This window comes from Cataglyphis hispanica, chromosome 20 (assembly GCF_021464435.1).
Source record: "Cataglyphis hispanica isolate Lineage 1 chromosome 20, ULB_Chis1_1.0, whole genome shotgun sequence".
In the NCBI taxonomy this organism is placed as follows: domain Eukaryota; kingdom Metazoa; phylum Arthropoda; class Insecta; order Hymenoptera; family Formicidae; genus Cataglyphis; species Cataglyphis hispanica.
Window position 1 is genome coordinate 4,108,261 of NC_065973.1, and position 144,179 is coordinate 4,252,439.

General features: G+C 36.1%; 13 protein-coding genes across 18 annotated transcripts; 7 read left to right on the forward strand and 6 right to left on the reverse strand.

Annotated features, from left to right (window-relative positions):
* Nucleotides 1–4,474: 4,474 nt before the first annotated feature.
* Nucleotides 4,475–12,437, reverse strand: LOC126857047 (neuropeptides capa receptor-like). Its single transcript, XM_050606125.1, has 6 exons — nucleotides 11,019–12,437; nucleotides 6,808–6,898; nucleotides 6,528–6,727; nucleotides 5,914–6,162; nucleotides 5,374–5,698; nucleotides 4,475–5,156 (listed from the first exon to the last, which is right to left on the reverse strand). Exons 1-6 carry the CDS (start codon nucleotides 11,302–11,304, stop codon nucleotides 4,910–4,912), a joined length of 1,398 nt encoding a protein of 465 aa, XP_050462082.1. The 5' UTR covers nucleotides 11,305–12,437; the 3' UTR covers nucleotides 4,475–4,909.
* A 2,567-nt stretch (nucleotides 12,438–15,004) lies between these two features.
* LOC126857052 (translocation protein SEC62) lies at nucleotides 15,005–17,097 on the forward strand. The gene is made up of 5 exons (XM_050606130.1): nucleotides 15,005–15,329; nucleotides 15,630–16,064; nucleotides 16,150–16,497; nucleotides 16,577–16,680; nucleotides 16,799–17,097. The coding sequence occupies exons 1-5, from the start codon at nucleotides 15,294–15,296 to the stop codon at nucleotides 16,971–16,973; spliced, it is 1,098 nt and encodes a 365-aa protein (XP_050462087.1). The 5' UTR covers nucleotides 15,005–15,293; the 3' UTR covers nucleotides 16,974–17,097.
* A 473-nt stretch (nucleotides 17,098–17,570) lies between these two features.
* On the reverse strand, nucleotides 17,571–20,374 carry LOC126857058 (tetratricopeptide repeat protein 36). The gene is made up of 3 exons (XM_050606146.1): nucleotides 19,020–20,374; nucleotides 18,141–18,338; nucleotides 17,571–18,061 (listed from the first exon to the last, which is right to left on the reverse strand). Exons 1-3 carry the CDS (start codon nucleotides 19,111–19,113, stop codon nucleotides 17,811–17,813), a joined length of 543 nt encoding a protein of 180 aa, XP_050462103.1. The 5' UTR covers nucleotides 19,114–20,374; the 3' UTR covers nucleotides 17,571–17,810.
* Nucleotides 20,375–27,710: 7,336 nt separating this feature from the next.
* Nucleotides 27,711–41,263, forward strand: LOC126857048 (uncharacterized). The gene is made up of 7 exons (XM_050606126.1): nucleotides 27,711–28,239; nucleotides 32,129–32,670; nucleotides 34,028–34,261; nucleotides 35,932–36,095; nucleotides 36,809–37,209; nucleotides 37,761–37,838; nucleotides 40,788–41,263. Exons 2-7 carry the CDS (start codon nucleotides 32,308–32,310, stop codon nucleotides 40,928–40,930), a joined length of 1,383 nt encoding a protein of 460 aa, XP_050462083.1. The 5' UTR covers nucleotides 27,711–28,239; nucleotides 32,129–32,307; the 3' UTR covers nucleotides 40,931–41,263.
* An 814-nt stretch (nucleotides 41,264–42,077) lies between these two features.
* Nucleotides 42,078–44,658, forward strand: LOC126857050 (inositol polyphosphate 5-phosphatase K-like). Its single transcript, XM_050606127.1, has 9 exons — nucleotides 42,078–42,418; nucleotides 42,537–42,659; nucleotides 42,739–42,819; nucleotides 42,901–43,048; nucleotides 43,130–43,305; nucleotides 43,382–43,609; nucleotides 43,722–43,878; nucleotides 43,951–44,128; nucleotides 44,207–44,658. The coding sequence occupies exons 1-9, from the start codon at nucleotides 42,393–42,395 to the stop codon at nucleotides 44,401–44,403; spliced, it is 1,314 nt and encodes a 437-aa protein (XP_050462084.1). The 5' UTR covers nucleotides 42,078–42,392; the 3' UTR covers nucleotides 44,404–44,658.
* Nucleotides 44,659–45,202: 544 nt separating this feature from the next.
* Nucleotides 45,203–53,317, reverse strand: LOC126857045 (G-protein coupled receptor Mth2-like). The gene is given in 8 exon segments (XM_050606122.1): nucleotides 45,203–46,525; nucleotides 46,528–46,941; nucleotides 47,233–47,493; nucleotides 47,858–48,088; nucleotides 48,397–48,566; nucleotides 49,680–49,918; nucleotides 50,784–51,538; nucleotides 52,875–53,317. Coding segments are annotated over 7 exon segments (1,473 nt in total). The 5' UTR covers nucleotides 50,880–51,538; nucleotides 52,875–53,317; the 3' UTR covers nucleotides 45,203–46,463.
* Nucleotides 53,318–62,633: 9,316 nt separating this feature from the next.
* Nucleotides 62,634–83,345, forward strand: LOC126857043 (uncharacterized). The gene is made up of 2 exons (XM_050606120.1): nucleotides 62,634–66,045; nucleotides 82,333–83,345. The coding sequence occupies exons 1-2, from the start codon at nucleotides 62,648–62,650 to the stop codon at nucleotides 82,421–82,423; spliced, it is 3,489 nt and encodes a 1,162-aa protein (XP_050462077.1). The 5' UTR covers nucleotides 62,634–62,647; the 3' UTR covers nucleotides 82,424–83,345.
* Nucleotides 83,346–89,756: 6,411 nt separating this feature from the next.
* On the forward strand, nucleotides 89,757–126,387 carry LOC126857103 (uncharacterized). 4 transcript variants are annotated; one of them, XM_050606227.1, is made up of 10 exons: nucleotides 89,757–89,988; nucleotides 91,763–92,882; nucleotides 121,150–121,642; nucleotides 121,743–122,212; nucleotides 122,435–122,616; nucleotides 122,743–122,847; nucleotides 122,917–123,080; nucleotides 123,461–123,535; nucleotides 123,608–123,805; nucleotides 123,918–126,387. In XM_050606227.1, the coding sequence occupies exons 2-10, from the start codon at nucleotides 91,954–91,956 to the stop codon at nucleotides 123,999–124,001; spliced, it is 2,700 nt and encodes an 899-aa protein (XP_050462184.1). In that variant the 5' UTR covers nucleotides 89,757–89,988; nucleotides 91,763–91,953; the 3' UTR covers nucleotides 124,002–126,387. The 4 variants fall into 4 exon arrangements, with proteins under 4 accessions (XP_050462184.1, XP_050462183.1, XP_050462182.1 ...); XM_050606226.1 differs by having other exon boundaries at nucleotides 89,757–90,417; nucleotides 122,743–123,080; XM_050606225.1 differs by having other exon boundaries at nucleotides 122,743–123,080.
* Nucleotides 126,388–127,090: 703 nt separating this feature from the next.
* Nucleotides 127,091–129,246, forward strand: LOC126857116 (3-oxoacyl-[acyl-carrier-protein] synthase, mitochondrial). Its single transcript, XM_050606251.1, has 3 exons — nucleotides 127,091–127,703; nucleotides 127,917–128,297; nucleotides 128,370–129,246. Exons 1-3 carry the CDS (start codon nucleotides 127,505–127,507, stop codon nucleotides 129,113–129,115), a joined length of 1,326 nt encoding a protein of 441 aa, XP_050462208.1. The 5' UTR covers nucleotides 127,091–127,504; the 3' UTR covers nucleotides 129,116–129,246.
* LOC126857115 (gametogenetin-binding protein 2-like) lies at nucleotides 129,146–134,214 on the reverse strand. Of its 3 annotated transcripts, XM_050606249.1 has the most exons (12): nucleotides 133,700–134,214; nucleotides 132,943–133,133; nucleotides 132,720–132,863; nucleotides 132,442–132,654; nucleotides 132,184–132,387; nucleotides 131,944–132,112; nucleotides 131,640–131,804; nucleotides 131,391–131,471; nucleotides 131,013–131,279; nucleotides 130,502–130,906; nucleotides 130,206–130,400; nucleotides 129,146–129,311 (listed from the first exon to the last, which is right to left on the reverse strand). In XM_050606249.1, the coding sequence occupies exons 1-11, from the start codon at nucleotides 133,787–133,789 to the stop codon at nucleotides 130,224–130,226; spliced, it is 2,106 nt and encodes a 701-aa protein (XP_050462206.1). In that variant the 5' UTR covers nucleotides 133,790–134,214; the 3' UTR covers nucleotides 129,146–129,311; nucleotides 130,206–130,223. The 3 variants fall into 3 exon arrangements, with proteins under 3 accessions (XP_050462206.1, XP_050462205.1, XP_050462207.1); XM_050606248.1 differs by having other exon boundaries at nucleotides 129,146–130,400; XM_050606250.1 differs by lacking the exon at nucleotides 133,700–134,214 and adding an exon at nucleotides 133,357–133,679 and having other exon boundaries at nucleotides 129,146–130,400.
* A 625-nt stretch (nucleotides 134,215–134,839) lies between these two features.
* Nucleotides 134,840–137,583, reverse strand: LOC126857083 (4-galactosyl-N-acetylglucosaminide 3-alpha-L-fucosyltransferase FUT6-like). Its single transcript, XM_050606195.1, is given in 5 exon segments — nucleotides 134,840–136,197; nucleotides 136,440–136,591; nucleotides 136,733–136,949; nucleotides 136,951–137,216; nucleotides 137,397–137,583. Coding segments are annotated over 4 exon segments (1,359 nt in total). The 5' UTR covers nucleotides 136,998–137,216; nucleotides 137,397–137,583; the 3' UTR covers nucleotides 134,840–135,254.
* Nucleotides 137,584–139,956: 2,373 nt separating this feature from the next.
* LOC126857085 (neuferricin) lies at nucleotides 139,957–141,596 on the forward strand. The gene is made up of 4 exons (XM_050606198.1): nucleotides 139,957–140,433; nucleotides 140,503–140,643; nucleotides 140,892–141,078; nucleotides 141,202–141,596. Exons 1-4 carry the CDS (start codon nucleotides 140,127–140,129, stop codon nucleotides 141,401–141,403), a joined length of 837 nt encoding a protein of 278 aa, XP_050462155.1. The 5' UTR covers nucleotides 139,957–140,126; the 3' UTR covers nucleotides 141,404–141,596.
* Nucleotides 141,597–142,119: 523 nt separating this feature from the next.
* Nucleotides 142,120–143,882, reverse strand: LOC126857084 (uncharacterized). The gene is made up of 3 exons (XM_050606197.1): nucleotides 143,335–143,882; nucleotides 142,963–143,127; nucleotides 142,120–142,891 (listed from the first exon to the last, which is right to left on the reverse strand). Exons 1-3 carry the CDS (start codon nucleotides 143,358–143,360, stop codon nucleotides 142,489–142,491), a joined length of 594 nt encoding a protein of 197 aa, XP_050462154.1. The 5' UTR covers nucleotides 143,361–143,882; the 3' UTR covers nucleotides 142,120–142,488.
* Nucleotides 143,883–144,179: the final 297 nt, after the last annotated feature.

Below are 144,179 nucleotides of genomic sequence, written 5' to 3' on the forward strand. Positions count from 1 at the left end.
TGCACGTTAATTTATAATAGATCACTTTTGAAAATATGTCTTTATATTAAAACTTTTTTAATAATGTATTTATAAAGATATTTTATTTCTTAAAATTACGCACATGTTTGTTTAGAATTGCCTTATGATTGCAATGAAATTTCGATGTTAAAAAAAAAAACTCTGTTAGTGTTTCAATACTTTTATATAAACATGCATTAAATTTTCACAACGATGTCTTTCTAGAATTAATCAGACCGGAGAAATGTGAAAACGTAAGGAAAAAGCGACAGAAATATAATGAGATTATTTCTAAGAGAAATAAGATGTTGCATGATGCATCTAGATAGTTTTTTCTTTTTTATATTTTTTGTGACGAATTTTTGTGGCAATTTCTCTTTCTTTCCGTGACGAGTTTCTATTTTAGCATTTGCATCAAGATATCTGTTGTGCTCTGCAATGTTTCCTACTCCTACCTTATCGCAGAAATATTTAATGCAATTGCATGTAACTGCAATTGCGAGCGATGGTGTTATCATATTTGTGCAGAGCTATTATAGCGCGCAAAGATAAATAATGATCTATCCTTTCACGTTTATATTTGCATTAGACCATCAGCACGAGATGAGAAAAAAAAAACAAATTAAAAGCTAACGAATCATTTTTTCATTACAACCAAAGAATTAAAAAATAATAAAAATACTTTGAAATATAAAAAAAAACTCCTTATCAAAAATAATTGTTTAAAATTTCTTTTTTCTAATGTATTTTCGTACCCATTATAATGATTGAAAACATTAATAATAGCTCTGTGGTTTATAAATCAGTGCGAAAAATAAATCATAAAATATTCTAAAGGAGAAAGGTAATGTAATTTCGTAGAAGAAATAACATTTCGCGAGATTCAAAGTATATATTATTCGAGACGGTTAAAGAAATTGTTATCTCGAAAGGATTCTTTTTATCCGTCTAATTTTATAACTTTCAGCATCAAGAAAATATAATTATCCTGTTGTGGCATGAGTTATCTTAGATTTCTTGCACGGGCTTGAAGCTGTTTGTCATTCTTACTTTGGCAGTTTCTTATCTGAAACTTACTGTAGAATTTTCTCGCAAAGTATTACTGTCACTTTGCGGGTGATTATAGTAATTGATATTAATATTCTTCCAGACGAATCATGGTTCTTGCAATAAGCATTAAACATTATTAATGGATTTGTGACATCATTTAGTTTCAGAAATCTCCACGACATTTTAATGATGACATTAAGTAAAGCCGAAAGGGTATTTAAACTTGTGTTTAAATTGTAAATGTTAAGCACATTTGCGTTTCTGTATTTCTGGCAAAATAAATTTCCATCTAATCTTATCACTCTTACGTCCCTCTTGTTATTTCGCTGCATAGTTATCGTGGAATCCCTAGTTTCCCTAATTGCTCTTGGAGAATTGATGTAAAGAATGTCTCTTCTTCGCATGTTTATTACTTTGTGGAACCAAGAAATCTCATTGCCATGCCATGGTCTCTCGACTTGCAGTTGGTGTCCTGAGTAAACAGAATAGAATCAGGAATTGTAACGAATAGTTTCTCTCGCGTAATTGCGCAATTGTATAAATTTACAAATTAGAAGAGTTGCAATTTTGCTTGAGCCTTTAGGATTTGACCGAAATGTATGAGCTGAGAGAATTTGCCAAATTGAACTGTTGCAAGTAGAATCTTTTTAAAGTCTACACTGAAGGAACCGTTTCTTATAACGCTAGTAGAAATTTACATGACAATTCAATTTGACAAATCCTCATGTTATATTTTATATAAATATTACGTTTTATGCAAACATAACGTTCAGGATAAAATACACTTTGAGATATATTTATGAGAATAAATTCTAATGCAAATTCTACAAATGTACATTTAAAAAATATCATTTTCTCATTTTTAAATATTTTTTAATTTTTATAATATACATTTTAAAATTTCTATTAAAATAAATATGCAAATGTTTCATGAAAATGTTAAAAAAGACGATATTTTAAAATGTTTTCTAATTCTTTTAGTATACATTTTGAGATTACTGCTGGAATAAATATTCAAATATTTTACATGAAATGTTTTATATGTTTAAGCATCAACATTTAATTTTTATATTTTCCAAGTTTTGAAGCATTTAAGCAAATTCGCAACGCGAGTGTAAGTTTAAATTCTACCGAAACACAAGTACACAGAAATTCGATTAAAAGTTTTACGAATATACTTAGTTCGCCGATAACTTTTATTAAAATTGAAGCTAAGAATCGGACGTAACTTCATTATACTACTCGAACATTATAATACTTTTTAGTCCGTGTCCATATTCATAGTTACGTCATCTCTGGAACTTTGCCAACATCTGGCATATTCTATAAGAATTCTCGAAGAATGTCGAATGTTTATTTATGTCAGGCATGGATGCTGCAAGTGTCACTGCAAAAAATGAAACTCATCGTCTCCGTGCAATGGCACAAATTCTATCAGCTGATATAGAAAGATAAACTGCGTTTCTCGGAGACGATAGAAATTGATAGCGACCACGTGCACATCTCGCTTGTCATCTCTGCTATCGCAGATAATTTGCGGGCGTACAATTCATTTTATGGCTCGCGAAAACTAAATTTTACAACTTTGCATTTTCGGAAAATTATTGCTCGAAATGAAAAACTAAGTTTTTTAAGAAACTTCTTCGGTACAATCTTTTTACAAGTATTTTTTACAGTATTCCTTTATGAAGTTTTTACAGTACTTCTCGAAATGAATTTGAAGAAGAAACTTTAAGAGAAAAATTTTATAAAAACTTTTCCTCAATCTTAAGTTTTGAATGAAAATATTACGAAATAATTTATATATTACGTGAGATCATAAAATGCGTGTGTTCTTTATTTTTCTATAAAAAAAACTTTTTTCACAAATTCCAAAGTCGATATATTTTATTCTTTTCGATATAATTTTAATTTAATTTTATTCTTTCTCATGCTTATATAATTATTTAATTATTAATTATTAAATTATTTATTATTTATATTTAATTAATTCCACTACAATTTTCTTATCGTACCAAACATTATCACGAAACATTAGTAAAACTTTGAATCTGTGATAATATCTAAATATCGCCAAATACGTGATCAAGGTTCTTTTCAAAATTGAGAATATGAATAAATAACATTTTATTCTATCAGTTACTTTTCTGCTTTAAGAAAGCTTCTTACATCACTGCTAAAGATATCGACGAGATTTTCCGCAGGATTTAATAAAACGATTTTTATCTCGTCTTTTGACATTTGCGGAAATGCTGACAAAAATGCATTATGCAAAAAGTGAATTGATCTGAAGAAAAATTCAGGATGAGATAATCACAAAATTATTCCTGATCAGGATCTCATTGTTTATTCATGTTGTCAAATTCTGTTGTTAATGACTTTATTACTATTTTAGATTCGAGAAATATGCAAGATTTATCTTAAGATAAATTGCATTTTTATGGATTTCTTGATTAATTTTAAACCGAGATTTTTTTCTACAAAAATATTAAGGTATGGGTTGGTTTTGAGCAATTATAAGTAATTAAAAATGCAGTAATTGTTTTTAAATTGTTATTAAACAAACATCTAAATAATACTTTTTTCACATCAGTTCTCAAGCGACCAGTATAAGTTCTCTTGCAACAAAAATAGGCGAACGATAAACTTTAATATTATTCAAAGTGTATCCCATTATCCAAATTGCTTTGTTGTAGTCTGTAAGTACTATAATAGTCCACTTTGGTTGAACTTAATAAAATCAAGTTTCGCTGTGTTGTCAGATGATACTAAGAGTCTAACTCGGGACAGAAACTGTTTGAAGGAACTTGTCTGTTTGAATTATCTTTGAAATCCGAATTTATCCTTCGAATGTGGACGACAAGAATGGGCGGATTATAACTTATACTACCGCTTTTCATATTTTAAGTTACTTTACACAGCAACTCTCTTACATGCAAAAACACACGCGTACATATTATTTACGATTTGTCTGCGCGATTTGAAAGCTACTACGTGTAAATAATTGCGCTGAATATTCTCTCAGTTCTTATTGACATCGAGAAGAGGAAAAGAGAACAAAGGTGTTTATTACGCATATAATACGTATCTCATTTGAAACAAAATAAATACGTAATCATATCAATCTTTGACATAATAGAAAATTGCCACATACATATCACAAAACATGGACGATTAAACTAATATGTTAAAATAAAAGAAATAAATAAGAGAAAATGTTTATATTTACATATAGAGTCTATATAATATAGATAATATTTTTATAGGAATATTAATTGCATATGCTCGCGCGCAATATAATAACATTATTAAAATTACTTTCTGTCTCTTTAAAAAATAATATTTTATGCGAGCAAAAAAGCCATGTTATATATATAAAAAATTAATTAAGCAGAAATAAACTGGCAATATTATTGCTGATAAATTAGAGCTTGACAATAATATTTTATTAAACATTTATTTAAATCATTATAAACAAATTCATCTTTTTATTAAATATTGCGTTGATATAAAACATGTAAATATTTTTATATGGAAACAATCGCGCATCACAAATAAAAATTATTATCCTCGTGTTAAAATTTTAAATATTTATATATACACCACACATAGAAGTTTTGTGATATGAAAATTAAATAAATATCAGAGAGAGATACATATAATGTGTAAAAGTTTGTTCTAGAATAAATAATATAAAACATTGATGTGTTATATTATAATCGATAGTTAATTATATATATATATATATTTACAATGTTGTAGAATGTTATAAAATTCTTTTAACGCTAATCAATAGTTCAAACAAATTATTTACAATGTTATGCGCTACATATGTTTTAATGCAACGAATGAAGATAGATCACAGATTGGTTTTAGCTATGGAAATTGTATCTTCCGATCTTTTCGTGGACGTTGTGCTTTCGTTGCTAAGTTGTTGGCCAACAAATAAATGCCCTCGTTCAGAGAGAAACGTTGAGGATGAATCTTTCTTTTGTAACAAGTAAGCGTTTTGAGGAAAGTTGCTATTTTCACTATTTCTACTCTTGATATCATCCTCACTGCTCGGTGTAAAGCAGAATATCTCTTTGACTTGAGCAATGCTGTGCCTAAAAAAAAAAAAGATACAAAATTGTTACAATGTAATCTACGCGAAGCATTCAATAAAATATAGATCGAGACTCCATAACGTTATGTTTTCTATTAAAATCTAAAATAAGTATCAAAATTTATTTGTTATGTTACTAGTATAGACCAAAGTTTTGCATGGAAAAGAAATATTATTAATTACTTCATTTTGAAAAATACTAAACGTTAGATTCGTACCTAATAGAACACATAATACTTCGATCGCGAACTTTATTCATGGAATCACGTCCGGATAGATGAGATCCCTTATCCGTTAAGATTTTGTTTCTCGGTCTCTTCGTTCTGCAGCATATCGTTTGCTTGAACGCTTGGCGGTATCTGATACTCATTAAATTATAGAGAATAGGATTGACGGTGGTGCTGAAATAATACAGACATCCACTGAGAATATACAGCCATTCGTTTAAATCCGGATAATAATCGGTATCCTGTGCGTAGATGTAAAGCAGACGTTGGGCGTGAAACGGAGCCCAGCAGACAAAGAACATGATAACGACCACGCCTGAAATAAATCATGTATAAACAATTCTAAGCTCTAAAGCTTAATTATACATTTTTAATGTCAAAAATTAAAAAATGCGGTAAAATTCATCATTCATCGCGAAAAATACACTGATTTCAATTTTTAGTCCAAATTTGTATATTAATTTCTTTAATTAATTCTTTAATTATTATTATAATATTATTAGAAAAAAAGAGATAATAATAATGTCCTACTTAACATCCTGATGATAGATTTTCTGGACTGAGTTTGTCGAGAATCGCCGTGAACGAAGCCCTGTATTGGACCAAGCGTTTTTTTGGTACTGCTCTTGATTTTCAGTCCCATTCTCGTATACACCACAAGAATTATGAGCATCGGTATCAAAAAGAATACGATACAACTGAGTTCGTAAAGGGGAAGTCTTGGCATATCGGGCAGAAGCATCGCGCAAATCGCCGAATCAGCCGAGTAGTTTCCGGATTCTGAAAAATATTTAATATCGCATAACAATTAATAATATGATATTTAATAATATCATATAACAATTTATAAAATAAATTTATTATTAATATTATTTATAATATTATTATTCATAATAATGATAAATTTATTATTATACATTTATTATTAAAAATTTGCGTGCTGCGCACGAGGAAGAAAATTCTAAGAGTAAAAAAAAAATCTTCAAAAATATCTTAATAAATAATTGTAATTCAAATAAAATGGTAAATGACAGGATGTTCACGTAATTAAAAAGAGAAATGTAAAATCTGTACAAGTTATTTTTACGAACGCTTACTCGCGTGCCTCGATAATCACGGCAAGGAAAGAAATATATCTATTTAACCTGGCGGATATTCGACGAAATTGACCTTGGTATACATGGCGAAGGGTATGGCCGAGACGATCGCGATCGACCAAGCCGCAAGAATGAAGCGTGTCGGCCTTTTGAGACCGCTCATCGAATAGACGCGCAAGGGATGACAGATGGCCAAATATCTCTCCATAGAAAACGCCACGATCGTGAGAACTGACACGTAAGATGACCTGTAAAACGAATCGCTGATATTTAAAAAATCGCGTCCCTCCACGAAAGTGATAGAGTGGATCAGAGATATATATCTTACATCTCCGACACGTACGCCCGTATCTTGCAAAGCCCCGCGCCCAGAGCCCAAGGATATTGCTGCCAGAATACGCTCAACTCATTGGGAAGACCTGTAGTAATTATTTAATAAATTGATAGATTGAGGAAAGAATTTTTCGAGAGTATTATGTATGTTTTTATTTCCGAAAAATCGATTTATAATCACACAAGGAATCTGTAGTAAAGTGTAATTAATTGGAGATATCAATGATTAATTGATCTGGAGAACAAGTAAATTCAATTTTTACATTGTATTTTATGAAAGAAATTTTTTGTAGACAAGCTTGTACAGTAATGTCACTTTTCTCAATTTTCTTCTCATATCAAATTTTTCTAGATTTTTTTATCAATATCAAATTTTTATCATGTCGCAGCGCAATAGAAATTTTAGGAGCTCTGCAAATATTCGCAGGACTATAAAAAAATTTTTTTTTTATTGAAAATTTTTATTTAAGTAGTTAATAATATTGTATTGATATTACAAAAAATTAAAAATTTTTCTCAAGTCGTTGCGCTGCAAAAAGAAATCTAGAAAATGTACTCATTCTTCGAGGTCTCAAATAGGAGGTATGCTTCCTTAATGCAAGTCGATATCCGAGTTTCGCATTTTTCTCCGAATAAAATGCTTCTCATAAGCCTATTATACGAAAATGTAAATTAACTTTGCGAAAAGCAGATTCACGACTAACTTAAGCCCGGTTGGTAATTAGTGAACACACATATCTAATATAACAATATTAACGAGGTTGTGCCTTTTTACGCTTTGTACGCGCAAGTTAAAGTAACTTTCGCGAATTACATACCACCGCGAAAACGAACGGCTGAATATTCGTCACGTATCGTTATGAGTCGAATAAGCTCTATAAGAGGCATTGAAATGTTTGTGTTTTAATTAATGAATACATCGCACAAAATGCATACGACGAAACCGCGCTTTACGTTTTTCGACGACTGATAAGCACAATCTGATATCTCTACGACTGTTTGTTAATAGAAGAGACATGCTTTTCGTCTATTTTCTTTCCCTCTTCCGTTTATTATTTCTTTGTTCTGTAATTTTTTTACTTCACTTTCAATCGTTTTACAGTTCGAATTTCAATTAAAAAGTTAATTTAAATCATATAATTATAAGTCGTATAATTATTTCAGTTTGCAAATTACACATATGTATAAATAATTAAAATCGAGACAGAATTACTGAAAGAGAAGTATGGAAAGAAGAAGAGAAAAGATTAATAAAATCTTTTGTAAATTCATGTTTTACTAAAATCATTTACATGTAATTTTGCTTTACATTAATTGTCTTAATTCGATGATATTTTTGCTAGCATAAATAAAATCTCATAATAAATTGATATAAATATATGTCATATTGTTATTAACAATGCCAGAATTATTTCTCTTTTCTTTTTCAATTTTTTTCAATTTTTCTCGTCACAATATAGGGATTTTATGTCTTCCAATCGTCTTCCAAAGCATAAAAGCTATCCGGTAGTCGTCCGGCATATAGTTGTCCTTTCATAAAGCTCCACAATGGACATCAAAAGCCACCAGGGGTTCAGTTCTTACCATCAGAACATATCGTTAACGATAAAGCTTTCTCGTCCTGGTTGGAAGCCCTTCGATCGTCTCTATTGTGTCTAACATTTTCTAAAGCGCCACGGCGGTTATAAATATAACAACATGCACCCGCAAAGCCTTTTATTGTATTGCAAAATCGCCGTTTTACTGCCAATTCTAATAAATGCACACACAATTGTTTCAATTTTTCTCTTTGTCTTATTTTTCTTTCTTGTATCACGCTATTGACCGACAAATAAACAATAAACAAATAAGTAATTAAATCATTTGTGAATAGAATATCTTGATAATCGATCGATTTCAAAGGCTCATTCAAAAATTTATTTTTATATTATTTCTCTTCTACGAAGAATATATTTAAGTTTGAGCAAACTGTGGATTATATTTAATTTATTTATGGCACATATTTATTTTATTTTGTATATTTAATTAGAAATCTTTATGACGCCCTTTTAAAAAATATTTAAAAATTTATTAAAAATGATATTTAAATAAATATTAAAAAATTAAATAAATATTAAAAAATTGTTATTTAAATACTATTTAAATAAATATTAAAAAATTCTATTTAAAATGCTATTTAAATGCTATTGAAATTATTTTACGTATTACATAATTGAAAGATTAACTTTTTCACATTTATATATATATTGAATTGATATTTGAAATAGCGAAGAGAAAACCTATATATTTTTCATCTTCATAAAAAATCATTATCGTGTCTAAGTCTCGCGAATTTCTTATAGTGACGTAAATACGTCGTTGTTACCTTCGGTAAACAAGTCTACCGTACAGATAACAATCGCAATTGTACACATAAAATGGGATTAATTTCAAGCTTTTATCTACGTGCGTCAATGCTATGAATATCTCGTGTCAACCAATCATGATAGTGATAATACACAATAGATAATATAAAATAATTACTTTTTTATTTATCCCAGAGAGAAAAAAAAGAAAAAAAGAGAAAGCAAGGGTGGGAGAGAAAGAGTAATTACCTCTACGTACGCTTTACAATGTTTGCGTATTTTTCCATACAAATTACAAATAAACATGCATTATCGTAGTGTGATTAAAAAATATTGAATACGAAATATATCGGCAAGTAAATATATCGATAAACGCATTGATGAAAATGATTTTATAATATAATGCTTTTGGTGATAATTTTCAGTGCTATTTCAATGATATTACAATTCGATAGAATATTACTCTTGAAAAAATGCAATTTTTTTTCAGTTGCAATGTTTTCTATCAGTCGTCAATATTCCTCTTTGAATTCTACGTAAAAAGTAATATCAAAAAAAATGTACGAAGAACCACGCGAAATACGCCAGAGATTCTGTGTTATTTGTCGCTACACTAAAGGCATTCGTTTCATACTGCTGTTCCATCGGCTTTAATTCTCAACGAGTTTGTTCCTTCAACTAAATTCCACGTTATTCATTATTAAACCTTTTTCGCATTCCTATTCTCGACACCGTATATAATATCCCGAATTTATATATTTAAAAAAGCGATTCTTTCTTGCGTATCTATTATTCCGCGTTATCCAAACGAGAAGGAGTTTAGTCAGACCGATTATCGTTATCAATCGCTTTAGGAATTATCAAAATCATATTATCAACGAACGAAATGTCATCGATAGTTAATGAATCGAGCATAGCCAGAAGCGATTTGGTCGACTGTTCATTGCTTTGACCAATTCACGATTAAATCCCCGCGGAGCTACATAGTTCACATATTATATTACACATATATATGTGAGAAATTATAGACATTTTGTGCGAATTAAAGAATGCAATGCATCGTGACACAAAGCAACGCATGTGAATCGCAAAAAGTGAAATAACTTTAGACCACATGTTTCGTTAAATCCTGCACATATATTACCTACTTCAGAATAAAGAGGACAGATTTAAAGATGCAAAAATCTTGCAATGTATTTTATTTAAATGGCAATAAAGATAAGAAATGACAAATCTTTACATATTTTTTTCATTACAACTTAAGAATTATTAAAGTAGAATTTCTTTCAATATTATTTTGCCACTACTATTATAAAAAAAAGCTTTGTAAACATTAATTAATAGTGAAGACGTCGGATTTATAATAATCGCCATCTATTTTTTTTGTTATTAAAGTATAAAATATCTTTTTTCTATACAAAAAGAAAATATATAAATCTTTATTTTATTTATTATTAGGATTTAATTATATTTGCAATATATTTAAAATATTAATAATAATATTAATAATATGTAATATTTTACAAATTTTCAATAATTTTTATTTATTACTAATTATATATATATATATATATATATATATATATATATATATATATATAATATATATATAAATCACTATACAGTTTTTTGCTAAATCTGATAAGATCATTTCTGAATTGATATGGCTTTTTTATATTTTTACTGACAGCTTAATGAACGTAAAATAAGTAAAACATATTTATAATAATGAGAGAAACAATTAATTATTAAAATAAAGTAATTAATTGTTAAAAAAGGTAATGAAAATGCAAAGATGAAACCGAAAGTAATCGCATCCTGAATGAGCGCGATATTTCTGCATCGCCTTTTGCTCGCTTACCCAACACAAGTAGAATGAGGTCGGATATAGCCAGACTGAAAAGATAGTAATTGGTGGCAGTCTGCATAGACGCATTTCGGACGATGACCGTGCATGTGGCGACGTTACCGAAAACGCCAGAGATGAAGATTAGAAGATAGGCGATCGTGAGCGGTATCACCAATCTCGGAGGCAAGTACCTGGGTCCCAGCACTTTATTCAGGTACTCGATCTCAGTTAGATTGTCCAGATCCCAATCTCGCCAGAAATCGAGTGTCTCGTTCTCGTCCTCCCCCGATGACCCCATCACGAAGGATCCACTCGATGAATATCACACGTCCGTTCGATTCATCGTGATGACAGCGTAACGATGTTTCCTTTCGCGTGTGCACGTTCCTGATATCGCGCCTCTAAGTATATCGCGCGCGCGCAAACAAAGAGAACCGATTCGCGTCTTGATAAACCCGCGATTCGAGTCAATAAACCTTCTATCGTTGAATTTTAATTTGGGTCACCCACTTGCGACGAGTGAGCTCGAAACTTCCTTCTCGTACAATCTTTCTGGACTGGTGGAAGGAAATCACGAGTGACGACGACAATTATTTGCGCGTCCTTAATTGTTTAATTGGATTCTGAGATAGCATGCGCCGAAAATAATTTCCATTCTTCGAATGTTCGAATTTCTCAGTGACAACTTTCTTATTGGTCCTTCGAGGACAATTTCTCGAAGTGGCAAATTGAATAAAATGCTAATAGAAATACAAGTCTGCGTTCGTTTCCAGCTGTCCGATCGAAACGAACGTTCCTCGTAAAGATGCTTCCGTTTGTAATAAGAATACGATAAATATCGCGCTCGATTGCCGATTTTAAAGTATTGCAGAAATATTATAATTATAATTTAATAAAAGTTACTAATTTTTAATTAGATTATAATTAGAATTGTAATTAAAAGTATCTATAGAGGGATGACGCGCACCCTTATTTGCCCTTTAAAAGTTGACACCACGATTTAATCTTCGATCAAACGTCACTACACTATAACTGTCAAATCGACGCATAAAGTTGTAATTCTTGCTTTTCGTTTCTATATTTTTGCGCACTCAAACTCTTCAACGATCTGCAATAATCGAAAAGCCCGTAACTGCAATAATCGAATTTTATTCTTTTGATTGCTATAAATTTTAGGCGTGTTGAAAAACGTACTGTTTACAGACAGTCTGTCACCCGCAAGACACCGAGTACCGTCGACTGCTCGAAAAGCATACGAATGTTTATCATTTCACGAGAAACGTGTATGATTAAGGATTATACAAGGTGACTCTCTAACGTGCTATTTTGACCTGTCAGTTGATGCTCGTCAAATCCATGTACCAAGGGATGTCCATCACGTGAGGAAGAAAATGTTAAATCAACAAACCGTCATCCGCGATAGAATGTCGCGTATGAACTGAGTTCTCGATCATACCCGTCACAAACACATGTTGACTACTCCATCCGTAGATTTTGCTGATAGGAAATCTTTTTTAATGTACATAATACCGTGTTGCCAGATCGCGCGGAGAAAAAGATGAAATCTTTTTCTCAACATCATTAAAACGTCGCGAAAAAGACAATTTTGCATCATTGGCAGTAAGTTATTGTTTCGAGAATAATATTTAAAAGAAATTAATATAAAAATAGTACGGGTTGAGAAACGTGATCTTGAGAAAAACTCTCTCTGCGGAAACACGTGAGCTTCATAAAACAGGCATTATTTTTCTTTTTTTTTTTTTTTTGACACAAGAAATTTTCGTTAAAACATTTCTTTCATCGTTATCTCAGTATTAGCTTCTTAAATCTTTCTGGAGAAATCATTGACGAGAAAAAATGTCCACGAGATTTTCTTTTAGATAGGATATTATTTTATTGAATTATCTCAAAATCTTCTCGAAGCAATTTTCGCGAAAGTTTGCGAGCAATATACACAAAATAAGCATCTTTAGGCAAATTTTTTTTAAGTTTATCCAACTTGCTGATAAGCATGATAAAGTTTTAATCCAATAATTTGACTTTACAGATAATAAATTGCTATTATAAATTTTTTAACATATGTGATTATATAGATTGGTGATTATATAGATATACTTTTTTTCTGTCCTAGTTGTATATATTATCATCACCGGTAAATGTCGATACATAGATATTTACATATTATATTATTTTTATTTATAAATTATCTTTTTGATATTAAAAAAATATATTGTCTAATATATGACAATTATTTATTGCATATTATTTAAAAAATATTTCGTTTCCTTGAAAAATTGTTATATAAACGGCAATAAAGAGAAAGAGAAAGAAAGAGAGAGAGAAAAAGAAAGAAAGAGAGAGAAATACAATAATATATAAAACTTATTTCAAAACACACAGTATGTATATAAATATGTGTGTATTGAAGAAGGCAATGGTATCTCTAAAAAAAATATAAGCTTTATTTCATGCTCAAATAAACAAATAAATTTTCAAATAAACTTTCACAATAAATACTTAATTACCATGATATGCCACTTGCTGTGACATGAGATATCATGCGCTTTTCCTCCTTTAAAATGCATTTGAAAAATTATTGGTTGAACCGCGAAACCGTGATTTTCTCATGAAAATTCTCCTTTCAGTTTAAATGAAAAATATATTAACAACTAAACTATTACTCAATATGTAGTATAACATTATAAAGAAATATAAAGCAAATTGAATTCATATACATGTACATGTATAAATAAAATGCAGACAAGTGATAATTTTGCCGCAACGGTAAAAAAATTGTCGTATTAACACGAACAGATAATATGTACGTATAAATATACGAATGTATAAATGTGTATGTATGTGCGTGTATATGTATGTGCTGCAAAATAACGTGCGTGCGTATGCGCAAGTACGCGCTCGATACGGTCTACTCATTACAATGTATATTGAATTATCATTTTGTAAATATATTGAAAAATATCTTGCTTCTGCATACATTAACGTTTTTACACTGTTTTTTATTTTATAATATATTTTTTTTTTGGAAATTAAACAATTTCAACGATACCCAGGTAACACAAGTTGATTTTATATAAACGTTTTCTAAACAAAACTTTTTATACCATCAAAAACAATGTGAATAAATTTTGTTTCGACAAAAATGTTTTGGAAACCATAATTGAAGAAAGATATTTCTTATATTTTTATAGAGATAAGAAAAATTTAGTTTTTTAATTTAAAATTAATATGCATATAGAAAGATTGCTCATATATATATATATATATATATATATATATATATATATATATATGTATGATATAAAAATTGCTAGAGAAAAGTAGACACACAACAAAAAAATATGAAACGGATAAAATTATCGATTTGTAAAATAAAATATAAGATAAATAAGTTTGCGCAAGATTTAAAAAAAAAAAATATCACACGTAGCTAATAAAATATACAGCTACAAATTTATAAATGCGTGGGACGTGTTCATAACAAAACACACAATTTAATTTCAATTAAAATTAAAATTAATTTAATTTAAAAAAACGCGAATATACGAATACATACCAACTGGTGATTTTACCAGCAGTGTTGAAAGATGAGTGTGGCTTCGTAATTCTATGTAGCTTCTAAAATGATTGCAGGTGGCGATACTTGACGGTTCTTATTCGCATTTCGCTCAATAAAAAAAAAAAAAGAATCCACATATATCAATGATCAAAATTTAATCAATCAGAACAAAGAAATTCCAGCCTCTTTGTTTTGTAATGATTAGAAAAATTCTAATCTTTAATTTTCGACATGTAGTCTGTGATTTCGCTTGCTCCGGAGACAATGATAAGAGTGAGCGAGACGATAAGAGGCAAGTCTCTCTCACATTTCATTGGTCTCACGACGATGAATTAGCCTGGACTCGCACCAGGGGCAATGTCGTTTGATAAAATCAAGAGAATTTAGCCCAGACTCAAACCAGAGGCAAAGTGAGTCGATAAGGGGCAAAGTGTGTTGCACGGAAATGCCGGTCGCGCCTTCATGCGGGCCTTTGGCTATCTGTCTATTAATCTGTGTCGTAAACATCTCGTGAGGGAAAGAGAGGAGGTGGAGCAAACGCCAGCTGCGTTTCTTGAGGATCAGTGAGGATCGTTTCTGCAACGGTGCTCGCTTGGAGGGACGCGCACGCAGTTCGCATATGCCTGTTCGAGGCCAGTTCGCAGCAGCTTCGTTGGCCAACAGCGTGAGCAACGGATCTGTGCGCGCAAGCGTGAGGCAAAATTCACGGCATGGCGGAGCGCAAGAAAAACAGGAAGCGAAAAGATGTAAGGATCGCGTATGGGCCAGAGGATAATCGCGATTTCGATCGGTTTATGCGCAATCAATTAATTCGCGTTGACACGTACCGTGTCGATTCTCTTTAAACGTGTCGGCGCCGATAAACGTGACGCGATCTCGCGTGACGTAGATCAGCGCCCGCGATCTACTTTTCGGTATCCAAAAAATCGCGGATTAATTCGTCTTCCCCCTCTTGTCAGACTAATTCGTGCGCGGAGTACAAAGCGTAGTTCCTCCCGTTGAATTTTCTAGGTCGACGATCTAACGGAAGTTATTATTTGCAACAGGAAGTGGCGAGTTTGGACACAAAGGTTGCCCAAGACAAGCCATCCAAGGAGGAGTATGCGGTAGCAAAGTGGATACGCAACAATGTACCATCGAAGAAGACAAAGTTCGATAGGACTCACATTGTTGAGTACTTCACTGGGTCGCGTGCGATTGATGCTTTATTGGAAAACTCACCTTGGAGCACGGTGTTTGAGAATCGGGAGCAGGTCTCCCAATTCTTGGACCTGATGTTGAGGCACAAGTTCTTTCATAGAGCCAAGAAAGTAGTGATATCGGAGGAAGAACTCAATAAAATGCGGGGCATTAAAAAGAAGACTAAAGATGATAAGAAACCTGTGGAGAAGGAAGATTTGAAGGAGACTAAAGATGCAGCTAAAGATGAGAAAAGCGAAGAGAAAGCCGAGGAACGAAAGGAAAATAAGAAAAAGCCAAAAGTAAGCGTGAAAGTTTACTCGTACAGCTTAGATATAATCTTTTTCTCTTTTCTTTTCGCAATAAAAAAACATACTTTGCTTCCAGGTAAGATTAGAAATGCACATGGATCAGTATTTTGTGGATTGTAACGATGCATATGTGTGGATATATGAGCCAATTCCTGTGTATTATTGGTTTTTCGGCACATTGGTAGTCTTAGGTGCGATAGGAGTCTGTCTCTTCCCATTGTGGCCATTAACTATCCGTCATGGCGTATATTACCTAAGCGTCGCCGCCGCGGGATTCCTTGTATTCATATTAGCATTGGCTATTATCAGAATGATTGTATTTTGTCTTTTGTGGGTTCCCACATTAGGTCGATGTCACCTGTGGCTACTACCTAACTTGACGGCCGATGTTGGCTTCTTCGCATCCTTCTGGCCATTATATCAGGTTAATAATTTTCTCCATATTTCTAACTGCCATAATACAATAATCATGTAAATTTGTTAACGCGAAATTGTTATTTCAGTATGAATATTATGGCCCAACGTCCGACAGTGACAAGAAGGTTAGTAAAAAGAAAAGAAAGAAGGAAAAGGATTCCGACTCTGAGGATGCACCGTTACTTCATTCGTAAGTCTCGCGATTTATATAATTAATTGGACATATTACTCACAAAATGTATATATCTCTAATATTATATTACTCACAAAATGTATATAGCTCTAATATTATATTTATAACTTTTCAGAGAAGAGACAACTAGCGCGATGGAAGCGCCTAAGGAGGAAGAGCGAATCGAGGAATTATCTTTGCCAAGTGAAGAGAGGAAAGCTTCGTCTGACTCGGCAGAAGGAGAGGACGGCAGTGAGGAAGGCTCGGAGAGCGAGAAATCGAATACAGGTCGAGATTTTGTTATGGTTTAAGACAGGTAGGCTGGGCAATCATGTTTTCTGGAACAAACAGCTAGTATTAATTGTCGCATTAATCATCGCTGAAACCGATATATACTTGCGATGCGTTAACCTGGTCATTGGACTCCAATTTAACGCACGGATTTGAAAAACCGATCATAGCAGATTCTCCATTTTGTTGCATTTAAATACGATCAAGAATGAGCAAAAACCGTTTGTGATTGCATGAGAAAAGAATTTCCAATAACTGGCGTGATTGTAAAATATTATCTTTAGAAAATGTGTGATAAGGCATATTTTATTCTATATATGTAATCATTATTAGGTGTAATTGCGTTATTGAGCGTATATCTCTCTCAATTTCCGTTGAATAAATTATGAGTATTGTTCCAAGTCTTCAATCTCTCAACGCGATCCATGTCTACCAACAGTTAACATATTGTAGTTAATTAATTTTACAAGGAATTCTCTCCGTTTGATGTAAATCATTTTGAATCCAGGGAGAGAGATGATTTAGCTGGAAGAGAAGGAATCTTTACGGGTACATAGAACTTGATGTTTTCTTCGTCGTTCGTCAATTTAGCGAGTTCCTTTTTAGCAGAAAAGAAATTCAATTTTACAAAGAAATATATTTTCTCGATTTGATACAGACGGATAATTTATATTTTTATGCGAAATTTCTAATGAATATCATTGTTATTATTATGATTCTACTTTGCGATTATATCAATATATATCGAGATCTATATGTAGATCTGCCGGGCGTTAATCTATATCGAAATAAAAATAAAATAAAGCGTTATCTATTAAATAGTCATTGTATTTCGAGATGCGATCCCATGAATTAGATTAAGTGCGATTGGCCTTGGAAGTGATCTCGCGCAGCATCGCGTTGCACATGGCCGCGTAAGGGTTCAGAGCGACCAATTGTGATTTAGCGAAGCTCGAACCAGCCTTCGCTGCACGTACGAAGTCTTTCTTGGCTTCATCGTCCTGTCCCATCCATCGGTAAAGAGCGCCACGTTGACAGAGCGCCTGGATGCCAGCTCTTCCTTTTCCTTGGCTCAATTCCACCGCCAGATGCAGATCCTTCAAAGCTTCTAACGGCGAAACGCAATAATCGAATTACGTTTTTCTCGCGCCAATTTTATTTTACATCGCGATGTATGTTCGAAATACCTTCATCCCGATTCGCCAAACGTAATGCTTGTGCTTTGTCATTTAGAATTGATGGTGATTCAGGCGCTTGCTTCAGAGCTTCGTCGAAAAGTCGAAACGACTCGTCAAAGATCTTCGTTTCTGCGCAGATTATTGCCTTCCTCACGATTTCTGATACGTGCGGTTCTAAATGATCTTCCTCGGAAATATCCGTCGTCTCTTTTCAACGCAATATTGAAAGAAAAAAAAAAAAACAAGTTTTTATATTAATACATCTTTTACTGCGTAATTTATAAAAAGTTGAGTGGCGACGTCAACATGCGTAGCGCGCAAAACCTTGAAAGCTGTATAGTAATAAGAAAATTTATTTGTTATTGCGTCGCGTGGTCTTTTACTTATTCATGATGATCTAAATATCTCGCGTGAGAACAAACCGCTAAGACACATTTCTGCGCCAGACGAATGCGGTTACCTATGGGCTTTAAGCACTTGCAGATTTTTCGAACAATCCTATGAGTTTGCGGTTTCGAGTCGAGTTTAACTATACTAGTGCGACAAGTCGCGATTTTGCGCCGTCATTAAGACCGAATCAATTTAAACTTGAGAATCACGCAGCGAAGTAACAAAATTCCAAAGTATTATCATACGAATTATATATATATATATATATATATATATATATATATATATATGTATGCAATCGAAAAATATTTTAAAAATTTTGAGATACATTTTTGATCGATTACGAGTGATTTGTGATATTAAATTAATATTATATATATATATATATTGATATATTCATAACTTTATGAAATTTATATTATATTGAATATTCTAATGTAGAGTACTCAATATAATTGTCATTATTGTCTGTATTAAGAATAATCTTGCGTCACATACCAATTTGTTTTGAAAGATCAGACAGACCAAGTGATTGAAGCGGATCGAAGATTGTGTTTAAGATAGCTCTATCGCCTTCACTCAGACTCTCCATGACGTCGACTGAATTCTTCCACGGATCCTGCCGTTTTCCTGCCGCGATCGATGGAAACTCGTTTCTGTTTATCGTGAATTAATCGTGTTGCGTCACGAATCGAGATGGAATGTCATCCAGCTAATGTATTTTTAGATTAGTAACGGAAATTGTATTTTACATATACATACAGTGCGAGATTATAGATTTCCGCAACTCTTGGCTATTTGGTCGCTTAAATCTAGTGTAACGTAAAGATTAATTAATACGTTCGATGATAAAAATCGATAATAAATATCGAACTTTAATAAATCTTTACATGCATCGCTGGATTTAGCGATGTTATTTGTATTTAATAACCGCATCGCTAAAGAAACAAAAATACCGGCCAACTCTTAAACATGACAAATTAACTTTAAATTTAAATTTGATTTAACTCGTTACGCAAAAAATGTCGACAATAAAAGCCGAAGAGGAGGAAAAGGAGACTCGTAGGATCATTAATTTCGGGCGTCGTAAAATGTGCTTGCGCGAGTAAGCGGCAAACGACAGCTGGACGCCAATCGTCGTGCTTCCCATGGACCGTCGTAACAGTAAACGCCGCGTTGTATTTAATGTCCAGCGGATTATTTCTTTCGCAATTCAATGAGATGGGCGTCTCATCCATCAACCAGTCGGGGGAAGGAATCGGGCCGGTTTTTCGACGAAAATCCATGAGAATTCTGACTCTAATGTCGTCATTACCCAATAAACGCGCGATTTTTCGCGATTCCCCGCGACTTTACCGTTACCGTTAAGAGGAACTATTAAACTCGTCGTCAGCGCGCTTTCCCACGAGTAGAGCGAACCGAGGAGGCGCCGCGACGCGGGATCTTCTCCGTGAAAGCGCGAACAGCGGTATCTCAAACGAGCTTCTGATTCGGTGAAGAGGATCGTAAGATCGCCTTTCTTTTTGATATCCGACGATAAATTATGGTTCAGAATCTGGATCGCAATTTACTAGTGCAATTGCCAGTGAACTCTTTCGCATCATTTTTTTCTTTTTTACGATTCGCATGCTTCTTCGAATCTTTGAAAATAATCTGAGAAATCTAGATCGATATCTCGCACGTATTAATGCATACTTAAAGCGATCTTTGAAATCTTTCACGATACTTTCTTTTTTTTATGATATATATTTTTACAGGGTATGTACTCCCTGGAATAAAATGGTAAACCAGAATTCTCAGAGAATTTTATTGAGACTCAAGGAACTTAAAAAAAAAATGCTCTTTTTAATAATTTTGTTCTTATGCTATAGAAAGTAAACAATCTTCCAAAATATATCATAAATATCTATCTATCTCTGTTTATATATATTCAATATCTTAAGAAAATATTGCATATATGTAGTACATTTTCTTCATTTTAATTTTTAGTAATAAAAATGAAAATGTTATACAAGTTAAAATGTTTTATCTTAGCAAAAGCCATTCAATTTTTTTTAGTACATTTAAATCTTGGCACTTGAAACTCAAGTGCTTTGTGTTTTTCCTTCGTATGAGTGAAAATTAGGAAACGCGTACAATAAAGAAACTTATTTTAGGAAATCGGTGAAAAAAATTTTTAAATATTTTCTTTACCTGGAATTTTATAAAATAAAAATACCTGGAAAATTAGAGAAGTTGCAGGAAATTTTTTTAAATTACGATTTGAGTAGACATTCCGTTTTAATATCTTCATTAATTCTTTTTTCTTTTTCGAAAAGCCTTGCCGTTACACTTTACGACTTAATTTAAAATTATCGAAATTAGTTTTCTAGTCTTAAATGTTTGCAAATTTTAATCGAAAACTATACGTTCAAAGAATTAAATGCAATATGCAATAAAATTGCATATTTTATATTCATCTTACCTGCCTTCCTCAAAGAATTATAATTTTGAAATTAACTCCGTGTAAATTAAAGGCACGCTGCACGAGCATAAGAAAATAACGACATTATAGAAAGCACCTCTTAGAGATCGTACATGCAATGTCAGCGCGATAATCAGGCGGATGAACCTCTCTCGCTGGTCCAGCGCGAGGCGAGGCGAGGCGAGGCGAGACGAGACGCAGCATCGCGATAACCCCGCGGAAGGTGGGTCGCAAAAAATGCAACGCGTTTCAAGCGTATTACAATACTGCCGTGTCGTAATGGAATAAATATTTCATTTCGCGGGGGGCTACACCGAGAGTTGGGTACGTGTACGATCGCGGGGCCCCGTCCTGCGTTTTTCCCGCCGGGCGTGCGCGGGCGCGGTGGCGATGCTCACGTCTCGGGCCGAAGGGGTCCCCATCACGACGGCGAACTTAACGGCCCATAATTCATTGACGACGTATAATAAATATCGTTAGTCCATCGTGAGCGCACGTAGAGACGCGGGGAACGTGCAGGGAGGAGGGAGGGAGGGGGAGGGGGGGAGACCCCCCTCGCGATTTTACGTCCGCGCGCGCGTGTATTTCTCTCCCGCATATCTCTGACATTCCGTATCGATAAAATCGATGATACTACGTCAATTTCGCTATCCAGCGAATTGGTACGAATCAATATCGGCGTCAAATGGAGACACACGGAAATAGTGAAGGGTTAATCGTTTTCTCGATCGGACGCCAGAGTGCTTGTTGACCTCTGGGGAAGCCCAAGGACGTTAATAATGCAAATTGGGACAACGTGACGTTTAATTACAGCCCTCGTTCTTTTTTTTTTTGTTTTTCTTTTCGGTCGGGGAACGGCATCGAATTTATGGAGCACATACGCAATATTTATGCGCGATATTTATGATCATAAGAAGAAGGCCCGACCCTTTCGTGTGCGCGCGCGCGGGTACACGCCTTCCTCTCGTCGAGTTCCCCGACTTCACGACTCCGGCGGCGAGCTTTCGGCCTTGGCCGGTCTAAGAAAAGTTTCTTGAATAATGCGCGCCGTTCTCCGTGTATCGACGGATGTGAAACAACACACGGCGGTACGGTGCATCGCCGCTGCGTTTGCTTTATTTCTGGCGACAATCACGCTCGGGTATTATATGGCTGCACGCGGTACAAATTGCAGTTGAGATTAATACGGTGAAATTATTACGATCGTTATATTCTCCTCCTCCCAAGACTTTTACACATTGCCTATTTTATAGGACGATATGGCGCGATTGTTTCCCAATTTAAATATCGATTAACAGAAATTCAGCCTCCGAAAAAGATAGCGAAATATTCTTTCCAACTTTTATCGCGCGTGTACTCGTCATTTCAATTTAATATTGCTTCCTCATAGAGGTGGTTTTTCTTTTTGTTAAAAGTTTTTTTTTTCTAAAACGTTGAAAAAACATATTTTTAAAATATTATTTAAAATATTCGTATGTGTGTATGTATACAAAAAGGACGTGGTTGACCTCTAACTTTCGGAAATTTTTGAGATATCGGTCTAAATATTTTTATACGAATAGAATATCATTAAAGGATGGTTGATATTGAATTTGATGAGAATTGGTAAAAGAGGATTTATTTTTTATGAAATTTTGAATTTTCCTAAAAAAAGAATACTGATATCATAAAGGGAAGGGAATAAAATTATGAGGAAGCAATGTGCGAGTTTCTAATTTGCACAATTTTTTACTTGTTGTATTATTCGATCGGGAAAAAAAAATATATATATTCCAAGGGCGGACGATCGTTTCGAAATTTTACGAGATCATTACGCGGCGCAGCTGCGTCCTATGCAACGTAGATGCATCCCGCTGCTGCAATCTCGTACGTCCTCGGGCGAGCCGAGTGGACCGATGGAATTTCAAATGAGGATGCGGTTGTTCGCGTACGAAATCGTCAGCAAGGATTTTCGTCAGGACGCGGCGCGTAATCGGTCCCCGAGAGAGGGACCGCCCGAGCCGTAGACGTCGCCAGGGCATTAAAATCGCCGAAGGAGAGCGGGAGAGAGAGAGAGAGAGAGAGACCACCGAAAATAAAAGCGCTAAAAATCGGGTCTTCTCTCGGCACGACCCAACCGTCGTCATGGTCGGTTTGCGGTCGTCCAACAGGGAAAAAAGGACTTTCCCTTTCGCCTCCTCTTCCTCCGTCCCTTATCGTACCTTCCCGATGCCGCGCGAGGAAAGCATCTCCTCCAGCGAGCGCGGACAATCGGATTTATATTCAAATGAATCCGCAATGGAAGCCTCGATTTATCGAACCCTGTAGCTCGCAGATGGGAAAGGGGGAAGGAAAATCAAAGGGTTAAGTTACGAGAGAGGTAGGATGTGCCTGAGGGAGAGTTCCTTTCTTCAACAACTCGCGTCAACACATCGTTGCTGCTCGCGGGCTACGAGATCTCTCCGAGTCGAAGATTATATAACGAGTCCGTCTTCCTCGGAATTAAAATTTTTTTTTTTTTTATGATCGTGTCTTCTAATTATATACGCTCCAAACTAGCGGCACTTTGTCGAAACGCGCGCGTTTCAGGCGTTAATATTATTCTCATATTTAATTCGTGAGCAACGTTGTCGCAATAACGGGAGCAGCGTTAAATTTTCGAGCAACGGCGATAACGCGATAAAAATTTGCGAGCAAGGTTTTTCAACAGCGTAATTATCGACACGACCGTGTCCTCCTCTCGCATGCCTTTATTTAGCTTTAGTCGAAACCGGTTGCAAGCGACTCTCCCTGGTTCGGAAGAGAGAGAGAGAGACAGAGAGAGAGAGAGAGAGAGAGAGAAGAGGAACACCAGGGATTCGGCGCGCCGCAATTTTAAGGTTCCTCTAAAACACAAGGAAGGAATTTCGCACGGCCGAATGAAGCCGAAACGCCCGACGATTTCTTCGAGCTGAAAATTTTTCGCCGACATGACGTCGCACCTGATAAATTTATTTATTTTGCACCTAAAATATTTTATTTATTTTCAACACAATGGATCTGATTTCTAAATAAGAAATATGTCTTCCTAAGTCAAGTATATATTATTTATGCACATATAATATTTTTTTTTATTTAATTTATGCACATTTAATTGATTTTTTTTTATGACAACAATAACAGGATGTCTACTTAAAATCTATAAAAAATTTTCCTGATTTTCCAATTATTTTTGTTCAAAATTTTAATAAGAAAAATTTTAATAAAGAGAATATTTTGAACATTTTTTTTTATGCAATTTCCTAAAAGAAGTTTTTTTATTGTACGCGCTTTTTAATACATTTTATTTATACGAAGAAAAAAATGCAAAATCATTTAAGTTTCAAGGTCAAGATTTACAAATGTATTGAAAATAAAAATGAATAGCTTTCGTTAAGATAAAATTTTTTAACGTTTTTATTTTTTATCATTAAAAATTATTATAAAATAAAGAATATTGTATATTTAATATTTTGTTAAAACATTAAATATATAAACAGAGATAGATATATATTTATAATAAATTTTAAACACATAATTTACAAGATGACTTATTAGCGAATTGTTTACAGTATAAAAACCAATTTATCAAAGAGAGAAATTTAAAAAAAAAATTGCCCAAGTTCCAACAAAATTCCATGAAAATTCCCTGATTTTTTCATGATGTAAAAAAATTCCCTGGAAATTCCAAATTTGCCATGTTTTTTCAGGAAATAGACACCCTGAATAAGCAATGTAAATTAAAAAGATATTTAAATATTAAAAATATTCTTTATATTAATGCGTATCTATATCAAATATTACATAAGATAAAACTGTAATACGTTGAGGAGCTCCTCAGTTCGATTTCTTCCGCGAAATATGTACTTTGAGGGACAAGGATTTCGGAATTAACTATCGAAATTCGGTCAGGGTCGATCGGGTAATCTGCTACCTGCCCGCCACCGGCGACTTAATTGCTTTTTCTTGCGCCCTAATTTTCGTTTTTACCTTTCGCGATTCGGCCGAAGAATGAAAAACGCGCCGGAGCAGCAACACGCTAGATCGCGCGTGGGCAGCTTGCGTCATTAAGGGTAGTAACTTATGGTACTGGAATGACTTTGGCGGAGAAAGTGACCGGGTGTGGCCAGACGTCACCACTCCGGGCGACACTCTGAAAGGAATCGTTTCCCGATACTCTTTACGAAGACCTCGTATCTCTCCTCAACTGGCTCTCGAATTCTTTTGCAACGAAACGCAGGAATGTGTAAATCTTAAATTTTATTCAAGACTATATTCCTTATTTTACAACAATTATCTTTTGCCTTTTTTTTTTTGCCAATCATCATCGATCCTCCTCGTAGATCGCCAATCGAAAACTCGTCTCACTTCACCTCCTTGCAATTCTCTCCCGTGTGCGACACGTGCGAGTAGCGCACGCTAAGATCGCACGTGGGTGCACGCGTCGCACGTCACGCGGCACGTTCGGTAGCCGCGTCGCCGATCGAACGAGCCCCGGCCCAGGGTTCGACGAACTCTTTGTCTCGAAAACCGGACACAAACCGTACGTACGTCGCCGTCGGCCACGCCGCAATAGCGCCTGACATACCTCTCGCGTTTCTTGCCTCTTCTGTTCGACAATGTCGCCGACGCGGCGAATCTCCCTTTCGCAAAACATCGAAACGAAAGGCGAATTGTCCCTTTCCTCGTTTCCCCCCCCCCCTTTTTATTAAATTGAATTAAATTTACCGATTAAATTACACGGAGAATTAAATGAAACCAATTACATGACGAAACTAATAACTAAATTGGTATCAAAATATAATTAAAAGTACTTAGTTTTTGCTGCAAATATAATTTAAATAAATAATCAAAAATTTCATTAATAGTAATAATATTAATATTAATAAATATATATAATAAAATGTATAATATATATAATAAATATAATTATAAAGTAACGTTAATTATTAAGAAAAATTTCATAATTCGCTCAGGGAAAAATCCGAATGTGAATTATCCAAGAATGTAAAAATAAATCGATTGTAATAATAAACGTAAATAATAAGATTCATTTACAGCATGCATTAGCTGCTTTTATCTTTTATCGTACGCTATACTCGAGGACAATTCGGCACGAGTTGCGGTCGTCGGACCTCGACTTTAAAAAAAATCTCGGGTCCCCCCTTTTTCACAGGCCGATTTACGGCAAGGGACACGCGAGCGGGAATACGCGGTGAATTTTTACGCGCGCTTCTTTTATGGTCACGCTTGTGCACGTGAAAAAGCGCATCTCGCAACAATGTTACAGATAGCCGACAGGAAACATAAATACCGAACCTTCAAACCTTGAAATCACAAATACGATTCCCTCCTTTTACGGTCCAGGTCTTTTGGAGCAGAGAGCGACGGTTGCAATTTCGCTTTTTTTTTTACGCGAAATTACTTTTTATTGTATCTGTCAGCAATTTAAAAATACTGACGTTTAAATGTCAATAAAAACATATAACACCAGAAAATTTCTCATCAATTTCTAATATAAATCTATTCTCAGGAAAATCCTTAAATTTTCAAGGAATTTGTTTTTATCTTGAAAAATGAAGGGAATTGTCATAGAATTTTATTCGAACTCGAGGAACTTTTTTCAAAAATTTTCTCTTCGATAATTTTGTTCTTATATTGTAAACATCGGCAATCTGATTGACTAATGATTGTGAGTTATATGTCATAAATATATATTTTTTTCTCTTTGATTATATGCTTACTGTCATGGCAAAAAATATTGAATACACATTTTTTTATTGTAATTCTTACAACTAATGATAGAAAATGAAAATATTATGCAAATGAGAAGTACTTATTTTACAAAAGTCATTCTGTTCTTTTTAATATATTTTTAAATTTAATATTTAAAATGTAAGATTTATTTTTGTACGAGTAAAACGCGCATAAAAAAAAACTTATTTTAAAAAGTCTCATCTAAAAATTCTCTAATTTTACCTGGAATTTTGAATAAATTACCTGAAAAATCAGGAAATTTTTTTACAAGATTTAGATATCCTGTAATATTCTTCAAAAAAAAAAAAAAACAAATTCCTAAAAATTATCAATTTTCTATACCGCTAAAGTAGATTGGATCCTTCAATTAATTGAATTCCAATGAAAATTTCGGATAAGTCGATCCGCGCGACGTTTCCACTTAAGAACGACCGATGGAATTTACTCGGAAACGTTCTCGCGGATATGCCTCTGTCATCCTCCAAGATTGCAGACGGTTCGTTAAACATTTCCTCCCTCATTCTCGTCTCTCTACACCTTCTCGCCTTTCGCTCGACCGCGGCGGACCTCGGGCCATTGTTAAAACTTTTTCGAGATTATTACACGTAAAATATGTAAATGCGTCGCCGGGGTCGGTCCTCGACGTCAAAGGATCAGCTTTGCCAGGCCCTTCTCTCTCGTTCTTTCGAAGAGCCCTTCTACCTCGCTTAGCTCAGCAGGGGCGGATCAGCGGAATAATTCGCGAGCCTGTGCAGCTACATATCATTCCCGCCTATACGATCAGCCTATTCTTTCAACTTGCGATATAAATCAAATAAATTAATTTCTATCTTGTAAATGTTCTCTTAATTCGAAAGATTAATTCGAAAGATTATTAGTTTCGATAAAATTCAGAATCAATCGATAATTCAATTTTCTATTCACTTAATAATAAATAATTGTAATATTGTTTAGTAATAAATATATGTTAAACAATATTTTCTCCTTATGAACAAATCGATATTTGATTTAATCGGATGTCATACGAGAAGGAATTTCTTTTCAGTATCCGTTCCTGCTCCTCTCCATCGCCACCGCCGCCGCCTCTGCATCGTCATCACCATCTCCCCGACTTCTCTGTAACGGATAGGCCTCACCTCCGGAACGGAACTGACTCCAGTCCGCTTTCGGTTTGGCCATCGCGAATGCCAACGCGTCGAGCTCAGTAAGAGCGCAGCGTTCGCAACGTGCGCCTCGCTCGAAAACGACCGATCACGCGGCCATCGTCCACCGACTAGTCGGCCTCCATTAAAATTTCCGACGAACAGAGGAATTCATTTATCCACGTAATCACCTGGATATCGGAGAAAAAAGAAAAAAAAAAAAACATCGCCAAAGGATACGCGCGAGGGGCCTGCGATAACGAATCCGGGATGGAGCGCACGCGACCGGGTCGGGAGGAATGAGTGCGAATAGCTCGGTGGATCCACGAGAGGGAAGCTCGATGCTGAAGAAGAGCCTGTAAGAATCCTCCCCGCCAGGGAGGAGCACCTTTTTATTAATACGATACGACACGATACTTGGTATCCCACAAAAGGAACAGTGTATTAATTAGTGCTAATTGGGATTAATTTTATGATTACTTGAGCTGAGAATGAAAGAAAAATTTAATCCATCAAAAGCCGCGGTTTTGACGGTTCAAGTCGAAGAGCGCGCGCGATATCTGATGATCTTGACGCTTCTTCGTCGTGTTTTACTCCGTCCGTGCTTCACTCTACTTACGGCTGACCCTGTTCGTAATAATTAATGGCGTTAGGCCAGGCGAGTCCCCCCGCAGCTCTCTCTCTCTCACTCCTCAAATCGGTCATGCCTGGCCCCGGAGATAAGTATAGATAGTTGGTTCGCATCCGCGACTAATGTGTACACGCCTCGTTCGCGTTATTAAACAATTTCCGAGCGCGGAAACAGGCTTGTAATTAACAACGTGGCAATTAACGGCGTTAGCGCATATAGATCACTCGTATCTATCTACCTTTTGTAGGATAAGTCACGAGGAGCGGCTTAATTGATCATCAACACGACGATCCATCCATCTTTTTTTTTCTACTTTCGGTCGTGACCTAATCGGGATATTACGTATATTGTCTGAAAGATCCGGAATACCTTTAATAAATGGCGTTAAACGAAGGGCGCGGTTATCTCAAGTCTTCTCGGAAAAGTCTTTGATAGCCCCGATGTGCACTGGGATGATATGATTGAGAATATTCGAAAGGCTTAAGCGCACACATGTACATAAGCAGGCCGAGCAACAAGCAGAGTTTGATACGCGAGAGCAGTGGAAAGAGATTATAAATCATTAATGCGATCCAGCATTCCTCAGTTAATGAGAATTTCCCTCCCTCGAAAGTCGAAGGAGCTTTCCTTAAATGTTAAGCAATTCGGATTCAATTTTATGCAGTTATGTCTGGAAATTTGCTCTTTCCTATCTTTTAAGGACGCATCATATGTCAAAACATTGAGAGGAGCGAAATTTCCTAGATTATTCTATAGATATTTCTTCTCAGTATCTGTGCAAAATCTGAGCACAATTCTCTTAACGGTTTGGAAGTTATTTAAGTTTAAAATTAGTATTACTACTTATGGAAAAGTACGTAGCATTTTCCTCTTTTAAAAAAAGGCACGTTAACTAACAATGAGTAAATTCGAGTTTGTATCGAAATATTGAGGCCGCTTCTCCGCGATGCTGATTGGTTCTATCATTGCGCTTATTTCGTGAGCGGCTGTCATTGTAGTTGTCATTTTGACAGTTGTGTGTATCAAGAGATTAATAATGAATATTGAAAATTGTATGCCATTAAAAATGTGTAATGAAAAGAAATAAATGGCGCGCGTGAAGCGCGCGCTTTGTGTTGTCTATGAAGTAAAAACACATGTAAAGCGAAGTAACACGTGTAAAATTTCTTTAATTTCTTAAAAATATAATAGGTAAACAACAATCTCAACGGAATATCGTAAAAATTTGTTTATGAAAGACTGCACTCTGAGCGACGACTTATTATGATGATATTTCATAAAATTTGCATATTTTATTCCATATAGGGGGAATGTATATGTCAGCAACGCATGAGCGAAATTATGTATCATGTCGTTCTATTCGACGTGACAAATCGAACTTGCACTTTATGTCGCGAAAAAGGATCCAATGAATGTTTCTCCCGCGAGCTAATAAGCACCGTTGTTAATCCGCTTCATTTCCTCCGCGTTCGGATTAAGAGTCACTGTATTACAGTCTGGTCCGTCTCCCGAGAAATATGAAAATTTCGCTCGTAAAATCCAATGTGACTAATATGCATCCCGTATATACCGAGATATCAGATTGAAATTTTGCAATCATTATATAATAATATAAGATTTAAAATTTGTAATAATAATATAATAATATTTATATAATAATAATATAATAATATTTACATAATAATATTATTATATTATTATATTATTATTACAAATATTAAATCTTATATTATTATATATTATTAATTATTATTATTAATTATTATTATTATAAATATTATCGCCAAATTATCCACACGGCACAGAAATGCGTTTGATTTATTTTATGTAATTTTTAAATTTTATTAACTTGGCATTAGATTAATTAGAGATGGATGGGCTATGAAAAATTGTGACAAAATTGGCGCGACATAAAAGTAATTATTTAAATAAAATTGAGAAAAATATTTTATATTTCTTTTAAATTTTTAATTTATATTTTAAATTATATTGATAATACGTTTTAATGCATGTTCAAAAAGTCTACTCAAAAAATTATTTGATTTAATCTATATATTCTAGCCCATCCATTTTGAGGCAACGGATCTATCTACATTTGCATGCACAATATCTACGGATCCGTCACCTCAAAATAAAATAAAATTTATTTACTCACCGGCATTGATGCGCAACAGCGGAGATTTGGTCTTGAGGCTACGTTGTCTGCAACACACAAATATAAAACCCAAATTATAGCAACGCTTAAAATAATTAATATTTCAAAAAATTTATTATTGTACGCATCGAATTTTATATCCGATGCGTATAATAATAAAAAGGTATACAAATATGGAATAATTTTATAAATTCTAAAAAAAGAAAACTATTTTTTTTTTTAATAAAACTTTATAGTATGAGTTTTAAACTATTCAAATAATGATCGAATCGAATTAATGCATGTACAGGATTTATAATAATTTATATAAAAATAATAATACTCACCCTTGGGTTGCTCCGCCGGTGCAGGATGCCTCTCCTAGGCCTCCTCTTCTTCTCAGATTAATTCACACGCGCGATACTTTCAACGACACTCCCGCACTTTCGAATGTATATAAATATTACCGATATTTATCGCGATCGCGTTTAGAAAAGAAATTTGACGTTGTGCCTCGTGCTCTACTACTTTACTGTTCGAGGGTTCACCGTGCGACTGACAATCCATAAGTAATATTAACAATAACGCGCCAATGTTTACATCGCCAAGGTCGCATTACCATGTTATTGATAATTCGCAGCTGAAATTATTTTGCGTATTATGACGTATATACAGGCGGAATATTAAATTATACAAGAATTTTAAAGAATAATTTATTGAACATTATATTTATATCAAAAGCTTGTCATAACTGAGCGACACATTTGATAGTTTAAATATTAAGTGGGTGTGTAATTTTTATTTAATTTATTCTGAAAAAGTAGAAAACTAGAATTAATATGTAAGTAATTATATAAACATACATATAAAATAAATGGCGCGAGCGTTTATAGTATTCTAGTCTTGATAAATTTAATAAGGAAAAAACATTGCCAACGAAAAAAAAAAAATTCACATATATTAAGAAAACTCTAATAAATATTCGTGTAAAATTTGATTTAAATCCACTTACTAGTTTAAAAATTATTTATTAAAAATTGTAGAAAAATATTATCCCTCTCTCTCTGCCTCTCTTTCTGCAAATTACTCGTTTTTCTTGCAATTGATTTTAGTATTCACGATCAAAATTTTTGTCATAAATTAGAAAAAATATTAATTATAATTTTCTTATACGAAAATGTTTAAAACCATGTTATTTTGTGATATTTTAATTCTTTTTATAATCTAGATTTATTTATTTGATTTTTCAAATAATATAAAACATAAGAAATTTTTTTTTCATTTTGACAACTTTTTGCTGTTGTACTGTCAAAACATCCTTAACACAAATTTTATTTATTTGCGAAGACAGTTAAATGTTAAGATAAGACGTTTGTTGATAAGACACAGGTCACGCATGACGTGAAAAATTAAATAATAATAAAATAGTCTATAAAGGTTGATTGCACATCGGGTGTCGTCTAATTACACGTATGATTACAGACGCAGCCGGTGAACCCTGACTCGCGGATGCGTGACTGCAAGGATGCGCGCACGCAGGAGACGGTGCGTGATATCCCGGTGACGACGACGATCAGAATTACACCACGTACACCACGCGTGCGAGCAGGCACGCACGAATCCACGCACGCGTACAATCGAGAGATCAGAGACAATCGCCAATGAGGCTGGGCCCGATCATCCTGTCGTGGGTCACGGCCACGGTCAGCTGGCCGGGCCTGATGGCGGCCCGAATCCCGCGCTCCCGGGACTACGAGCTCTCGACGGAGTTCTTCCTGGTGCCGTCCGAGACCGGACAGCACGGCCTGGCGAGCGTGGCGAGCGTCATCAGCGTGCCGGCGCCCAACCGGACGGTGACCGTCTTTAGGTCACCGCCGCCGGGCATCAGGAAGGGCCAGGAGGTGGAGATGCGACCGACCCCGAAGTCCTTGCTGAAGCAACGACCCTGGGCACTGCCGCTCGCCGCGCTGAGCGCCGCGTCCATGCTCCTCATGGCCAGTTTCGAGGTCTTTGTATTGTTCAAGGTGGGTTCTTTTCCCTCTACTCTGTGTAAGGACGCTTTGATGCTTCTGTTTTTCGAAATGTATTCCTAACAACGGGCTCCGCGAATCTGAAAAAATTTTCATTGACTGGAACGATGTTATCTTCAATGTGTTAGGTATCCTTATAATTGCTGCCTCGCAAATGATGATTCGCGATATATCGCTTGATCTTAATCGTTCAAGATTATCTCGAGAATTCATCTATCCAATCTTTCAATTCAATCTCATATTATTTATCTGAATTTTCTGCTTTCGTTTTTTTCCTCACAATCTCTTTTTACTTTTCTTTATTTTCGTATAATTATTTTGGGTTTTGTATAATTATTTTTTTTTATTTTCTTTATTACATCTCGATAGCACCAGGTCATCTCTCTTCCAATTCATTTTATCTTCGTTTTATTAAGTATATATATATAATTCTTTCGTGGGAACCGTGGAATTGTTATTTTTATTATCTTTAAATTATATTTATATTCTTTAAATTAACTTCTCGAAAAAGGTTTTATTCTGGAAAGTAATAAATATAATTCACTAACGTGCGATCTTGATTTCATCTCTTCGCGTCGATCGTACGAAGATACGAATTTTAGAAAATTTTACGTCAAAGAGAGAGAACAGCTGTTCTCCGAGTGAAATGGAAACGTCGGCTGGGCTTTTATCGCTCGAACGGTCGCGGCCGCGATCGCGAAATTAATAGAGCTCGTCGATCTCGTGCACCGACCCACTATCAGTCGTTTTCGTTCGTTAAGCTCCAATAAACAGCGCCAATAATTTCGCCGAGACCTAGACTCAATTTGCATTCCGCGTTCGATCAATCCCGATTTCTCCCGGTGTTGCAACCTTTGACATGTTCCATCAAACAATTTTTATCGAGACAGGTCGCGAGGCCGTTGCCGAAGGATTATCAGATCAATTAACGTGGAAATTACAGATTTTTTCAGTTCAAAAATACATGTATTGAGAGAAAATGATTAAATAGATAATTAAAATTTAATTGATAATCAAAACGCACAGTGATTTTTGCGAAATATTTTAGAAAAAAAAACATTATTTTTGCATCTTGTATGTACAGGAATTTATTAATGCTAATGTTCTTTTTCTTCTTTTTTACATAAAAAATGTATAGAATTAAATATTTTTTCAATATTAATTTATTTTTTAAATATTTAAATATTTTTTTCAATTTTGTAAATGAGTAACAAGTTGCATCATTTTAATTGGAAAAATTAACGCGAGCCTGCTTTAGAACTTAATATGATCATTTTTTGATCTCTGAAGAGAATAAAGCGCGATATGGAGATCACTATCAAAACGATATTAATGGCACTCCGTGTTCCAGGCCAGATCGACGGCGCCGAACAGACGACATTTGTTTTTGGGGCAAACGCTACTTCTGGGCCTCTTTCTCTTGGCGGGCCTTTCGGCTGCAGCTTCCCTCAGCCAAAATCCGCTATCTTGCGCCGCTTTCCGGTTAGTGGGTCTACCTGCCGCCCTCGTGTTCGCCGCCCTCCTGGTCAAATGCGTCTTCCTGCTCTCCTTGAACAGCGGTGTCTATCTGCCGGCGCCTTATCAGGTAAGCGCTCTCGATACGTATGATCTGTCATGATGTATCACGGTTCTAGAATCATAAATCATTTATTGATTAACTTGGCAAATTTTTTATTTTACAAATTTTGAGACTATCATAATGTTTTAGATGTAATTATAATATGAAAAAATGCTGGCAATCTTTATGAATTTATTTCACTTCAATAAAATATTGGAAACTTATTAAAACACATACATTAGCATGGCAAGTTAAATATTAAAAGAAGAAATCATATATCACTTAAAGAAGTGGCGGGATAATTTCAGGATGCTTATAAAGATGAAAATTGATAAGACCTTACGTGGCTAAAAGCAGGCATCGGGACATATAAAAATGAAAACCGTATATAATATAATTTTATAATATAATATAATATAATATATAATATAATATAATATAATATATATAATATAATATAATATAATATAATATAATTTTATCTGTCCTTTTTACACCGACAATTCCGTCGATCTTTCCGTCTCGATGCCAATCCGGATGTTCATCTCGCACGGTCATTTATATATGGCGAACGGGTTTCAAACGTTCCTCCCTCCTCTTCCGTTTACTCTTCTTACCCTTCGTTGCGTCATCGCGTACATACGACGATTAATTATACGTGAGAGAAAAAGCACGAAGGTAATTATCGCGGCATTCGTGTTGGCGCACATACCGAATGACAGGCGTGGCACTCTCCTCGCGCTTCTCGCTCTGCGGAGGCCTCCTTTCCGGAGGAACATTCATTTTTCACGTTCGACGTGCTCCAATCTATCGCGGCATGACGATGTCGGTGGATCATTACGATCGCAGGAGAATCCTTTTTTTCTAACGCGTTAAAAACGCGCGACTTCGAAGCGATCCACCGTCCACTGACAGGCGAAATGTAATTATACTCGAGTAATTAAGAACGCTATTATCATTTACACGTTTGGTTGGGCGAAAGTGGTTGACAGACGCGTGCGAGAGACATTAATAGGAATTTAATTATCTGAAATTAACACGGGAGATAATAAGTTATACTTCAATCTTTTCAACATAAAGAATAAAGGAAATTCTATTAAAAAAAAATCTCACAAGGGTAAAAGAAAATATGAAAGTACATAAAAAATATTCCAATTTGTACGCAACAAAAAATATTTATCTCCGCAAAAATAACTTGTAGAAAAATTTTTCCCTAAAAAGTAAAAAATAAAAATTAAATAAATGAAATCAATAATTAATTAATTAGAAGGAATTAAGTTTCTGAGGATTTGTAATTTAAAATAATATTTAATATTATAATATTATAAAATATTTAATATTATAAAATTAATTTTGCATTTATAAAAATATTATAGATTTTCTGGAGAAAATTAAAATGCATTTTATAGAGGATAAAGCAAATATAATATCTCTAGTAGAAAAGTAAAAAAGTAGAAAAATAAAAACTTAATTCCATGTGTTTTATGCTCCTTTATCGTCCATATTACTCGGTAAAGATCATACTTATTCCACACGTGCGCGTTAAAAGAACGCACGTAGGCCGGATGTCACCGTCGGACGTTCACCTTTAATTAAAGCGCCGATCGACACGGGGTGGACGGCCGCGTGAATCTTATAGAAAGGAAGTAATCGTGCACACGAAGAAACTTTTTCTTGTCCTGCTTCTGCTGCTGCAGGCGCTGGTGCTGGTGTTCGCGGTGTTGGTGCAGGTGGCCATTGTCGGGCAATGGTTTTACGGCGAACCACCTGCGGTGATCCAGGTGCCGCAACAAGCGGGCCAAAGCTCGCCAGTGTCCACCTCCTGCAAGACTCCACTCGGACAGATAGTGGCTTCCCTCGGGTAAACCTTTGCGTGATGAAACTTATTATGCCATGAGTCTGTTTCTGTAACTTAGATTTTACATCTCAGGGTGTCTACTTAAATTGTGGAAAAAATTTTCCTGGAAATTCCTTGATCTTTCAGACATTTTTGCTCAAAATTCCAGGAGAATATTTTAAACATTTTTTGATGCAATTTCCAAAGATAGGTTTTTTTATCACGCTTTTTATTGTGTGCATTTTAATAAATAAATTCTTTTAATTTGCATAACATTTTTATTTTTTATTACTAAAAATTAAAATAAAGAATATGTATTGCATTAATATTTAAAACATTGAATATATAATCAGAGATAGATATAAATATAAAATATATAAAATATTTTAAATACATAATTCACAACATGGCTAATTGATGCATTATTTATTGCTTACAAATAAAAAGTTTACATATAAGAGGAAAATTATCAAAGAGAAAATTTTTTAAAAAATTCTCTGAATCCCAATAAAATTCCATGACAATTCTCTGATTTTTCCAGATATAAAAAAAATCCCTGAGGATTCCAGATTTTCCATATTTTTCCAGGAAGTAGACACCCTGGCTGTTGATTATTTTATTCTTGATTTTTTTTTTTTCAAATTATTACCTTCACAGATTCACTAATTATAATTAATTTTTATACATTCACATTTTAATTAAACGAGATTCGACCTCTCCGTAATTATTCTTTCCAGGTATCCCGGAGCACTATTGGTGGCAGTAGCCTGTCTGGCTGTCCGGGCACGTGGAGTCCGGGACAATAATCGGGAGGCGGCTTTCATCGGCCTAGCGGTCGGTCTCTCGTTGCCGATTTGGGTCTCCAGCGGGATCGGTTCGCTCGCTGCCGGCAGCGAGGATGACCGAGAGGCCTGGCTGGCCTACGGCCTCCTGGCCACGTCGCTCTTCGTCTTTCTCACGATGTTCCTGCCGAAGGGACGCCAGCTGGCCGCCCTGGGTCGCGAGGGTCCCGCCGCTGTCATTCGCGACCGCGACGATGCCCTCAGCTCCCTCCCCGGCAGCGGCTACTCACCCTCCTTCTTTCACTTCAAGCCCGCGGAGACGTCTTTGAAGAGGAAGATGCATTATCACAGTGCTGGTAAAAGAAAATAAAAGTTGTTGGGAAAATATTTAGGCCGAACGCTATAAGATACCATCTTGACGATGCTTCTCTCTTTTTACCGAATCCAAGTTTCTCTCATCATGCTCACACCATGTGATTATTCGTGTGTTCCTCGGAGCTTTCAGCAATTGTCGGGAAGGATCTTCAGGTCATCGCGAAACGCAATCGGACAACGTAATCGCACCGAATAAACGCGGTCACGACCGACGAAATCGGCGGCGCGTAGAACGCGAATAAAAGAGTGAAGGAGAAAGTAAATAAAGGAGACGTGTGCTTCGCTTTTAAAAGTGGAGCAACATTTCTCGCTATCTTCATGATACTCGATTTAATTAATTATAACGATGAACTCTGATTAGAAGAGTTCATCCTCTCAAATCGTAATCGCCGATACAGATGGTGGAGAGAAATCGATCACGATGAACCAATCGGTTAAAACGACGTGCTCTGAAATGAACGGTTACAGTAGCGTAATTCGCGTAATCGTGCTTCCCCCGAGATTACCATAACGTGGAAACTTCTAATTACAGATCGAGTCGCACTGGTCTCGTCCGGGATACCCGGATGCAGCGCCTGCAGGCACGGAGGAAGTCCAATATACTCGGACGGTAAGCTGTCATTATTTATTTTCAGATGTCAGTTGAGGCCGATTATTATTACGTGCCGTATGCAAAACTGCCCTGTGTGTCTCGTCGTCTACGCCGACCTCGCCGTCCCTTAGGTACTTGCATCTTTTTCTTGTTAAGATACCTCTCGGTCGGTGTCCTTCGCGTCACGTCAGGACAAACAGGCTCTGACAAAAGCGCATCAATTTGTCCCGATCGGGACGTCATATATATGTATGAAAATCCTTATATATATATATATATATATATATATAATATTAATTGATATAATTAACATTAAAGTTTCACCGTTTATTTATAGCTGAGAAACATGATTAAATATAAATATATTCGCATAGAACGTCTCGAGCAAGGTGCGCGCATCGTTCGTAAAATCTCGACGCTTCCTGTCCTGCCCGCGCATTTCCTCACCCGAAACTTTTCCTCCGTCACGCTGACGCCCTCGGCGACCTTCACCTCGAGGTGCGAAGAACGAAAGAGAGGAAACACGACGGCGGGGAAGAGGCGAAGAGGGAGAAAGTCTGATGTGAGGCTGAGGTCAACATCGTGTAACGATGTTGGAAAAGGAAGAGGAAAGGGAGAATATAAATCCCGTTACGAACAGAGAGAGAGAGAGAGAGAGAGAGAGAGAGAGAGAGATTGGATTATCATGCTCTCGTGGAACGAGAGGCTGAAGTCGGTGACAAAGATCGGTCTGCGAGGGCCCTCTTGGTCTCCTCTTTGAGAATCCGAGATTCTAGATGTATTTTCTTTTAGAGAGAGAATTCACATTGTAAGTGGGAGTTTCACACTTTCTAGAGACGCATAATGGAAAAGCGCGAGCGTACGTAAACAAGATTTCTAGATCCTATACAACTCTATTCGAAGGGAACGTGTCACTGTAACGAGGTCGTGACGTTACGTTTGCTCGTTACTCAACGCGTTATAAATGAAAGCAAAAAAAAAAAATAGACAACAATAAAAAGAAGATGCTCGTGTGAAATGAAAACGTGGAAGGATATTTATCGCTCCGCTTAATGGGCGCGTGGATCGATACGTGCACGATCTCGTTTCTCGAACGTGCGCGTACGTAGATCATGGCTCGTAAATCATAATCGGATGACTTTCACCCACGCGATACGCATTTTACGTTAAGGACACGCGCGTGTTCGTTGAACGTAAGTATATACAGGGTGGGCCCAAACGTACCGGCCAGAGATTTTGTGATTTTATAAGATATTTAATTTTGTACAAAAAGTTTCCTAAAAAATCTAGGTGGAAAAACGCTTCCTTAAAAAGCGCGCCCAAATCCCTTTGAAATTATGGTGTCATTTTATTTTATTTTATTAAGTACTTTATATTTTTTTTTACTTTCAATTTATAAACTACTTTTAATTTATTAACTTTACTACATTTAAAAAAAATATTCTACAATGTTATTTTAATTTAAAAAGAAGAATTATTTTATTGTTATGAAAGGAAAAGATTTTCATTTTTTATTTTGATTTTTTCCATTTATTAAATTTTTTTTTTTCACCTTTTGATTTTCCTTTAATTCTCCTATAATGATTGGTTTAAACAATGTAGAAAAGTAAAATTTTTTTAGTGGAATAATTAACAAGCAAGATAAACATTAAAAATTAACTAAGGTCATAAATGAAGAGTATTTTTAAGAAACTCTACCATCGAAAGTCAACAAAATATTTTTTTCTTTATTTGAAACTAATTATTTTTAAACGTATGAAACGTGCCACAATTAATATTTTGACCTCATTTGAAAGATAATTTAATTCTCTACAACTTTTGTTTCAATCTTTTTTATTAAAAATGCAATACTTCCTCTGTAAAATTTGTAAAAATGTATAAAATAACCGTGATTTCAAAAGTTTTTGGACGCTAACTTTTCAGAAGCATTTTTCGCATCCATGTTTATAGGAAACTTTTTGTTCAGAATTAATTAATTTCCTACAAAATCTCAAAGTCTGGCCGGAAGGTTTGGGCCCACCCTGTATACGCGGAATTTCGCGAAATTCGCGTCGGAATTTTTTCGAGAAATCATATCACAAACTTTCGCTCACGAATTCGTCAAAGCGTATTCCGATTCTCGTAGAGTGTTGAAACATATTTCTCGTCGATATGTGCGTCTCACGAGCCCAGCATCAGACGACACGTTTCTTTACGGTAAAGTTCATTATTACGTGCAAGGCGTGAAATACGCAAGGTATTACGATGCAAAGGTCGCTAGCCTCTTCGAGCTCAAGAACAACTCGCTCGTTACGCGAGGCACGACATCTCGCTGACAAGTGGTTTCCTTTACATTGTCATCAGTTCGTAGCACACGCAACATACGAGCGAACGTATATAAGAAAGTGCGATACCGATCAAAGTTTATTAAAAGAAGAGAAAAGTAAATTAAAAAGATAATTAAAAAAAAAAAGAAGCACTCGTGACATTATACTCGTAATTCCATTACTCCGAGGAAGATCTTCCCGATTACTACGTCGAAAGAAATTATCACGTGCGTCTTTCGAAAACCGAATTTAATTACCCATCCAGTCTTCTCTAATCCAGGCGAGAACGAACTCGCGTAATCATCTTGTAACGACAGCTGCGAGACCTACTTTACGCCGATAATTTAAATTACAGTCTCGTTTAGAGCGAGAGGCGTAATGAGGGCTTCGTCCCGGTTTTGCATGACGCGATTTCGACGAGATACCTCGTCTGTCTATCGATATTATAATAATTTATTATCGAGAATGGAAAATAGTCACACGCGCGCTCCAAACACGGAAAGTTGCGACCGGATACGCGCTCCTCTCATCCGATACTGGTTAATAATTCATTTCCGGGAGACGTGAATCGGGACGATGGGCGGTTTGTCCTAGATGTCTGATCAACTCCAATTTTTTTTTTTTGAGTAATTATTTTACACGCGAATATATATATTTACAGATGTACATGGACCGATGGAGACGTTTGTTTTGTCACCTGGTATGTACTTGAGGCCAGAGGATGCCGGAAATCTCTACACGACCTTGTCGGCCAATCCCAATGTGTTCTTCCAGAGAGCAGCTCATCCCGGAATGATGTACTGATAAGGCGAATCTTATCATCGATGACAATGAGTCTCGTTTTTTTTTTTTTGTAGATTGCGATGTGACAAACCATTATTGTTTTCTCATTGCTCTGTAAATAATTCATTACAATTATACATATATCATTATTCAATTTGAGCGTCTAAAGAAAGAAAGAAAAAATCTCAAAGCGATAAATCTTCTATAAAAGTTTTTGTAATATGGATGATTATCGCCAGCGATTTATCGTAATGAAAAAATTTCGAGTAATTAGTGAGTCTAACGATGTAAATCATTGATGCAAAAAGCTGGAAATGTATGCGTTATTTCCAGGTCAATAAACATATGATTTTTTATAAAAAATTTACCTGTCTTCTTAATATTTGTTGTTGATTTTTAACGATTTGTTTGGAAAAAATCAATTTTATCAATATTCTAATTTAATTAATTGAAAATTGAAAGTAATATTAAATATTCTGTAGCATGAAACAGTTCTGTAATTGTTCCAAGCATAAAATTTCGTCAAAAGAGATCTATTTCGGATTCATAACCCAATGAAAATATTTTTAAAAATGTTTTTAGAAATGTTTTTTCAAAAATTTTTAAAAAACATTTTTAAAAATATTCCGAAATCAATCTCTTTTAATGTTTTTAAAAATCTTTGAAAAAAACATTTTTAAAAACATTTTTAAAATAATGGGTCAAGTCCTCTTTTAATTACTAAAAACAACGTTTATATTAATGTTTATATTTTTTAAATGTATTTTTAATATTTATTATTCATTTATTATTGTACAATATACAATAATAATAAAAATGATAATAAAAAATAATAAAAAATTTTTTTCAATGATTAAAAGAGAACTTAACCCATTATTTTAATAATTTTTAAAAATGTTTTTAAAAACACTTAAAAATATTATCTTGCTCATTGGGAAGAGGATCTGTCATTATCAGCTGATGCGGCACTAATCGAATATTCCTTCGTGGCAAGAGTCGCAAAGGATATATTCGATGACAAGGAAAATCTCGAAAAGTGTGCTAATCATATGTTACGTCGCATTCGATCGCGATCGATTATTACACGTGTGATCTGCTGCACGTGTTACAATGACAGGCACACACATGCTGACGTCACGTGTCACGTGAACGTTAACGACGGCGATATTGGAGGGAGTTTGTCTCTTCCCTCTACTTGTCAACAACATGGCATCGTAATAAAGACGTATCAAATCAAACGTACAGATGTTACTCGCGACGTATTTCGTTGAACGGCATTTTCTTCGCGGCCGACATTGCTGGGTGAAAGCTACGTAGATGTGAATAATCGGGGGATTCGACCAGGTGCGTCGTACTCGTTTCTAACCTGACATACGATGAGCTGTCATTTAGCAGTGTACGGAGTCAGCGCGATATAAACCGCGTTTTTTTTGTGAAAAAATTACATAAATTTCTCGCGAAACCTGAATTCTCTCTGGTAGAGATGGCGTATCCAGTAGAACAGCTCAGGTAAATGTCAAATTTAGTCAGATATATAAACCATATCTTGTGGATAGATTACAATATCCTATAAAAAATATGTATTCTAAACTGTGATGTAATATCTTTTCCTTTTCACATTATGAAGAATTTACTTCATTACGTATAATGTGGCCACAAAGTTTCCTGATCCTAATCAGGACCTTCACCAGCTTTTGGGCATCACATCTTGCGGTGAAACAAAATTATGGCCAGATTTATATTTTATTGGGTATATTTATAATATATTTTTTTCTTGATGTAACTAATTTAGTTCTGAGATATTCTTTTTGAAGCTTATATTTTTTCAGATTTCAAGAAATTAAATCACAGCCACAAAATATAGTAATGGATTATATATTACTTGAGGATCCCTGGACCAGAGCCTTTAGGTACAAATCCATTAAAACAACACAATATTTAATATGTAAATTCATCTATAAGAGATGAAAAATAATTTCTGACATTTACAGAGATGTACTGAAGAAGTATGATTATGTAAAAATACGTTCACAACGATTACAGGGTCTTGTTCTAAATGCTTTTTGTCTAAGGAAGCATTTAACACAATTGAGATTAATGGAAGTTCAGTACACTAAGACGGGTTTTGGTGGCATGTGGGTAAGAGAGCAATATAGCAATACAGCAATACAGCAATATACAAGAAATACCTGTTTTACTTATAATGTTTTTTTGTTTTAGGGAAACAAGGGTGCAGTGAGCATAAGAATGAACGCCTATGGAGTTAGTATTTGTGTTGTAAACACACATTTGACTCCTCATGATCATTTGCTGGCTGATAGAATTTCAGATTACAATACCATAATAACAGATCATACTTTCACTGCTCCAGATACATCAAAGATATTATATCATGAGTATGGATATTTTTCTACTGTATGCTATTCAAACAATTACATTTCAATAACGGTAATGATATATGCTTTTTAATAGTTATATATTTTGGATTGGTGATTTAAACTTTCGGCTCAATGGAGAAGACTTAAGCGCCATGGAGATAGACTTACTTGTAAAGAAGAAAAAACTTAAAGAGCTTCTCGAAAGAGATCAGTTGAAAATGGTGATGAAAGAACGCCAAGCTTTCGCTGAGCTGAATGAAAACGTCATTACATTCCCACCTACTTACAAATACGAATTCGAGTCCCAAGAATTTGATCTCAAGTAAGTTGCACATATCTACTGAGAAAAATAACAATTAGTCTAAAATATAACTTTAAATTCCATATAATGTGTAAATAAATTTTGATATATTCCTCAATTATTTATTTCGCAGGCGCAGGCCGTCTTGGACTGACAGGATTTTGTACAAAGTAAATGCAATAGATATATACAACGATGTAGAACTTAAGGCAGAACAGCATACTTACAAGAGTCATCCCAATTACAGTGTTTCCGATCATAAACCTGTGACTGGAGAATTCGATATCGCGGTAAAAAGATACAGTCTTTTGTATATTTCTATGCATTGTCTAATTAAATATGAATGAGTAAATCATCTTCAGGTCAGACCTAATGTAAATAATTACATTGTGGAATTTCAAGAGTGTATAATGGAGGAAAATTTTGTATCGTACAAACTGCAGAGAAACATTATACCAAGCAATGGGGATTGGATAGGTCTCTTTCCTAATGATTTCTCTAGCTTAGATGACTATATCATTTACGAATATGTTAGCCGTGGTAAGCTCTATATGCCATTATACTCTATTTTGTCATTCGGGGCTATTTAATGTCTTCTAATAAATATCTGCTATTTAGGTAAACCAACATCAGTTCCTAATGAACCTTACGCGAGCACGGAACGAATATTCTTCAATGAGACAGTGATTCGTTCATCAGAAATGTATTGTCTGGTTTACGTAGCACAACGAGGAGATTTTATCGAGATTTTGGGTGTCAGTTCGGGATTTTCAAGTGTTCGCAACTCAATCGAGCTACGCTCATCGTCCATGTAAATTTTTTATAGCGAGGAATCGGTTCACTTGAAGATTCAAGTATGTGAACACCAATCCTTTTGTCAAGAGATCTGGCAACTTTTATCGCAGATGGACGAAAATATTTTGTTGGCTTAATTTTTAATTACCTTATTAACGACCACAATCTTTCCTAGAAATTGTGATAACGTTTTGAAATGGAGTCGGTTTACTATTCTGTAAGTTGCGAGTAGGAAATTTAAGTATGTCGAGAAATATATATGGCCTTTAATCAAAGGGTGCTTGTAACATAATACAATAAGTTGAAATTATAAAGCATCGCGAAAAAGCACGATGCTTTGCACGTAGGATGTAAACGATACTTTTGGTACCTGGTCTTCGTACTCTCAACTTCTCAGCCTTGCCACTTAGAGTGTGTCGCGACATAAGAGTCACTTTAGAGCTTGCAGTCAATACACTGCCTCAAGTTTTTCTGTTACGCGAGGTTTTTTTCGATCCATTGATGCGCGTTATTAAAAAAATTGAGAAGATAATTTTATATAATTATCTTTTTTTGTCACCCGAGTATTAATTGTTAACCAGTGTGTACACGTGAGACATATCATGACCATTATTTCTTTAATTGTACAAATTTTCTGTGCAAAATATGGCGGTTTGCGCTGCTCATAGTGTAAATCCATGCTACTTTATTTTTATAGCATCGGCACGGATTTTAAATAAATAAATATATGTGTATATATATATATATATATATATATATATATATATATATATATATTGTATGAGGTTTTAAAAAGGGGACGCAAATAAAGAATATTAGTATTTTCTATCCGTCTTGATTCATTTGTGTTATTCCGTGATTACGCGTACGATTTATTCAATAAATTAATACTTATTATGCAACAATAAATAATATGCAAGCTACATGGAAGGAAGCAATAACGCAGTAATCACATTCAATGCTGTATAAAATCCGCATTCCATCGAATTCGATGCGATACGTCGATGCAACAAACTAATAATTGCGTATAAACATTTTAACGTGCCGAGTTATTTAATCAATGAAATGTCCTGCATACGAGTTTAGACTTATTTGGCAGCTTATCGGGCGTACGTCAATGTATCATGTCGAATCTGATGCGGAATGCGATATAAGTACAAAAATATTAATGATATATTATACGTAAATATCTCTTTGCAGCATGAATTGTAAAACCATTCAATCAAGATCACATATAATACATATTGTATAGTAATATTACGTCTAATAATACATAGTTATTGTTCGTATACTATACATATATATATTTATCTTAATTAACATGTGATCAATTCTTATTTACGAAATTTATTTACAATTACGCGTACATTTGAGATCCTTATCGTTTTGTTAAGTAAGGTCATTTATCGTTCATGATTTTTCTTTTCCCACGGTTATATGTATAACTAGCACATAAGAGATATAGTGCATTAAGACATATATATCGTGGAAGAAGATAAATATATTATATAAGATATTATTCGCAAATTTCAGTTTTATATAATATGTTGCAGTACTCACGCACACAAACATACTGTTTACAATCATGTTGTATATGTTATATTGCATTTTACAAGAATCACAACATACATTATATATTTCTGATTATAGATATTGTATAATTAAAATGCAACTACGTATAGACTAGAGCTATTATACTTACCGAATGTACGCGATTCGATTAGGTATAAAAAATCTCCTTTTCACGAAAGTCTCGCACGTCAGGGATCTCGCGACATATTAGGTGGGTTTCGAGCGATTCATAAAATCGAAGGATCGCATCAATAAGGCGATATTTCACCATGTCTCTGCGAACGTCATCGATCGAGAAGGTCATTCCATTCCGTTACATATCGAAGTTAAAATAACTTCGATCTCGCTGCGAAGCCATATATACATTCGGGTCCCTCCTTCCACTCCGAGCCATTAACAGTTTATCGATCGCCTCAAGTTCACGGCCGACATTTGTACTTGGGTCGACGCGCATTAAATGCATCATACTTTTACGTCTAGATAAAAATGAATTTTTCTGTCTAAATTATCATTGAATGACAGTCTGCCTAGGTAAGGAATCGCCGTTTATCACAGGCAATAGTGCTAGATTCCGACATTCGGTTCCGTGATATGGATTCCCCGTAGCTTTTGTATTCGATGCCAGACGAAATTCCTGGTCGGCTTCCTCAGAATGAACAAGCCGAAGACGATGACGCCCTGAAGAGCGTTCACTAAATCGAAAGCCGACCAGTCCAGAGGGACAGCCAACCAAGAGACCAATTCTATCATCCAATTAAGACCCATCAGGAAGAAGAGCACCAGACAGACGACGAAAGTCCGTTTGATTTTGCGGAAGAGCCTCTGATCCTCCCGATCGGAATGCAGATTCCTCACCAAGCTTCTCGACGCGAGAAGCGTCTGCTGATAGCGACTGATGTTGATAGCCGTGATTATGAAGAGAGTCATATTCGACAGCAGAAGAAGACTGATCGGTACGTAAAAGTACGGCATGGCTTTTGAATCGACTGTAATAATTAATATAGCGATTATATAATTTTTCTTTTTCTCGGACATTGATTGAAGATTAGAAACTTGAGAGTTTTGATGATTCTTTACTACGATGATGGAAATTATTATATGAATATATTATCTCTTCATGGATGACAATTATGATCAAATCCATATGTTTACTTTACTTAAATGTTCAAATATTTAATTTATTGTAAATATATTTGCAAAAAGGTTTGCTAATGCATGACTGGATGACGCATGTTTGATGAGAAGGCTATGCACGCGAGATCTGTAAATGGACTCACCTAACCAGCAGCTGTCGCTACCGAAAGCAGGCTTGACGTAGGTCATGGGTATCGTGGGATTGAGATCCATTACCATCGAGACGAGAATGAGGATTGCCGACGAGCCCCAGGCCCATATCGAGTAATAGAAGAACAGCCTTTTGGATTGAATATTTTTGTACACACGGTGGTTTACATGGTATTGTACCAATGACCACGTTTCGATGCACATCACGTTCAGCCAGAAAAAGGAGGCCAGGAAGGAGAACTGGATGACGAACGCTGAAAACGATACCGGTCATACAGTCTCTTAATTAGCACGTCTGTCATTTTTAAAGAGCGAACTGTGACAGTATTGAATAATATTAGATATTGTCGAAATTATAATCTTTAAAAGCGTGATGGTCGGATAAGAAATACAATATTTAAAATTATAAGGAAATTTTGTAATTTTATACTTTACCTATTTCTCTCAAATAGATTCTTGTAATAAATTTAATTGAAAAGTTTGCGGCAGTAATCGCAAAAAATTCAGGTTTTCTTGTTACAGCCAAGGCTGATAAATAGTTATGATATAACATGCATTTTCATGTAGCAATGTCACATTTATACACGCTCCTCCACGTTAGATAATTAATTACCTTACCCATGCTAACGCAGACTTCAGATGAGAATCGCGAGCTCGAGAGTTGTGTAATGGCCAAAGCACTGAAGGCCACCGCCAAGCAACCACAATAGTGACAAAGGGCTTTCCCATGGACGTCCTTTAATTTTGGCGTTATCACGTACGCCGCGATGGTGAGGATAAAAAAAGGCACCGAGATCAAGAGCCCACAAGCGTAAATGATGACCCTTGCATCGGCGATCGGGACGGTATCTGCAATCACGTTATGTCATGTTTCATTAAGAGATGTCATAAAAAAGTCTTTGAAAAATGAAGCGAATGATTGATTAAGTTTTGAATATTTTTTAAGACTACATTGTTTTATAAAAATGATTCGCGAATGAATTATCTCTTCGGATTAAAATTCCAGAAGAGGCTTAAGAAAGAGATTGTCAACAACGATTAAATATCTTTGCATCAAATATTTATAAATATACGGATAACATGCAGAGATAGAGAAGAAGTTTTGATTTTCTTCTTCTATTAGGTATGCTCTTTTTCTATTTTGCTAGATTACGTACCTTCTAGGAAACAAACGAATACCATAAGTCCCCATTCGGGCACAATTTCCATGCAATAGTCCTTACCGGGCATGAGCATGACTGGCGCATAACTGATTTTAGGCGCGAAGATGGAACCATTTAATAGTAAATAATATTTATCATCGTCTTTATCCGGCTCTAGGATGTATCTGAAAAATGTGTTATATATATATATATATATATATATATACGTATATGCGGATATAGAGAGTAGACTTGAGAAAGATACACAAGAATTGAATATTCAAAAATAAATAAAGTTGTTATCGAGATATACTACGCGAGATATTTCCGAGAAACGGGAATATTTCCATAATCTATGACAAACGAGTTATGCACAAGGAAATAATTATCGTACAGGAACATTCGATTATCATGGAAATCGCAATAATAGTTTTGCGTTGGAGAAGAATGAAGTATCATTTTTCACGGGATATTGAATGTTGCTTCTCGATATCTCACATATTCTTTGTACTTGACAAAAATCCATAAGAGTTGTTAAATTAATCCGTGTTACATAAGGATATGATAGTATCTTGCCAATCGTGCGATAAATAATGGACACATTTCTGGCATAAACTGTCAATTATATATATATATATATATATATATATATATATATATATATATATATAATATATATGTATAATATTTAAAATATTATTATACATATAGTATCATATAATATTATAATATTATATAATATAATATATAGTATATTATATAATAAATAATAAACAAATGCTAAATTATAATGTTAAATTATATATATGTATAATTATATATATATATATATATATATATATATATATATATATATATATATATATATATATATATATAATTATAATATCGATATATTACTTTTATGAATTTACTTTCTTTGAAAAAAAAAAGAAAAAAAAAAAAATTTATCTTATGTAATTTCCGGCATATGTATACTTCGAGTTATCAGTCATAACCTGTCGCAATATGTGGAAATAATTCGCGAAATTATTCTTCATTATATTTACTAAATTTAACACACGATCGATAAATTGAAGTTCGGACTCTCGAAGTTAATCGTTCCACTATGACACGAATGAAAATGGAGTCTTATCGTAGGATGAGCCAACTGGCGTTACGACCTATTGATAAGGATATATCGATGGATACGATGTCTATATATTTTATATTACATAACGAGTGGTCTTAAAAAAAAAAGAAATAATTAACGCGACGCAAAAGAGTACTCAGTTAATTTATGAATCCACGATACGTACTTTCGTTCGCAAGGACTTCCAACGATAGCGGCGAATTTAGGATATTCATCCCCGGGCACTAACACGCCGGTGAGATTGTACTCGCTGAACAAGGGCGAGAAGTACTCCGTCGACGAGTCGTTCGAGGGGACGCACTTGGTAGGCCCGTCCGCACTTTTCACGAAAACTTCGTTTACGGGACAACACTTTCCCACCAACGGCAGCTCACTGTATTCCTTCGGTATTTGCGTCTCGTTTTGCTAAAAACGAAGTATATATTGAAAGTATATATATTTCGCCGAAGTCACCGATTTGCAAGTATTATTCAAGCGACGAATATTTTAACATTCGAAATTTCGAATATTCGGAAAGCGCAGCTTTACGCGTCATCGTGAATATGAATAAAGGAGACAGTGACGGAAACAAAGCGATAAATAAATGGTTGAAGGCGTACAAGTAAATTATTTATGAGTAAAAATTGGTTTGACAGACTTCAGGATTGAGATATTTTTCGGAATTGTACAAAAAAATGTCTAAGATTATTTTATAGCAGATCTCTTAAAACTGTCTTCGCATAAGTGTTGAATATTTGAAAGATATATATATATATATATATATATATATATATATATATATATATATAATAAAATTATTATTTAATATTATTAGAATATTTGAAAGATATATATCAAAATTATTATTTAATTTTGATATATATATATATATATATATATATATATATATATATCAAAATTAAATAATAATTTTGATATATATCTTTCAAATATTCTAATAAAATTAAATAATAATTTTATTTAATAATTAAATATTTCATTAAATTAAATATTTCATTAAATTAACTAGTTAGTTTGATTTGCGATGAAAATGCATTTTTTCATATTACATATTTAATTTCCCAGATTTTTCCGAGATCTCTTACAAAGTTTCACGGATCGGAAAAGATTACAAATTAAATGTCGGACTCTTATCTGGATAGTATCAAGAAATAAGTATCGACACAACGACTAGACTAAATTTAATTCTGCGAGAGGGAAATAGCAGGAAGCGCAGACACACAAATAAATGTATATAAGACCTAAATTTAATCTCATAAAAGTTGCTTACCAATGGAATAGTGTATATAGTGGGCCGTACATCACTCGTGTGCACGATTGGCGCCAACAGATACACGAAAAGGGCACAGATGCAAATGAGACTCATCCTGGATAATATTTATATTCTTGTCAAAGTCTATGAAAGTATGTATCTTCGAATCTTTACACAATTGAGATTTATATCGCGTCAACTTTCAAATATCGACCACCTTTTAAACATAATCCAACTTTGGATTTTTCATAGAACGAGGGTGTACAAACGAGAACGGCGATCTGACTTTGCTCTGGATATGTCGACGATACGAGATTAGATCGCGCGATGCGCGTCTCGATGACATTTGGCCGGGACGGTAGCTTCCGCTCGTCGTCTTTCGTCACTCGTTATCATATTAGAATCTCGCTTGCACATTTATCTCGTCACACCCTGCTTGCACTCGTCGATAAGTTTCCGTGTAATGCAAACTTACTAAACGCTTAATCGGTTTCGATTAAAGATCTGAATCCGGCTTTCGATCGGCCGGCTTCATGAATTAGCAAGGCGAACGTAACTTCGAGGCTCGTAAAATCGAGATTAGCGATGAATTAATCTCTCGATTCTCCAATCTCTCGAATCACTTATTACTTCTATCGTATTTTTTTCCGATAATCTTTTTTCCACAAGGATCTCTCCGCGCGAGTGCGCGCATATCCATCAATCACGCACTCGATGTCAGGACGCGCACTAAGTCATCTGGAAATCCTTTTGAAACTCGTAGCCCGAAAAACCTACGGTGTTAAGGATGGAGACGTTATCGAATACATCAAAACATCGATCGGATTTCTTCGCGAGACAATATCGCTCGCGAATTTTATCGCATCTACAGGGTGGGCCCAATGTTCCGGTCAGGCTTTGAGATTTTATAGAAAATTTAATTTTGAACAAAAAGTTTCCTATAAACATGATTCGAAAAATGTTTCTAAAAAGTTAGTTAGCCCAAAAACTTCTAAAATCACGGTTATTTTATACATTTTTACAGATGTTAGGGAAGCTGTGCGTTTTTTAATGAAAAATTATAAAGAATTAAATTATCTTTCAAATAAGATCAAAATAATTATAGCTCGTTCCATAGGTTTTGAGATAATTAGTTTCAAATGTTTTTTCAGCTATCAACAGCAGAGTTTTTTAAAAATATTCTACAATGCTATTTTAAAAAGAAGAATTATTTAATTTTTATGAAAGAAAAAGATTTTTATTGATTTCTTGAAAGAAATTTATTAAGGTTCATTTTCTTTTTATTTCATTTTCCCTTCTGCTGTTCCTTTCATCCTATGGTGATTGATTTTTTGAAACAATGCAGAAAAATAAAACTTTTTTTAATGGAATAACAAACAAGCAACATTAAAAATTAGCTAAGGCCATAACAGCATAAATAAAAAGTATTTTTAAAAAGTTCTACCTCGGTAGGTGAAAAAACACTTTTTTGTACATTTGAAACTAGTTTTCTCAAAACTTATGCAATGTATCAAAATCATTTTGATCTCATTTGAAAGATAATTTAATTCTCTTCAATTATTATTTAGAATTTTTTATTAAAAAACGCATCCTCTCCCTGATATTTATAAAAATATATAAAATAATTATGATTTCAGAGATTTTAGGACGCTAATTTTTTAATTAAATTAAATTTCCTACAAAATCTCAAATCTCTCTATGGCAGGAACGTTTAAGCCCACCATATATAAACGAAATACCGACTTTTAAAGGGACAATCTCGTCATTTGCATAGTTATTTCGGAGAAATCCGGATCTGGTCAAGGCAATCGAAATCTCATCGGCGCGACGATGTCACTTTCAAAAAATCGATGAGAAAAGTGTCAAGTGTCTTATCGATACAAATATGAGCCCGATGATGAATGAAGGTCATCGACCTGCGATTCCCGCTATCTCATTATCCGAGAAGCGAATAAAGAGCAAGCGGGCAGCGGACCTTATCGCATAGTCCTGCGGTATAATTGCCGGTTATTAACTCATCCTCCATTATTAATTCTCCTACTCCAAGAGCGGCTTTCAGAAAGTGACGTCGTCGTATCCGCATGTACCGAGTGAAGGCGATTAACTTACGAGAAACACTTTTTGGCACTGGATCTTCGTCGAGACGCTTGATTTACACGATAAATTATCCAACACCCAATTATCAATTATCAAGCATCCGTTCATACTTAATCGTCGACAAACTCCAACTTATCTCAGCGTTAAATCGTTTAAATCGATCCCGCCGAGATATATTTTTCACTGTACACTCTTATTGTCTCGAGAATTTTATCTTATTATATTATCAATAAAAATCTTCCACTCGCGAGAGATTTTTTTTTTTAGCCACTTTAATAGGTAATTCAGCAGCTAATCAAAGATCGACAACGTGCTCGGCGATTGACAGGATCCACGCGGCACGTGGGCTCACCGATCGAAGTCCGAGAACCGACTGGACGGCCACCGCGATCCGCTCGTGTCTTTATCGAATGAGAGAGCGATCTTTCGCGATGCACACACGCCGGCGAACGTGCCGATGACTGAGCTCGGCGGTATATATATATGTATGTATGTGTGTACACGTACGTGATATATACCGAAGGTATTTCGCATCCGCGCGCACGCGGCGTTATCAGTTGTCCGAGGCAAGATATTTCGCTTCGATCTCTGGCCGATTCGCTGTTAACTGATCGCGTAATCTGCCCCGTTCTCGGAAAGGCCGACCTTTAATGAAGACTCTCTGCCTAAAAATATTTTTGCCCGAATATAATTTTTTTTCGCTTCGCACAAGCTGTGAGCCGTCGCTAAATATCTCGCAAATTGCGCGCTAGCCGCGTACAAATTGAGTTAACTACTCTAATTGCGTTCTAAGTTCGTTGCACGCGTGAAATATCAATGTTTGCAGATGGTGTCACGCGTGATACACGTGAGTCATTCGCTGCGCATTCATTGAAAAATTATTTCAATGAAATATTACGAGGAATAGGCAAATATGATATGGGACGTCTCTCGTGTTATTATTTTATAAATTTTTTTTTTTTGAAACAGCGGAGATCGATTCGGGCCTTCTGTTCGGAAAATCTATGCTTATCGCTCAGACATCTGACGCAACGTACACATTTTTTTTAAAGATAACGCAAACACTCGAGCGTTATTACCGTACTATTGCATTACGTCGAGAGATTAAGGATAATGCAAATATACAATGAAAAGATTGTAGGAATTTTTTTTTTTTTAACGTACATTCAGCGAGAAAGATGACCGTTTCTCATTATCGCCAGGACGGAATTCCTTATACAAGCTTGTGCTATTTTTAATAATTTGCGATACGATAGAGGGAAATAATCGCAAGAATTATTGAATCAAATTCCCGTACAATCTCATGGGAAATGACGTCGACGAAATTCGCCGAAAGCCAGCGTACTTATCGCTAATACATGGCCACGTCATTTGCCACTGTTCGAGCCTCCAATGAATCTATTGATTACTTATTGATACGGATGATTCCGATTGGCAGAATCGCGCTCGATTCTCAGAAAAGTCTTCAATCGATCAGATCCGGTCTTGCTGCGGAACGTATATCTTCGTTTAAGCTTTACGTACGCACAGCGGGATGCAATTGACGGAGTGTAAATGAAGGCTGGATTGCGTTGACGTGGCAAAGTGTGTAAAATAGCAAGGTATAAAATTAAACTGAGACTCTATTTCGGTCGGTTTGTGATGCCAACGACAATAACTTGCATTCAATGCCCATTGCATTCAATGTGCTCGGGTTTTCTTTCGAAAAATCATTATTATTACAATATTATAAATGTCTTTTTACCTCTGAGATTAATCTCTTTTTAAGCCCGGAGTCATAAAAAAACGAATAACCGTTGTTAAATTAAACGAGAAAACATAGAGGAATTAGAATTAATTTCAAAAATTCGATGAATCTAGAAATTGTTGGCGTTACATAAAGAACGAATGTTCGTGAAAAAGAAATAAAGAATAAAACTAAAGTTCACGCGATCAGATTGTATTTAAATACAATCAATCGGATGCTATTAATAATGCGCTGCTTATTATGAGAATGTGACTTGCGTTATCGGAGCGTCGTCGTTTCGAGTCTGCGCTTCTAAAAAATTCTTTTAAAAAGCCAGCGAGATTATTTACGAGATCCAAATTCGAGCGGGTCGATTCATCGTTCAGAAGTGAACTCGATTTTCGCGTGGGTGACTTGGAGAGTTTACTTTAGCCGGCCCAAGTCCCTGGATTACGGTATCCAAAGATCAAATATAGAGTATGCCGTAACGCAAGATCGCACGTGAGCTTGCCGACAACTTAATAATCATATCGCAATCTCATTCTGTTTTGATCCCGATGAGTTCCGTCCTATAATCGAATATCGTCGTTAATGGTTGATATGATAAGGTCACGGGCCCGGGAGCCGGCTATAAATATAGAGTTTGACGTAAGATGCTGCAGATGTAGCCTCCTCCTCTTGCGTATGTATGTATTGAACAACAGAGTGAGGTACGTCTGGGCGCGAAATCAGAGATAAAAGAGCGAAAATTCGATGACGTCGCTACCTACGTCCAGCGTGTAGGCGTGCGACTAGGAAATCCGCGTCGTATGACGTCCAAGTCTTCCTACACACGAAGGAAATTTCGAATCAGCATTACATACGTAAAAGGAAAGACCAATGGGATTGATGGTACTCTAAATTAAAATTCCTACAATTCTATAAGTATAGTAAACAAGGTATTATGATAATATTCGATGTGCGTCGGATAATTCGAGGAATTAATGATTTTTCTGGAATTTTTAGAATAAAATCTCGTATTGAAGAGGAAATTAAATAAGAATATTAGCGGAAGAAAAAGCGTGATCAACGCTTCCTTAAAATTCTCAAGAGCCCTATAATCTTAGAGCAATTGTGATGCAAATATTCGTTTTGCGCTTCATAATCGCAGGAATCTATGATTTCTTTGAAATTTTTAGAATAAAATCTCGTTTTGAAGAAGAAATATAATAAGAATATTATTAAAAGAAAAAACATAATCAACCTCATCGCTTCCTCAAAATTTTCAAGAGCCCTATATCTTTATAGCAGCTTTTTAATGATAAAAATATCCTATTTGTGTCTGATAATCGCAGAAATCAATGATTTCTCTGAAATTTTTAAAAATAAAATAATAATATTAATAAAATATATAATTATATAATATAATTATATAAATTATTAATATATATATAATTAATATAATTACATAAATATAATATAATAAGTATAATATAAATATAAATATATAATATAATTAATAAAATAAGAATATTATTGAGAATATTAAGAGAATATGAAGAGAAAAAGCATGATCAATCTCATCGCTTCCTCAAAATCCTCTAGAGCCGTATATATTTACAGCAGTTTAATAATATAAATATCTGATTTTAAATATTCGATACTCCAATACTATCTCGATTGTTTTCGTTTCCTAAAATTTTATGTTTTTCGTAAAGAATAAAAAAGTACTTTGTGTCAAAATGAAAAATAAAATAATTATTATTATTAGAAAGATGTAAATGTTATGTAAAGACCACATTAATATTCACGCGGAGAGCTCAATGCCGGTGATCTGATATCAATATCATCAACTCGTATCGCGAACTTCACTGCTCTCTGTTAAAATAATTCGCATTCTTGAAGTTCGAAGGCAGTCGATAACGTAGCGTGTTTACGTGACGCGCACACTCTTTATTAATCCTTTCATTAAATTAATTAATCGCAAAAACTTGAATGGTAAATTTTAGTGAAACAACCGTAAAAGTTTTGCGATTCGAAAGAGAAACAATTTTCTGAATGTTTCGCGAAAAAAAAAAAATGTTCAACTGTCACTCAGTCGAAGGCGCTGCGAAACTCTCATGTTATAATATTGAACTTTCAATGAGAGGCTCGAGGTATAAACGCTTCAATATACGCTCAAAATTATCGTGAAACTTTGCCTAAAGGCGTGTCACTGGATGGTGAAAAAAATTATTGCTACGAAAAAAAATTCGTCGCTGTACGAGAGAGACTGGGCGATTGAAATCGGTGATTAGACTTTGGCCATGAAGAACTTTTTTGCTCCTCTCCATACATGCACCGGGTGAGAATTATTTAAGCAAACATTGGCAAGCTTTTTTATAGTGCATAAATTTGCTTTGCGCCGTTTACATTGTTATTATAGCTCTATCTTCCCTGCTTCGATTCGCAGATTCGTCTTCGTCGCGTCATCTACGTACGATTCTCGTTAATTGATATAACATATTCTTCGATACTATTTTAAGATTCGGAGAAAAATCTCTAATTCGAGCGGAGAAAATATAATGTCATAGGATACATTTGGCAAAAGTGCGTAAAATTGGGTAGAGAGATAGATCCTAGGACCAAGTCTTGTCATTTTTCCATCCGCTCATTCAGGGCAGGAGCAGACTTACTTAAAACAGATTACTTAAACACAGTGCGCAATTATTGATAATTTCAATCAAATAGGAAGATTATTCACGTGAAAATAATGGGAGTTTGCAGAGGCAAACAACTTGCAAAGATAAGAATTTGGAAAAATTTAAGCAGACTTTCGTTAAACAACGAAACTTATAATAAACAATTTGTCGTTGAACTGCTTTAAATTTCTTACGTACAACCTCTGTAGACTTTCCTATATTTTTTTTTCACGTCACTAGCCTTCCTATTTGATTAAAACTATTAATAATTACGCATTATGTTTAAGTAATCAATGTATACTCGAGATTTCTAGAAATGATTTGCATAAATACTGAAAAAAACACGTGAATGTTATGAAACAATCCTTTGCAAACATTTATTAGCACATTTCCTCCTATAAAAGAAGATAATAATTAATAAAAAAATATATGTTCTTATACCGATTTACATACACATACACACACAATCAATATTATTATCTATATCATTATAATTATGAATACTGATCATAAATAATAGTAATAAATCGAATATAAAAATATAAAATTAGTATAAAAAAAAGAAACGTGTTTTATTATTTATCTACACTATTACATAGAAGATAATTTAGAACTCTCTTCTCTTGGCAACGCTCGAGGCTGGACCTTCTCGGTTTTATTTTCGAATAATCATTGACGATATAATCTTCGACGATGGCGCGCGCGATCGCAAGGTTTCAAGAACCGGATTCAAGGCGATGCAGGTTTTTTTCGAGCAAAGGGCCGAAACGCGCGCGCTCGAGCCGACGTCACAAACGAAATTGTCACGAGTCTCGCGTGCATCCACGGTCAGTGACGTCGGTTTCCTTGCTTGCAACACGCATCGTGCACGCATTGACGTGGTCCACGCGACCTTGACAAACGTATTTCGCCTCGTGTTTGCCTTTAAGGTTGCAAGTAAATACGAGCGAGCGCTGAGTTTATCGCGTTTTTTTTTTTTTTCGGAATTCAATAAGCCTTGAGAAATGTTACACGCATTTCGAGTTAGAAATTATAATACAATGAAATATGTAAGAGAAACTAGTCGATTTGAATAGTGGAGGTCAGTCGGAGTCATGTAGAGAAGTGCAGTTCTTTTACATTACGTGTAAAGGAAATTATTAACTGCTAATTGAATCGATTTGAAAACAACGTATACATCCACTCAATTTTCAGCCAAAGGAAAAATAACTTTTAAAGAAAAGTACTAATTTGATGTTTTGCAAAAAATTTATATAGTAATTGATGTTTTAAATATATTTTTAAATATAAAATCATGATTTATGTACAAAACAAGAATACATTTTATTAAAAATGATCACAGACATGTTGTTTTTTTCATCGTTAAGCATGTATGAGTCTAATATTTTAATATTATCTATTCTTTTTTAACATTTGTTGACCTTTTTCAATAAATACAAGATAAGGAGATATGAGGTTTTTAAAGGACATAATATTTTTAAACTATTTTTAATATTAAAGTAAACTTTTTAATATTAAAAGTACAGAGACCTGTGTGATTTTTAAGGCAAATACGTCAGCAAACCCAAAGAATAAAATCAAACCTATTTATTAAAATCTATTTAAAAATGAATCGCTTGTGTTGTTTTAAAATGTCACAAGACTCAATTATTATTGTATCTTTTTCACGCAATTTTCTTTTTATTCCTCGAAAAATTTAATAATCTTTACAATCAGTAAACAATCATTAAATAATCCAGATATCTCAACTAACAACTTTCTCCTACGCGCTTCATCGCGTGAGATTGCCCTTTCGCGCAAAATAATAGAATTAATTCCCAGTTCGTCGATCGCAGAAGCGCGGGAACGGAAATATGGCTTAATAAAGCCTCTCCACGGACCGCCATGATGTTTTCCCCTCTCCTCGACCTTCCCTCATCGCCCTTTTTAATAAAAATATTTTTCCCCTCCCGTCGCGATTCTTCCCCTCCTGCGAGAGCCCGGCCTCCATCCCTCTCGCTCGCTCGCATACTAACTTGATGTTGGGGTGAACGCGATTTGGGGGGTCCCCCTCTCACGGAGGCACTTAGCGTGAAGGTATTTGTCTATCGAAAACTATACCCTTGCACTCCCCTCGCACGTTCTTTACGAGATTTCCCTTTACGAGAATCGCGCTGTTTTTCGCTGGAGTGTTCGATAGTTAGTGGCACGTGTGCACGATTTGTGGACACGAGGGAAAAATAGAAACTACCCCCGCCTCCCTCTACTCTCTCGTTCGATAGGGGCTCTTTTATATTCCGATATACCCCCGTGTCACAAACACGCCGAAAATACGTGACTTTAAAAACTTGTAGAGAAAATCGTATTTAATTATTATCCTATATATTTACCTGTCATATTATATTTGAAAATTAAATTTATATATACATATGCATATAAATTTAATTTCCAAATACAATCTATAATTATGATTAATAGCTATACAATATATATATATATATATATATATATATATATATATATATATATATATATTGTATTATATATACAGGGTGTATAATCGCGTCTGCCCGTAAATGCTATTAGCTACTGGATGCGATTAAGCATTAACTAGAAATGTAAATTTGAGTAGCGTTGCTTGTAATGAGATCGAGTAAATCTACGTTATTTAAAAACCAGACCCGGTCAAACACACAATACATATACAGCTGTCTATACATTAATTATCCCCAAGTACCTACTATAAATCTATTCTATCTAAATTTCATGCATCTCATGAAATTTCGAGCCTGAAGCTTCCGTTCCTAACGCGTCGCCCCTCCCTCCCCTCTACGACTATGCTAGATGTTTTCGATCCACCAGAGGCACGCATATATTACGCGCCGAGGGAGTTTCGAAGCGAGGGAGAGCGGAAAGGGGGGAAAAGGGTGGATTTTGTTTTGCAAGATGCACACATACAGTATGTTGCAACGAGGCGATTAAACGATCGTAAAGCTTCAACGTTTCACCGGCCATCAGCAATCAATCGGTCCCATTGTGGCCGACGTTACCTTTGGTACACTCTGTATACGACTGCACATATATACAGTATAGGTTCTCCCTCTGCCCCTCTCTCTCTCTCTCTCTCTCTCTCTCTCTTTCTCCTTTTCTCGCTGGTACTATATCTATCTCTGCTGCTCTATCTGTTCGTCTCTTTCCTCTCTTCATGGTCGGTACTCCGCTCGCGAGTCGCTGCCTCGGGGCAAGGGATAAGAGCATATCAGTGCTGTCGTCAGTATGACCTCTTGCCCCGTGCCAGAATTGACGCAATCAGTTTTAATGTAAATTTATTATCATCATTTATATGTATAATTATGTGCGTTTTAGTGTATTTAATCAAGGTAGAGTGTATTTTATATATATGTATCTTCGCAGAATTAAATATATATATATATATATATATATATATATATATATATATATAATTACTTCTGCGAAATAATTACTTGAAATCTGAACTGCAATTCTGTGTGTGTGTGTTTGTTATATAACATCTGTCAATAAAATTCAATGACAAAGAAAGAAACAAAAAACTTTTAAAAACATCAAGACTCGTTAACAAGATATATATAATCATCTCTTAATAAAGAATAATATATAATCACAGTCTTAATATATATATATTAAGACTGTGATTATATATTATTCTTTATTAAGAGATGATTTTTATTTTCCACATGTCTTTACGTATAAAATCCAATACTGATGAATTTGATTTATAGGATGATATATAAAATAAAAATTTTCAACAATATTATTGCATATTATTTTACAGACTTCCAAGTTCAAGGGTGCAATTATTTTCGATTCTTCCTTTAAATAAGCTTGTAAGTTTATCGCTGAAAAATCTAAAATATACTAAATATTTTACTAAATTGTACAATTAAGAGATTCAAAAATAATTAAGATTAATGATGAATGATTAATTAATGATTAAAACATCCAAAAAATATCCATCAGATCACAAGTATTGATTATCTAATGAATAATTAATGAATAATGAATAATTGATTAATGAATAATGAATGATAAATAATGAATAATAAATCAATGAAGAATTAATGAAATAATGAATAATTAAATCCCCAAATATTTCAAGTAGTAAAAAGATTGCGCGCTCTTTTCACGCTCTCGCTTTGCCCGTGTCGTACCAAAGGGACCACCGCTCGATCCACACCTGCGTCGCGATCCCGCGGAGCGGGGGCGGCGAGGACGACGACGGTGGTGGCGATGGTGGAGGTGATGGCGGTGGCGGCGGCCGCGGCCGCGACGGCGTAGAGGACGGCAACGAGGAGGCACCGCTGCCAGTAGCTCCCAGGCAGTGACTCCGCGCGTAACCGCATGTAACCGGTGGCCGATCCAACGTGGTGTTATGTCATCGGTGACAAGCCCAGGACGCGGAGGAGCCTCGGACGGCGGTGCGCGACGCAGACGAGGATAAGGTGCGAGTGTTCGTGGGGGAAGCGCGATCGAGTCGGAATCACGTTCGTTGTCGCGGAAGGTGTTTCTCGTAGGTTCCCCATCTTCTCCCGACCCATCGGTACATTCACCTTGCTCGCTAGAGAGGCGTTAAGGGCTCGGGTTGCGAGGGATTCGACCTGGGCCGCTCGAGCGATCGAGCGTAAGCTCGATGCCGCAAGTTCGCCGCGACGACGACGACGAGCCCCGATGAGGATCGACGCCCGTGCTCTCGCGTGTCCCCGTTCGGCTGCGCGGCGTCGTGTCACGGTTCGATAGCCGGACGAACGCCGGCGACCTCGGGCTTCGACGACTCGAGCGTCGGCATCGGAAGCGAACGAGTCGTTCCGGTGTAGATGTCGACGAACCCACGGAATCGAGGTGATATAGCACGATAATAACGCGCGGTGATTACGGTCGCGCGACCGGGAACAGGAGGCGGCTGGTCCCGGGTACAGTAGTAATAGTAGACACGGAAGCGTTCTTCTCGTTCCGGGACGACAATGGCGAGATTGGCCTTGAGTTCGATTGCGCGAGAACGAGTTCGGTGAACGGTCGTTTGAACGGGGTTCCTTTCGACTTGGCGTTTCGATCGAGATCGCGCAATCGTCGCGCGTTCAGCTACCGGGTGTCTACGATGCACAGTGCGGTAATTGGGTTCATTCCAAATTATATCGAAAAAGTACGCCGGAACGGAATAGCGAGCCAAAGAATGTGAACTACGAGATCGAATCGCGTACGTAGGCGGTTTTTTCGCAGGAGGAGGATCGTATGGTTGTATCGCATTACGCGACAATTCGCGATAATTCGATATAGCGGTCATCGTTTCCAAGTCATAGCTTTCGATCGTCGACAATCAAGTGGCCGGATGCGATCCCGTCGGGCGAGAGAGACAGAGTAACCACCGTTCGTTGAATGGAGTGATGAGCGGGGCCCCTGCGCGGGGCACAGTGCCCCGTCGTCAAAGACGCCATCATCATCATCAACATCACGATCACCATCATCATCATCATCATCATCATCAGAAGCATCAGAAGCGTGTCCGGGACAAAGCGTCGCAAGACAGAACGCTGGACGAACCGGAAGAGAAACGGCCGAAAGTCAATCCGATCTTCCTCTGGGCGTCGCAGCGCGAGCAGAGGATCGTCGAGGTGAGATGCGAGGATTACGATAAGCGGAATCGCATCAAGCTCACCAAAACCGCGCAAGGATGGCGCTCGATACCGCGTACAACGTCCAACATTTATACGATCGCCCTGGCCACTGCCTGCAAGAGGACGACGTCAAGCCCGGTCGAGACGTCGTCGGCCTCCTCGGTCTCGTCCAACGACGAGAAGGAGAATGGCAAGCGGCATCAGGAGGTCGCGCCGGCAAACGCGATGGCAAGCTCCCATCGGCGTCATCCGCGAAAATATACGGCGAACGGTGCGACGAGCGGTTTGCTTCCTGGCGAAGGCGCAGGCAGGAAGAGACGTTACGACGAAGAGGCGAGTCGACGAGGATATTCCTATCCTCTGGGAGCCCATGACGGCTCCAAGTGGAATTCCGGTGGTCAAAGTTGCTCGGACGAGGATAACGACAACGAAGGTGGGGAAAAAAATGGCGAGGAGGATAAGGATCGCGAACGGAGCAAGGTGGAGGATCGTCTATTCAGCTTGAAGAGCAAGGATAGATTAGGCGGTCGGGTTAATTTGGAGAGACTGCAGAAGGACAAGTTGTTCCAACCGCGCGTCGTTCTGGAACAGCTGCATCTATCGCAACTTCCCGAGAGCGCGCATCAAAATGTCGTTCGCCACGCGAGACCTAAGGACGCGACGGCGAACGAGACGAAGCGAATGGAGGAAAGTAACGAGCGAAACGAGAAGGACGCAATCGACGAGGCAGAAGAGGATGAAGAGGAGGCGGAGGAGGAAGAGGAAGAGGAAGACAGCGGAAAACCGAGTCGCGTGAACAAGACGGGCATTCAGGACATATTGAACATGATAGATGCAACGGCCTCGCCCGTTCTCGCCACCGACACTCCCACCGCTGATCTACCGGTCGATTCCACCAAAACCTATGAAGTTCTTGACGAGAAGCAATGTGTAGAAAGAAGAGTCAAGGATACGAAACCCGACCATGCGAAAGATAGATCGAGAAGAGTGTCGGTATCCAGTTGCCAAGCCGAGATCATTGACCAAAATGATGAGATTGACGATAAACTGGAGGTGCACGAGGAGAAGATTCTGAAGGAGGATTGCTGCTTGAAGGAGATGGTGGACAGAAAGATTTGCGTAGAGAACAAGGTCGTGCTTCTTTCGCCAGAAGATAATTCCAAGACGACGTTGAGTTCCTGTAAAATCGCGGAAGCTGACGGAGGATTAGTCGATCGGTCAACGTGCAGATCCAACTCCCTGGTCACGTGGCCAAGGATACCGACCGAGGAGGAGGCGCCAATGGAGGCCGAGGAGGAGGCGCCGGACGAGCCCGGCGAGCCGGCGAAAATCGATTACAACGATAGCTCGAAGATCCTCGACGCTCTGAGGAATACGCCAGGACTCTCGGTGTCCGTGACGAGAAACCACACGTCCGAGATTGGCAAGAATCTAGTTGTATCACCCGCGCGGCCGCCTTCCAAGGCGTCCTCGTCGAGCAGGTCGCCGGATTCGCAAGCGGAATGTGTCGAAAAGCTACTGAAGAACTCGAACAATTTTGTAAATGACAATAGCGGACGTATAAGTTCACCTCGCAACTTACCGGGCCTGTCGATCATTATACCGAGCTATTGCTATAGAAATGCTTCGGGTCAGCTGACGACGACGACCTCGCCGAGTATGAAACGTCGCGTCGAATCCCCCGAGAGCACCGTTAGTTTCAACAAGACCGACGCGTATCCGGAGCAATTAAAGCTAGACGGATTTCCCCACGAAGAAGACGAGGACGAAGAAGAAGATGACTGCGACTCGCAGGTCTTAGAAGATCTTAAACGGCAAAAGGCAGACTCGTTGGCGTTTGACACCGTTGACACGAATTACTACAACAAGCCAGGTTCCAGAATCTCTACTCAGGAAGATCGCAAAACCTCACTGGAGAACATGAAGAGCGATTCGCTCTGGATCGGCTCCAGCAGAAGCAACGAAGCGCAAGCCAAGTGTAAATATCAAGATCTCGAGCATTTCGACGAGCAAGTCTTGGAGGAACTACGCTCACGCGGCACTGTAGTTTCTCCTCAACCTAGCGGAATTCCTTGCTCCCCTGCATCTCGAAGACCGTCATCGGCATACCTCGAGAGGTTACTGCCGAGTCCGCCTTGTTCGGTTTCCTGCTCGGAAGATGCCAAGAGCGAGTTGACGCTGAAGAGTATCCTGGCTTCGTCCAGTTGCGTGGAATCGCGAGACTATGAGAGATCGAAGGAGGGAACGTCGACGCGATTCGATCAGAGTCTCGAGCCTGTTTCTCGACCCGTGCATTCGAACATCGACAAAAACGTGAAGAGGACCGGCAATCAGCGCAGCTTCCAAGAACGCCTGTACGTTCACAATCAGGAAACGAGAAGGCCCATGTCCAGCGGTGACATCCACAGCACCTTTTACACGGATCGCGTCGCGCCCAAAAGACCGATGTCGGTCGAATGGCAGTGGACCGGACAGCGGCAGAGAGCCAACCAGATTGGTTACCAAAAAATCATCGCTAAAACGAAGAACCACTTCACCGATCGCCAAAGCCAAAATCAGATCGCCTGCGCCACGTCCAGTAGCACGGACAAACTCCTGGACCCGGCCACTCAGTTACGCGAACTTATCGAGACCGTCGGTCATCTGATCCCCGATCCTCTTCTGGTCCCCCGCGACTATTTGCCGGGTCTAGCCGCCGCGCCCGCGACGGAGATTCCCAAGTTGCTGGCCAGTAGACCCGAGTTGAGGTTGCCCGAGGCCCTCACCAAGCCCGATCTACTCCGGGATCCCGATTTACTTGTGATATCGCTCGCACATCTCCAGCACGTGCTGGATCACGGTGAAGGCCCGGTCTCAAGAGCCCAATCGCAACAACCTAGGGCCGTTAACGGCGTTAATGGTCTCATTAATAAGGGATCGTCCGGTCAAATCAACGGCGCGAGATGCGGCGGGTCCGTCACCGGCAGACCCAAACTCAGCTGTAAACCGATCGGCACGTTGATGCCGGCGCAGCCGATTGATCTCTCGAGCGGCGCGAGCCGATCACGCGTCAATCCCTATCCGCCTCTGCTCAGGGTGCGCAGCGGATTGCTCAAGCAGGAGCCGGAAGTGAGTTCCACCGCGACCTCGCCGGACGAGTCGCAGCTATGGCACCCGTTATTCGGCAGGTAAATTTTTTCACGTTTGATTTTTTTTATTCTTCTAACATCAAGTTTCCTTTTGTTTGTTCATTATGTAATAACTTTGACGAGTGAGCAAAAAAAAATGTATGATTTATAACACAAAAAATATTAAATGATTTATTGTACAGATGATAAAAAATACGAAAAATGTGCGTACAACAAAGAAAATATGTACTTGAAAATATTCAGTACATGAGTACGGTTTACAGCTGAGATGCTAGGTGAAATTTAAAAATAATTTTGCTTAATTATAATTTTTTATACGAAAATATATTTTATATAAATCTTCTCTCAAAGAAAAATCAATATATAATCTCTGCTTTTTTTTTGAAAAATAAAATTTGAAATATACAATTGATGTCGATAAAATATACGTTTGGGATATTTTTGCTGTACAATAATAGCAAAAAACTGTCAAAATTTAAAATATATATATATATATTTCTTACGTTTATATTGTTTGAAAAAATCAAATAAATAAATCTGCATTATAAAAAGTATTAAACTATCATAAAATAATATGATTTTTAACATCTTCGTAAAAAAAAAATAGTTATAATAAATATTTTTCCTAATTTATGACAAAAGCTTGAATCGTGAGTACTCCTGAAATTAATTGCAAAAGTAAAAAAAAAAAAAAAAAACAAGTAATTTGCAGAAAAAAAGAGAGAGATAATATCAACCATTTTTAGTAAATAACTTTTAAAGTGCATCTAAATCATGTTTTATACGAATATTTATCATAGAGTTTCCTAAATATATGTGAAAATTTTTATTTCGTTGGCAATGTTTTTTTTTATCAAATTTCTCAATAAATGCTAAATTGATAAATATGCAATTTTCCATAAAAATTAATACTAACTTTAAACTTAAATCATTTCTAAACATGAATAATTTAATTGTGCTCAGATACTGAGAAGAAATACTAAAACAGCCTACGAAATTTTCATGCTTTTGACATATACATCCTTAAAATTAATTGCGATCCACTTTCCATTGAATCTCGTATCTTTTGAAGTAAACAACTCAATTAGCCATACTGAGAATATTCTATAATCATCGACTTGATCACTCTCATCTACTTTGAAAGTTATGGACGCATAACAGACTTGTGAGTGATCGAAAAATAATTAAAATAACGCATTCAATATTGGTGGCGATGTTTATTATACATTTTTCGTATCTGTGTTCGCGCTGAGTGATCCAATTAAACGAATTACGTTCGTGAAATATTTAATAGAATTAAATGTTCATTCAAAATGTAATATATCCGACGAAACTCGCGCGGCAACGTGTTGGCGAGCGGACGGCACGTCGGATATATTTAGAGCGAAAGAGGTGAACGGAGGAAATAAAAAAAAGAAAAAAAAATAATAAAAATAAAAAAACGCGAACAAAAGTGGCGTGGATGCTTTACTTACTCGCGTGCAAATAGGTCGGCCTTAATAACTATCACGACGAACCAAGTGGACGAAAAACAATGCTGCATTATGTCCCACCTACGAGCAGTCGCGAAGAAGACGAGCAAAGCGCGACAAAGCGCGCGCAACGCGGTTCGGCGATGTCGAGGAGAGAAAAAAGAAGGGGGACGACCTCGAAAAGTGGCACGGTCGGCTTCGTTTATTTAAACGAAGCGGGAGACGCGCACGCAGGAAGTGCATTCTGATCCCTTCCGCGTCTGCTATTTAACACACGACTCGACACGCACGACGACGCATGCGAATGCGTCTGTTGCGGGGCGATTAAATTTACACCACTCTCTATATATCGACCGTTGTGTGTTTGTCCGTCGAGAGATCATTCGTCATATTGGCGACGCTTTACGAATCGCGGGCGACGAAAATTGCCTCGCGAAATTTCATTTCGCGCGGAATCACGGCGACTCGCGTCGGCGACATGACATTGGGCCGATTCTCCGTCGATGCGACGGTGCTCATTTGCATCTTAATACAGAGACGTGCCCTGGTAGCGCCCGCGCCACCGCGACGCCTGACAAGCAGGCTCCATCGCGGATAGCATGTCACTCGGGCTTGTAACGAGTCACGATTATCGCACGCTGTACATCGACACTGTTAAATATTTAAATTAGATTGAACGCTATGAGAAAAAGAGAGAGAGAGAGAGACACTTTGGTGTCGCGCCTCCTACGTCGAAGCGTGACTTGCTTACACTTTGTTGGCGAAGTATTTAAAAGAAGACTGACGGCCGTCATTAGACGTAATTGTGACAAAATAAATAAGCGCACTTTGTAAAAAAAAATATTGCAATGTGGTGATAAAGATATTCACTTTTTTTCTGATGCTATATCGGTCAAGTTTTTTGCTTCCTCATAGAGGAAGCTTTGTTTTGTGCAAAAAAATTTTTTTTTTTTTTTTTCAAATTTTGATGCCAATGTGTTCAAAATATTCTAAAACTTCGAAAAAGCATATTTTTATATGTGTGTATGTGCACAAAAAAAACGTGGTTGCTCTAATTGCCATAAATTTTGAGATAACGGGCTAAATTTTTTTATATGAATAGAGTATCATTAAAGGTTGGTTGGTATTGTACTTGACTAGGATCGGTGAAGGAATTTTTTTTATAAAATTGTGAATTGTGAAAAAAAGGGTGTTGTTGCTCAAACTTTCGCAAATTTTGAGATATCGGTTTAAATATTTTTACATGAATAGAATATCATTAAAGGAAGGTTGATATTGAATTTGATAAGAATTGGTGAAAGAGTTAATTTTTAATATAATTTTGAATTTTTTAATAAATGTCTGTGCACGCTCTAACTTCCACAAATTTTGAGATATCGGGCTAAATATTTTTATTATAAATAGAGTATCTATTAAAACATAGTTGATATTGAATTTGGACGTATTTGTAATTATGATTACTGATATTATTATGAAGGAAAAGAAATAATATTATGAGGAATCAATGTGCACGTTTCTAATTTGCAAAATTTTTTATTCTTTTCTTTTTTTGTCTTTTCATCTTCTTAATCATTCCATAAAGTTTCGCATCGCATTCTTCTACATTCCACCGTCGAGCACGCTTAGAATAGAATTCTCGAAATTCTACACGGTGTACGTGGAAATTTTTGGCAGCTCTGATCGCCGCGTTCGGAACACGGCCTCTTCGAAGAGTTGCCGCTCTGGAACTTTGCGATCTCGATCTTACAGCCGACCGTTAATTGGCTAATCGAGACTTCTCTAATGAGGAACGCCCGTTCGGATACGATTGGCCATATTGGCACAAAGTGAAACTGGGTCGTGGCAAACGCTTTTCGTCTTACGTTCTTAGCTCGCTAAGCTCGACGTCGACGACAAGGCTGCGCGGTTGCGCAAGTCCGCATATTTAGGATTCATAGGCTCGGGTATAGATCCGAAGAACCGATAACAATACGTGGGTAGAAAGGATAAGGTTAACCGATGATGGTATGCTAATATTTTTCACTGGTCGCGCTGGGAAGGACGTTATTGTTCGCGTACAAGGAATCGCTTCATTTATTATGCTTTAGATCAGCTTGAAAGCTGCCTCGATAAATTAGCCTTGAATTTTGATTTGACCAGAGGAAAATAGCGACTCTCACATTCTATTCACTTGCGCATTGCTTCCTCATAATTTTATTTCCTTTATAATATCAGTAAAAATGTCTCATATAAAATTATTCAGCCCGATATCTCGAAATTTGCGGAAATTAAAGCAGTCATATTTTTTTTTTAGAAAAATTCAAAATGAACTCTTTCGTCAATTCTCTTCAAATTCAACACCAATCATTCTTTAATGATATTCTATTTACGTATGCAAATATTTAGTCCAATATTTCAAAATTTGTGGAAGTTGAAGCATGCACAGACATTTATTGAAAAATTCAAAATTTTATAAAAAATAAACCCTTTTACCAATTCTCATCAAATTCAATACCAACCATTCTTTAATAATATTTTATTCGTATAAAAATATTTACAACGATATCTCAAAATTTGCGGAAATTAGAATAACACCCTTTTTTTGAAAAAAAATTCAAAATTTTATAAAAAATAAACCCCTTCATCGATCCTAGCCAAGTACAATACCAGCCTTTAATGATACTCTATTCTACAAAAAAATTTAGTCCGTTATCTTATAATTTACGGAAATTAGAGCGACCACGTCCTTTTGGTGCACATACGGATACTTTGTAAAAATATGTTTTTTCGACGTTTTAGAACATTCTGGCATCAAAATTTGAAAAAAAAAATTTCTCACAAAAACAGCTTCCTTTATGAGGAAGCGAAAAAGAAAGAAATCATAAGTTGGTTTATCTTATCTAGTAGAAAAATGTATTTGTGCCACTATGTTGACATTACGATATAAGATTTTTCCTCTGCCGGAAAGAAAAAAAAATAAAAAAAAAAAAAAAGAATTAAGAATATATTTCTCGACGCGACGAAACGCAAAATACAAAGTATGATTGCGAAAGATGCAAAATTAATAAAATAATCGGTAAGAGTCTCTCGTACATCTCCTTAATGAAGCTTACGGAAATAGTTATCGATTCGTTTTAGGTAGAGGAGCGTTTCCATAGTCGGCACTAAATCTCCCCGCGTCTCGGTAATGAAACGCGGGAGGGACGAGGCAGGGGGGGGGGGCCTCACCGGCAATTAATGGACGGCGCGTCGCGATCCCGTAAGGGACAAAGAGAACACCGCGACGGCTCACTCGAAAAGTTCCGAAACGCGTTTGGGATTACACGGTGCTTGATCGCGCGAGACGGTGTGATGTAATAAACGCGGGCGCGCACCAAGCGGGTGCGCTCTACGTGCGGCGACATGCACGGCCTCGAGAACACACGATCCCGAACGCCCTTTCCCCCACGACGAACGGGGGAGCACTTGTGTAAATAGCATTAGGATGCTACTCTACGCCGAGGAGAGCGAACGGACGGACGGACGGACGGACGGACGATTTTAATGAGAGGGAGAGGCATTAGAGGAGGGCCCTCGCTCGTGTCGTCGACGTCACACGACGACACGAACGTTCATCGATCGTGCCACGAACAGGACACGGGGAATTCGAAAGCGCGGTGGGACGCTTGGTGAGGAGGAGAGGGGAGGGAGAGGGGCGCCGGGCAGGAAGCAAAAATCTCAGCGGGAGTTAACCCTCTCGTGAGCGGGTGGTGGAAAAGAGGGAGAGATTAGTTTATTATTCCGGAGTAAAACGATCTCAACGAGAGAGGATCGTCCATATTTTTAACATCTGTATCTCTGAATATTTAGATCTGAATTGATTAAATTTATTAATCAATTTATTAATCAATTAATAATTTATTAAATTATCTAGTTTAGCCGGTTCAAGTAAGCTTTTTCTTCGAGATGCGCGGTCCAGTTTGATTGCGTGCCTTAATGATTTAAATTAATTCGATTTATATAAAAATCTAGAACATGATCGCGGAATTATATTGAGCATGATAACAACAATATTTATTTTCATTATTTAATCAATTAATAATTTATTCAATTATGTGTAGTTTAGCTGACTTAAATAAGCTTTTTCCCCGAGATTGAAATTAATTTGATTTATATAAAAATCTGGAACACGGTCGCGGAATTATCAAGCGTATACATGATAACAACAATATTTCTTTTTATTATTTGTTTGCGCGATACTTGTTGCATAAGCTCTTGTGTAATCGCGTTATTCCTCACGTGGCGAACGTCGGGAGAAAAAGCTTCGCTAAAAATATATTTCGTAGCGTATCGCTTCGATTAACATTCATCGTGCGGAATCGTAAATCAACAGGATGTACATCACCCGTTGATAAGATTCTGCACGTTTTGCAAGAAGCGTACATCGTGTCGAGTAATCAAGTGACAATTAAAAAAGAACCCTCCTATCGTTCTCTCGATTATGTAACGATAAATTGATACATACAGTAGAAAGGCTATTTTACCCTCGTTTTCCTAATTAATTCGCACACATTATTAGAAGACATGACAAATCATAAAAACAATTGTATGTATAAGTGTAAATCGATTGGTATAATTTCATAGTAATCGCGAATTAAATTTACACTAAAATCGTGCAAAAGAATAATTAGGCATTTATAAATTTAAAAATATGATTGATGACTTGAATGTTGAAGAGACGGAAAAAGTATAATACATAATACTGTAACGTTTATTGGAACTCGATATGAGAAGCTATATAGCTAAATTCGATTTGCAAGAGCGATCGCAACTCCGATTCGGCGATCCGGATATTGCTCTCGAAGATTTATGGAGATCGGTACCCAATTCGAGACAGAGGTCGAGTTAATCGAATCCGCGCATATCCTAGCAATACTAGCTAGCTAACTACGATAATCGATATCAGCGATATTTCTCGCGTACTCTCGTGCACCGATTCCGTCTCTTACTCCGCGATGGAATCCGGAGGAGATCTCCCGCCATAGAATTGGATCGGCAGGGACGTATGTATCTATCGACAGCTCGGGAGGATCCGAGGGTCAGCGCGATTTATGAGAACGTCCGGCCGAGATCGGTCCATGTTCGCCGGCCCTGAACACTCACCTCGCCCACGTCCACGCCTACGTTCCCGCCGCAGGTAGAGGAAGAAAACGCGCGAGGAAGGGAAGATGGGGATCGGGAAATAGAAGGAGAGAGAGAGAGAGAGACACAGCGGGGGAGATAAAGAGCAACACCGAAAGAAAGAGATGAAAAGCACGGTGGAAAAGTTCTCTCCCTCTCTCTTTCTTCATCTTTGTTCTTATCCTCCTGCGATTTTTTTCCGTACGATCATGATGCTATTTGTCATTTTTCTCTATCTCTTCGTTCTACTCTCTCGTTTCTTCCTTCCATCATCTCCCTTATTTTTATCCTTCACTTTCGTCGTCGTTGCCTCATTTCTTCCAGTTCGCTTTCTCTAGCCATTTCTCTCTGCCTAGTTTCCAGTTTCTCATAGCAATAACTCGCTCCGAGCATTCGCAATCACTCGGGCTGTTCACTTGGACCGAGTTCGCGGTATCGCTTATAAAGTCGCCTTGTGCCGGTAACGAGCATCGCGACACAGTGATCGAGCCAGACACTGGGGGTCATTGGTCCCCTGGGACTGTCATGCGGAGACCCCTCTCTATCTCTTTCCCTCTCCGTCAGCGCCAACGTATACGTAGGTATACATCACCGATGTGAACGCCCCTTTAAAAGCGGATCGATGGATATCACTAGGAAGTGCGCATATACCGCAATTCATACCGTTTGTAAAGGGTGATGATATCAAAATTTCACGTAAAAAGCAAATGCTATTTTAAGACTACCTTAGAGGGAACTACAAAATGTAAACAATTTTTTTTTTTTTTTTTGGAAAACAGATTTAGAGGAAAAGGACGAGAACGTTTACGTTCGATAAAAAATATTTGATTATGAAATTAAAATATTTTAATATTTAATATTGTCTCGTTTATGCAAGGATGTGACATGAACTCTGTATTTCGAAGAGAAAAGTTCGATTTATCGCACGGCAATCGCGTAGGAAATAAAATTGCAACAATCGTGTAAAAAAAAAAATACATCAAAGTAACTCCGGGGAAAAAGTTGGTCGCAAAGTTCCGTCACTTGCGAGCGACGAGGAACGCGGAACAAGAGTTACTCGTGGCTACGATTGATCGCCGGACTACGACAATTTAAATTCGTTCGATGGGATATCGGGAATTATATAGTTTCGAATACGTCACGACGGGCACAAACGGGATAAGTGGCTTAAAGATAGACCAAGTTCTACTACGGCAAGTAGAAATCTATGCGAAGAGCATAAGACATCGATCGGCAAAGAGCTCTTCACTTACCCGGTCAATGGTCCCTCGCGAAAGAGTTCTGCCTTTCGATTATAATGATAATGCTATTCATCTGCACACGAGTACTTTCATTGCAATATATTATATTTTAATCAAGAAAACTCGCTCTGCCTTTGAATTTTACGTCACAGGCAGGATATATTTTAAATTAAATAAAACACCTAAATATCTTAAAAACAATACATGTTTAAAAAGAAAGTTTGAAACAGTGATTTAGTTTTGGAGGGGCAAACATAACATTTTATTTCGAGATCAACTTTATTTTTCTAATGAAAATCCTTATATTTTATCATATTGTTGTAGTCCTTCTTAAAACCTTTTCAAAGCACTATAATAAAGTATTTTTCGAATTATTTTACATATTAATTTGACATATTTTGATATTTTATAAAATATAAAATATCGTAAAAAATTTAATTTTCATCATAAAATATCGAATTATATATTAAAGCTCGTAAATATATTTAATTTTTGATAATCTTACCTTAATACTTTAATAAGAAATAAAGATTTAAAAAAAAAATAAAAAATACAAGAAAATAAAAAAAAAACCTTGAAAACGTCCACATTCGAATTAGAAATAAATAATGCTGTTATATTTGCCTTCCAAAACCAAACGACTTTTGTTTCAAACTTTCTTTTCAAGATTATTTAGGTGTCTTCATTTTAAAAAACTCACCCCGTATATATTTTACTTAATAAGCATCAAAATGTCCGTCATCAGATTCGCGTGCAGGGACGCTAAATGATGAAAATAGAAAATCAGACATCGATCGTCGGAAAATCCATTCGTCCCAGGGACACGCGACGACGTTAACGTTATGAACGGCCTTCAAGTATTTTACGCAACGAGGGAGTCAACGACGGAAAACGAGGACACAGGCATGCGACTACGCACCACGTGTTCCTGGACGCGCACAGATTCGTACTTCATTAGCACACGCGGCCGCTGTCGCGGATCGATGTTACGCATACTCTGCCGGCGCAAACAATGGCCCGTATTCTTTGTGCTCATTTAGCGCAAAATATCACGCGAAAAAGAAAATCAGATATCTACAATTAATGACAAATTTATTTCTATAAAGGCGCGATTATGCTCTCTAAAAATTATATTAAATCTTGAATTGCGATTATTTTAAGTAGAAATAAATTTTTGTCAATGGCTCTGTAATTCATTCTGACACTTCATAAAATATCTGCTCCGTGATCAGCTGTTAAAGCGTTAAACTCAGACAGCAGTTGAATATTAAAATCAGATCGCATATTTACGACGATATATGAGCGACACACTCGCGTATATTCTTTTTTTAGAAATTATAGTTTTGCCAGGAGCGGCCACGGTGGAATCTCTCGCGGATCGATGTTTATATATAGCCGGCGAAAAATATGGTCGTAGATACGCTCTATTTCGGCTTATCTAGACGCTTTATCTAGACGTTTTAAATTTCGATGGATGTACTGTCACGCATTCTATTATCGCTCTTTCATAATTATTGCACGTTACAAACATAGAATTTTTCGAGACCATTTTTCTCAGTCAGACTAATGATGTTTGTCTAAATTTGAATAAAAGCAATCGCCTCGCAGCACCTGACACGTGTCTCCAAAGCCACGTGGCTCGTCTTTGAACGATTAACGTCGTCACCGCACGAAACCGTGCGCGTAACCGTGACACCAGGTAAAAATTTGCTCACGATGACAAGATGGATTTGGTCTCGCACACACACGCGAGCCGATTTGAAAGAAAAACGGACACGTGGCTTATCATTCGCTGCTTTTTTTCACTTCAACGCTGACGTTGTCATTGCGTTAAGCGTCGCGCAAATCGATCGATGAAAGTAAAAGAAATAAAACGAGCGAGGAGAGGGAACGATGGGAGATTGTAAAAGCGAGGAACATTTCAAGACAGTGAGTTTAATCGCCGGTGTGGCGATCGTTTTATTAGAAAAAAATTGTACTGTATATAGAGCCGAAGGGGAGTCGTCCCTTCTAAAAAAAAAAAAAATATCGTGCGCTTAATGTGAAGAAAAGGCACTTACGCAGAAAGAGCGTAATGGTTTGACAAAATTTTAATACGATACAATTAAATCTATTTTACAAAAAAATATTAGCAGAGATAATCAAACTGTCAAATACGAATGATTGGGTCTCTCTCCTTTTCTCTCTTTCCACGCCACACGTCACATAATCAATTTAAATCAAATTTTCCGAAAAATCGTTTGACCGCCCCGATTGACATTGAATTATCGAATGATGTTTGACAAGGCGATAAGCAAACAATCAATCGGTATGCACGTGTCGGGTCGACGTAGCCACGTGGCGCTTCTTACGCGTCGCTCGTACGTATATCTACCCCTTTGTATTAAGATTCACGGGGCATTCGGCACCACCATGAAGCCGCTTCGCCCACTCTCGTCGTTGGATCGACGTGTGTATCGACACATATGTACACGTACATGTATACGTCCGTGCCTAAGCGCGTAGGTGGCTCTATGGAAGGTTGGCTACGTTCGGCTCACCTCGTCGAGCAGTGACGTGGTCGTGGTAGCGTACAAAGAGAGAAAGAGAGATTGAAAGAAAAACAGAGAGAGAGAGAGAGAGAGAGAGAGAGAAGAAAAGGGGAAAGGCAGACAGAGAGAGAGAGAGAGAACCACGTAATCTGCGCACGTGCAGACCGAGAGCACCTCGATCGATCGTCCTCGTCGTTGCAAAGAGTCATTACGAGCTGAGTACCGGTAGTGTCGCCGCTGATACTAGGATCCGCGTCCTACACCAGCAAGCAAGCCGGTACGTACTCGAAGTTTTCGAGTACGCGAAATGGAAGATCAACGCTCGCGCGAAACTTCTCTTTTTTTTTTTTCAAAACCCCGTGATTGGTTGAAACAGTGATATATCAATTTGGAAAAATTTGATTTAAATTTTTAACGCACGCTTGGTATAAATATTTTCAAAAAAAAAAAAAAAGATATTGAGAAATTGTATTAGAAATTTTCATCTATATGTACGATAATGTATACTTATTTATTAAATAATTTTTGAAATTTTTATTGAGAGCAAGTGATGCTCTTCGAAAGCGTAATAAAATTTAAACAATAATATACGCGTTCCTTTCAAAGCGACCCACATTTTACCTCGCACGGCTGAACGGTGGCTTAGCTGGAAAGACGATCAATGACACGAGAAAAAGTACTTAGTTTATCAACGAGTGTGACCTTAATAAGCATCCAACCTCGATCTAACATCAACCTAAAATACTTTAAGTAAAGCGAGCACACAGTTAATCAAACACATGGGTATTAATCAAACACAATCTAAAATTTCGGACCTCATCTCTCACTCCGATATTTATAATAAAAATTTGACAGTAGAATTATATTTGTGCAACTTCAATAAAATAATTATCAACACATATTATTGAAATGTAGAAAATGCACTAAGAGCAAGAGATAAAACTAAAATATAAATATATAGATAATTATACGATGTTATTATGTATAAAGTGGACAAAAAATTTTTTGGTATCAAATCTCTTTGATTTTCTTTTCATTGCTTTGCGTCATAAAAATTTACATAAATGACAATATTTATTATATCAGAGATTCCAAATTGCTTTCTGTTTTTTATTCGTTTCTTTTTTACTTCATTTATTAATATATAATCTTATCAATATGTGTGTATATGCTGTACGCTTTTTCACTTAATTTTTTTTTTTTTTTTTACTTTATAATTTTATTATCGTTATACAAAGTAACTCATTTAATTCATGTAAACAGTGAAATACACGATAAGACGTAAAATCCCCAGCTTTTACCAAGTATAATACAAACGGAGGCCATTCGCTAATCACGATGGACATCCATGAACTTCGTACCGCTGTAATAAGTAATTTGAAGAGCGAGCAATTTACATGAAAAACAATTCTCCACCGGAAATTCGCCTCGCGATCGAATATCTAATAATGCCTTCGGAGTAAATGGCGTAAAAGTTTTTTCGGCCGACATTCGTCCCATCGGGAATAGCCTCATGTCGAGCCCTCATCAAATTTTCAGCGCGGCATTCTTGCTACCATCTCCGGGGAATGCGTACCTCTTCCTCGCGCGCGCAAACTTCCCCAAATAAAGTTTCTTCGGAACTTGTTTTAGACGACCGAAGCGCGGACGTTCGCACGTGTGCAAACTTTTGCGAGATACGCAAATCAGGGGAAGCTATTAGGGCAATCTCGCTCTCGTTACTTTGCCGAGATTATTTCTTACAGAATGTACACATATGCAATACGTATAAAGCTTTCAAAATATTTCAAAAAATTGCGAAAATTATTGATTTCGATCCTGGCATCGAATATCATAACCGTAACATCTGCTTCGAAGACGAAAAGAAATTTCGCATTCGGAATAAAATTAATTCCGCGCGTAATAAAAACGTCCATAGACGAGTCGTTGCTATCAGAGATCACGATAAAAGCGATGATCTCTTCGTTAGTTGAGAAATAATGATTCGCTATCGGCTGGCTTAATGTTTTTATGCGTGCTTCTTAATAGGAGTGCCGATGCTTATAAAAGAGCGAAACGGGTCACTTGTAGCACAAAAAAAAAATTAATCAAGGACATTATATGTTTAACAAAGCCTGTCCAATCGGAAGCGTGGTGATAAATATTGCCGCGTCATTTAGCTGCTTTGCAACTTTGCATATTCAACTATCTGATACATATTCGACAGTCACGTCGTGAGATTTAAATATATTATTGAAAGAAATGTGTGAATATGTATATATCACACACACACACACATATATACATATATTTATTTATACATATGCATGCATACATACACATATATGTATATCAAACAAAAGCGGCACGAGATCGATACATTGCATGGAGAATCGTAATTTGCAGAGACGAAAAAAAGGCAGATTATAATCGACATAGCCTTGATGTCTGCTTTATCAGAAGAAAAGGAAAAAAAAAAGATAAAAAAAGGAAAGAAGCGATCAAGATATATTTCTCGCGCGAGATGTGCGGCAAACGCAATTTTATTTCGCACAAATCGACCGTCCGATGTACGCGACGATGTTTTCAAGTATCTACGCGCTAATAATAATTCTACCTACATCAATAATACGAACTCATTCACCCATTCGTGCGCATTTATTCATTCTACGATGAAGAAAGAGATGGAAAGAAAAAACGAGCGTAAAGTTCTCGAGCGTCTTCGATCGCGAATTCATATTTGATGACCGGCGTACTCGTTCTAGAGAGAAAGAGAGAGAGAGAGAGAGAGAGAGAGAGAGAGAGAGAGAGTCGAGCGTCTACCGCCTCTAAAACTCGGCCATCTATATTTCAAATCATTGCGAGCATGCATGGATACATTATCGTCGTTGAACGCGAGCAGACTACACCACCGTGTCTCGTTATACAAGGAGAAGTCGTCGGCGCGAGTCAGACGCAAAAAAAGTTTCGTTCGCTCGAGCGGGAAGGGGGGAGGGGGGGGAGGGAGAGAGAAAGAAAACGGGCGCAACTTTTACGTCTACCGTTCGTTTCTCTTGCGTGGCGTTTAATTCACCGGGATTATAAACAACCGCCGCGCCAAGCGGTAAGCGTTAATTACGATAAGCCGCAAATCCCAAGTATTAAGCCGTCCTTGCCGCGCAACTTTGTACTTTGCGCGCAAATCCTAAATCCCGTTCCAAAAACAAAAAAAAAAAATTACGGAGGAGATGAGGAGGAAGCAGAAGAAGAGGGAAGAAGCGTCACACACCACGAGGCATGAAAGCTGTCCTCGACGTGACATTATTCGGGAAACGTTCAACGGTACTCCGAAATGATGACGATGTAGATCATCTTCTCTGGCGAATGCTATTATTACGGCAAAATCCTGAATATCTTTCATATGGAAGGTGATCATTATAAAGAGGCTGCAATTATTTTTTTTTTCATCAACATGAGACTTGTGGTTCGGAGAGAGAGAGAGAGAGAGCGTTTTCGCACGTTATACGTAGAAATGTATAAAAATCGTTTTTTTTTTTTTTCTAATAAGAAAAAATTGTTTTTATTGAAAAAAAAAAACAAATTTTGTTTTCTTCCATTATTTCTTTAAATATAACATTATTTTCCTTATATTTTTTTCTTAACATAATAAAAAAAACTAAAGTTCTTATATTTTTAATTTATTTCTTTTCGGAAATAATTTTAATGAGGACCAATAATAATTTTTATTAGAGGATTAATGAGTCTTTTGTGGCAAATTATATCAAACTCGATGATTTGAATAATTTTTAATTAGATACATAATAAAATTTTTTTATTAATTAAAAATAGTAATAACTAGTCAATTTAATAGTATAGCCAATTTGAATGCGAGCTATATTTAAAATAATAATGTTTAATTCAAATCTATCATCTAAAAAGTTAAAAATAATAAAAAATCAATTTGCAATAATCAAAATATAAGATTATTAAATGTCTTAAAGAAAAAAGAAACAAATTTTGAAAAGAAACAAGGTTTGTTGTTTTTAAATTTTTATAAAGAAAATTTAGATTTTATGTAAATAAAAAAAAAAAAAAAAAATTTTTTTGTTTTTTTTTTTTTTTCATAAAAACCGATTTTTTGCGAAAAAAACAAAACATTTTGATTTTTTTTTCTATATACATCTCTAGATTCGTGTATACCTAATATATCTGTGTAATATCTCTCTTTGCTAATGTAAACGTTGAAAGGTGAGTCTTATCTTTTCGAGCCACTCTAACGTACATTTCTTTCGTGTACTTTGTTCACTCCGTGAGAATGCGCCATATGCTGCATGGGGCCGGGCACGACTTTTAGCATCGAAATCGCGTGCCAGTAATTGTCCCGATTACTCTTGCTTTACTGTTGCATTACGATGTAGGAAAAGCGCTCTCAATTAAGCGGCGCGTCCTAATTGATGTTCCGAAGCGCGTGCACGCAGCTCTAACGCCGCGCGATACGTATATAACGGTGTACCCGCTAATGCAGAGGAGATCGCAGCGATGCCATTCGCGAAAGCAGACGAATCGCAATGTTAATTGTTAAGTCAATTGTAAAAATTTAATGAATTCTACGACATCACTGAAAAATTTAAGAATTTAAAATCAATTTCTGAAACTGTATAGAATGATTAAAGGAATTGCGAATAATTTTTGGAAAATTATTCCCTCTCTCTCTCTCTTTATCTCTTTCTCTCTCTTAAAACATATATGTGGGAAAGTAGTATTTTATTTTTAAAATTTCTTTACCATTTGATTTGATTTTATTACTTTTTATATGTGTATTATATACACTATAGCAATCAGCTGATTTTGACAAGTTGACTGCTACTATTGAATTTTAATAGTTGATTAATTTTGTTAAAATAAAATTATTAAATCTAATGTTAAAACTTTTGCTATTAATATTCAATATTTATTAATTAATATTTATTAATTAATTATATGTTTTTAATCATAGTATACTATTGTACCCATACATAAAAAAAATGATAAACTAAGATGGTTTGTCTCAAAAAATAATTTGTCATCGAAAATAGAATAATTCTAATTGAAGTTTCATGTATATAGCCGTCGTTATCATTCGATACATTTGCAGGGCGAAAATACAGATCCCCGTCTCTAAATTGCGCGGCCGGATAATTGCGAGCCGAAGCTGGACCGCGGCGCGAATTTGCATTCCATTGTAATTACGATACAGCCTCGTAATCTCGCTTACGTGTGACACTGTGACGCACACGTTTATATGACGATTCGACGATGGTGTTATTTTTTCGCGGCGCACGTGTCGATTTTATTATGTGCCGTGAGATTGATCGAGACACGACGATGACGCGTAGCTCGGCATCTTCTCCGTAGAATTCTTTCTCGCGCCTCTTCCTTCAATGTTCGTGTGGTGCGTACGTTCGCGTTATCTTCGCGGAATATCGAAGCTCGTAGAAGTATGCGCATAATTCCACGCCACATTCGGAGTTTCGTAACTGATTTTATAAAGAAACAACGCGCACGTGTATGACTGAGAAAAGGAAGGACAAAGACGATCCGGATCTTATATCCCTTATCATACTCCGCTGTTTATCGTAACTCGCTGCTACCAACTAGACGAGCTGTTTATTCTGCGAGAAGCAATAAAGTATATAACTTTATAATGATATATTAAAAGAGATCGCCCATTTTACGCCGCTTATATATAAGCTTTTTATCTTTTTTTTTTTTTTGCTTAAAGATTAGCAATATTTTCTATATTTTTTAGATAAAATTACATGTTTCTTACGATATGATTATTTTAATGCTGATATTTATTTACAAACTCTTGGTAAATATCGATATATTGGCAATAAAATAATTGTATTTATAAGAAAAAAGAAATGATAACGCTATTTATGCCAGCACAAATAATACTCGATATATTCGAGAGTAATAATGCAATTCTGTTTTTCATATTTGCAGCCAGAAGAGGCAGCAGCAGCAGCAGCAGCCGCCGCCACCGCAACAACAGCAGCAGCACTCTTCCTGGCACAGGACCACTCTCGCCTCCTGACCATCGTGACCTTGACCCTGGCCGCGAGTCCAGCGATCCTGAATGGTCTGCACGGAGAAATGAACCGCGATGGACGAGGAATACCGCGACGCCACTTCTTACGCGGATTCGGCTGCTTACCGGAGGCCGTTTGTACGAGCGACGCGGAGATATGCGGACGAAGAAACGCCGGCCGGCGAGAATCTTTGCGGAATTATCGCCGCAGGATACCCGTTGAAGCGTGTCCTTTTCTCCTCGCGGTGGTGTAGTCGACGCGACGTCGACTCGATTCCGTTCGTATATTTTCGTTTAACCCGCTGTTAGTCGCTCGTTATTATATTCCTATTTTATTATCGTACGCATAGTCGTTAAATTAGCTTCTGTCACAAAAGATGTGAAAAATAACGATATTAATAATAGATTTTAATTTTTATTTTATCAAAAATAACTCGGAATTATATTACATTACATGAAGATATTTTTAGCGTGTGTATATATATATATATATATATATATGTATGGATTATCTATACCTAAAATTATGATAAAACTTGTTTACATGCCAAAGTAAGGATGAGATAAAATCTAAACGAGACTGACGGTGTGTTAAAAGATTAATTACGACAAGCAATCTTAATACACACTCGATAAACATTCGTAAATTATATAAAGGCATAAATCACATGTGATAAAATCATACGCGAATGTAGACGATAATCGGTTAGTAGGGTAGAGATTAGAAGTAATGTATTTTGACTGAGGAGCTCCACAAACTTCTTAGCGAGTTCAAGTCGAAGATATATTTTTCTGTTAAACTTTTTGTACCGACAAGACGAGCATTCTCTCTCATATCTATGCAGAACCAATGCCAATAATCATAATAGGACCAGTCGCTCTTATCAATGGGAAAAAAAAACAAAAAAAAAAAACAAAAAAAAAACAATATACACGTCAAACGTGCAATTGCGAAAAATTGCGCAAGTATTCCGTAATAAGGTCGCAGATCAGAATTATATAATACGCGGTTGATTTGCGCGGCGAATTATAGCGAAAGAAAAATAAAGTACCTCTAATGTAGACTCGTTGATGTGATGTTTTTGTAAGACTACACCACTGCTTCAACGATATATACTGCGCGATTTTTTCTCATCGTCACAACTTTGTAGAGACCCTCGACACAAGTGCAATGACACGAACGCCGTGATGAGGCTTCTCCGATTCGTACACGTAATCCGTTTTCTCGCGTAAGTAGTAGGCAAAGGAAAAAAAAAAAAAGCCTTTGCCAATTTGTTACTAATTATTTAGACGCAAGTTGTAAAAGAAAAATCTGTTTGTTTGCGAAAAACAGATCGTGTCGATATTAATTTTTAATTTAATTTAGAATTAAAAGAATCCTAGAATGTAAAAAAATCTCTAAGAATCTCGCAGGAATGCGACACATGTTGAATTTTCATTAGAGAAAGAGATACAATATTGTATTTAAAGGTATATTCGACTTTTGTATTATATGCGATGGGATTTCTTTTGTTTGTAACGTTATTTGTTATAATATCGTACCCTTGTTATTTCACATACAATTCGTTATCGATCTAACGCTATTTTATCTCTCGGGGCAATTATTTTTTTTTCACTTACTCGCAGCATTGTCACGGCGATCGTAACAATTTCCCGATGCCAGCGAAGTAGAAATTAGTGCGTCACGTATCACAAATATTTATCCGTAATTTACGAGCCGAATTTACACGAGCAGTGTGCGATCGATTTCCATCTGCGCTTTTAATGATTATACATTTAAATTCTTCGTACTCCGATACTTTAATTCTAATTTTAATTTCGTCGTGAAAATTTCGTTGCACACTGATGTTAATTCGAATTTTGTTAAAGTTTGCAAAAAACGCCGCAGATAAAATCCTATCATTAAATTTAAGGTAATTTATTTATTCTTCTTCTAATTAATCGGCGCTTTTCTTTCTTGTCCGTTGACAATTCGATTTATAAACAGCTTCCTCGCTTTAGATTACCTTGCGTTAACACCTTCATAAAAAGAGTTTTAATCTTTCAATCAATATTTACTTATTGTTATAGCCTAAACGTTTACACGTAGGTTTATAATCTTGCACAGTTAGTTTAATAAAATTTATGATTTTGTGAGCAAATTACGGGTATGTATACCGACTGCATTTCTAAGGAAGAGCTCGAGATAACGGCTAATAAAGGCTTCACGCGTTCGTATTTATTTTTCTTTCTCTTATCGCTCTTATCTTCTTACGTATTACACACGATAATTGGCAATATCGAGAACAACTCTTTCTAATTCGTTTTGTCCAGTTTGTTCCGGTTAGAAATACTACATGGACAATTAAAGAGCATCAAATTGATTGCGGCTTATTTGGCTCACTTATCGTTCGCATGTGTGTGCGCGCGCGGCTATTTCCGTCGAGCACCGGAAAACCTCGGAGACACAATAACGTATCACAGAAATGCCATTTCAAAAATAGTCACTCTTGAGTATTCTAGCACGAGCGGAGCTATTTATTGCGTAAATGTGCAATCCTCATTTAATTACTCGCATTATGAAATAAAGTTCATTATAAGATGAAAAATGTTCTGCTGCTAGTGTAAATTCGGCTAGAATGAACGCACTGATCCTTTGCAATCCGACAATTATTATTACAACATTTCTCGACGAAAATGTTAAAATAATTTTTTAATAAACTGTCTCTATTCAATATTTTTATTCACTTAAAACGCATGGTGTATCTACCGTTTTTTTCTGCGTCGTATAATATATTTAGGAAGGAAGCAAAGGATTAAAGCGCGTAAAAAAAAAAAACTGAAAAAAATGAAACGGCGCGAAATAAATTGCATAGCTATGCGTGACGAGAATGGGTGCTATTCGGTAGTTAAAAGAAAAAGAAACGAATATGGGGAACGCGAAGAACGGCAAGTGTAGATAGTCCATTTAGGTAGGGAAAAGATCCTTTATACGTGATGTTGACGCGCGCGTGTTCCAAAAGAGACAACGTATCGAGCGTACGTTGACAGCACGATTACATGAGACATGGCGCGATACCGATTATCGGAGTCGGAATCCGATACTTAGATATGACGAAAGGAATTCTCCTCGCGGTGACTCGCAGCAATTGGTACAGTTCTCACGCGAGAATTTATACGAGTCGCTCACCGATATGGATTCAAGTCGGTCAAGTAAATTCTCTAGCCCCATGAATAAATCATGTATCCCGTGTGAATTTTTGGAGTAGATTAATTTATACGACACGCTCTATCGTGTGCGTGTCAAACGGAAAGCATAGAAGAAATTCCCGAATATTCCAAAATGGAGTATAAAATAGAGAATACAAAGTTATGGCGTTTAATAATTTCTCTTTCTTAAAAAATTATATCTTCTCTTTCTTAAACAGTGATATATTTAATATAATATTTTACGAATGAAAGAATATATTAGACTCTATTTTATAAAAATTCTTTTAGGCACAATTTTAATTCAAACAATTTGAATATTTCAATTCAAGCAATTTTAACTTAAAGAAAAAAAAAATTCAATTTTAATTCAAAGCAAATTTTTTTTTCCCTGAAATGAAACACATTAGTCTATCCTTTAAGATATAATGCAGTATAAGAACATGGCGCGTAAATTATGGAGCCATAGAATTCTACTTTCCGACTATATCGTAGCTACATGATCAGAGTGAATGGTCAAACATTCAATTAAAAGAGAAAATAATTGAGCATCGGCGATCGCATCGAATTAATCAAACCTTCATTTATTTGTTATACCTACGAAGAAAAAGACGGATTAATTATCGCGGATACTTCCGTCAACTTGGCATTTCCATTACGAGAAATCAAATTCGAATATAATCAAATGCCAATTTACAGCTAATTTTTTATTCTAATCCCAAATTTGTTGCTTCTACCAATTAGCATCAAATTAATATTAAAATAGTATAATTAAAATAATATAATTAGGGAAAAAATAGGGATGCTGACATTTAAACATGCTAACACCAAACCCTATCAAAAAAATATTTCTAATAAATCATAAATAAATAATTATATAAGAATCAATTGTTAATTAATTATTCAAAGAAATATTGCAAAAAAGTGCCAGATTAACGGAGGTATCGCGGATTAATCGGGCCGTAATCGATTCCGGATATACAATTAAGGCTGCTACGTGCAGGAGAGATAGAAATGATGTGCATTTAGTGTCCGATTTGCGTTTACGGTCGTAAATAATTCAGAGACAATCATCCAACGGAAACGCACGCGATTATTAGCGGTATCCGCGACGACCTCATTAGAGAAACCACGGTTTTAACGTACACCTTTTAACAGTTTTAATACACACACATACGACATTCGCGACGATGACAGATCACGTGGCACGCTACGCTGCGACAAAAATAAAGACAACGACTGTCCTCATTTTGCCATTCGTAAGACGATACAGACAGATACTCTATGCAAAAAATTATCAGCGAAAATGAAACTAAACTCGCCGGTAAAAAAAAAGAAAAAAGAATTTTTCGAATATCGCAATCTCTCGACTCCCAATTAATCCTTCACCTCATTCCGATTCGAAAGGAAGTATTAATTGCAGAAATTTCAAATCAAGGCCGACTTGCATAAGAAAATTCAACAAATTTAATACGTGATAAGAGGCTGAAAATAATTTTCGTCTGAAATGTATAATATTTTTTAATGTTTGAAAGAGAGATTTTTTTTTTTTAGCAAAATAGAAATTTTCTTTTTCATATTTTCTTACAGCCAAAAAAATCGGTCAAACGCGTTTCATTATTTCCTCGAATCTAAACGGTGCTAATCAAGAATTATCATTCGCGATTCAAAGTTCCTTGATTTCTACGAAATATGAGAGAGAAGATAAAATCGTAATTATCAATGTCGTCTCATTATCTACGACCGTTGGCGTACAAAACATCCATAAACATCATAAACATCATTAATGCGCACGATGTGACGCGCGCGGGAATATGTATAGATTTCTACTTGTTTGTTTATTTATTGTTAGGTAGAGCGCAAACTGTGCGTGACGATCCGGGGCTAGGCAGGAGCCACCAACTTTTTAGATGATCGAAACCCTGTGACTGTTTAGCTTCTAGATTTTATTAGCAATGTAAGAATGACTAAAATATTATTTTGTTGATATATACATATTATATATATGATTATTATTGACTATGAATTACGAATAATCTGTAAATATACAAGAACACCGCAGCAATCGTGTCTCTCCCCTAAATTATCTATACAACTTTCCCTTCTCATCTTTCCGAAAGATATCACAAGATCGAGTTCATCTCGATCGCATTTTAATGCAAGTTTAATGATCAGTTTGTGACTGCGTTCCGATTTTCTGAAAATCTATAGTGTAATTCGTAAATTATAGATTTTTAGTATTGACAGTGAATATCCCAGATAACATCCCAGCATCACACAATATTTATGATAAATATTCATAAATATTTTTTATTATTTATTTTTTGAAACATTATATAAATATTTTGCGTACATTAAGAAAAGAAATCATAAAAATTTTATTCGATACATTATTAAAATAAATATATATTATTAAAATATAAACTAAATCTTTTCTAATATCTATGGTAAAGAATAAATATTTATAGTAATATTTTATAAATATTTCTCAATCTTTTTATAAATATTTTTATGATAAATCTTTATGATCTGGTAAATCTTTAAGTATAATCTTAATCATAAAAATATTTATAAAATATTTTGATAAATATTTATAAAATATTCAAATAGGTACATATTTTATAAATGCTGTCTGGAATGGAAACGCAGTCTGTTACTCGACAATCCTTCGAATAAATTATTACTTACATTGTCGCTCTTGACATTTGTATTAAAGTTGTCTTCGATTAAAAATTCGTTCCATCGATGTATCTCCGGGAATTCATTCTATCTCGATTCCGGCACAATGTGATTCAATCTTAAGCTGCATGCGATTCAATTTGAATCCGATTCGCGCACAGATTGATTGCGATCGACGCTACATGCGTCGAAAACGCGATGACAACAAGCAGGCGTCGCGCCGGCGCCGGCCGCCGCCATGTTGTCGACGCGGTCGAGCGCGTGCGCAGAAGCGAGGCACGGGACTTGGCATTTGACATTTCACAGGCGCAAGAATTTTTTCGAATAACGCGGACGCGATTGACTTTGAAGATTCGCGTCGGGCGACAATGTCATCGACGAGGCTCGCGAACGCAAAATGTAAACACCGTAAGAGACATCGCACAGTCACAATATTTACGTAAATATACATACATACACGCAAAAATCTTAGCGTCGACGATGAATGAAATTCGACAACGATTTCGCTTCAAAGCGTGATCATCGGAACATCGAATCGAACCGGAAGTGGACTGTTCGCAAAGAGCACTGCTTCGTTTTTCCCGGTAAGTGTTTCGTCTCATTTTAGATTTCATTCTTTTTTTCAACATATTTTTAGAAGTTTATATATGATAATAAAAAAAAATATTAATATAATAATAAATACGAACTATTTATATTTCTTTAGAATATGTAAGAGTAAGAGTCTTTTTTGATTCGCTAGAAATTCTAAATAAAAAGTGCATAGTTCAGTATAAACTATATAGAAAATGCTTAATAATCACCCTATCTATTAATTCTCCGATCGAATATTATGTTTGTAGAAATTTCGGGATATTATATATGATTTTATTCATTAATTCATAATGCTTTAAATCAGCGCTATATTAAAGAACCTTTAGCGCGTATATCATTCTTGCAAAACATGTGAGCCGAGAAAGAGAGAATGTGTGTATGTGATAGAGAAGTAATATTTGTTCTTAAAAAAACCGCGTAAAAATCTATCAAAATTTTACAAATTTTATAATCAGGATTCAATAAATCGACTTTAGATAAATACGTTTCATTAACTCAATATATATCAATATTAATTGCACCTCATAGGAACTTTTTTAAGGCACGTTTCATTTTTGACTTTCGCGACCCTCGCGAGATTATTTCATCCTTGTTCATCGAAAGTGTTAAAGAATAAATGACACTTGAGAACGACAAGTGGGACATGTAATATCGGAACACATATGCATTTTTCACATATGCAAAATATATAAATGTATGTAAAGACATTAATGACGTCTTTTGTACGTACACTTATTAGAAGGTGGGGAAAAGTGGGAGGGAAAAGGCGAGAGAGAGGGAGACGGCGCTATTTCGCTCGCCGTCTCTCTCTCTCTCTCTCTCTCTCTCTCTCTCTCACCGCGGAGAGTTCGCGGACTGCGCATTTCAATATGGCGAAATTTCAGTGAGGTCAGCAGCCTCGACATACCGCTCTCGCGTTGATACGTACTCTCGTATTTTCCGTGGAAAACATCTTTTCTTTCGCTCCCGTTCGCTTACGTCGCGATCGCGCCGCGTTTGCCTCGCTGTCACTTTCGAGTGACGTGTGATCTCCTGTCATCGTCGTTCCTCGAAACGGCTGATTCGGCCGACGTTGCTCGCTAACTCCTCGCAGCGAGGAATACCGAAGCAAGGTATGTAGAAGGAAGATCTTGCTGGAAAACGAATTTTTCTTTCCCGCAACGTTCGTTTTCGCCCGCGTAGTTTTCCGCGTCGCATCTCTCGTCAGCCTTGACGCCGGCTCGTCCGGATTAAATAATAGAGGTTAGGTGCGCGCGCTACGATACGTCGCACCCGTCCGTGAGATGCTCCCGCAACGATCGAGCGTAATAAAATCGCGTCGGGATATTGAGTCGGGCTTTCTTCTCGCCGAACTTTCCCATCTCGCCTCTCAATATCGTGAAAAAATCGAGTGAGACGAATGTGACAAACTTCACGCTGAAAGAGACGATCGAACGGATTATTTTGGCAGAGGAGCCACGAATTCTTCGCCAAGATCTTCGCGAGAAAGTGGTTGGATTAAATACTGAAAAGCGTAAGAAGCGGCTGGCAATCTTGCAGAGGTGTGTAAGTCTTTTTCGAGGATAAGTTAATAACTCCCGTTATTGTCTCGAATAAACATCGCGTTGCGGAGGAAAAAAAAAAAAAAACTATTGTCATCGTTTCACCCGCGGTGACAACCTTGCCGAGGCCATCGTCTTGCGCAAAAAGTCGCCAAGTCGAGCATTCCCGATTCAATGAGAATTTACGCGAAAATTTTCAACGACGATCGATGTTTATTAAACGTGTATTTACAATTGTTACTTATTAACGTATCGTGTACTTCGTTTTTTTTGTTTTTTTTTGTTTTTTTTAACGAGTCGTAAAATGATAATTGCATGATAATTATTACATGTGTTTCGCAGTCAAACGTCTGTCTTGAGAAACTCGTATGCGGGTGATATTGTGTACGAGAGGAATAATGTCGACATTTATGTGAAACAGCGGTTAAAACGTCTTGTGTAATATATTTCGACGCATCCTAACCTTGTTGTAGCTGACTCGATAATGCAGGGAATTCATTTATTGATGAAAACAATCTTTCACTAATCGTTTGTTGGTGTATTTTTTTTTTGTATTAAATATTGGTAGTATTGTTTCTCACTTCATACGCTTTGTTTGAAATCAGCTGTTATCATTAAGTGAAGCAACCGTGTAATTTTTCTCTTCAACAACTCTGTCTTCCATAAATCTTTCTGGTCACTCGTTCAAGGACGGCTATAAGGATGTGCGAAAGAGAATAAAGGCTGATGATTTATAAGCTTCGGTGTTTTATCAAATCAAATAATCGTGTTATTAATTCATTCAGGTAAAGAGAGACTTGTTGCTCGAAATGATTCTGGGAATGTGATAGTCTCGTGAAACAAATTAAAAATCATTCATGAAGTGAGAAATGACGATAACTTTAAAAAATAATTTTGAAAACAGAATTATTTTGATAAATATCATTTTTTTTACATAATTAAAAAAAATGTTTCGGGATTACCAAATGTCTTTTTGGCAATTAATTATTTGACTAATTTTGTGTCGCTGTTTTTTTAATAAGCATGAATAATTTTGGAATGATAAGCAATTTAAAAGGAAAGGCTTTTTGTAAAATAAACCCTGAGAGCTAAAAGATAATAAAATTCTTTTCCAGTCTTTTCAATTAATTTCAAATAGAATTTTGATTTAAAGCTTGCAAAGATATATGATGGAAAACATAAGAAATTTGCAATAGATAATTATTTCTTTTGATAATGAAAAAATTTATATTATTGTGTGACTAAAAAATCTAACATTAAAAAAATATCTGGTGATTTTGCAACATTTTTTATATGTATATATTTTATGATTCGTGATTCTTAAAGATATTTTATTTTGTTATAGAAACAAACCACAAAGAGCGCAATTGAAAGAAAAAAAATCAGTGAAAGATATAGGAAAACATATCTTCCACTCCACGCAACATGCCCATGAAAACAACATAAGTTTTCCTAATATGCTAAGAAAGAGCATATTGTCCAAATTGATTGAGATTAAGATGTTGGGAAACTGATTTCTGGAAATATCTAATAATAATGGCGGAAAACACTACAGAGGACACCAAACTCTCAGTGAATAAAAACGATATGTCTGAGACTCCTCCAGCAACTTCTGCCAATGAAGCAGTTTCCTCTGATGGAGAGAAGGGTGAACTTGACAAAGCTTCTACTTCTAAAGAAGATGCAGATGTAAAAAATGAGACAATTGCGACAGATACAGATTTGCTTGATAAAGAGAAACAAAATACTTTTAAAACTGATTGCAATGGAGATTCTGCAAAGGAGGAAACGAAATCCGGAAACATGTCTTCTGAGAAGATTGAAGAAATCAAAGAGAATCTCGAGGAATTTTCTTCTACAGAAGCAAGATCTGATAATCAAGAAGTTAAGAAATGTCTCCTAAACGTAGACAAGAAACTGAACGAGATCTTAAAAGTCGTTCACGGAGATTTGCAGATGGAAATGCTCCAGAAGGTTACTGGCGCCTCTACAACTGCAAAAGACAACGACGAAGAGAGCAATGAAAAAGATCAGCAGACGGTAAGAAAGGAAGAAATTACTCCGGAAGACAATGCAGTGGATAGCTCGAAGAAATATACTGCTTCTTTAAAAAGTACGGAAAGCGAGAGGGATTCGAGAAGTTTCTCGATGAGGGCAGAAGAGAAATCAGAGATAGGAATTGTTGGTTCTCCGACCACGATCAGCGAGCTTATTAATGAAGAAGAGCTTAGAGGCGACTCTGCATTATCCGTCGATCAAAAGGACCATATAGTAGAATGGGTCGAGAATTCGGTGAAGGTAAATGCCGACGAGGAAAATAACATTGCTGAGGAATGTCAACCAGAGATGTACGAAAAGGATACGATGGAGACAACGAAACAACAGAAGCTTAATGACATCTATGTCATATCATCCAAAAAATCGCAGAAGATTGTCAGCAACATCATAAAGAAGAGCATCAAGTGGTGAGTGCTGTATATATTTATTTATAATATTATTAATATTCTATATTGAATTAATTTAATTATTAATTATACACACGCACGCGCATTCTACATGCGCTCAAAAACATGGAGAAGAAAATGAAACACTATTCTCTGCAATAATAATTACTTACACTTCTAATTGCTCCCGTTCTCGAATTTGAAAATATAATCGCTTTTTCTCTTCTTTAAAATTAAATGAAAAGGAAAAATAGGAATAGATACATTTCGCGATATGATTGCATAATTTTCTGCGAAAATATATTGAAGTTTTTCGCTTTAATGGCGGATCTTTTAAAAACCTAGAACCAGGGAGATTTATAAATATTGATTTTTTTTTAACTATTTTTTTAACTAATTGCTATGCACAGTTTTTTTTATTCTTTAAACACGAAAGGAAATTGTCAATCTATTCGCGCGATTTCAATGCCATGGAGAACGTTTTTCTCGATGCAGGGTGGTGCATCAATATCGCTAAAGAATATTTCTACATATAACGAATATCTCCTTTGTAACTACCGGCGATGGTGGCCGAGATTGGTGTTATCGGCCGATAAAACCGGGATAAGTGGCGAGCGCGTTGACAGACGCGCAAACGCACGCTAACGACATCGGGCTAAAGAGGGAGAAGTGGTGAAGACGAGAGAAAAAAAGAGCGAAGGGAGCGAAATATTGACCATGGGACGATAAGTAAACGGTGATATCGATAACGGCATGTGACTATTTCTGCAGCGTGCTCTCTCCTTCTTCAGCCTCCGCTTGCCTACGAGAGTGTGTCCTCTATTTTTCCGTGTTTGCATCATAAATATCTCCGATATAGCGCTCACACGTGCACATTCTGCTCTTCTATGTTAAGGAGGGACTGGATGAATCAGTTACGTCAAAGGTTAATAAATCTAATACATTTCGAGATTTGTGAAGTTGACATTGCGCCAAATTAATAATTAATATATGAGTTGAAGTAAATATTTGTTTTGTAGAAATAAAATCTTTATTTTTACGAATTTTTGTGTCGTACAATTCAAGATATAATCACTATAAAAAAGTTTAATATAAAATATTATTTACGATTTTAAGATTAAGTTATATTCTACAGGGCAAACTTTTACTTTAATTTGCCAATTAATTATTAATTTTATAGTTTAAAAGATTAAAAGTGCTTTGTGTGCACAATATCAAAAATTTATGAATCTTAAAATGTATTAAATTTATTAATTTTCGATGTAACCGATCTAGTTGCTCTTTAAATCACGTCAAAAAATTTTTTATTAATAATATATTATACTAACTTTTTTTTTTAATCTATCTTATTCTATATTTATTTATTTATTTTTTTTTGTTTTAATTACAATTATCAAATCTAAAAAAAAAGGAATACTAGTATACATAAATAATTCGTTTATAGCAATTAAAATTTTATAATTACTTGACATTTTTTATTGGTACCGTCTATCCATGAGATGGAGAACGTTCTTTGCCATATATCGCGGAAAGTTTTTTTCTTTAAAAAATGCGTTTTTGATATAAAAGTCGTTCGTATGGAAGAGAAAAGAACAAATATAATTTTGTCAGTTGCCGTAGTCATGGTTATCAATGCTTTGATGACACGAAGGTTAAACGACGACAATATGCCTTTGATGACGCCAAGTGTAACCTTGCACGAGCAGTGCAGCGCCTATGATGATGTTGCTATCGGCATCAAGGCGTTACCTCGATCTTTACGTATGTACATTGGAAAAAAATAACTGTAGTATCGCGGTTATCGCTGTTATAAAGTTAATATCGTGCATATTTCCGGGATTAAACTTACCTTGTGTCCTCTCTTAATGCATCTTTAGAACGATGATCATTTAAGCCTATCATTTAATAATAGCAACGAAAAAACGATAAGAAACTATGATTATTTAGTTTTTGATTATATTTTGTATTTTTGGTTTCAATTATGTGCTGATTGATATCGTATACTCTATCTTATCAGTTAGCAAAACTGTTCACCAATTTATAGAAAACAATAATTTATTAGTATAACATTGCTTTTAACAGAATTTTATTTAAGGAATTGCATATTATTTATTTGTCGAGTGGACAATCGTTCTTAAATATTAAATAATTCAGATTAATTGTATTAGATATTACGTATCTGAAAACAATTCTGTTTCGACTTTTTTCTCCGACATAAATACCATTGTCTTTTGCCATGAACAGTTTTATTTATTAATATTTGATATGTGAATCGAAATTTTCCAAATAATACATATATTTGCATATTTTTTTATAGCACACAAAAGTTATGAAAAATTGTTTTCATACTCTCTTCTTTCTTGCTTCTTTCTCGCTCTCCTCTTTCTCTTTCTATATTAAAACATTTTAAACGAATTTTTATAAAAAACGAATTCGCGAGTAATTATATTCGTACTACGTCGAAAGACACTCTATATATATATATACATGTTTATATGAAGAAAGAGCTTTCGTATTCGTTGCGCGATTTATTTCTCGATCGATGGATGGATCGATCAAGTGACATTTCACCACGTGCCTCTCGGAAACCATCGTAGTTGACACTCGGGATAATTATAATACGCGCGATCGACCAATACATATATGTATATATATATATATATATATATATATATATATGCGCGCGCGTGTTTCACGGGAAGGCTATCCAGTTTCCATGATCCCAGGCCAAGGCTGGTCTCACCCCGATGGCGGCAGCAGCCGCCGCCGCCGCCGCCGCCACGCCAGCCAGATGAAAGTGGAGCGACGACGCGAGAGGGGCTTTAATCCCCACGAACGGTACCATAGAAACGGTACCGCTAGGGTCGTTATGTGCAGTCACCGCCGGAGACCAACCACTCCGGTACCGGCTGGAAGGGCTCGTTTCATCCAGCCCTTCGACTCGATTATTCCGACCCTATCCTCACGCTCCATCTGGATCGCTCGGCGATGCGTTTTTCTCTTACGCAATAACACATCTCGACGAAGATGCAAAAAATTTGTAACTCAATTTAATAATAGATTACAGTATTTATATAAGAGGGAATATATGTAGAAATTGGATCGAACGGATTGTCATTTTGCGTTTTTTTTTTTTCTTTTCCCGCGTATATTTACATGAATTTAGCGCGTACGAATCGGAGCCGATTTTATCGAGCTTATTCAAACGATCAATGTCGAAGAACTCGTTTCTCGAAAATCCATGCCCAAGGACATTAAAGAAAACGGGAAGGTCTTCCTTTGTCCGTGAATCCGTCCCTCGGGCGAAGGATCGCAGCCAGATGTTGAGGGGACGAAGAATTCTGTTGACCGCACACACGAACGTACGTGTGTACGTGTGTACATATTCGCTCTTTCATATATATATATATATATATATATATATATATATATATATATATGTATGTATGTGTATATTTCGCTTGTGTTGTGTACGCTAGACTGACACGCTCACGAGGGATGTGCGTGACGGTACCATCATGGCGGAGTGGTTGCCTCAAACTTGTTGAGGTTGTCTCCCTCGAGTTTCGTCGTCTCATTATGAGCAAGTAGATTTCGACAGATTCACATCTACGCTGTATTCCTTTATTCCCGCGAAAATTTTAATCAGGAATATAATCGTGGTAATTATTTCGTATTGAAAAATTTAAGAGTTTCCGCGACTTTGTCGGAGAATATTAAATTAAAACTTTTCCAAGGCTTCGGCAATTATTGCTTTGTTGCTGTGAAAATTCAGGAGCGATGTAACGTTTAAACAAAATAAGACTCTCTTCATTCATCTCTTCACAAGTTATGGAGAAAAATACACGTTTTAATAAATTTATTTTAAAAAATACTTTGAATAATGCAGACTTAGATTTTTTAAAGAATCAACTATTGTGTACGCGGAACATTTGCAGCCCATATGTAAAGATGAAATAAAAGAAAAAAAAAATTTGGTATTTCGAAAAATAAATACGATTCTCGATAAAAGAGATACTTATTATCGCTAAATCAAAGAAAATGGATTTCAGAATATTATTATAATAAATAAAAGGCTTTTCTAAAAGTACCAAACAAAATAAGAAAAAAATAAAAATAATACAAAAAATAAATAAATCGATCAATCAAATTTAAAGAAAAATATAAAAAAAAAAGGAAATGTCGTCTCTATTTCTCGGCACATTTTAAGAAATTTACATTAGCATCGTTGAGATATAAAACGTCGTTACTCTGAATCGTGATTGATCGCGGAGATCCAGATATTCCGCGTCTTCTTCGTCTTCCGATCCCCCGTATCCTGGTAACGCCGGGGAGTGACGTCATCCGGCGTGTGTGATCCAAAGACCCCCCGTAACCGTCCGTTAGCATCGCGCACCGCCAACGCCATCACTACCCACCGTCACGATCAGCATCGCCGCCGCCGCCACCCTCGGATCAACCCTCCAATCCTCTCTCTCTCTCTCTCTCTTTCTCTGTCTCTCTCTCGTTCGCCCCCTCCGGCGATCCCCTTCGCAATTCCGTCGCCCTCCGAGCGGACTCTGACCCCTCTCGCACCACCACTGCCGTCGTCGTTGCCGCTATAACGAGAGCCAGATAGAGCAGGTATCCGAAGCGAGACCAGCATGAACGCAGAGAAAATCTGGATATTCTCCAAAGTTTTTTGTTCCTACATCAATTTGTCAAATTTTTACTTACCGGAACTGTGACAAATGACATATGTATATTGTTTAGGTATACACACATACATTTACACGTGTATTACACGTGATAAATGTATATTATCTCTGAAAAACTTGGAGCACTATAATTTTCAGATATAACAATTTTTCTCAAAGATGCGAATTTTTCATAAACAAATATATAGGGTGGGTCCAAACGTTCTGATTTTGAAATTTTATAAGACATTTAATTCTGAACAAAAAGTTTTCTCATAAGCATGGGTCGAAAAATCCTTAAAAAGTTAACGCCTAAAAACCTTTATTAATTTTTTCGAAGAAATTATTAACTTTTATTTTATTTTTGTTTTTTTTTCTGCTTTTCCTTTTATTCTCTTTTGATTAGTTTGAACAATGCAGGAAAGTAACATTTTTTTAATGGAATAACCAACAAGCAAGATAAGCATTAAAAAATCACATAACGCCATAACAGCATAAATGAAGAGTATTTTTAAGAAGCTCTACCGTCGATAGCCGAAAAAACACTTTTTTTGTACATTTAATACTGGTTATCTACAAACCTATGGAATACCACAATTATTTTAATCTTATTTGAAAGATAAATTAATTCTTTACAACTTTTTGTTAAAAAACTCTCTTTCCCTGATATTTATAAAAAGATATAAAATAACCGTGATTTCAGAAGTTTTTGGGCGCTAACATTTTAAGGAATTATTTTTTGATTCATGTTTAGGAAATTTTTGTTCAGAATTAAATTTTTTATAAAATCTCAAAGTCTAGCCGGAACGTTTGGACTCACTCTGTATATTTGCAGTAAGATAATTGTATTTGTATGAGAAAAATGTATATAGTTTTATCTAAAACTTATATAAAATGTTTCATACTTTCTTTTTTTTTGAGCGATATAAATTAACTTGAAAAGTTTTGATCTCTCTTTGTAACAAATACATATATTATAAGGGACCACGAGGAACTTTCGAAGAATAGCAAAGCATGTTTACTATTAATAACGTTATTAATAACGTTATTTATCTCGTTTGTTAGTTTATTATTTGTTTTCAGTCTAATCTATAAAAATCGTGCGTTTCTCGAAAACTTCTTAATTGAAAAATTTATGAACATTACATTATTTTTAATGCAGATGTTTAAAGGGTTTCGAAAATTTATCTGCATTTTACAAAGGAGATAGGCACGTACGCGGAGCTTTGTCTGTTTCTCGTCAAACCCGAATATGAAACCAGATCTTCCTTCGTGGTTCCCAGTCTGAATAGATCTCATCAAGAGATCCAACGGGGTGTTTGCAAATTTTGAACGGCGTTTCCTTACATGTGACGCAGGAGATGATTCCTGATCCATCTTGTGTCAATATTAATACATAAATATCACATAGCTTATATTTTATTAGAATATTACATTTGTCGTTTTAAAATTTGTCGTGTCTAAACCGAAATTTATAGAATTTATGGAATTCCCGACGCTGGTCGTGCCATTAAAATCAATGTTATAGATTATTAACTGGATTTTAAACTGTATTTAACTGTTAATATGGACATTACAATTAAAATCAAATTTTAATTTTATTCCTTAAATTTAAATGTACCAGACATATCGTGATTAATTAATTTTAGTGTAATTATATAATTGGAAATATATATCTTCGTCGTGTGATGCACGATTGCGATGGCAATGGTAGCACGAGTCGTTGTTGGCTGTCAGCGTTGGATGATCTCGGGACCACCACGTGCTTTCCACATTGACGTGTAAATAATCTCGAGGGCAGAAATTAGACTCTCGAGGGCATATGCCGATGAATACAACACGCGAATATATGACGAGAATGTATCTCATTCGAATAGGAACCTAAACTGCTAGTTGGGCTCCTTTTTTTCAACGTGCGCGCAACAGGTCGAGCGAGACCCTAACGTCATGCGATGTGGACGGAGAGAGAGAGAGAGAGGAGAATTTTAGTTATAAAACTAACTCGCATAAGCGAAATATCTAACGGGTTGATCTATACGTCTCGATCGAGGAATGATCATGGATCTGTCAGATTACAAACGCGCAAGTCTGTGAGAAGAGCCGCTTGTGGTTCCCTAGAGATTCCAGCGCGACTTGGCAGGTTTGGCAGGCAGACAGAGCGGGCGTGCAGGCAAAGGGAGAGGGTGGCTTGGACCTTGGTCGGGGTGGTGGGTATTGATCCCGGCGAAGCGGTAGCAGCGGGGTAGCCGGACCCCACCTCAAGGATGAAGGGTACCTCCCCTCTCCGCGTTCAGCCGGAGTCTCTCTTCATCCGTCTCCCTCTCTCTCGTGTTCTTTCGCCGATGATGACAGGAGGAGCAGCCGAGAAGAGAAAGTAGAAGAAGCGCATCAGTTTGTAACTCAAGAGAGAGAAAGAGAGTTAAGAGAAAGATTATAGCATTTATAACCATACCTTTGTATTAAAATTCCTTTTTGCGTTCTAGTCACCATAATATGTGATCTAACAAAGTTTTTAAAAGAAAGTCGGTAGTAAAACGATCTGATGATACAATATGTTTTTTTTTTGTATTAGTTTACTTATCATTTTCCACACATGAGTTTCTTTCAATGTCAAACTTATTTTCGAAAGCCACCGTCCGACAAATCTTTTATTTAATCTCTTTTGTAATTCTTTTCCCTTCTTTAAAAAAAAAAATCAAGTTAAAAGGAAGAAAATTTGACAATGAAAGAGATTTAGAATTGCATCAAGTGATAACCATAACGACACTAAAGAATTTTTTGAATGATTTGTAAGTATGACAAATGTTGGGATAATAGTTGTGCTATACAGTAATAATTTGGACTTTGAATAAAGAGACTATTTTCTTTTCAAATAAATTTTAGAAAGTTTTAACCATAATAGCACTTTATATATTCTTTTGAAAAATAATGTCAATAATCTGAAACAAAACATATATATTATAAATCTAAATATAATCTAATATATTATAAATCTAAAGATCAATCATATTGTAGTACAAACAATGAATACACATTGCATTTTCGTGAAAAAAAATTTCTTGAATCAAACACAATTGTTCTTGTAAAAATTACGAATATATTAAAGATCTTATGAAGATACAATCGCAGCTGTGCATTTTCGCCAAGTGCCAGGTGTATACGAACTGTCCTCGCAAAATAAATACGACATTAAATGCAAGAGTAATTTTTAATCGAGCGATAAAATCGCAATAATGCGCGCATATCAAAATGCGTGTCGATGTAAATTATAACGGAATGTTCAGACGATCGTGCCGTTGCGTTGCTATTTTAAATTTCACTCGATCGTGAGAGTTAATCATCTTGACACGTGAAGCTATCGTATGAGTATCGCGGAAAGGATGTGAGGAGGATGTATCGCGTTGGTCGATCCACGGTCGTTCTTTCATTTCCCCTCGACAAGAGAGCGTTTCTCGTCTCGCCGCCTTCCTCGTTGTTGCTATCCGGGCACGGTATCGGCAAACGCGAATATGTCACATGACAGGGTGTCTACTCCTTGGAAAAATATGGAAAACCTGGAATTCTGAGGGAATTTTTTTTTTTTAATTGTTTTTAATTTAAATTCTCTTTAATAATTTTGTTTTTATTATACTATAAACAGTAGGCAATCCGCTGATAAATCAAATTGTGAATTACGTATTTAAAATATATTATAGATGTACCTGTTTTTGATTATACATTCAGTGTCTTAATAAAACATGCAGCATATATTCTTTATTTTAATTTTTAGTGAATAAAAATGTCGTACGAGTTTGAAATTTTTATCTTAACGAAAGCTATTCATTTTTTTTTTAATACACCTATAAATCTAGCACTTGTGTTTTTTTTCTGTATGAATGAAAAGCATTAGAAAACGTACAATAAAAAGTGACTTTGTGTTTTTCTTTTGAATGAATGAAAAACATTAGGAAACAATAAAAAAAAAAAAAACTGATTATAGCTTAAAATTGTAGGACAAAGATCTTAAAATATTTTTTTTACCTGAGATTTTGAATAAAAGATGGAAAATCAAGAAACTTTTTTGTAAGATTTAAGTAGACACCCTGTACGAGGAATACTCATATGACGAAGAAAGATCGGAGGGAAGAAATTCAATTATCTTTTCTGTTTCAATATAAGCTCGTTCGGAAAATAGTTAAAAAAAAAAAAATTATAAAATCCCACGGTTAACTGAAAATATATGAAATGTAGAAATAAAAATATCATTTCTTTTCAATGACCACAAGATTGGTACCGCGAATAAAAACATCAATTTTAAATTAGAATCCGATTCATCCTCTTCTTTCGTATCTCGCATCGAAAGGGGCCGCAGATCAAGGTCACTTCATCCTTCGTACAAACGCGAATAATTGCTCGTAAGGGAAATAATGACGCGCGTGTAGAAAAATCCATCGATATATAACGATGTCTGTCTGCATGCCTGCACGCCTGCCTTGTTCGCCGTGCAAGATATCGCCTCTCCGTTTTCCGTGGGCGCTGAAACTCTTCTTCGACCTGCCCCACTTCATCCTCTCAGCTCTCGCCGCAGCTGCGCATCATCCTTCGTCGTTCTCCAGGCGAGCGTCTGGTGGCCACGGGGCCGACGACGCCGTTTCCCTCCTGCGCCAGCTGTGCGTCGCGGCGATGGCGGTGGCAGCGGCGTCGGCGGCGGCGAATCGAGCTGCGCGCATGAGAGAGAGAGAGAGAGAGAGAGCCCAACGGGTGGGCGAAGGATAGTATCCGGGTGTCGGCTGTGAGAGAGGAAGCGAGTGTACCGGTGCTCCCTTTTCTCTCTGTCGCTCTCTGGCCGGCATATTCCGGCGGGAAGGGCGGCGAGGAGCCGATGATGGGAACAAGGCGCAGGCCCCTAGATATTTGCGGAACCAGGTATCCGAGAGGGAACTCTAACGCGATCCCGGCCGCTCGGTATTTCCCAAGCAAGCCCAAATCATTCGGATTATTCGGATAACGGACTCGGTCGAAATGTCTCGGCGTGAAAGTTTCGGATCTGAGCCCCCCGTTGCTTCGAACACTTACAAAGAACTTTTCAATGAGTTGCGAAGTGAAATCATGAAAGGAACCAGTGGTCACGAGATCTGAATGATATCAAAATATAAGGAAAGAAATTTACACGAATTAATAAATACTGAATTTCTCACTAATCCAATTTTCACGCATCAATCTTTTTTTCTCGAACGAAAAATAATTGCCTTAAACTCTAATAAAGTTAATACGAATTAATCTCTAAAAAAAAACAGTGTTAGACTGAAGTGCGCTTTGAAAGGATAAAAAAACTTGGTGACTCGAGCCCCCGAGGCTCGTGACGAAAATTGAGCGAAAGAGCCGAAAAGAGTCGCGTGCAGGAGGAGGTGAGAGAGAGCGAGATAACCGGAAATCAGTCTGTCCTTATTTGAGCGGCCGCTTGGTGAACCGCACCGAGGCCAGGCAGGCCACCTCCGTGCGCGCGGGGTCGCTCTTCTTTTCGGCGGCTTCTTTCCTTCGCTCGATAGGGGGAGACCCACGCGAGCGATCGAGAGAAGGAGAACGGGATGCAAAAACGTTCCTCGACAGAGCCTCCGCGAAGACGCCTCCAATTCGCTCTCTAGCAGAGATCAGAGGAAAAAAGCCGCGACGAAAACTTTCGGAAGAAAAAAAAAATAAAATTTAACCAATATTTAATTTCTTAACGTCTGTTTAAATATTTTTTGAATATCACAATTATTATGTCAGATATTTCTCAGATATTATAGTTAATCGATAAGTATTTTAAGACCATACTCTATTTATTTCCCTTTTAATATGATGCGAATCGACATTCTAGTTATAGTAAATAAATCCTGAGAACTATCTCAATCATTAAGAACGAACTCGTCTATTATGTGGATCAAACTATTGTTTTCAATTTTGAAAACGGAAAACATTTTGCAGAATAAACAGGTAGAACAGACAGATTTGAAAAGAGCATTGAAATTTAATTTATGATCCTTTTGTTAGACATGCCTACACAATTAGTCTCACTCGGACATTTCGTTTATGATCAATCTTGGCTGACTGTCATGAGAACGTAATGGTGTCAATAATTTCCTGGTCAATAAAGCCTGCCCGAAGCGGGGGCGGATTTCTAATCGAACAAGCTATGCAATAGACTATCAAACTGGTCACGATCTCCATGCATTAGCGGTATTTATACAAACATATTTAGCAGATTCTACTGATTGAATCAGAAACGGTCATCGATTTTGACTATAATAATAAATTTTTAGTAAAATTAAAGATGTATAAAAAATCGAATTGAGAGTTTGATATCACGAATCTAACAGAATAGTTTACGATTTGACTCTATGATTCGTCGACACTTTCTGGTCTTATGATATCCATGATCCCGGGATTTAATAATTCTGGAGATATCGGAGGACAAGCTCCTGGACCTATTTCGATAGCGTTAAAATCTCTCGCCGCCGAGCGACCCGTCGTTATTTGCATGGATTTTCTCTATTTGTAAATGGCGAATTCTTATTGTCATCGTCATCGATCGGTTTATTCGTAATATTTTGCGCGATAGGAAAAAAGAAGAGGAAGAAAAATTTGAGCCTAATTGCAGCCGAAATTCTATCGCGATCGATACGCCAGATTAATCACGGTAAAGCAATCTCAAATTTTTTTTTTTTTTTTGCGTTTAATGTTAACGTTTAATTAAATTGATGAGAATCTTTGGAGTTCTCTTTTTTTTTTTTTCTTTTGTGTCGCGCAATTTTCATTAACATATTATATAATTAATATGTATATATAATTTAAGAAAACCTTTCCTCAAGAACTGTATCTGTCATTGCTTTAGAAATGTCATGTAAGGGTAGAATAGATATATTTCAAAAATAAGCATTTTTTTTTCTGTGACAAAATTTCGGAAAGTCTATCGTTTTAGACGAAATGAAACGTTCAGATTTTTATCCTTTTGGTTAATTATTATATTATTATGATTCGAAAACGCGCGAATCGATCCCTTTTTCATATAAAATTTTGATTTAATTGGTTATATAACGGATTGACATAGCGGATATTTATCGTGTCAGTCCCGCGAGGATCTCTTTCGATACATTATAATCGTGTTGCAAATAATTGGCGAGAATACACGATTGGAGGAATGTGCGCGTATCAATACGCTGCTCCGTGACTCGAAATCATTTAGATGATTGGAATAACGCGTGAAAATATCCGAGGAAAGAAAAATAAAACATTTATGCAATGACTCTTCCAAGGACAGTTTATAGAAATATTTATAATTTATATATTTAGGATAAGAGTGATTAAATACTTCATGAAGATGTTAACATGTATACTTTTCGAGAGCCAATGATAAATTTTGATCATAAAAATAAGGTTGACAAGGTTTGCAAGACACGCGCTGTGCAAGCTGTCACTAAAACGACTCTTCACGCAGAGAAGAAAATAAAAAAAGGAATAATCAGGAGAGACGAGGTCGAGATAGAAGGACAGAGGCAAATGAAAGAAGCAAACTGACATTGCGATGATAAGGCGATAATGTGATATATTTGTTATCCACTTTGGAGAACGCAAAGGTCCTAGATACCGATCGAACCTTACGAAGGAACGCGCGATGATGCAGTGAGCGAGTGTAGAAACAACGTCGGCGAGGAGAAAGTGAAGAAGGTGCCGCAGGTCGACGAGATAAGCGGATATCATCCCGCGCGGATGGCGTGCTGCTGCTGGCGCGCCACGAGGGTGGCCGAAAAAGGACCCTAAAAGGACCCTCGGTTCGCAGTAACCTTCTACGCGCGACGACGCGCCCTCCCTCCCCCGCGCTTTCTCCCTTCGAAGGCCGACGGCCTTCGCGCGCACGCGGCCGTTTCCTTGCAACCCCAGATTGCTGCTGCGCGCCCCTCTTCCCCTCCCTCTCCTCCCTCTCCTCCCCCTCCTCGTCCCTCGCCCCTTCCCTCCTCGCCGCGCCCCCGACGTTCCTCCTCGTCATCCCTGCCGCGACGGTAGAGACGGTAGAGACGGTGGAGCACGATCATTGGTTCACCGGGGTTCACGCAGGCACGGTACACGCAGCTGCCACCTCTTGTACGCTACACACAGGCGATCCGATCGGAACAAGACGTCAGTTCGGTGGAGAAGCGTCGCGAGTGCGGGTGAAGGTGCCGCGTAATCACCCTGTGCGTTGTGTGGGTGCCACGCGCGCGTGTGTGTGTGCGTGCGTGCGTGCGCGTGCGTTCTTCTCGTTTCGCGTTCCTCTTGTGTTTGTTGCACGCGCGGCTTTCAACATTCATCCCTCGCGTTACTTTTTATCCTTTTCTCTCCGGCGTATACGCGCTCACTTCCGGTGTCACCAAGATCCATTTAAGAGGTGAGTCTCTTTCTCTCTCTGTTGTTCTCGTGTTCTCTCTTCCTCTGTCTCTTTCTCTCTCTCTCTCTCTCTCTCTCTCTTTCTCTCTCACTCTCTCTTCTCAATCGCGTTCTCCACGCCGTTTCGGACGCCGGCCGGTCGGCCGGCCGGCCAGCCAGCCAGCCAGCCGGTCGGTCGTTTGATTATTTATTCTGTCACTTACAACGCCATCTCGATACGAACGGGTAGTCGATCATCGTAAACAGAGTACAAAAGGCGACACCTCTCGCGAACGCTACGCACTGAATCTCGTCGCATGTGTCATTGTTTGACATTGCGTGTTTCATCTCTCCACTTTTTCTCACTCACTCACTCCCCTCCCCTCCTCTCTCTCTCTCTCTCTCTCTCTCTTTCTCTCCCTCCCCTTTTTTTCATGTTATTGGTTCTGCCACCCCTTTATTTTTTCACTGAAAAATAAATTCTAAAACTCATCGAGAAGAAGGGGAAGGAGGCATTTTGTGATCCAAAACGTTTCAACAATCACGTGTTATTTATCTGAGCATTGTTATCATTCATTTCAACATATTTTTATAATAGTATCTTCATCTCTGCTTAAACCCGCATCTTATTCCCTCTTTCACTTAATCTTAAAGTTATTTAGACGTCATTGTATACTTGCTTTCCTTCGTGCGTCCCATCCCCCACCATTTGCTTTCTTCATTTTCGTACCTGACTCCTCATTATCTTTGTCGAACAATTACGGTCGAAGGTATATATATATATATATATATATATATATATATATATATATATATATATATATATATATATATATATATGGTCATTTTAAGGATCGACATATTTTTCACTCTAAGCTGGAATAAAAGATTGGTCCGATACTGGCATCTTGCTTTCCCCCCCAAAAAAAAAGTAGGGACGTGCACACCCCCCTCATCCACCCACCTTTCGTTCCCGACGAGGTTCGTATTCAACATTTTCCATTAAGATCACGGCCCGCGCTCGAGCTCACGCTTCGCTCTTGCTCCGTATAGATAATTCCAAGTCACTCACGATAGGATGCCGCAGTGTGCCGTATCTACGTGCCGCAACAGCCATCGTCGGACCCGCAAACAATCGGTGCGCTATCACCGATTTCCGCACAAGCCGGAAGTGCGCGAGTTGTGGGTGCGCGCATGCGGTCGCGAGCCCCTCGCCAACGGCGAGGCGCCCTTCAACATCAACACGGCGCGCGTCTGCTCCCGCCACTTCCTCGTCGAGTTCTACGAGGACGAGAGCAGGGAACAGGTGATGCAGGGTAATCAGAAGCGGAACAGACTCCGGCTCGGGGCCGTGCCGATGGTCGCCGTGCCGGTACGCGTGGAACCGTGCTTCGATCTGCTCAATGAGAACGAGAAGAAGAGATCCGCGCAGGCGGCCCGCATCAAGGTACCCAATCCGAAGCGCGTTCTTCATCAAACGGAGGGCCAGAAGACGGCCAGCCTGGACCACGTCGACGAGGGGCCACGGTGCAAGGCGGAGGAAGGCGGCAATAGCAGCGGCGAGACCAATATTAATAGCGATAGCAACACTAGTAATAACAGTACTAGCAGCAGTAACCATTGTGTTACAAATGAGGAAGAAGAAAAAGAAGGAGAATCTGAAACGAAAGAAGGGAAGAAATTGAAGTTTTTTAAGAAGCTTGGTCTCATTAATGTTGAGATATTATCTTGGTGAGTCACCGTTTCTTCTAAGCTGCTCCTTAAATTTTTTTAGATTTTTTTTTATTATTATTTATATTTTTATAGTCGAAATGTGCAAAAGCAAAATTCGTTTAATCGCTCTCTAAGAGCGACCTGACAACCATCCGCCATTTTGGTCTTCGGGTACATATTAGGACGCAATGCTTGGAATAATATTATCTCTCCCAGTGTTTTATCACAGTCTTGTAAAAAACAGCTGATTATCAATTACCATGACGTCTTCCGCCTGCGATTAAATCTCTTTTGTCATTTTAACGCAAATTTTGCAATATTAAATTTTGTAACATTATATGCCGCATGGCGATAAATATTTTTATATATCAATTCTCTATACAGAGTGTCTTATAATTCGCGGATCAACTCTCGTATGCATAGAAAGCTTGTTAAACTGGATAGGAAAGTCTTTTACCGTTTTTTTGCGATAATTAATAAGAAATTAATCTAAAAAAGATAGACCAATTCGTGCCTTGAACAAGCTTGCGACGAGAAAAGACATCTTATTGTAACGATATACTAGGTGCGCAACATACACAAGAAAAATTCATTTAATCTCCATTCGAACGCGGTCATAATCGATCTCTGGATATTTATCGCGTGATGTATATGAATTGTCGCAAGATTAATAATATATAAAGGGGGAGTTACTAGAAACTGCCTTCTAAGATATCTTCATAAATATTAATTTTTATACAAATAAGTTTAAGAAAAAAAAGTTAAATAATTTTTAAAGAACTACATTTTAATTGTTTTACTTTTTTGTGGAGGTGAACGACATAAACTTTTTTGTGTAAAATTAAGATTTATTAGAAGATAATTTAAAAAGCAATTTCTAGCCATCCTGTATACATATTTTGATACTATTATATTACAAATAAGATGTTACGATTTTTACATTCGTTCTTTATGATTGTTGCGATGATGACTGCGTCATGAAACATTTGAATTGAAGACGGAAAATTTTAGCACGTGGCTAGGAAAGCTAGAATAAATGCACGCGAAAAACTCATCACGCCCCATTGATGTCCTCGTGAAGGACAATGGTATCACTGAAAGAACTCTTCCCGATAATAAGTGTGTTAGTCGGCCACGTGCGCGCGGTTGTGTCGCGTTCCGCGGATTTCAGGGTCGTTCCGCCGCTACCCGCACCCAGGAGATGTTCCTCGTTGACTCCTGCACGCGAATTCGCTCCTCGTTTCGTCGAACAAGAAAGTTAATGATAACGTCTAAAATCGCCTGCAAAATCCGCGCACATAGAAAACTTGGTTTAAATTTATCTACTATAAAATATCGCACGTCTCGAATGGTCCACATAAATTTTTGTGTTAATTTAATGTAATATGGATATATTAAATTAAATCGTTATACTAATGCTATGTTAATATTTCAACATAAAATAAATGTAAACTTTATAAAGTAATTTGAAATAAATTTTGTGTAAAATCAACATATTTTTAATGAAATGATGAAATAAAGTTGGAAAAATGTTCCTGACGATCTGAAGTCACTTTTACTCCTATTGTAGAATAAAAATTAATATATTTTTACACTGTAAATAATTTTAACAGATGAATGCTGTCACTAATAATACGGAATATATCTATTTTGTAAAATTAAAAATACATGCACAATGTATTATTTTTACACTTTTTTTTAAATTGTTTTAAAAACAACATTTGAGTTTAATTAACACAATAGCAATATAAATATTAAATTAACACATAAATGTGTTAAATATTCGAAAATATCCAAAAATTTTAATTTGTATATTTTTTAACAAAAAAAAAACCAAAATTTTTTCAACAATGAAGAGTATAAGACGAAAAAAAAATTGCTTTTTTTTTACAATTGAATTTCACGCAATTATCTTGTCACTGAAATGTAATAAAAGCAGCAAAATGCTTTATTTAAACTTGACATTCTTTCGCTCGAACTCTATAGAATACACTTTGAAATTGCAACGCTATTGACTCATGCTACCACAATTCGTGAAATGTCACCATACGATCTTAAGAAAATTGCACCGTTCAATGCAAGGAGAATGCTCGTTATCGATATCAAATGTGTTATCGTTTGGATCATATTCCAAAATAATGGCATGTGCATGCGCAAATAAGGTATCGCACACAAAGCGCTCCATGACAAGGCGATATGAGACACACATACGTTCGAGAAGAAGCTTACTTGTCAATTTCCTAAAAAATAACGAGGACCGAATAAATCTCGGGATTAAAAGTAAAATTTTTTTTTAAGATTTTTAAATATTTATTAAAATGTAGCAATAAATTTATTTCAACTAAACTTTAAAAAATCTAAAAGGCGTTAAAAATCAAAGTTCAGATTACATATTTTTGTGAGGGGACAGAGTTGAAAGTTGCATCTTTAATAAATTTTCAGGTTTAAGGGCTAGTTTCACGAAGACAATTTGATCACATAGAGATCTATACATACATCATGTTACTCTAATGTCAAATATTTTTATATGGAAAATGTCAGCGGCAATCCAATACAAAATATAACAATCACTTGTGTATTATTGTAATACTTTATTTGAATATGTATAAATTTTAATTTTATTAGAATTAATTAGAAATAATTTTATTAGAAATTACTATTTTTATCTTTATAAGCAACACGCGTTTTTTAAATGATCTTTTTTTTTAACAATTTGAGAATTGGAATCTAGCAAATCGATAAATAAAATACTTTGATAATACTGTGTAAAATTGTTATTTAAGCAAGACGAATATAATACTTTGTTTTAAAATATATTTTCAATAATAAAATCAAGATAAAAGATCGCAAAAGATAATACTGTTATTTTGCTTCAATATCTTTTACAATTTTTCCTTTTATTTTCATTCAATAGTCTTATATCCTTAAGCAGGAGCTTATCGTACTTGCGTTGACCTCGAAAAGTCCGCGATTATGTTTGCTCGTACCATGGACTTTGGCGCGACCGACCTGGCAATCGATCGGGCACAAAGTTGAACAGCCACATAATGCACGGAGGATTGCGACAACGTGTTGCTGCAACGGCATTTGCACTCCTGCTTTATTTATCTAAGAAAGTCGGGATCGGTTCCTGCGTCGATTAATATTATATAATTGCAAAGGGAATTGTACTATTTTCTTTAATCGTACAAAATGCGAGACGGTCCGGAGAATATCAAAGAAAGAGCAGTCGTAACTTTTCATCAAACGATGGCGCGAAAAAATTTTTATAGAGCCATTTTACCTTTTCGCGTGATTGCAGCGGATTTCGAGAAAGGTCCTTCTCGATCAGGAATATCGATCGCGCACATATTTCGTTTCTGGCATCTAAGATGATCATCCGTGTGTTTGTTATTTGTGCAATAATTCTATAGGGTGGGCCATTTTAATCAATTCATTGAAATATTTCAGAATCCTTAAATTTAATATAAAAATATTTCAGACAAAAGTTGTTTGGTGTTGAGGGAGATCTTGATGGTGATCTTCACCTTGGATCAAAGTCTAAAAGTCTAAAGGGGTTATTTCAAGCTCAATTATATTTTTTTTTTTTTTAATGAAACCTATTTTTTATTTTACATTCTTATAACCTTCCTTGAGGCCTTTTCAAAACACTGTAATAAAGTATTTTTTTATCATCTATTTTTCGAGTTATTTTATATTTTAATCTTACCTATTTTGACATAAAAAATAAAATATCTCAAATATCAAATAAAATATTTAGTTTTCCATAATCTTATTGTAATATTTTTATGCATAAAATAATGAGACAAATTAATTGGTATAAAGAAAATAATTGTTTTTAAGAAAAAGTATATACTTATTTACAATGTATTTTTTTTTAACAATTATTTGTATTTTTATATCAACTCATTTGTCTCATTATTCTACATAAAAGTATTATAGTAAGATTATTATAGAAAACTAAATATTTTACGAGATATTTTATTTTTTATATCAAAATATGTCAAATTAAGATATAAAATAACTCGAAAAATACTTAATGGAAAAATACTTTATTATAATGTTTTGAGAACGATCTCAAGAAGGATTATGACAAGATATAATAAAAAATAGAGGGTTTCATTTAAAAAAATTGACCTTGGAATAACCCTTTTGACTTTGATCCAAGATCAAATGAAGATCATCTTCAGATGACTTTCCCAACACCAAACAACTTTTGTTTGAAACATTTTTGTTTTAAACTTAAAGACTCTGAACTATTTCAGTGGATTGATTAAAATCACTCATCCTGTATATCGTAATTCTCTCATTGCATATTTTGCAATAATTTGCACAATTTACATATTTGTAAATCTATTTTCGATCATCCACGTATTTATTATTTCTGAAATAATTCTCATTTTGTATTTCAATATACATATAAAAAGTGGGAAAAAGAATCTCTTTTCATAGAATATAAATAAAATTAATTTGTCACATATAATTGATAAACATATTGATACGCTCTATATTTTCGTCTTCGCAAGTAACAAACTTGAAGTTCTCTCTCTCTCTCTCTCGTAAAAATATTCTGAGCTTCTTCAAAGTTCTGACCAAGTGTCGAGTTCAAGAATGTTCGTCGAGGGAAAAATAGAAAAATCCGGGACCTTTGTCGCGCGGGATAACGTGTCATAGGTCTACCTGCTTGGGTAGCCTCGATCTATAAGCCGGCTCCAACCTAGCGTAACCTTCTCTGAGACCAGTGGTTCACCAACGCGAGAGAACGCGTCCTTGGCGCTCAGGGACACCTCGGACGTGCAAGACCCACCGACCGCTCCTCCGTCCGCGAATTAGGTCGAGACGACGACGACGACGTCGAGAGAGCAAGAGACCGATACTCATGCTCTCTCGTCACCAATTCGACGTCAATAATAATAGCGCGACTTCAACCGCCCTCCGAGCTTTCCCTTCCGCGCCACCGGATAAACGCGTCGAGAAGAGTGATGTAATTTTATAACGTTGACAATTATCGCCATCCATCGTATGATTATACACACGCTGATTACTCGAAATGGAAAAATATTATGTATACAGTCATTTATTGTAATCTTATTGTTAGTCTCTCTAGAGAATGTCTCTTAGATAATGTTTGCCGAGGGAAAAATAGAAAAATTATTTGAAAGAATTATTTTTTTATTTATAAGGAGCAGACAAATACATACGTATTATATATTTATTCTATAGGATGTGTATGCTCTTCATTTTAATTTATGCAAACTGCTAATATATTGATTCACCGCAAACTAGTCGAGCGAGGTCTCGATAAAAAAAAAAAAAAAAAATTATTTCTTTCACCGAACTTTTCTGGCGACCTTGAACCTTCGACCTTGCACGGCACAGTGCCAGGATGCACCATTGGCTTCTTGGAACGGGCAGGAATACAAATTTCAAACTGATTGTATTTTAGATAAATATATTTAAACGAGGTATAACGTACTTCTGCGCGTTGAGTCAATCATTATTCTGACAGAAGAAAATATGTGCGTTGAAACCCATTAAATTTCAACGAGGAAATTATATTAGTCGAATAGGAGGTTTACTCTCTGGAAAAACCTGTAATTTTCAGGACTTTTTTGGATCTGGGAAAATCAGGGAATTTTATTGGGACTCGAGAAATTTTTTCTTCGAATTTTTTCTTTGATAAATTTGCTTTGGAGAATTTTTTTATATGATTCGAATAAATATCCTGAATATAAATCAATATAATAATAAAAAAAAAAATATATATATATATATATATACATATAAGAATATTGGCAAGTTAAATAATATTGTACGTGTAAAATTTTTCTGTACGAGATACGAATGTATTTGTAAAATTTCGAGATGACGCGAAAAAATTTTTGATACCACGAAAAAGAGGATTATTCTTTTGCTTATGATAGTCTCGAAAAATGAGATCATTTTGATTGTTTTTTTGATCGCAGCGAGTCCTTCTTTCCGATTATTAATTAATTAATTTAATTTAATTTTTTTTTTTATTTAAGTTTGACTGCAACAACAAATGTATTGCGTATATCAGGTTTTTAAATACAATGTATATATAATCTTTATACAGGGTAAGCTTACACGTTCTGGCCAGACTTTGAGATTTTATAAGAAGTTTAATTTCAAACAAAAAGTTTTCTATACAATAGGATCGAAGAATCCTTAAAAAGTTAGCGCTCAAAAATCTCTACAATCAAATTATTTTATATTTTTACATTTTTATAAATATCAAAGAAAATAATGCGTTTTTTAATAAAAAGTACCGAAACAAAAGTTGTAGAGAATTAAATTATCTTTCAAATGAGACATTTTGGGGGCGTTAACTTTTTAAGGAAGCATTTTTCAACTCATATTTGTAAAAAAATCAAAAAAAACTTTCTTCACAATTAAATTTCCTATAAGATCTCCAAGATCTGGCCGGAACATTTGGACACCTACTCTGTATATTTATATTTGAAGATGGACCAAAAAGACTCTCCGAAAAACATACATTTTTAATGCATGTTTATTATTATAATTTAACAATAAAAGATCTGCGCACCGATAATCTGGCCCTTTGCCAATTTCTCCACTTTATATTGTTCGTACTCGAGCTCATTATTAATATAATCGGAAATTGCTATCTTCTAATTGCTCTTTCACTCCCTATCTTCCTTCGCCGAAAGCGAAGGTCCGAGATATGCGTCATCCGTCCACGCTTAATAGCTGTCCGATTGTGCAACGAAGGCGAAGCGCATATTTTACCTCCTCGCCTCGCGAGGATATGCATTCCTCATCGTTTAACACGCCAACCTTCTTAGAGGACCCGTCGCTGCCCGAAGGTCTGTTTCTTTTGCGCTCGCGGATCGTCCCTGACACTCCGTCTCTCTCTCTCTCTCTCTCTCTCTCTCTCTCGCTTTTCCTCGCGTTACCCGCACAATTTACTTTCTGTCCCTGCATCTCCGGAGTAGAAGGCGCGACCAAACTCGTAACTCCAGCCGCCGACACGCATTATTCGTCATAATAATCGCCACGTAACGCAACAACTATGTTACGAGTAATGTGCCGTAATTTCCGTTTAACCGGCAGCAAAATTTAATCCACCTGGTTCACTGATTTTTCGCTGCAGGTGCGATTGCTATAATTTACGCCGAATCTTTTTAAAGGATTACGCAGAAAGACAATACGTGGATATTATTCTAGAAAATTATATATTATTTGCGTTGCGATAACGTACAGGGGCCATAAAATATTATCCGCTATTTTTTCCAAAAAAATGCCTGAAATTTTTAAAACATCAAATTCAATTCCGATCGATTGATAATCTGATTGCTATATTCGTAGCGAATAAAAAAAAAACTTTAAATCTTAGATTAAGCCCTAATAAATATTCATTATATATATATTTTTTTTATTTTTTTTTACAATATTTTTTTTCTTTTTTAACTACGTTTTTCCTAGAATATGCGTGTTTGATTAAATTAACTTTTTCTCTTTTTCTCTACGCTCTTTTTAACTGATATTTCTTGATATTTATGTTTTAAGTTTTAGTTTCAAGTGTAAAATTTTTTAATTCAAATTTTGGATTTTAGAATTTTTAAAGTTTTTTAAAGTTAAAAGTTCCAAAGCTAATAAGATTTCGATGTTTTATAATTAAAGATACAAAATTACAATATATGTTCTACAATGTTATAAATGCTTAATTGTTTAATAAATATAATAAATAAATAAATAATGTACACCGGAGGCCACTTGAAGCCGCAAGGCAAGGATTTAAATAAAATAAAATAAAATAAATAAATATTTCTTGATGCGTTCGCTTGATCTGGACCCAATCGAGTGCAGTGGAACTCGAGAAGCTAGGCCGAGCGAAGGGCCTACGGTCGCCCTCGTCGAGTCGCAAGCACCGGGGGAGGAGTAGAGCGACTTGGAGACGGCGGCGGCGTCGCTCGGCGAGGCTTGACTCGGTCGTGACGCGGCCAGTACGCCGGCCAATTGCGATCGCGCGAGAACGTCGCTCTCCGCGGGCTCTCGCGGTAGTAGATGAGCGGCACGAATAGAAGAGAGTGAGGGAGAGCGGACGAGTCGCCGCCGTCGTGGCCGAGGAGAGGAGGTAGGTGGCCCGTTGCGCTCGGTCGTGGAACTCTCGACCCCGATACCGCGTCGTGGTCGATGCACGTTCCCCGCGTCTTCCTCTTCGTCGTCGACTGCGAGAGGGAAGGAGAGATAGTAGAGAGGCACTCTCGAGGACGTCGATCGAGTGCAACGCCGGGCGTAGCGTCCTTTTTTTTTTTTTTTTCCATGAACTTCTCAGGAGAGGAGACACTTAGGACTCCCTTCTTACTCTCCTCAAAGGGATTACTCGGTCGAGACTCGATCGAGAAGCGAGCGCGTTGCGTAACGTTCAAGCAAGCGCGACCTTTCGTGACCTCCCTTGCCCGCTACCTGACGAGAACCAGCACGAGGGAGTCTTGGAGGGAGTCTCCCGCGAGACCAAACGATCGCTGACCGATCGGCCCGATCAGTCTGCATCCGCTGGATAGCGTGGGAGGTGGCTGCTGGCGAGGTGGAGGACGACGGCGAGCGAGGAACGGCGAAGAAAGGAGTCGCCGTCGGTGAAAAGGACGAGGTTCGGTGGAAAAGTGGAAGTGCAGCGAGCGCGCACTCTGTTCGATTGGCTCCGTCGTGCTCCGTTTTTTCCGGAATTTTCTCCGCAATCTTTCTGTGCTCTCAAGTCTGTCAGAGGACACGGCACGGGTGATCCCGTGCTTCGATCGCGAGAAAGAACTGTACCACCGGTATTGTTACTACTTTGTTCGCGGTGTAAACACACGCACCACTTCCATCCGTCCATCAACTGTAAGTTGTGAACTTTATACTTGTCGCAGTACCGTGCGACGCCAGTGCAATTTCATTAGCAACGATCTAATAATAATATAGACGCAAGAATAACGCGAAACGCTTTGGTAGGAAATAAAAATTGTCGCGAATTATTTTGCAAAAAAAAAAAATAAAGTAAAATAAAATAAAAAAAATAAACAGCTGTTTGACGAAAACTAGCGAAAAGAGCGAGGCAGCGAAACGACTGGAACCATTAATGTCTGGTTTGCTGATTCTAAGAAATCGAAGCTGCTTTCTAATGCACTCTATTCCGGCGCGATACGCCGGCGCACCGCTCGATATATTTATATACCCACGTGTGTTAGAGAGTCGTTGACTTACCGGATCTTGAAGAAGTTGCACAGTCCTGTAAAACGTCATTCCGTTATCTTCGATGATCTCTTGTGAAATTTTCAAATTTTCCCGCGAAAATTCATCGAATCGATGAGCACGTGCGGAATGGAAAATAATGGAAAAAAATAAATTTGCAATACATTTTTTTTTTAATCCGTCTATCTCTGAAGAGCTATCTTGCAAGCCACGTTCAAGATCACGCGGTGGGAAAGAAATCTAAATCGCGATTACAAGAACGTACGCGATCGCCGAGAATCGCATCTCTTCCGTTCGTTCACCGGCACGGCGATTTATTTTTCCCGTGCTTGCGCATTTCAAACGAGCGCCGCCCACCGAACAGTCTCGCTTTCTCCCCTCGCTTTCGCTATCGTTACGCCGTGAAAACGTCAAGGAAAGCTAATTACTGCTCGCTCGATGATTAGACGTAAGAGATAGAGCGCGACGGAAAAACATTAGGTATCGTTTTCAACGAAATGGGATCGCGACAAAAATCATTAGGCACGTTTACATGTGTTCGCCGGTTACCATCATCATTCGCGATTCGGTACATCTTGGCCTTATCGCGTCACGCGCGAATGAATGGATTCCGAGTAGGAAGAAAATTTATCCGTAGTTTGCAAATGATAAGCGATCGTGTAAATAAAAGTTACTTCAGTTTAGCATGTTGGTATACGTCGACGAGGATTTAATTCACTTACTACGGTGGATCTCTATAATCATTACCGTAGAGATCAGCGGGAACGTTCGAGGTGGTTATCAAGTTTCTGCGGGTACACTCGAAGGGCTTCCTGTATTTCCGAGCCCTTGCCGAGCACGGTGTAACGACGCGTCTCGAAAATCTCTCGAAGCGAAATTATCCATTTAGAAAAATTCGAGAGGCGCGATGAAAATCATGCGGGCGTCAAATTATACGAAATTCCTCTTCGCAATTGTCAAACGCTTGATTTATTCCGCTCTTGTCTTCTCGTTCTTCTTCTTCTTTTTTCTTTTCCGTTTTCGACGGAGATATCAGTGTCGTTGTACTTTGACATCATGTCATTTCCCTATTTATTTATAAAGCAATTATGTATCGCGATGTGTTTTATTAAGCATATTAACGAGCCATCCGAATAAATGTTTCCTCATTATGCATATATGTACTCGTGAATTAATTTAGCCGCCGAGTGCAACCTGTTACTTTGAAAAAAATCGTGCAAATGAGAAACTTGCACATTGTTTTCTCATCATTTTACTTCGCTCGCAAAGCTTCTCTTCAGAAAAAGCAGATTTTTCAATTTTGACTTTCTTATAAAGGAAGCTTTATCATGTAAGGAGATGAGACGATCAAAGCGTGGTTTTTAAATATTTAAAGGATTTAATGGGAATTTGTACAATCGTCACATATCGCGTGCCTTATTCGACTCTTTCTTTTTCTCGACTATCTTCTTTCTCCTCTGCCTCCTTGTATTCGATTTGATTAACGTCATATATAACGTCATAGCGCATTAACATAAATTAAACTAAATTATTACAATCATATTAAAAAATTTAGCCCGATATCTCGAAATTTGAGAAAATTAAAGGGTGCACATTTCTCAAAAAAAAATTCAAAATTCTATAAAAAATGAATCCTTTTACCATCAAATTCAATACCAACTATCCTTTAATGATATTATATTCATGTAAAAAAATTTAGATGAATAAAGCGTGCATAGACATTTCTCAAAAAAATTTAAAATTTTATAAAAAACACTATAACCATTTCACCAATTTTTATCAAATGTAATATCAACTATCCTTTAATGATACTCTATTTATTTTAAAAAAAGTTTATTTATTTATAAATATGTCGAAATTTACGGAAGTTAAAGCGTGCACAGATATTTTCGGTCAAATCGTACATACCCACATATGGACATTTGTAAAAAATTTGATTTTTTAACGTTTTAGGACATTCCGAACGCATGGAAAATTGGCATAGAAAATCGGAAAAAAAAAATGTCGTGAAAACAAAGCTTTTCTTTAATGAGGAAGCAAACAGAAAGAAAAATGAAAGCGCATTCTTTGGAACAATATGATTCGATAAAATAATCTCTTTCGACAACTAACTGATTTCTGCATTGATGTTCGTAATGAAGAATACACAGATTTATTCAATCATTTCGTTAATGATGATTCCCAATAAAACTTGTTACCCTCATCTTTCTTGGAATTTGTCTATCGGAGCGGATTAATTATTTTCTTTAGTTAATATTTAATTTGTGTGCGTATTTTCAGTCTCTCTTTTCATTCATTCATTCATTCAGGTATATATTTTCTGTTTCACTTTGCAATGACAATAGTTTTCAACGGCCACGTTATCAAACAGATAACTGTTATGATAAGAAGGGCCTGTCCTAGAAACGCGAATGCTTCTAGGACATCTAATCGCTTGCAAGACGACGTTCCCCAACGCGATTTCGGCTCTCACGAGCAAGGAAGAGAGCTGCTCGCGCGCCTTTTCAGAATTGGTACCGCGAAACCTATATCCGCGTCTATAAAGCGCAGTGAACGCGAGCGGGTGCAACGAACTCTCCGCTCCGTATCTTTTCCTTTCTCTCTCTCTCTCATACTTTCTCTCTCATACTTTCTCTCTCTTTTCATTACACCCCTTCCCCACCTACTGGCATCATCCCATCCTTCCTCCCGATCTTCTCTTCCTTCTCTTTTCTGACTATCTCGCTCTCGACGTCTCCTATCAAACGCGGCGCACGCGGATTAAGGTCCATTTTCGCGCGATCGCAGCTCGCGATCCACCACGACGGAATGGCGACGAGGCGAAGCGACGTGAAAAGTGCACCGACGTCGCGATGTCAAGGGGGAACCTGCCGCGATAGCGTGTCAACGTGGCGTGACAAGAAGAAGCGCTTAAGGGCCGACTCTATTAGGATTTTTTTTTTTTTTCTTTTATTAGAAATTGATCTTTCCGATCATTTGTTTTACATATGTTTTTATTGATGTTTCAATATTTTAAAATCTTGGATATTTAGCGTTTCTCTGTTCAATATGAGCCTTCCAGCTCGTAGTGCGTTCAAGGATCTAGAAAATATCTGATCATTATTAGGCTCCTTGCTTGGTCGCGAAATGAGAAAGAGAAAGGATCTCAGAAAATCCCATAATCTAATTTGACAGCGAATTAAGATTAGAGATACTAAATTCCACATAAGCCGAAAATTCCAATGAAATTATGAAGCTGTGATAAATAACTGTCATTTTGTATTAAACGAGCAAAAAAGTTTGTCGAAAGTCGTCGTTTTTTGTTTTTTTTTTCCCATCTAACAACATTGCTTTATGCGCGTTTATAATCGAGACACCGATGGAGCGCCGATTAAATTACGCGACATTGTCTAATTATAGCGCTAATCAGGTCGTGATATGAAGATTTTATTTACGCGAGGAGGACACGAGCTTGATGAATTAATGAGCGCGTCGCGATGCTGCGGCAACCATTTTACCGGCGACGCCGACGTCCTTGGGACCCTCGGCGAACGAGTATTTTCTAGGCAAGGTCGATTGAATAAAACTCTTCACTAATCGCGCCACTTATCGGTTTATCAATGTCATCGTTTTTCTCGAACGGATGTTTTGCAGGATCGACCTTCTCTAAATGCGCATGTCGCGTGATTTTCCTGAAATGAATCAAAACTAAGTGAATCTCGATGGCTAAGAAGGATTTTCTTTAAACTTCTTTTAATCGTGAATATCAAATTTTTTGTAGCACGCGAGTTTCGCGAAAGACACTTACGGTGAACGCGACAGTTAATTGATGATTGAGTTTTAGAAAACGGATTATATTTAATTTAAAAGCGTGCGACAATTATCTGATGCATTCGGAGTTGCTAATAATTAAAAAATAACGTTGTTACAATATTTGTTATTTGCTTGAAATATCTCATCATATTTCATATCCTTATCTATAAGAAAATTTAATTAAAATTAATTATATTTTGCAGTAAATTTTTTTTTTTTTTTGTGAGACCGGAAGCTATCTTTAATGACTAAATATTAATTACATATTTGATCTTCTTAGTCAGAGAAGGAAAATAATTTTTCAAAAATTTTATTACATATATCTATTATAATTACGCACATTATATGTACACATTCTGTGTACATATTTACATCTTGTTCTATATTTAATAAATATAATAAATTTTAAAATTATTTTACTGATAAACAAGAATAGTCACGATCGATTTTAGATATCAAAGTAAAATGTCAAGTCCACCTCTTGAAGCATGAATTCTCGTTATTAATGAAAAGTATCTTTGTGATTGCAGTTTGAACAGGATGCACGCGATGGAGGGCGCGGCCGAAGGCAGGCGAAGGCAAGTGGACACCGCGGAGGATGACAAGACGCCAAAGTCGTCATCGTCGTCGGAGATACCCCAGAGTCAACAGAACGGCGCCGCTCTTCCGGAAGAGACGGCCGCGGCACCGGCAGCGACTGTGAGTCGCGTTCGCACCAAGAGGAAGGCGGAATCGCCCGACGTCGAGACGCCGGAGACGAAGAGCGGGCAGTTGCTGGCGGGCACGTCGCGACAGAAGGTGGCTGTTGCGAGCGGCAGCAACGTTACGCAACGTCACGCCAAAGTTGAGTCTGTCGAGAGTAAGAAGCGGAAATCCACCAACGGACAGCTGTCTGTGAATCCCAGGAAAAAATTTTGCAACGAGGACGAACGGGAAGAGTACATCTCGCAAATTGTCGGCAACGACAACGAGACAGTCAACGTACTTATGGTGAAGGCTGATCGACTGCGAGCTGATATCGCGGTGAGTGCCTCTTGAAATTGCAATTTCTTAACGGAACTACTCTTGCTCTCTTCCCCTTTTTTTAATATTTATAACGGTTTCTATTGATCCCTATATGCAGGCTCTCGAGAATTTAGCGCATGCCAAAGAAATGGAATGGAACGAGATTCTGAGAAAGAGGAAGCTAAAGGAGGAGGCATATGCGAGGCTCGAAAGGAAGATACAGATGACAGCTTACATGGAGAGCGACAGCCAGTTACCGGATCCCTTGCCCCTTGCTACATCATCTTTGGAGTCCGCCGAGTGGGACAATAGCGACAATACGATATCTCGAGAGAAATCGTTTGACTCGAAGGAGGATCTAGCCGGGGAAAGATCTTTGGACTCATTAAAAAGGGAGAAAGCCGCGAAGGTTAGCCCGCAACAACGGATAATTCCCCCGAAAACTAATGGGGAAAGCAATCGTAAACGAAATCAAGCGTCGAGCCCAGAAAGCCGGCAAATTGGAGAAGGTCGGCAAGGTGCAATAGTAGATGTCAGATCTATTATCGCTGATCACAGACTCAAGCATCCAGAAACCGTACCAAGGAGGTAATTAATTATGATTAAATAAGCAAGAGATGAGAGAGAGAGAGAGAGAGATGATTTCTTCTATAACGTCGATATATAATTTCGAATTCTATATAATTTCTGTAAATATTTGAGGAATAAAATGTACATTGGATCGGCATAAAATGTAATTCGTTAAATTATTATCATCTCCTCGGTTAAGACACATCTTATAAAACTGATATAATTTTTCTAATTATGTAGAGGACGAAGGATGAGGAATTCAGTGAATGTCGGGCTCGGAGCTGGTGGCGCCATGGTCGAAACGGGACACAATACCGACTCGAGACCATCTAGCACGGAATCGTGCAAAAGCAACCCAAGCACGAATGATTCTATGAACTACAAAGATATACTAGTGCAATTTGCCAAGATGAGCCAACAAGGTAATGTCCGTTTTCTCGAATTTTCAATTAATTAATTAATTGAGTTTATTTCATTAAATTACGAGATGCATTTAATTTGCAATGATCCGATTGGCCAATGATTAATGATTATAATATCGTGTTTAGGTGAAGGTGCTGCAGCTAAGATACCGCAGAATTATCCGGACGTGACGCTTCATCCTGTAGCGATACCCTCATCCGCGGCCCAGAATACAGCATCTCAACCGACTGGTTCGTTGCTTCATGGGATTCTAACGAAAGCGCAATCGCCAAGATCTACCACTTTTTCACCTACTTTAGCGAGATTACTCACCGCGCCTGAAAGAGAAAGGAATTCTCCGGCGGCAGCGGCAGCGGCGGCGGTGGCGTCTATGTCGCAGCAGAGCGCCACGACCCAACACTTTTCGCAGACGTATCAAGGCTCTAATCTGGTTTCTATAAACGATATCCTGTCTTCTTCCAAGGTATTTTGCTTTTTTTACTCCTTGCAATTACTAATCTTTTTGAAATTTAAATCAGCGTTATTAAAGTTTTCTTTAAACACCATGAAATTGTCGCAATCGACTCGATATTCGAATGTATTACAATCAAGTTTTATATAGCTTATAAATAATAACAAATAAGTATATAAATGTATATAAATATAGTATATAAATAAATAAGTAAATAAATAAATATATATATATATATATATATATATATATATATATATATATATATATAAATGAATATATATAAGTTTTATGGAAAAATCTAGATTCCGAAGAAACCCGGAGTTCACTATCTGGGTGAGAAGTTGGGTGAGAAATAAATTCATCTTTTAATAATACGAGACTTTTTTTAGGCTCGCACAGAGATAACTATAACCCCCGTCGTCAATTCTTCTGCGCAATCTCACTCCAATGATTTAATACAAGTGGTAAGTAATTTCTTTTCGATTTATTCATACATATTTTTGTGCACATTCCAACTGTCAGATTGAATCTTCTAGGAAGACGTAGAGGAAGAAACAACAGTAATCGATGATAGAAAAGGAAGTTCCACAAGCGGAAGGGACGGTAAACAAGTGGCAAAGGACAATCCGCCTTCACCAAGCGCTCCACCAAAGTGTCAAGGATGCATGATTCGTCCTGCACAATTCGTTTGCGCTGGATGCGGAAATCAGTGGTATTGCAGTCGCACATGTCAGGTATAAACAATTCAGCTTACGTCGTATATATTATATCATATTATAATCTTATGATTTTTATCGATTTGTAATAATGATTAATAATTATATCAATAATTTATAATATCGATAGCTTGCCGCATGGGCAACGCATTCCGAGTATTGTTCGGATTACCCGCTCGAGTCCGAAAACAGCAAGATCAAGCCCAACGTTTAACACTCGACGTCCCTACAGACTTGGTGTATACAATGGCATCAGGCGAGAGATATTTGTATAAAATTGAATCTAGTCAAGAAAGAGGAAGCTCAAGGATATATTGAGCAAGATGTTTAAAGAAGAAAAAACGAGGGATTTGAAGAAAGATCAATGATGTTGATCTAATATGAGAAAGATTTTTGTCGAGGCAAACGGACGATGTTGCCCTATTGAATAGAAAGAAGCATTTATTGACGCTTTAGAACCCCTCCTCTCCCTCTCAAAGAAAATTCTATCTTCTCCTCTTTACAGAGCAAAGTAGTTTCCTACATTTGTCAGAATTTTAAACTAACTTCTCTTAATGACCAAAATTAATGAAACATTCGATGCCATTGGTTATAAGTGTTATATATAATTTTTTAGACTTCTTATATATGGATGTGTGTGTACATATGTACATGATGTGCCATCTAAAGTGGTCATTTTATCTTTTAAATATTTAAACTAAAAAAATAGACCATAACAAATATATATTAAATTAAATGATTCAAGTTGAACTCCATTGTGAGTATAATAATTGCTTATAAAAGCTATATGTATTAACAATCGGAGAGATATGCATAATTTTTTATAATGTGGATATTTCGACAATAAAAGTCACAGCGCTATTTGAAACGAATACAACGATGTAAATGCATTAGAGATTGACATATATCATGTCATTTGATCACAATACTCAAGTCAGAAATTGGCTATATCGCAGGGCCAAAAATTAAAAGATAAACGTCGCTCGCGATATTTTAAGCCGATAAAACTTGTTTATGTAAAGTATTTACGTTAAATCATCGTTGTATTCGTTTCAAATAGTGCTATAACTTTCATTGTACCGAAATACATCTACATTGTTATAAAAAAAATATGCATATCTTTCCGTTCGTTATAAGCAACTTTGCGTTAAATAGCTTTTGTAAACTATAACCATTTAATTTGATATATATTTGTTATAATTAATCCCTTTTAGCTGAAAAGATAAAAAGGGATGACCACTTTTGGTGGAATATCCTGTATATATATATACGCGCTAGTCGAAGATTTTGAGTTCTTGAGAAATGAATATAAAAAGGAATGAAAAACAATCCCGAGGCATAAAAGTAAAGCACAATAGTAAGAGTATCGCGATGCTGTACATAATTTTATACGATTTAACAGAGTTGTTCAGCGTCGGAATTTAGAATGTCGGTTAATAATCGCGTGCCATGCGTAAGATCAGGGGCGGATTAAGATAAATTAGAACAAGATATTGAGAAAAATTTTCTCCAATTTTTTATTTAACACTCCCTTGTATCGAATGAAATGCCTGGTTTTATAATTGGAATATATTTGTAACGAAATACACATTGATTACGTTTATTAAGATAAAATATTTCCAGTATATATGTCAATTGTTCCAATTTTTATATCGTATGTATTGAAAAACATATACATTTTTTTTTTAAATCTTGCTTAGACACTTAAGTTAGAGAGATAACTGTTTTCTTTTTTTATAATGGTGGATTATATTTTGTTTTTTTATTTTTCTTTTTTCTCTTTCTCTCTTTTCTTTTCTCTCTTTTTCTCTTTTCTTTGTTTTATGTTATAAGGACATAGAAATGATTGGATAGAACATTTACCAAGAAATATATGGATTTACAAAGTACATTGTGTTTGGTACTCATAACATGTATTATTCACAGGGACAATGTGCATTTTGTTATAAAAAAAATTAATAATCACTTTTTATTCGATACATTGAAAGAGTAAAAATGAGGTATTTAATCTCTCTTTCCCTCTCTTTGATTTGAATCCTTAAAAAAATCTATCTTTCTTAAAACTTATTTTACACTCTAATTATATTTCTTATCATCCAATTTCTTATCACCTATGATTTATATAATATATTGACTTTTGTATATGAAACACAGGCTGCACAGAAGCACAAGTCAGATCTTGTATATTGATCATTTATGTGTAAAAACCTATGTAACATGCAATATTTTATATTACTTTGTTACCAACGCATACGTAATATTTAGATTTAACAAAATATTAGTTTTAGTGTACAAATAAGATTCTTTTTTTATTTTGTTGGTGACATATTTGCATGTTTTAATTCTTTTTTTAAAATTAATATGTTATCTTAAACGACGATTATCCTTGACATAATCTGTAGCCCAAAGTTCCTACAGGTACATGCGATATATATATATATATATATATATATATATATATATATATATATATATATATACATACATATATATACATACATACATATATATACATACATATATATATATATATATATATATACACACACACACACACACATACACACATATACATATATATATTTTTCCCAATTACAAAAAGCGAACCAAAATAAAGTTTTTAAACGTATTCTCTGTATGTTACTTTATTGTATTAATAATATTCCTTAATAATATTTGTCGTTGTAACATGATATTACTTTTGATATCTTTTTGTGTTTTCAATTTTTTGATCAATTCTTATTTCAATTCATTCTTATTTCTTATTTTTATTTTTTATTTGAAATTAAAATAGCATATGATTGTATAAAGATGTCAATGATGAAAAATTAATTGCACCGACAATTCTAATAAAAAAAAAATGTCTTAAAGAAGCTAACAATTTTGATATAAAATCGATCTTTATTGTCGATAAAGAAGAATATCTGTAATTTTATGCATCGATCTTTTTGCTTTTCAGGTGCGTTCAGAAATTCTATCCATAGGGTAAAGTAACGTTTAAGGCTGGTCTACAATAGGTGTAGTAAACCTCAAGCCATAAGAAATTCATCAATCGCGGTCAAATGTGAGGAGAATTATCAATTGTTATCTATAATTTCTTTACGACTTAAGCGGGGAGCACACACTTTTGCATAAGCGCATAACCATAAGTATAAGGAAATTGATTGGTTCATTTCGTTAGGCATATGTTTGTGGACCAATCAATTTCCTTATACTTATGGTTATGCGCTTATGCAAAAGTGTGTGCTCCCCGCTTTAAGGCTTACTACACCTATTGTAGAATTTGTAGATCCGGGCTTAACCTTCAGCTTTAGTCTTTTTAGAGTTAGACCGGGTACCGGGTCTACAAAATGTGAAACGTCTAAAAACTGTTTGGACACTTTGGATCTTTTTAAGAGAAATTTGCAAAATAATGTAGCTGTTATAAGCTTTTTTTTTAAATGGAATAACAACGATAAACAGAAATCATATGATATATATAAGATAATATATAAGATCATTGGTGCTCAAGTAAATGAAAAAAGAAGTGGAAGTAAAAAAAACCCGAAAAATAACTACTTGGCTGACAGCACGTTAAATACCCTTTTATAAAATAAAAAAAAAGAGTTAAATTTTTGTAAACATTTTTACATTTTACGTGACGATTATGATGAAGCGATGGTATAATTTACATAATTATTAAAAACAAAATCTGTTAATATTTTTGGAGAACTTGCAATGTCTATACCATTCGTAAACATCAGTCGATCGTTGACAACTGTCGCGAGGACCAAGCGACGTGTTGTTGTGACGGGGATAGGAATTGTATCTCCATTGGGAGTCGGGACGCGAAATGCTTGGGAAGCACTCATCGATTCTAAATGCGGAATCACGAAGCTAATCGAACCGGATTACAACAAGTTACCATGTAAAATAGGTGAGCACAATATGTAAAATATTACTTTCAAAACTATGATTATTTATTCACTATGACTATTCAATAAATATATAAATAAAAAATTTATCAACTCCATACTGTTATAATTGTCACTCAAAGATATATTTTATTTTTTATACAATAGTCATGTAAAAACTAATCCATACAAAACAGAGAAGCTGAAATATTATTGAATTAATCTATATTTTATAGCTGCATTGGTGCCAAAAGGAGATGCTCCTCATGAACTTAACATTGACTCTCACTTTACGAAAAGTGAATTACGCACAATGTGTTCTGGTACTGCATACGCCCTGATAGCTTCAGAAGAGGCACTCTTGGATGCGAAATGGACACCAAATGATGAGAACGATAAACGTGACACTGGAGTCTCAGTAGGAATGGGCATGATAGATTTAGTAGATGTATGTACAACACACGAAGCTTTGAAGAAGGGATACAGCAAGGTCAGTCCATATTTCGTGCCAAGAATATTGACGAATATGGCAGCTGGTCAGATCAGTATCAAATATGGCTTTCGTGGACCGAATCATGCTGTGTCAACTGCGTGCGCGACAGGAGCGCATGCTATTGGTAACTCTCTGATTAACGAATGATCTTATTTCGTTTTCACCTATTCTAACGCATCATAATTACTTTCCGCAGGTGATGCATTCCGCTTTATTCGCGGTGGCGAGACGAGCGTGATGGTATGCGGTGGTGCGGAAGCGTGCATCTGTCCATTGGCAATAGCTGCGTTCTGCCGTCTACGTGCACTAAGCACGTCGAGAAACGACACGCCTGAGAAAGCAGCGCGACCGTTCGATCGGGATCGTGACGGTTTCGTGATGGGCGAGGGCGCCGCAATACTGGTGCTGGAGGAGCTGAATCACGCGCTTGCCCGGGGCGTTCCCATCTACGCGGAGGTACTGGGCTACGGTCTGTCCGGCGACGCGTCTCACATAACGGCACCCAGCGAGGACGGCATCGGCGCACTACTGGCAATGGATCGAACGATGAAGGACGCCGGCATCGAAATCTCGGAAATAACATTTGTAAACGCGCACGCCACATCCACACCGTTGGGCGATAAGGTTGAGGTGAAGGCGATCGAGTCGTTGATGGGAGAACACAGCAAGAATGTGACGGTGACGAGTACCAAGGGTGCGCACGGACACTTGTTAGGTGCCGCCGGTAATCTAGAGGCCGCTTTCACGATTCTGGCGATTAAAGAGAACGTGATACCACCCACGTTAAATCTGGACAATCTGGACATGGAGACTTGCTTAAACTTTGCACCGCATACGAAGATGAAGTGGAATACGATGACGACGCGTCGAACGGCTTTAAAGAATGCCTTTGGCTTTGGTGGGACAAATGCGTGCTTATGCTTCGCCCAATATGTCGATTGAACAGGTTTGAAAACTATTACAATTATAATATGCTGAGAGACAGTATTCACTGTTTTTTTCTGTTTTTTTTTTCAAATACAATCAATTGAGGTATGTAAGTACAAAAGAATAAACCCAAGAGACATAGACAGTTCCTTGCCTATTGTTCAATTGATACAGAAAGCATACTATTCCTGTAACATATGTATGTACATACCTGAAACAACAAGAGAAGCAAATTCAGTGATGAATTAAATCTCACACAACCGATTACCAGTGTTGAGCAGTTTAAATATTTTTAATAACTTTTATGCAACATACAATATATGTAAATATGATTTATGATAATAATTCTTTTTATAGAATGTTTTTGCAGTGTATGTGTGTGAGTGTGTAATGAAAGTTACACACAGGATGTACAATACGGAATAATAAAATATATATATATATATTGGAATGCAATACATTCATTTTATATTAAGATTCCGACAAATGTTCCATCGCATCTCTATTATTACAACATTGACACGAGTCCACGTAATCATATCGCCATGTAAATATATGATCTTCTTGAAAATGAAAAATTTTTCAAGAAAATACAATATTTTTTAAATATGCGGCAATCATACTGGAGAACTTGTGTCTATAACAATTCGCATTACTGCACGCAACAGAATCGGACCTGCCATATTCTCAACAGCCAAGGCATATTCATACAAAATATCTACGTTTACTTCAATTGTACAGATCTATATAATCAAATTCAATTTTCTAGTCTTATCATCTGTGTATTTTGTATTCTTCTCAAAGTCAATATTATTTGACTATGACTTGAAACCATCTTCTTCATCTTGACATCTTTTACTTATCATGTGCAATTCTCTGTTTGCAGAGATAAGTAATGTTATGTAATGTTATGTTTCTATTCTTTCTTGATGTATATTATATGAATATGTGTATATGTATGTGTGTGTACATTTTCGGCATTAATTAACATCAGAAGATTGACTTTAAATAATAATAGTTATTTAAAATATATTTATTTGTCTCTCGTTCTACTGACAGTAAATCAATGTAAAAAAAAGAAAAATGTCATATTATATTGAATTACCATAACTAGTAGGAATTCTTAATGAAAAATGGTAAGTGGTTTCTGATGGTTGCACAACATAGCAAACCGTTCTCTAAGCGTTTGTCGGAGTTCCTGCCGCTTCTCTGTAAGTTGACGCATTCGCGACTTGAATTCTAACACTTCCTCCGCTGGAATATAACTCTCCTTCTCGTCATCATCAGAAAAATTGGAATCCTGAAAACAATATAAGTGCCAAATTTAAATGCTTTTTTACAAAAAAAAATATATATATATATTGTTCATATATGTATAAAGTTTTACTTTATAAAGTTTACCTTTAGCATTTGCGAGAGTGTCAAACCACCTTCTTGTAATAAAGAGATACTAGGACTGGAATGATTAAGTTTATCGTGACAAGCCCCATCGTGATTACAACATTCATCATTGCAAGCTACTTCAGAGCCCTCTGGCGTACTAGGAAGAGAGGAGCTACTGATATTGTGTCCGGAAGAATATCCGCAATCTTGTGACGATTGCTCGCTGGAGGAGTGATTTTTTTTTTTAGACATTTCGAGACGTTTCGTCATCTCTATCCACATAGTATATCTAGTTTTATCTACAGTATATCTAGTAGTTTTACTAGGTTTCGTTATCCAAGCATTTAGCAATTCATTGGTCATAGAATCTTTACAGTCTTTGTCATATACATGCCATTGATCCTCGTCAATTTTTTCAACTTCCTTAAAACGAAGAAAAAAAAGAAAATCCAAAATATTTTATTTTTGAAAACTAAATTTAGTATAAAATTATGAAAAATTTACAACTATTGTTGTATAGCTATCTTACCTTACACGATTCGCAAGTATCAGACGAATCCTCTTGAGATAATTGTTTGTGAAATGTGTCACTTTGCTTTGATTGATTTGTACTAAATTTTGTTTTAGCTTCAGAAGTGCTTTTAACAATAGCTTTTTGTGCATTTGTCTTTTTTATAGGGAATGCTAATTCTACTTTACTTTGCGATTGTGATATACTAGATGCTTTTTGTTTTTTTAAACAATCCGGACATTTACAAGTTGGTGGCCCTTTGTTTTTTGGATCCAATACTTGTAACTGAAATAAAAAAACTTACTTGTATATAGAAGAATATGTGCGTTTGCGTATTATTTATTTTTTACATGGACAGGCATATAAAAGATATGTAAATTACTAAGTTTCGTATACCTTATGCCGGTCGATATTTTGCGTCGTTGGCTTTGATTCTGTACAAATACAGATGGATTTACCTCGTCTTTCATTTGAACACTACGGCAAAATATATAACTTTTAACTATACATATTGTACATATATGCAGGTAATTGTTTTTAATTTTAATTTTATTTCTTTATGGATGTGTTATATATTTTCTGAAGAGAAAAAAATTATTTAAATAGTTTTTAAAAAATATCCTGCAAAAATATATTACAACATACGTCACAGGAATTCTCCTTCTCCTCTGTTTCATAACGACGTTCCTTCTTTTTCTTACGTTTAAGCCGCAACTTTTCACGCCTCTGCTGTTTCGCTATTTCCTCCCTTGTAATTTCTTCGTATAACAATTCTAATTGAGAGATACCTTGTTTCACTTCGACTGCCATCTACATAAGACAGATAGATATTTAGCTTTGCTTGACAATCTGACAAATTGTATACAAATATATACTCATAAATATAGAAAGATTTCTTTTTCCAATATTATAAAATAACATTATCTTCTAATAGATAAGATCTCATTACCTGGAAGTTTCTGGACAATGCATCTACTGCGACTGCGGCTAATACTTTACATACAGTCTCTTCTTCCTTCAGCCGCCTGTGGACTCTATGTAATCGTTCTGCAATACATATACCTAAGCACGTAAGCACTTCCTCTTGAGCAATTTCCAGCGTTTTCGCATGGCGCTCCCTGAAATTCAATGTGTCTTTAATTCTTTCAGAATACTACATAAAATTATGCATAACATTAGAGATCAGTACCTTCCCATAAGTTCTGGTTGTGCGCGACCAATAAGAGTACTAATGTATTCCGTGATAGTCGGCAAGTGAACATGATGATCGGCTATACAACGCTTAATTCCAGAGTATAAAACGGCTACGTAACCTTTCTCTTTTGTAGGTTCGGGTTCTCGTGTCAGGAGAGACGACGCCAATAACACCTTGTTACGACACTCGGCGCAAAATCTGAGAAATCGCGTGTTAATGTTTCACACTAAGAGATAGACATAAAATTCATACCTATGTTTCCGTAGATAAGTTTCCAAAGTGTCATCAAGTGTATCAGTCTCGATTAAAGTCAACTCCTGTTGACATGGTAGTTCCATGCAATCCCACACTTCCCTCCACGCGTTCGGTGGCGGTCGCATTCGTTGAATTTCCAAAGAATGCAGTACGCATCGCCGGGATTTTCTATTTCTCAGTTGTTTCTCCACTAAATTATGTAACCTAGCGCTGCAAAGACATGGATGACAATGATTCTCTCCCTTTCTTGAATCGTTTTAACTTCAGTGAAATACCTGTGTCCATGCAATATTGTGCAAAGTCGTTGAGGTGATTCCAAAACATCGTCTTTTATAGAAAGCAGACCATTGGGAGTAATAACCAGTGGATCCAACGCTGGATGTCCTGACTTCATCAAGTCATAGAACAGCCTTTCAACACTGAACGTAGAATATTTTATTGTCACTTACTGATGCAAGAGCAAAGTGATATATTATTTTAACAAAAGAGAATAATCACCTTCTTCGACAACCGACACACGGTTCTGCCTGGCCCAAAATGGCTAACATATCCTTGCAAGTGACCTCAAATGATGCTTTGATTTCTTCCTTTGTGAGCATATTAAATTTTCTTGTAAATTCGTCCAGTTGTTTACCACGTATTAAAGGACTATCACTGACTGCTCCTAAATTACTTATATCCATGATCATCTAAAAGAACACAAGTAGTCTTATATACATAAATATATATATATATATATATATATATATATATATATATATATATATATATATATATAAGTTGCAGTATAAAGTAATAAATCACATTTGCTTTAACAATAATGTGAAATATTGCATATTGACTTTTTTAGAGACTAAAAAGTGTTATAACGATAATAATCTACAGGATATCTACACACATCTCCTCATTTACCTTATGTAAAGAGTGACAAAAAATACAGAAATCAGAAGATCATACAACCGTCTACGAAAAGAATATATGACACAAGTGCGAGAACAAAACCACGATGCTATTAGCTTCATCCTTGTCGCAGTCGGCGACGACATCGCAGAGAGTTCCATACATGATCGCCGATTGATCGAAATAAATGACGAACGAGCTATCAGTCGTGCTCTTATCTCTCGAGGATCCTACGTGTTTTTTTCTCGCGTTCCTTTTTTTTTTTAAGGTTAAGGGCATGTCGCGATCGTCGTTACATAAGGCGTGCACCAGAAATCGTGGAAGCAGTTGTCAAACCGCGATGTCAAACGCTCACCGTCAAACTCTCGTCGATGATCAACGGCAATTGCTTGCACGCCAGTTTCACCGGTTCATCGTCCCGCCAAACGTTTACCAGTTTCGCCATCCTCTCTCTCTCTTTCTCTCTCTCTTCCCGGTAGGTATATACGCGCTCTCGACGATCCGGGTTCTACGAACTTAATCTCCCTCGTTTCCAAGGTGCGTGCTCGTTCGCGGCCCGTTGGCGCCGTCGCCGCCCTCTCTCCCTTCGGTTGATGAACCCGGTCAACGTACCCCGCGGATGCCGGGGGAGGATTTCGAATCGGGGAACGATGAGGAGGGATTATTCTCGCGATGAGGATTCCTATATGGCGGAGGAATCGGTTGCGTGGATCGACACGAAATAACGAAGAACGGAGTGAAATGTCACTCGCCGCCTGCCATTTGCAACATGTGCACGGAGTCGCCGTCTATCTCTCTCGCTATTACTTCCGCCCTGCGTCGTCGTCGCGTTGCATTGCATTCTCGTTTCGTTTTTAATCGCGGCCAGTCTCCGCCCCTCCTTCGATAGCGGGCTAGCTCCCCAATTTTTCCCGAAAATTTTTCTAAAAATTAACGTACAGATATTTCTACGAATTTAAAGCTGGATATTTTTGTATCGAGATTTAAAAAGATTCTCTACACTCTCACGAAATTATTAAATTATTAAATATATAGTTATTATTATTTTATTATAATTATAATATTATTATTATAATATTGTTATAATAATAATAATTATTATTATTATTATTATTATTATATTTTAATAATTATTGCAAAATACATCAATAACTTTTGCATATATGATTTGCAAGCGGAAAAAGTCTAAATATTCTCGAAAGAACTTTCATGAATTACTATTTAGGCGGCAATTATGAATTTATTATTATATTATATATTGTATATGCAAGAGAATTATCATTTTTCTTATATACATATATTTCTTTCACAAAAATATTCCATATTCGATATATATCATATTCAATATTAATTTAAATATATAATAAATAATGATGAATTACACATACACACATAACCGCGTTAATTAAAATTACATTATTTATCATCAAACTTTTTTTGGTATATATATACATATTACCATCTAATTAATTTTTTGTGCTTTTATCTAATTATATTGAATTTTTTGTCTACACACTAATAAAGTTATAATGTAAATAATGAATAATTTTAAAGATGAACGGGAGAAAACAATCTCTTGTCAGTAGCTGATGATTGTTTTGTATAATTTGCTGCTACAAAAATTTTTAATTTCTCATATTATTATTAGAAAAAAACACATAAGAATTTTTCTTTATTATGATTATATAATAAATACTAATATATGATCTAAAATTTTATTTTTTTCTCTTTAAAGTTGTTATAAAAATAAATGCATTTAAAAAACTCAATCTGACAAACTGATATATTTAATTGCACAAATTAGTTTCAAGAGCTACTGATGAAAGATTTATTATTAATATATTAATCTATTTAATTAAATCATATTTCGTGAAGACTAGATAATCTTAATTAACGACGTGCTGAAACATCTAAGCGCTTGCTGGAGTACAATCTCTCTTGCTCCAGAAATTCTCGAGTCTGGTATAGACTTTTGGCGCGATGGAATTGTAGTGCAGCGCCTCGCAGACGCGACAATAATGCCTGGATATGCTGCCGAAGTAGCCATGCTCGTTAATCACCCGGTAATGATCGCGCCACTCATGATACTTGATGTATCGCTTATTGTCGCGGTCCAGATACTTGAGATAGTCGGCGAGTGCATTCGCGCTGGCGAATTCGTCCGTGTGAAGAAAGGAATGCGGCGGTAATAACCGCTGACAGTCGTATCGCGACGCTCCCATTATTATCGGGACCGCGAGTTTGCTGTACGCGTTCCAGAACACCTTCTCCGTCAGGTACTCCCGGCAATTGGAGTTCTCGAACGACAGGTAGAACTTGTACGCGTCCAAGGCGGCGCAGTCCCGGTCGAAATGGCCTGGACAAATAGTCCTATTGCCATCCAAGCATTTCCCGAGTATGTCCAGGTTGTCGCCGAGTAATGACTTGAGTGTCTTCACGTAGAACCATCGCCCGTTATGACCACCGCAGTTACTGCCCATTACGGCGACTAATTTGATCTTGGTAGTCCTCACAATAGCATCCCAATGTCTGACATTTTTGTTGGAAACATTATCAGAGATTCGCACTGTTCTTCCATAGGGAACCGGTACATCGCTATCCATTCGATAAGACATGGACCAATTGAACAGACCGTCGTAGTCCGATAATCTCTGTCTGCCGTGCAGAAAAGTGTGAAGGGGTGACTCATCTGTCAGAAAGATCCACCGTTGATCCATTCGACTTCTCATTGGCAGCTCTGAAAGACTCTTCATGAAGTGCAAATGAAAGATCACGGCATCCGCTCGATGCAAATCCTTTTCGTCGTAACTCAGCGTACAATTCCCCACAGAACAACTTTCCCAGGGTGAAAATCTAAAACATGTAATTTCATAAATTTCCGTCTCGATATTTTCCTCTCTTCTACAAAGAATAAGTAGAATATAATTATGCTTTTTTATCGATCTAAACAAAATATAAATAACAAAATATAATTCTTTCAACTAACAAGGTCGACATATCCAATCCAATTGAAATCAATTTATTGTTACAAGTGATGAATTTCAAGATAAATGATTACGCGATTGTGATAAAAAAAAAGATAAGAAATAGCTAACTTGTTCTTCGTGAAATGCCGGATATGCCTACGTTCCAGGAATGGCCCATGTTTCCAGATCAGAATCAAATAGCTTCTATCGGTGATGGACCGTGGCGGTGGAGTTTCTTCCGGTGCCAACAACCATTTTCCAAGAAGAGTCATATTATCTATCTGATAGAAACATATATCACGATATTTATCCAACTTTCCTCAAGTTTCTTCAACTTTCCTCAAATTTATCGATTAAAAAAAAAATATATTTTATAACGCGAAAAAAAAACCAGTGAATCATTAAAAAACTCAAGATTCTACCTGCTCTTTGGTGAAGCCTCTCTCTAAGAGATATTTATCAAAGGACATTATCCTTGTAGCGTTAGACATCAGTCTCGGAGCGTATCTTTCATCTTCTTCCTCTGTTTTTTTTACAGATGTCTGTTTTTTCTGAGACGCAAAATATCTTCTGTCAGCAACGGGGAAATCCGGAAACAGCAACAGCACGCAGAAGATCGCAACCGTCGTACAGGTGAACAGGACGAACGCGAACCGCGCGAATCGTGAAAATTTGCGCATAATGCATTCATTCTATACAAACTGTAGAGTATATTGAAGGACTGGAGTATATTGAAGATCTTTGAGTCTTATAGTGCGGCCGATGTCTTGTACACGTTTCAGCGATATCTTATCGCTGAAGCTAATTGAAACACTAACAGGACAAACGGAGCGACGGAGGCAACCTGGCAACCCCGTTTCGTATACAAGGTGTTCCAGGGTTCACTCGACACTGCGGGAGCGTGTTCTACAAATGGAAATAAGAAAAAAATATTATATAAAACTTGACTAGAGAAATGCTTCTTTTTAAAAAACTATATATAAGCAAATATTGAAACGGAACATGAAATAGGTAATCACGGATTTTCACGGATTATGTAAAATATGAAAGATCGAACGTGTTTATCTTATCTGTGTGAATTCATACCATATTTACTATCTTTAAAAGATTCAGTATGATTGTTACTTTTACAACAATAGCTGTTAGATCTCAATTGTATGAACTAGAAATTCTAACAACACACATGTTCAAAAGACTCTTATGTCCAGAGGACATCCAGAGGATGTTTTACATCCGTCTTTTGAAAACACTCTTGACATTTTGATGGTAGCTTTATAATGTTTACAAGTTTTTACCTTTATGCAGGCTTTCAACTTTCCGAATTTTCTTCATCGTTTTATTACGTTCCAATTAATCGTCATTTACATAGTTAAATATGGAACCAACCAAATGCAAAGTAGACAAAGTTTCAACTTTACATGAAAAAAATAAGAAATATATCGACATTAATTATATAAGAATCGATCACACCGCGATAGTCACGTGTTCTCTCTCTTGACGAAGATGCACTGTTATAAAGGAATGATCGTTGTTGATGGAGCTCGTGAAGGGAAATGACTTGGATGATGAAGAAAGTCGCGGATGCACTCTCGCGCGGTGCAATAAGGATACACGTCGACATGCGACTGACCGTTGATTCCGATTGTCTTGGTTAGCCAAGCGTGACCACCGTCCTCCAGCCTTAGACTGTCGTTTACTAGCGTCCGGCTACCGGTTGTCGTATCAATTGATATAGACCTCAGTAGATCTTTAAATGTCAAACGCGATTTTGCATGCGCCTCTTGTACGTCAATCAGGATAAAATGATCGATCGTGTTTCTTGATCACGAAATTAGACGAAAGTCTCTGAGAAATCAGTTTAAATCTATTAGCTTGACTTTAAATCGATCGATTGACCTTAAATAGCAGTGTAGAGATAAAGACGATATTCCATTTTTCTTTATCTGTGATAGAGATATAGATGTTATGTTTGATTATCTTTTTACTATGTGGACATTTTAGAAAGGCTTGACTATCGCAAATTATTTTCCTTATCTCTATTCCTGATCTCTCTTCCTCTTTTGCCAATTGATTCTTTCTGATAATTATTTTTGTCGCTTTTATTTAAGATATCTAGAAAGACAGAAAATAAAGGAGGAAAAAGTTATTGCATTAGAAGTTAATATAATAGCTTTAGAGTTCTAAATACTATCATTATTATTTATTATTATATTTATTATAATTTATTATTTTATTTTTTTATTATTACTATTATCATTATTATCCTTAATTCTATAAGGGTTTTTTTGGTATCTATTATCTTAAAAATATAAACCAGGGACATTTATGCCCATCGCAATTTTCAAACAATTAATGATGAAAAAAAAAATTTGAAAAAATTCATGGCATAAGTTTATACTTTCTATTAAAAGTTCACGAAAAGAAATTTTGGAAATTATTTATTTAAGTATTTTTTTATAACAAATATATGATGTAAAAAGCGCTCTTCATGCACCGAAATTTTTATTGATTAAAAAATCATAAATTTTTAATGAATTGATAAAAATTGAAAATTCCAACGGTAAATAAAAGTTAAAAGATGAAAGAATAAGGAAAAAAATATGCCTATATATATCTATTTTTGAAAATGAAATGTTTAATTTCGCAATCTCAACTATCGCAATTTTTCAATGCGCTAAATAGTTTATTTAAAAAAAAATGATTACTTTCTTAATATTTTATTATAAACATACTAAATTTAGTTGGATTAAAATTTAAAAAAAGGAAAAAAGGTTCTCGCTGTCGAAGAATCTTGCCAAAAAATCATCTTTGGATCCACCATATTTCCAAAAAAAAAACCGTTCTAAAAACAATATAATTACAATATTATTTTAGAAAAAAAAATACTTGTAATAAGTTCAACTAAATCGAACTCATACATTTTTAACGAAAAACAAAATTTTGCTTACACAAAATACTACAACGAAAATTGTTAAGGTTGGGACTTTTACCTATATCCACGTACGATTTTGTCATTCTGTTATTTGGAAGCGAAGAAGTGAGTTAGTCTAGACTCATGAAATTTATACCTACTCTGCGACGAGAGATTTTTTTTAGGAGTGGGAAGGACCCTTTTATTGGACCTTGGAGCCTGCTTTTTCCAGGGTCCAAGGATGACCGATGGAAATTTCTCGGAACATAAAAAGTCCCACCGGAATTAGGGATTAATATTAATATTAATTTTTTATACAAACACGAAAATTAAAGAGCTAGGCGATATGAAGTTGAAGCTCTGGGAGTCCACGTATCTTGTTTTCGAGGATAATCTCGCGTGATATTATTACGAGTGATTTATCAGGCTATTAAACAACGCGTGTAACGTTTTCGCCTCGTTCGCCATTCGATCGTGTTTTATAGTCGCCGCTCGTTTGATGGAAAGCGATATAATTGATACGTACTATATGTATATACTTATCGTCGACGTACTTTAATAAGTTTGATTGCGATACTTCAAAGATGATTTATTATAACTATTAATTTACAGACACATTTATTTTTTATTTATATCGCTTTGTATGCATATATCTTCATCCTTATATTAACTTTTATGTATTTTACTTTTCTCTTATAACTTGTGTGTTACCAACGGGGGGGAAATTTATGGATTCTGCTACGTAGTTCTAAAACGCAGACTAAAGCCGACAATGTAGAAGCTCTGTAATTATTTGGAGTTACAGATGATGTATATAAAAAGGAGAGATTGTGAAAGATCATCGAAAATTGGATGCACTAGCGTGCACATGCCGGAATACCTGAGTATTCGTAAACAACGTAATTATGTTCTCCAAATATCTTTGGCTATTGCTGTTATTAGGAATCGCGTATTTTCTACAATCGCGGAATTTGATCAGGGAAATCAAATTTCACTTGATGGGTGGAACGTGGTTGAATGTAATTGACGCCATATATCTTGGATTAAATAATAATGTCTCTGGCAAAGAGCAAAGGATGTTCACTGCAAGTGAATTGAAACGATATACGAATCTGGAGAACGGACTGTATCTCTCGATTTTAGGCCAAGTTTTCGATGTGACTAAAGGTGAAAAGCATTACGGACCAGGGGGAAACTATCACGCTTTTACCGGTAATTGTTTCTTACATTGAAAGTATCATATATTGGTTACTATATATAAATGGCATTATTTGTTCGTAGGTCGCGATGCTTCCTTGGCATTTATTACTGGAGAATTCGATGACAAAGGTTTAACAGATGACATATCTAGCTTGTCCGCGCAACAAGTTAAGGCACTGGATGATTGGCTGCAATTTTATAAGGCAAACTACATTTACAAAGGTACAATTACTTGAACTGCAACAGGGACATAAGAGTAGTTGATCCACTTCAAAAATAATATTACTCTAATAAGAACCAAAAGAGAATCTCTCATAATATTTTATCAACCTATGCAGCAAGAATAAGGAGAAAGGTATATTCTATTTATTGTGCAAAAAGAGAAATGTGCATTATATTTAATGAACATTGCATGAGGTGGATCAATTTACACACATGCAACTTTCTAAAATATCTTGTTTATTTTTCAGGAAAATTATATGGCAGATATTACAATCAAGATGGCAGTCCAACTGCAGAGTCTTATAAGATACAAGAAAAATTACTAGTTGCTAAAAAGGAAAAGTCACTGGAAGAGAAACAGAAAAGAATGTTTCCACCATGCAATATAGAATGGAATCCAGAGATTGGTACTGTATTTTGGTGTACCAAAAAGAGGTAAAAATTTATTTATGGATTATATATTAATAATCCTTTAATATTGAAGAAAAAACTAAGAAAAAAATATATATATATAATTTTTTTCTCAAAGACATTTATACGATTTATTTTGTATTTAAGTGGTGGAGTTGAAAGAGATTGGGTAGGAGTACCAAGAATGCTATTTGAGACTGCAAATACACAAAGCACATCTAGATGCACCTGTGTCAAACTAGATAGTATGGAATACGAAGAGAATAAAGCTAAGTTAAGAGAATACAATGGCTGTGCAAAATATGAAACAAAATGTGTTCTTAAAAAAAAAAGTAATATGAAAGTATGAAGTATTAATTAAAATACTACGTCTGTCAAATTAAATAATCAGATTTTATATTTATACAATATTACAACATATATGAAAAAGTTTAGATTTAAGATATTATCTTTATACAATTTTTTGTATTTTTTAATAATTTTATATTCATTACAGAATTAGTGCCTTTAGTTTATAAAAGTACAAATAAAATAATTTTGTATAAAGATATAAATATATGATACTCCCTCTCCCTCCCTCCCTCTCTCTCTCTCTCTCTTTAGAGAAACCATTTTTTAAAAGAGATAAAACTTGCAAGATTTTTATTATATATGTAAGATAATATCAATATATTTTATCTATACAACCAAACATACATATACAACATTCACAAACACAAAAAATATTTTGCTTTTAAAAAATGGTTTTTTACCTAAACTTTCAATTTATCAGTCTTTCTATTTTACATTTAAAACAATACCATAAGTTACACATAAATATACATAAGTTACACACAGCATTTTATTTAAAAAAAAGTGAATTTTTTATTTAAATTTCCAACTTATCAGTCTTTCTATTATATTGTTAAGAACAATGTGTCTTCTTCAGTTTAATGTGTTTATAAAAAATATTTATTTTAATTCATTGTTATTTAAATATGTAAGTATATATATGTTGAATTTTTAAACTAATCTACAAATGCAATACGTGGTACAAACATTTTTTTTTAAGAAATATAAAGTATATTATTAATCCTCACATTATGAATATATTTCTCTCTCTCTCTCTCTCTCTCTCTCTCTCTCATTACATTATATTAATATCATAAGTGAGATAAATCGCAAATATGCAAATTTAAATATGATTATCACACATTTATGGTCCTTGTGATTTATATATTGAAACATATCTATATAATGCACAAATATTGAGTCAAAAAATTTCATATCATATAATAGTTTCAATAAAGATGGCAAAAGTAAATATTATTATAATAACACCAATATTTCTTCCCGTTTTATGCATAATCTCTTTTGCAGATTTATGCAAGTATAGGAGATAACAAAATCCTGAAATAGAATAACATACTTGCAGAAACTAAAGAGATTGAATTATTAGTTTTTAACACAAGAAGAACTTTGTCCAATCTTGTTAATCTTTTCCAAGAATTTTTGATCAATCATGATCGGTCCTCTTTCAAGAAGTTTTATTTTATTTGCATAATTTTTTAATACATTATCCCTCACATGCTTAGAAATATCTTTAGATCCAAAAACTTTCTTTATTTTTGCACGTCTCTTCTTTACTTTGGAAGCTGTTTGAGAAAACAGTAACATTCTTTTAAATCTCTTTGCACTCATGTGCATACCAATATCATCGTCTGCATTGTCGCTCTCTTCATATATTGTTTCAAGATTAATTTTCTTATTTATCTTCTTATCCAAGTAATATTCCTTTATGTTTTCTTCCTCCATATTCATCTCTGAAACCTTCCTCTTTTTTGGTTTGATGCTACATCTTGTAAATAAATATATAAGCTACAAATGTGAAAGAAGAACACATATCATAATTTGATGTTAAACTATTACCTTCTATTAAGAACATCTGTAGAAGCAGCAGATTTGGGTATTCTTTTCCTAAGAATCCTCTTGGTAGATTCTGTAGGCGAAGAATTAATATCTATGCTAAGTTTTGCTAAATCAGCTGTTACTACAGGTAAAGATGTATTGTTGAAACACTCCACTTTAGAGATTCTAAAAGATAAAAGAATTCTTAAATTTTTAATCTTCCTTAAACAATTTTTAATTTTTCAAAGAACAATATTATGATGCATAAACTGGAATTTTTTTTCGTTAAATAAAAAATGTATTAATTTTATTTATTTGAAACAGAAAAGAAATAGAAATTTATAAGATTTACACAGAATATTTCGTTTTTGTATATTTTTCTTTCAAACTCACGTATTATCTGTTTGTTCCTCATCCATTTTTGAGATGTTATGAAGATCTTAAAATATTATCTTCAAAGAATGTCAATCCTTTCGTTCTTTGAATCGTCTATCAAACTATGTCAAACTTCTCTTATCGAAAATGTATACATCTTCAACAATCTTTCATTTTCATACAAAATATACGCCAAGAGGCGACAAACAAAGGACAGTTCTTTCAAGTTCTTTTTAAAGTCCAATCATAACATATATAAAAATATGAAGCCTTTTTTAAACGAGCAAAGAATTCGCTTGTAATGGGGAGTATTAATTAGCAAATCAAGAGGGCATTCACCAATTATTACAGATTCTATATGTATATCTACTAATATAGATTAATACACACTGGCATTCTTGTGATTTCATATATATATATATATATATATATATATATATATATATATATATCTCATATCGTGGACGTTCCACTTAACGCCAGCAACGCTCACTGTATCATTTTATCCTTGTCGTTCACTGACATTAAACAAAGACAGTTGGTGCTCGCGTTGCGATCGTTAAATGGAACGTGCTCCATACGAGACATAACAATCTGTGCCGATCACATAAGTATTTCATATATCTATGGTCGTGACATACGAATATCTAGACACGATGTGTCCGATTTGAGAATGCCGGAAATGAAAGCATTAGGGAAAAGCAAGAAACACATAAATACGATGTCACACGATTGGCTATAAAATAGGAAAATTTTAGGGATTTAAAAAATTCTCTATTTGATAGCCAATAGCGTGAAACATTGTCTGATTTTCTTGCTGGTGAGCTCTCTTTACTGTATATATGTCATGATGTTATGATATC

Bases quoted from the DNA above. Each gene is read 5' to 3' on its own strand.
- LOC126857047 (XM_050606125.1), bottom strand. From the start codon at position 11,304: ATGGGGTCATCGGGGGAGGACGAGAACGAGACACTCGATTTCTGGCGA. The intron at 6,163-6,527 runs GTTAAATAGATA...AATATTTTTCAG, and splicing joins TTTCGTCGAATATCCGCCAG to AATCCGGAAACTACTCGGCT. The intron at 5,157-5,373 runs GTACGAATCTAA...TTTTTTTTTTAG, and splicing joins AGTATTATGTGTTCTATTAG to GCACAGCATTGCTCAAGTCA.
- LOC126857058 (XM_050606146.1), bottom strand. From the start codon at position 19,113: ATGGAGAGTCTGAGTGAAGGCGATAGAGCTATCTTAAACACAATCTTC. The intron at 18,339-19,019 runs GTATGTGACGCA...TGCGTTGAAAAG, and splicing joins TGATCTTTCAAAACAAATTG to AGACGACGGATATTTCCGAG. The intron at 18,062-18,140 runs GTATTTCGAACA...TTTCGCCGTTAG, and splicing joins TTTGGCGAATCGGGATGAAG to AAGCTTTGAAGGATCTGCAT.
- LOC126857116 (XM_050606251.1), top strand. From the start codon at position 127,505: ATGTCTATACCATTCGTAAACATCAGTCGATCGTTGACAACTGTCGCG. The intron at 127,704-127,916 runs GTGAGCACAATA...TATATTTTATAG, and splicing joins CAAGTTACCATGTAAAATAG to CTGCATTGGTGCCAAAAGGA. The intron at 128,298-128,369 runs GTAACTCTCTGA...TACTTTCCGCAG, and splicing joins GACAGGAGCGCATGCTATTG to GTGATGCATTCCGCTTTATT.
- LOC126857115 (XM_050606249.1), bottom strand. From the start codon at position 133,789: ATGGCGAAACTGGTAAACGTTTGGCGGGACGATGAACCGGTGAAACTG. The intron at 132,388-132,441 runs GTATGAATTTTA...GCGATTTCTCAG, and splicing joins ACTTATCTACGGAAACATAG to ATTTTGCGCCGAGTGTCGTA. The intron at 130,907-131,012 runs GTAAGATAGCTA...CTTCGTTTTAAG, and splicing joins ATACTTGCGAATCGTGTAAG to GAAGTTGAAAAAATTGACGA.
- LOC126857103 (XM_050606226.1), top strand. From the start codon at position 91,954: ATGGCGGAAAACACTACAGAGGACACCAAACTCTCAGTGAATAAAAAC. The intron at 122,617-122,742 runs GTAATGTCCGTT...TATCGTGTTTAG, and splicing joins TGCCAAGATGAGCCAACAAG to GTGAAGGTGCTGCAGCTAAG. The intron at 123,081-123,460 runs GTATTTTGCTTT...GACTTTTTTTAG, and splicing joins ATATCCTGTCTTCTTCCAAG to GCTCGCACAGAGATAACTAT.
- LOC126857052 (XM_050606130.1), top strand. From the start codon at position 15,294: ATGGCGGAGCGCAAGAAAAACAGGAAGCGAAAAGAT. The intron at 15,330-15,629 runs GTAAGGATCGCG...TATTTGCAACAG, and splicing joins AAAACAGGAAGCGAAAAGAT to GAAGTGGCGAGTTTGGACAC. The intron at 16,065-16,149 runs GTAAGCGTGAAA...CTTTGCTTCCAG, and splicing joins AAAATAAGAAAAAGCCAAAA to GTAAGATTAGAAATGCACAT.
- LOC126857085 (XM_050606198.1), top strand. From the start codon at position 140,127: ATGTTCTCCAAATATCTTTGGCTATTGCTGTTATTAGGAATCGCGTAT. The intron at 140,434-140,502 runs GTAATTGTTTCT...ATTTGTTCGTAG, and splicing joins AAACTATCACGCTTTTACCG to GTCGCGATGCTTCCTTGGCA. The intron at 140,644-140,891 runs GTACAATTACTT...TTTATTTTTCAG, and splicing joins GGCAAACTACATTTACAAAG to GAAAATTATATGGCAGATAT.
- LOC126857050 (XM_050606127.1), top strand. From the start codon at position 42,393: ATGGCGTATCCAGTAGAACAGCTCAG. The intron at 42,419-42,536 runs GTAAATGTCAAA...CACATTATGAAG, and splicing joins TATCCAGTAGAACAGCTCAG to AATTTACTTCATTACGTATA. The intron at 44,129-44,206 runs GTAAGCTCTATA...TCTGCTATTTAG, and splicing joins TTACGAATATGTTAGCCGTG to GTAAACCAACATCAGTTCCT.
- LOC126857043 (XM_050606120.1), top strand. From the start codon at position 62,648: ATGAGCGGGGCCCCTGCGCGGGGCACAGTGCCCCGTCGTCAAAGACGC. The intron at 66,046-82,332 runs GTAAATTTTTTC...TCATATTTGCAG, and splicing joins TGGCACCCGTTATTCGGCAG to CCAGAAGAGGCAGCAGCAGC.
- LOC126857084 (XM_050606197.1), bottom strand. From the start codon at position 143,360: ATGGATGAGGAACAAACAGATAATAC. The intron at 143,128-143,334 runs GTGAGTTTGAAA...TTTATCTTTTAG, and splicing joins GAGGAACAAACAGATAATAC to AATCTCTAAAGTGGAGTGTT. The intron at 142,892-142,962 runs GTAATAGTTTAA...TTTATTTACAAG, and splicing joins ACAGATGTTCTTAATAGAAG to ATGTAGCATCAAACCAAAAA.
- LOC126857048 (XM_050606126.1), top strand. From the start codon at position 32,308: ATGAGGCTGGGCCCGATCATCCTGTCGTGGGTCACGGCCACGGTCAGC. The intron at 32,671-34,027 runs GTGGGTTCTTTT...TCCGTGTTCCAG, and splicing joins AGGTCTTTGTATTGTTCAAG to GCCAGATCGACGGCGCCGAA. The intron at 34,262-35,931 runs GTAAGCGCTCTC...CTGCTGCTGCAG, and splicing joins ATCTGCCGGCGCCTTATCAG to GCGCTGGTGCTGGTGTTCGC.